General features: G+C 46.0%; 1 protein-coding gene and 1 long non-coding RNA gene across 3 annotated transcripts; both read right to left on the bottom strand.

Moving 5' to 3' along the window:
• Positions 1 to 57,416: 57,416 nt before the first annotated feature.
• On the bottom strand, positions 57,417 to 130,938 carry SLC38A3 (solute carrier family 38 member 3). 2 transcript variants are annotated; one of them, XM_040408687.1, is made up of 17 exons: positions 130,709 to 130,938; positions 127,113 to 127,310; positions 89,444 to 89,541; positions 89,284 to 89,362; positions 88,988 to 89,103; positions 83,234 to 83,307; positions 83,057 to 83,149; positions 82,898 to 82,979; positions 66,678 to 66,760; positions 66,459 to 66,517; positions 61,915 to 62,091; positions 60,943 to 61,022; positions 60,652 to 60,752; positions 59,927 to 60,051; positions 59,656 to 59,800; positions 58,804 to 58,907; positions 57,417 to 58,712 (listed from the first exon to the last, which is right to left on the bottom strand). In XM_040408687.1, exons 2-17 carry the CDS (start codon positions 127,116 to 127,118, stop codon positions 58,608 to 58,610), a joined length of 1,527 nt encoding a protein of 508 aa, XP_040264621.1. In that variant the 5' UTR covers positions 127,119 to 127,310; positions 130,709 to 130,938; the 3' UTR covers positions 57,417 to 58,607. The 2 variants fall into 2 exon arrangements, with proteins under 2 accessions (XP_040264621.1, XP_040264623.1); XM_040408689.1 differs by lacking the exon at positions 127,113 to 127,310 and having other exon boundaries at positions 130,709 to 130,937.
• On the bottom strand, positions 98,376 to 119,798 carry LOC120979740. The gene is made up of 3 exons (XR_005774375.1): positions 119,787 to 119,798; positions 109,642 to 109,644; positions 98,376 to 98,620 (listed from the first exon to the last, which is right to left on the bottom strand). It is a non-coding gene; the product is annotated as an uncharacterized LOC120979740 (long non-coding RNA).
• Positions 130,939 to 144,179: the final 13,241 nt, after the last annotated feature.

Below are 144,179 nucleotides of genomic sequence, written 5' to 3'. Positions count from 1 at the left end.
AAAATTATATTTAATATTTTTCTGTGATCTAATCCCATTTTCAAGCCCGTGTGTGTCAGGCCCACACAGACTGTACTGTGCCCACTGCCCACCACTCATATAGGGTGGCACAGTACCTTGCACGCATAGTAACACATCTAATAAAAAATGACAGGCAGAGGCAGGCCACGCCGCAGGGGCCGTCGTGGTCGTGGTGCTGTGATTTCCACTGGCCCTGGAATAATGCCCAGTGTTCAGAGGCCACGTACCCTGAACCCAAAAAATTCTGAGAAAATAGTTGACCGGCTAACACAGGACACCCAATCTTCAACAGCTTCCGCTAAGAACCTTGACGCACCATCCTCCTCCAGCTCAGCTTCGGGCACCTCTCAAGTTACCACTCGCCCGCCCGCTGCCACCACCAACACTAGCACCACAGCTGCTTCACTTGATCCCTCAGAGGAGTTATTTACACATCAGTTGGAAGAAATGAGTGATGCGCAACCATTATTGCCAGAGGATGGAGATAACAGGGATATGTCTCAGTCAGGCAGCATTACACACATGGACGTACAGTGTGATGATGATGATGATGTTGTACCCGCTGCTGCTTCCTTTGCTGAGTTGTCAGATACAAGTGAAGCGGTTGATGATGACGATGTGTCCGTGGATGTCACGTGGGTGCCCGCTCGAAGAGAAGAAGAACAGGGGGAAAGTTCAGATGGGGAGACAGAGAGAAGGAGGAGACGAGTTGGAAGCAGGGGGAGGTCATCGCAAGGAGCTAGTGGCACAGTCAGACAGCATGTATCGGCACCCGGGGTCAGCCAGACAGCACGCCAATCAACGCATGCTGCTGCCACCACCAGAATGCCGTCATTGCAGAGCTCAGCAGTGTGGCATTTTTTTTGTGTGTCTGCCTCTGATAACAGCGATGCCATTTGCAACCTGTGCCAAAAGAAACTGAGTCGTGGGAAGTCCAACAACCACCTAGGTACAACTGCTTTGCGAAGGCACATGATCTCACATCACAAACGCCTATGGGATCAACACATGATGACGAGTAGAAGCAGCACTCAAGGTCAAAGCCACCATCCTCCTCCTGGTCCAGCATGTTCAGCCACGCCAACCACTGCTGTCCTCCTTGCCCCCTCTCAACCACCCGCCACTCCGTCTCTCACCTTCAGCAGTTCCATCTCATCTGCCCACAGTCAGGTGTCTGTCAAGGACATGTTTGAGCGTAAGAAGCCAATGTCACAGAGTCACCCCCTTGCCCGGCGTCTGACAGCTGGCTTGTCGGAACTCTTAGCCCGCCAGTTTTTACCATACAAGCTGGTGGAGTCTGAGGCCTTCAAAAAAAATTTAGCTATTGGGACACCACAGTGGAAGGTACCCGGACAAATTTTTTTTTTCAAAAAAGGCAATCCCCAACCTGTACTCTATTGTGGAAAAGGAAGTCATGGCATGTCTGGCACACAGTGTTGGGGCAAGGGTCCATCTGACCACTGATACCTGGTCTGCAAAGCACGGTCAGGGCAGGTATATCACCTACACTGCGCATTGGGTAAACCTGCTGACGGCTGACAAGCATGGAATGCGTGGCTCTGCAGAGGAGTTGGTGACACCGCCACGACTTGCAGGCAGGCCTGCTGCCACCTCCTCTACTCCTCCTACTCCATCCTCTTTGATAACCTCCTCGGCTGAGTCCTCTTCTGCTGCGTCTTGCTCCACATCAACTGCACCCCCCCAGCTCCCCAGGGGCTATCCCACATCCTGGATACGACAGTGTCACGCCGTCTTGGAGTTGACTTGCCTGAAAGCAGAGAGTCACACCGGACCAGCACTCCTGTCCGCCCTGAATGTACAGGTGGATCAGTGGCTGACCCCGCACCAACTGGAGATCGGCAAAGTGGTGTGTGACAATGGAAGCAATTTGTTGGCGGCATTGAATTTGGGCAAGTTGTCACATGTGCCGTGCATGGCACACGTGTTGAATCTCATCGTACAACGCTTTGTGTCTAAGTACCCAGGCTTACAGGATGTCCTCAAGCAGGCCAGGAAGGTGTGCGGCCATTTCAGGCGTTCCTACACGGCCATGGTGCACTTTTCAGACATTCAGCGCCGAAACAACATGCCAGTGAGGCGCTTGATTTGCGACAGCCCGACACGTTGGAATTCAACACTCCTAATGTTCGACCGCCTGCTCCAACAAGAAAAAGCGAGTATTTGTATGACCGGGTGCTAGGACAGCCTCTGCAGAGCTGGGTATTTTTTTGCCACGTTACTGGACGCTCATGCGCAATGCCTGTAGGCTCATGCGTCCTTTTGAGGAGGTGACAAACCTAGTCAGTCGCACTGAAGGCACCATCAGCGACATCATCCCATTTGTTTTCTTCCTGGAGCGTGCCCTGCGAAGAGTGCTGGATCAGGCTGTAGATGAGCGTGAAGAGGAAGAGTTGTGGTCACCATCACCACCAGAAACAGCATTATCAGCATCGCTTGCTGGACCTGCGGAAGGAAGAGGAGTCAGAGGAGGAATGTGGCTTTGAGGAGGAGGAAGACCAACCACAGCAGGCATCCCAGGGTGCTCGTTGTCACCTATCTGGTACCCGTGGTGTTGTACGTGGCTGGGGGGAAGAACAGACCTTCAGTGAGATCACTGAGGACGAGGAACGGGAAATGAGTAGCTCGGCATCCAACCTTGTGCAAATGGGGTCTTTCATGCTGTTGTGCTGGTTGAGGGACCCTCGTATAAAAAGGATGAAGGAGAACGACCTGTACTGGGTGGCCACGCTACTAGACCCCCGGTATAAGCAGAAAGTGGCGGAAATGTTACCGAATTACCGAAAGTCAGAAAAAAAATATGTGTAAAAGTATGCTTTACACAGCTTATAAGGGGGATGTCACAGCACAACGGGAATCTAACAGGGGAAGAGGTGAAAGTAATCCTCCTCCTCCTCTGACCACGCCGGCAAGGACAGGACGCTTTACAGATGTGTTGTTGATGGAGGACATGCAGAGCTTTTTCAGTCCTACACATCGCCACAGCCCTTCGGGGTCCACCCTCAGAGAACGACTCGAGCAGACTACCTCGCCTTAACTGCAGATATCGACACTCTGAGGAGCGATGAACCCCTTGACTACTGGGTGTGCAGGCTTGACCTGTGGCCTGAGCTATCCCAGTTTGCGATAGAACTTCTGGCCTGCCCCGCTTCAAGTGTCCTGTCAGAAAGGACCTTCAGTGCAGCAGGAGGCATTGTCACTGAGAAGAGAAGTCGCCTCGGTCAAAAAAGTCTAGATTACCTCACCTTTATTAAGATGAATGAGGGATGGATCCCGAAGGGACTGACAGTGGGGGATACGTTTGACTAAAAAAAGCCTGATGAGATGCCTTGGCCTCAAAATGGTCCCCACGCTGCTGTATTTAATGTCTGCATACTGGATGACTTTCGTGAATTCTCCGCCACCAACTAGGGTTCAAGCCACAATGTTTTAGTCACCTTTCTGCCTTGAAAATATCAATTTTTCCGGCCGCTGCTACAACAGCGGCTGCAACAACACCATTATTCTGGGTATAAGTGGGAAGATAGTATGGGATTTAGTCCCCCCCTGCTGGACCACGGATACCATCTGTATTTGGACAACTTTTACAATAGTGTCCCTCTCCTGAAGTCCTTGCTGCCAGAGGCACATGTGGCACAATTAGAAGAAATCAAAAAGGGCTCCCTAAATCCTTTATAGATCAGACAGCGCCTCGTGGGGAAAGCTGCGCTCTTTGCTCAGAAAATTTGATGCTGCTAAAATACAAGGACAAACGGTATGTTCTTGTGTTGACTACCCTCCATGCAGGAACCACCCCAGTCCGAGGAACCACCGAGCAGAACATCAAGTCTGTGTGTATCCAGGATTACCACCAGTTCATGGGCGGAGTGGATCTTTCAGACCCGGTACTACAGCCCTACAGTGCCTTAAGAAAATCTAAGGTGTGGTACAAAGAATTAGCTGTGCACCCAGTGTCACTATATAATGTCATCCACAGAACAGCTGGTCATGGGGGGACCTTCTTGGAAATTCAGGAAAAAATTGTTCAAAAAATAGATTTTGGGCATTCAGGAAGGAGAGGGCAGTTTTTCATCCAGCTTCTGGGGTATCAAGAATAATACGTGGGCAGCATTTCCCTGGAGCACTTCCCCCCCAGAAAAAAAAGGCGACCCCAAAAAAGGTGTCGAGTTTGCTCGGGAAAGGGATTAGGAAAGACACCACTCACTACTGTCAGACCTGCCCCTCTACACCGGGCCTCAAGTTCATCACACCTCCACTGATATCCATTAAGTCCATTTCACTAATTTCTTAATTAATCCATGGCAAGACATTTTCAGTTGAGCATTTTTCCATTTGGCAATCCAATAATAGCTCCCCCCCCCCAAAAAAAAAAAAAACCTTAAAAATTCCCATTATACCCCTAGATCAGTGGTGGTGAACCTATGGCACAGGTGCCAGAGGCGGCACTCAGAGACCTCTTTGTGGGCACCCGCTCCCTGGAAAAAGTCTATGGTGTGCCAATATGCCTTAGACTTTTCCTGCCATTCATCAGCGCACTATGAACAGCACAGGCAGAGCACTGAATGTAGGCAGGCTATTATAGGTAAATGATAAAGAACATGGAAGATATACTATATAGGACTAGTATTCAGGTCAATTTGACGTGTTGGCACTTAGCGATAAATAAGTGGGTATTTGGTTGCAGTTTGGGCACTCGGTCTGTAAAAGGTTCACCATCACTGCCCTAGATGAATACATTGAACGGTGTCATTTTATTAAATGAGTCAATTCTTCAATTTCCTTTTATGTTCTGTTCACCGTTGGGGGGGGGGGGGGGGGGGGGGCCTCAGGGTGTCTTCAAATGCGACATGGTGCCTGAAAATGATTCCAGCAAAATCTGCCTTCCAAAAGCCACACGGTGTTCCTCCCATTCTGAGCCCCGCTGTGCCCCCATATAGCACTTTATGACCACATATGGGGTGTTGACGTATTCAGGAGAAAATGGGTAACAGATTGTGGGGTGCATTTACTCCTGATACCCCTTGTTAAAATGACAAATTTGGGTCACTTTTGGGGGGTTTTCACTGTTGGGGGGCCTTAGGGTGTCTTCAAATGTGACATGGTGCTTGAAAATTATTCCTGTGAAATCTGCCTTCCAAAAGCCACATGCTGTGCCCCCATATAGCACTTTATGACCACATATGGGGTGTTTCTGTAAACTTAAGAATCAGGGTAACAAATATTAAGGTTTATTTTGCTGTTAACCCATGCTGGGTTGCAGGAGAAATGGATCTAAATGGAAAAATCTGCAAAAAAAGTTAAATTTTAAAAAATTCACCTCCATTTTCCATTAATTCTGGTGGAACACTTAAAGGGTTAACAACGTTTGTAAAATTAGTTTTGAATACCTTGAGGGGTGTAGTTTCTAAAATGGGGTCATTTTTGGGTGGTTTCTATTATATAAGCCTCACAAAGTGACTTCAGACCTGAACTGGTCCTTAAAAAGTGGGTTATGGAAATGTTCTGAAAATTTTTAAAATTTGCTTCTAAACTTCTAAGCCTTGTAACGTCCCAAAAAAATAAAATAACATTTACAAAATGATGCAAACATGAAGTAGACAAATGGGGAATGTAAAGTAATAACTATTTTGTAAGTTACCACTGTCTGTCAGAGAACCAGAGAAATTCAAATTTCGAAAATTGCGAATTTTTCTAAATTTTCGGTAAATTTTGGAATTTTTTATAAATAAAGGTGAAACATATTGACTCAAATTTACCACTAACATAAAGTACAATATGTCACGAGAAAACAATCTCAGAATCGCTTATATAAGTAAAAGCGTTCTAGAGTTATTACCACATAAAGTGAAACATGTCAGATTTGCAAAATGTGGCTTGGTCCTTATGGTGAAAACTAGCTTGGTCTTGAAGGGGTTAAAACATCATTTTTTTTGTTTCAAAAATGCTATTATTGTGTTACACCATAATTTTTTTTATACATATTAGGTATCGCCGCGTCCGTAACAACCAGCTCTATAAAAATATCACATGACCTAACCCCTCGGGTGAACACAGTAAAAAAATAAAAATAAAAACTGTGCCAAAAAAGTCATTTTTCTCACCTAGCATCACATAAAGTGCAACACCAAGCAATCAAAAAGGCGTATGCCCCCCAAAAAAGTACCAAACTGTCACCTCATCCCGCAAAAAATGAGATCCTAACTAAGACAATCGGTCAAAAAATAAAAAAGCTATGGCTCTCAGACACTAAAACATAATTATTTTTTGTTTCAAAAATACTATTATGGTGTAAAACTTAAATAAATAAGAAAAATTATACATATTAGGTATCGCCATGTCCATAACAACCTGCTCTATAAAAATGTCACATGACTTAACCCCTCAGGTGAACGCCTTAAAAATAAATAAATAAAAACTGTGCAAAAACAACCAATTTTTTGGTCACCTTGCCCCATAAAGTGTTATAATGAATGATCAAAAAATCATATGTACCCAAAAATTGTACCAATAAAAACGTCAACTCTTCCTGCAGAAAACGAGCCCCTGCACAAGACGATCGGCAGAAAAATAAAAAAAAATATGGCGTTCAGAAAATGGATAAACAAAAACATATATTTTTTTCAAAAATGTTTTATTATGTAAAACTGAAGCAAACAAAGAAAGTAAACATATTTGATATCACTGCGTCCGTAACAACCTGCTCTATAAAATAGCACATTATCTACCCTGTCAGATGAACTTTGTTAAAAATAAAAAAAAGTTCCAAAACAGCCATTTTTGGGTTATCTTGCCTCAGAAAAACGTAATATAGAGCAATTAAAAATCATATGAACCCCAAAATAGTACCAATAAAACTGCCACCTTATCCCCTAGTTTTCAAAATGGGGTCACTTTTTGGGAGTTTCTACTGTAAGGGCATCAGGGGGGCTTCAAATGGGACATGGCATCTAAAAACCAGTTCAGCAAAATCTGCCTTCTAAAACCGTACGGCGTTCCTTTTTTTCTGCTCCCTGCCGTGTGCCCGTACATCTGATTACGACCACATGTGGGGGGTTTCTGTAAACTGCAGAATCAGGGTAATAAATATTGAGGTTTTTTTTTTAGCTGTTAACCCTCGATGTGTTAAAGAACAAAATGGATTAAAATGGAAAATCTGCCAAAAAAGTGAAATTTAAAAATGTCATCTCCATTTTCCTTTAATTCTTGTGGAACACCTAAAGGGTTAACAAAGTTTGTAAAATCAGTTTTAAGTAACTTGAGGGGTTTAGTTTCTGCAATGGGGTCATTTATGGGGAGTATCGACTATGTAGGCCCCACCAAGTGACTTCAGACCTGAACTGGTCCTTAAAAAGTGGGTTTTGGCAATTTTCTTAAAAATTTTAAGGCCCCTTTCCCACGGGCGAGTTTTCCGCGCAGGTGCAATGCGTGAGTTAAACGCATTGCACCTGCACTGAATCCGGTGATGGATCATGTGATGGACCATGTGATGAGCGTAGTGATGTCATCAAAGGTCCTATTCCTCACAGATGAAGACAGAAGGAGATGCCGGCTGCGCGAACAAGTGGACTAAGGTGAGTTAAATTATTATTATTTATTTTTTTAACCCCTCCAGCGCTATTGTACTATACATTCTGTATTCAGAATGCTATTATTTTCCCTTATAACCATGTTAAAAGAGGAAATAATTATATCTACACTACAACTAACCCAAACCTGAACTTCTGTGAAGATGTTCAGGTCTGGGTACCACAGTCAATTTTTTATCACGCGTGTGCAAAACACATTGCACCCGCGCGATAAAAACTGAACAACGGAACGTAATCGCAGTCAAAACTGAATGCAATTGGGTACCTACTTGCGCGGGTTTGCCGCAACGCATCCGGACCTTATCCGGACCTAATCCGGACACGCTCGTGCGAAAGAGGCCTAAGAATTGCTTCTAACGTCCTAAAAAAATAAAATAACATTTACAAAATGATGCCAACATAAAGTAGACATATGGGGAATGTTAAGTAATAAATATTTTATGAGAAATCACTTTCTGTTTTAAAAGCAGAGAAATTGAAATTTAGAAAATTGTGAATTTTCAAAATTTTTGGTAAATTTGGGATTTTTTCATAAATAAAGGTGAAATATATTGACTCAGATTTATGACCATCATGAAGTACAATGTGTCACGAGAAAACAATCTCTGAATGACTTGGATAAGTAAAGGCGTTCCAAAGTTATTACCACATAAAGTGACACAGGTCAGGCCGGGTCAGGAAGGGGGCAAATGGCCCGGATGGGAAGTGGTTAAGGACTCTATACTGACAGGGAGTGTCCCACAGGATTGGCGCACATGTGGTGCCAATATTCAAAAACAGAGCCCGGAAACTATAGGCCGGTAAGTTTAACATCTGTCGTGGGTAAACTGAAGGTTTTCTAATGTCCCTTGCAGATGAGCGTGTCCGGATTAGGTCCGGATGCGTTGCAGATGCATTCAGTGAAAACTGCGCGATTTCGCAAGTAAGTCCATTCAGTTTTAAACTGAATGTTTACAAACAACATCTCTTAGCAACCATCCGTGAAAAACGCATCGCATGCGCACTTGCTTGTGGATGCAATGCGATTTTCACACAGCCCCATTCACTTCTATGGGGCCAGCGTTGCGTGAAAATCGCAGAATATAGAACGTGCTGCATTTTTCACGCAAAGCACAAGTGATGCGTGAGAACCAATGGATATGTACACAGACGCATTGAAATTCCGTGCGGGCGCAACTCGTGTGAAAGGGGCCTAAGAGATGCTATCTTGGAGGACCTCAATGAAAATAAGTTAATACCGCCATATCAGCATGGCTTCGTGAGGGATCGGTCATGTCAGACTAATGTAATCAGTTTCTATGAGGAGGTAAATTCTAGACTTGACAGCGGCGAATCAATGGATGTCGTGTATCTGGACTTCTCCAAAGCATTTGACACTGTACCTCATAAAAGGTTAGTATATAAAATGAGAATGCTCGGACTGGGAGAAAACATCTGTATGTGGGTAAGTAACTGGCTGAGGGATAGAAAACAGAGGGTGATTATTAACGGTACACACTCAGATTGGGTCACTGTCACTAGTGGAGTACCTCAGGGGTCAGTACTGGAGGGGTCACTGTCACTAGTGGGGTACCTCAGGGGTCAGTATTGGAGGGGTCACTGTCACTAGTGGGGTACCTCAGGGGTCAGTACTGGAGGGGTCACTGTCACTAGTGGGGTACCACAGGGGTCAGTACTGGAGGGGTCACTGTCACTAGTGGGGTACCACAGGGGTCAGTACTGGAGGGGTCACTGTCACTAGTGGGGTACCACAGGGGTCAGTATTGGGGGGGGTCACTATCACTAGTGGGGTACCTCAGGGGTCAGTACTGGAGGGGTCACTGTCACTAGTGGGGTACCTCAGGGGTCAGTACTGGAGGGGTCACTGTCACTAGTGGGGTACCACAGGGGTCAGTACTGGAGGGGTCACTGTCACTAGTGGGGTACCACAGGGGTCAGTAGTGGAGGGGTCACTGTCACTAGTGGGGTACCTCAGGGGTCAGTACTGGAGGGGTCACTGTCACTAGTGGGGTACCTCAGGGGTCAGTATTGGGGGGGTCACTGTCACTAGTGGGGTACCACAGGAGTCAGTACTGGAGGGGTCACTGTCACTAGTGGGGTACCACAGGAGTCAGTACTGGAGGGGTCACTGTCACTAGTGGGGTACCACAGGGGTCAGTAGTGGAGGGGTCACTGTCACTAGTGGGGTACCTCAGGGGTCAGTACTGGAGGGGTCACTGTCACTAGTGGGGTACCTCAGGGGTCAGTATTGGGGGGGTCACTGTCACTAGTGGGGTACCACAGGAGTCAGTACTGGAGGGGTCACTGTCACTAGTGGAGTACCACAGGAGTCAGTATTGGGCCCTATTCCCTTCAATATATTTATTAATGATCTTGTAGAAGGCTTGCATAGTAAAATATCTATTTTTGCAGATGACACTAAACTGTGTAAAGTAATTGACACTACAGAGGACAGTATACTGTATAGATACTACAGAGGACAGTATACTGTATATATATATACTACAGAGGACAGTATACTGTATATATACTACAGAGGACAGTATACTGTGTATATATACTACAGAGGACAGTATACTGTATATATATACTACAGAGGACAGTATACTGTATATATACTACAGAGGACAGTATACTGTATATATATATACTACAGAGGACAGTATACTGTATATATACTACAGAGGACAGTATACTGTATATATACTACAGAGGACAGTATACTGTATATATATACTACAGAGGACAGTATACTGTATATATATATTACAGAGGACAGTATACTGTATATATATACTACAGAGGACAGTATACTGTATATATATATACTACAGAGGACAGTATACTGTATATATATACTACAGAGGACAGTATACTGTATATATACTACAGAGGACAGTATTCTGTATATATACTACAGAGGACAGTATACTGTATATATACTACAGAGGACAGTATACTGTATATATATACTACAGAGGACAGTATACTGTATATACACTACAGAGGACAGTATACTGTATATATATATATATATTACAGAGGACAGTATACTGTATATATACTATAGAGGACAGTATACTGTATATACACTACAGAGGACAGTATACTGTATATATATATATATTACAGAGGACAGTATACTGCATGAATACTATAGAGGACAGTATACTGTATATATACTATAGAGGACAGTATACTGTATATATACTACAGAGGACAGTATACTGTATATATACTACAGAGGACAGTATACTGTATATACATACTACAGAGGACAGTATACTGTTTATATACTACAGAGGACAGTATACTGTATATATACTACAGAGGACAGTATACTGTATATATATACTACAGAGGACAGTATACTGTATATACACTACAGAGGACAGTATACTGTATATATATATAACAGAGGACAGTATACTGTATATATACTATAGAGGACAGTATACTGTATATATACTATAGAGGACAGTATACTGTATATATACTACAGAGGACAGTATACTGTATATATACTACAGAGGACAGTATACTGTATATATATACTACAGAGGACAGTATACTGTATATACACTACAGAGGACAGTATACTGTATATATACTACAGAGGACAGTATACTGTATATATACTACAGAGGACAGTATACTGTATTATTATTACAGAGGACAGTATACTGTATATATATATACTACAGAGGACAGTATACTGTATTTATACTACAGAGGACAGTATACTGTATATATATATACTACAGAGGACAGTATACTGTATATATATACTACAGAGGACAGTATACTGTATATATACTACAGAGGACAGTATACTGTATATATATACTACAGAGGACAGTATACTGTATATATACTACAGAGGACAGTATACTGTATATATATACTACAGAGGACAGTATACTGTATTATTACTACAGAGGACAGTATACTGTGTATATATATACTACAGAGGACAGTATACTGTATATATACTACAGAGGACAGTATACTGTATATATACTACAAAGGACAGTATACTGTATATATACTACAGAGGACAGTATACTGTATATATATATATATACTAGAGGACAGTATACTGTATATATACTACAGAGGACAGTATACTGTATATATATATACTAGAGGACAGTATACTGTATATGTACTACAGAGGACAGTATACTGTATATATAGATTACAGAGGATAGTATACTGTATATATACTACAGAGGACAGTATACTATATATATACTACAGAGGACAGTATACTGTATATATAGATTACAGAGGACAGTATACTGTATATATTCTACAGAGGACAGTATACTGTATATATAGTACAGAGGACAGTATACTGTATATATACTACAGAGGACAGTATACTGTATATATAGATTACAGAGGACAGTATACTGTATATATACTACAGAGGACAGTATACTGTATATATAGATTACAGAGGACAGTATACTGCATATATACTACAGAGGACAGTATACTGTATATATACTACAGAGGACAGTATACTGTATATATAGAATACAGAGGACAGTATACTGCATATATACTACAGAGGACAGTGTACTGTATATATACTACAGAGGACAGTATACTGTATATATACTACAGAGGACAGTATACTGTATATATACTACAGAGGACAGTATACTGTATATATACTACAGAGGACGGTATACTGTATATACACTACAGAGGACAGTATACTGTATATATACACTACAGAGGACAGTATACTGTATATATATACTACAGAGGACAGTATACTGTATATATACTACAGAGTACGGTATACTGTATATATACTACAGAGGACAGTACACTGTATATATACTACAGAGGACAGTATACTGTTTATATACTACAGAGGACAGTATACTGTATATATACTACAGAGGACAGTATACTGTATATATAGATTACAGAGGACAGTATACTGTATATATACTACAGAGGACAGTATACTGTATATATAGATTACAGAGGACAGTATACTGCATATATACTACAGAGGACAGTATACTGTATATATACTACAGAGGACAGTATACTGTATATATAGAATACAGAGGACAGTATACTGCATATATACTACAGAGGACAGTGTACTGTATATATACTACAGAGGACAGTATACTGTATATATACTACAGAGGACAGTATACTGTATATATACTACAGAGGACAGTATACTGTATATATACTACAGAGGACAGTATACTGTATATATACTACAGAGGACGGTATACTGTATATACACTACAGAGGACAGTATACTGTATATATACACTACAGAGGACAGTATACTGTATATATATACTACAGAGGACAGTATACTGTATATATACTACAGAGTACGGTATACTGTATATATACTACAGAGGACAGTACACTGTATATATACTACAGAGGACAGTATACTGTTTATATACTACAGAGGACAGTATACTGTATATATACTACAGAGGACAGTATACTGTATATATACAGTACAGACTAAAAGTTTGGACACACCTTCTCATTCAAAGAGTTTTCTTTATTTTCATGACTATGAAGGCATCAAAACTATGAATTAACACATGTGGAATTATATACATAACAAACAAGTGTGAAACAACTGAAAATATGTCATATTCTAGGTTCTTCAAAGTAGCCACCTTTTGCTTTGATTACTGCTTTGCATACTCTTGGCATTCTCTTGATGAGCTTCAAGAGGTAGTCCCCTGAAATGGTCTTCCAACAGTCTTGAAGGAGTTCCCAGAGATGCTTAGCACTTGTTGGCCCTTTTGCCTTCACTCTGCGGTCCAGCTCACCCCAAACCATCTCGACTGGGTTCCGGTCCGGTGACTGTGGAGGCCAGGTCATCTGGTGCAGCACCCCATCACTCTCCTTCATGGTCAAATAGCCCTTACTTTCAAAGTTTTCCCAATTTTTCGGCTGACTGACTGACCTTCATTTCTTAAAGTAATGATGGCCACTCGTTTTTCTTTACTTAGCAGCTTTTTTCTTGCCATAATACAAATTCTAACAGTCTATTCAGTAGGACTATCAGCTGTGTATCCACCTGACTTCTCCTCAACGCCACTGATGGTCCCAACCCCATTTATAAGGCAAGAAATCCCACTTATTAAACCTGACAGGGCACACCTGTGAAGTGAAGACCATTTCAGGGGACTACCTCTTGAAGCTCATCAAGAGAATGCCAAGAGTGTGCAAAGCAGTAATCAAAGCAAAAGGTGGCTACTTTGAAGAACCTAGAATATGACATATTTTCAGTTGTTCCACACTTGTTTGTTATGTATATAATTCCACATGTGTTAATTCATAGTTTTGATGCCTTCATAGTCATGAAAATAAAGAAAACTCTTTGAATGAGAAGGTGTGTCCAAACTTTTGGTCTGTACTGTATATATATATATATATATACATATACTACAGAGGACAGTATACTGTATATATATATACTACAGAGGACAGTATACTGTATATATATACTACGGAGGACAGTATACTGTATATATATATACTACAGAGGACAGTATACTGTATATATATATACTACAGAGGACAGTATATATATACTACGGAGGACAGTATACTGTATATACACTACAGAGGACAGTATACTGTGAATATACTACAGAGGACAGTATACGGCTACAGAGGGATCTGGATAGATTGGAGGCTTGGGCAGAGAAGTGGAAGATGAGGTTTAACACTGCCAAATGTAAGGTTATGCGGATGGGAAGGAATAATGCAAGTCACCCGTACATACTAAATGGTAAAACACTCGGTAAGGCCTCCTGCACACGAACGTATTTTTTTATGGTCCGCAAAAACGGGTCCCGTTTTTTCCGTGATCCGTGACCGTTTTTTCGTCCGTGGGTCTTCCTTGATTTTTGGAGGATCCACGGACATGAAAAAAAAGTCGTTTTGGTGTCCGCCTGGCCGTGCGGAGCCAAACGGATCCGTCCTGAATTACAATGCAAGTCAATGGGGACGGATCCGTTTGACGTTGACACAATATGGTGCCATTTCAAACGGATCCGTCCCCATTGACTTTCAATGTAAAGTCTGGAGTCCCTTTTATACCATCGGATCGGAGTTTTCTCCAATCCGATGGTATATTTTAACTTGAAGCGTCCCCATCACCATGGGAACGCCTCTATGTTAGAATATACTGTCGGATATGAGTTAGATCGTGAAACCTCATTTCCGACAGTATATTCTAACACAGAGGCGTTCCCATGGTGATGGGGACGCTTCTAGTTAGAATATACTACAAACTGTGTACATGACTGCCCCCTGCTGCCTAGCAGCATCCGATCTCTTACAGGGGGCTGTGATCAGCACAATTAACCCTTCAGGTGCCGCACCTGAAGGGGTTAATTGTGCTATCATCTCCCCCTGTAAGAGATCAGGGCTGCCAGGCAGCAGGGGGCAGACCCCCCCTCCCCCCTCCCCAGTTTGAATATCATTGGTGGCCAGTGCAGCCCCCCCCCCCCTTCCTCCCTCTATTGTAATAATTCCTTGGTGGCACAGTGTGCGCCCCCCCGCCTTCCTCCCTCTATTGTAATAATTCCTTGGTGGCACAGTGTGCGCCCCCCCCCCCCCTTCCTCCCTCTATTGTAATCGTTGGTGGCACAGTGTGCGCCCCCCATTGGCCCCCCTCCCTCTATAGCATTAACAACATTGGTGGCCAGTGTGCGGCCTCCCATCTCCCCCCCCCCCCCCCCCCCCCCATCCCCCATCCCCCATCCCCCATCCCCCATCCCCCATCATTGGTGGCAGCGGGTTACTAGCAGTAGTGATTCATACTTACCTGGGAGCTGCGATTTCTGCTTCCGGCCGGGAGCTCCTCCTACTGGTAAGTGACAGTTCATTTAGCAATGACACTTACCAGTAGGTGGAGCTCCCGGCCGGACACGAACATCGCAGCAGCCGGCCCGGTAAGTATGAATCTTCTACTATTGTACTATTGCTAAGTAACCATGGCAACCAGCGTCCTGGTTGCCATGGTTACCGATCGGAGCCCCAGCGATTAAACTGGGACTCCGATCGGAACTCCGCTGCCACCAATGATGGGGGGGGGGGAGATGGGAGGCCGCACACTGGCCACCAATGTTGTTAATGCTATAGAGGGAGGGGGGGGGGGCCGATGGGGGGCGCACACTGTGCCACCAACGAATTATTACAATAGAGGGAGGGAGGGGGGGGGGGCGCACACTGTGCCACCAACGAATTATTACAATAGAGGAAGGGAGGGGCGGGGGCGCACACTGTGCCACCAACGAATAATTACAATAGAGGGAGAGGGGGGGGCCGCACTGGCCACCAATGATATTTAAACTGGGGAGGGGGGGGAAGGGTCTGCCCCCTGCTGCCTGGCAGCCCTGATCTCTTACTGGGGGCCGTGATCAGCACAATTAACCCCTTCAGGTGCCGCACCTGAAGGGGTTAATTGTGCTGATCACGGCCCCCTGTAAGAGATCGGGTGCTGCCAGGCAGCAGGGGGCAGTCATGCACACAGTTTGTAGTGTATTCTAACTAGAAGCGTCCCCATCACCATGGGAACGCTTCTGTGTTAGAATATACTGTCGGTTCTGAGTTTTCACGAAGTGAAAACTCAGCTTTGAAAAAGCTTTTATACAGACGGATCTTCGGATCCGTCTGTATAAAAACTAACCTACGGCCACGGATCACGGACACGGATGCCAATCTTGTGTGCATCCGTGTTCTTTCACGGACCCATTGACTTGAATGGGTCCGTGAACCGTTGGCCGTGAAAAAAATAGGACAGGTCATATTTTTTTCACGGCCATAAAACACGGATGCGGCTGCAAAACGGTGCATTTTCCGATTTTTCCACGGACCCATTGAAAGTCAATGGGTCCGTGAAAAAAAGCGGAAAACGGCACAACGGCCACGGGTGCACACAACGTTCGTGTGCAGGAGGCCTAAGGCCTCATGCACACGAACGTTTTTTTTCACGGTCCGCAAAAACAGGGTCCGTAGGTCCGTGATCCGTGACCGTTTTTTCGTCCGTGGGTCTTCCTTGATTTTTGGCGGATCCACGGTCATGAAAAAAAAGTCATTTTGGTGTCCGCCTGGCCGTGCGGAGCCAAACGGATCCGTCCTGAATTACAATGCAAGTCAATGGGGACGGATCCGTTTGACGTTGACACAATATGGTGCCATTTCAAACGGATCCGTCCCCATTGACTTTCAATGTAAAGTCCGGAGTCCCTTTTATACCATCAGATCGGAGTTTTCTCCAATCCGATGGTATATTTTAACTTGAAGCGTCCCCATCACCATGGGAACGCCTCTATGTTAGAATATACTGTCGGATATGAGTTAGATCGTGAAACCTCATTTCCGACAGTATATTCTAACACAGAGGCGTTCCCATGGTGATGGGGACGCTTCTAGTTAGAATATACTACAAACTGTGTACATGACTGCCCCCTGCTGCCTAGCAGCATCCGATCTCTTACAGGGGGCCGTGATCAGCACAATTAACCCCTCAGGTGCCGCACCTGAAGGGGTTAATTGTACTATCATATCCCCCTGTAAGAGATCAGGGCTGCCAGGCAGCAGGGGGCAGACCCCCCCCCCCCCCCCCCCTCCCCAGTTTGAATATCATTGGTGGCCAGTGCGGCCCCCCCCCCTTCCTCCATTGTAATAAATCGTTGGTGGCACAGTGTGCGCCCCCCCCCCTTCCTCCCTCTATTGTAATAATTCGTTGGTGGCACAGTGTGGCCCCCCCCCCCCGCCCCCTTCCTCCCTCTATTGTAATAAATCGTTGGTGGCAATCATTGGCCCCCCTCCCTCTATAGCATTAACAACATTGGTGGCCAGTGTGCGGCCTCCCATCTTGCGCCCCCCCCCCCCCCCCGATCATTGGTGGCAGCGGGTTACTAGCAATAGTACAAGATTCATACTTACCTGGGAGCTGTGATGTTCGTGTCCGGCCGGGAGCTCCTCCTACTGGTAAGTGACGGTTCATTTAGCAATGCGCCGCACAGACCTGTCACTGTCACTTACCAGTAGGTGGAGCTCCCGGCCGGACACGAACATCGCAGCAGCAGGTAAGTATTAATCTTCTACTATTGTACTATTGCTAAGTAACCATGGCAACGAGGACTGTAGTAGCGTCCTGGTTGCCATGGTTACCGATCGGAGCCCCAGCGATTAAACTGGGACTCCGATCAGAACTCCGCTGCCACCAATGATGATGGGGGGGAGGGGGGGGGGGAGATGGGAGGCTGCACACTGGCCACCAACGTTGTTAATGCTATAGAGGGGGGGGGGGGGGGGGGCAATGGGGGGCGCACACTGTGCCACCAACGATTTATTACAATAGAGGGAGGAAGGGGGGGGGGGCGCACACTGTGCCACCAACGAATTATTACAATAGAGGGAGGGGGGGGGTGCCGCACTGGCCACCAATGATATTCAAACTGGGGAGGGGGGGGGGGTCTGCCCCCTGCTGCCTGGCAGCCCTGATCTCTTACAGGGGGATATGATAGTACAATTAACCCTTTCAGGTGCCGCACCTGAAGGGGTTAATTGTGCTGATCACGGCCCCCTGTAAGAGATCGGGTGCTGCCAGGCAGCAGGGGGCAGTCTTGTACACAGTTTGTAGTGTATTCTAACTAGAAGCGTCCCCATCACCATGGGAACGCTTCTGTGTTAGAATATACTGTCGGTTCTGAGTTTTCACGAAGTGAAAACTCAGCTTTGAAAAAGCTTTATGCAGACGGATCTTCGGATCCGTCTGTATAAAAACTAACCTACGGCCACGGATCACGGACACGGATGCCAATCTTGTGTGCATCCGTGTTCTTTCACGGACCCATTGACTTGAATGGGTCCGTGAACCGTTGGCCGTGAAAAAAATAGGACAGGTCATATTTTTTTCACGGCCAGGAAACACGGATCACGGATGCGGCTGCAAAACGGTGCATTTTCCGATTTTTCCACGGACCCATTGAAAGTCAATGGGTCCGCGAAAAAAAACGGAAAACGGCACAACGGCCACGGGTGCACACAACGGTCGTGTGCATGAGGCCTAACACTGACATGGAAAAGGATCTAGGAATTTTAATAAACAGCAAACTAAGCTGTAGAAACCAGTGTCAGGCAGCTGCTGCCAAGACCAATAAGATAATGGGTTGCATCAGAAGCGGCATAGACGGCGGTGATGAGAACATATTCCTACTACTTTACACATCACTAGTCAGACCACACATGGAGTACTGTGTACAGTTCTGGGCTCCTGTGAACAAGGCAGACATAGCAGAGCTGGAGAGGGTCCAGAGGAGGGCAACTAAAGTAATAAGTGGAATGGGGCATCTACAGTACCCTGAAAGATTATCAACATTAGGTTTATTCACTTTACAAAAAAGATAACTGAGGGGAGATCTGATAACTGTGTATAAATACATCAGGGGTCAGTACAGAGATCTGTCCCATCATCTATTTATCCCCAGGACTGTGACAAGGGGACATCCTCTGCGTCTGGAGGAAAGAAGGTTTATACACAAACATAGAAGTGGATTCTTTACTGTAAGAGCAGTGAGACTATGGACTCTTTACTGTAAGAGCAGTGAGACTATGGACTCTTTACTGTAAGAGCGGTGAGACTATGGATTATTTACTGTAAGAGCAGTGAGACTATGGACTCTATACTGTAAGAGCAGTGAGACTATGGACTCTTTACTGTAAGAGCAGTGAGACTATGGACTCTTTACTGTAAGAGCGGTGAGACTATGGATTATTTACTGTAAGAGCAGTGAGACTATGGACTCTTTACTGTAAGAGCAGTGAGACTATGGACTCTTTACTGTAAGAGCAGTGAGACTATGGACTCTATACTGTAAGAGCAGTGAGACTATGGACTCTTTACTGTAAGAGCAGTGAGACTATGGACTCTTTACTGTAAGAGCAGTGAGACTATGGACTCTTTACTGTAAGAGCAGTGAGACTATGGACTCTTTACTGTAAGAGCAGTGAGACTGTGGACTCTTTACTGTAAGAGCAGTGAGACTATGGACTCTTTACTGTAAGAGCAGTGAGACTATGGACTCTTTACTGTAAGAGCAGTGAGACTGTGGACTCTTTACTGTAAGAGCAGTGAGACTATGGACTCTTTACTGTAAGAGCAGTGAGACTATGGACTCTATACTGTAAGAGCAGTGAGACTATGGACTCTTTACTGTAAGAGCAGTGAGACTATGGACTCTTTACTGTAAGAGCAGTGAGACTATGGACTCTTTACTGTAAGAGCAGTGAGACTATGGACTCTTTACTGTAAGAGCAGTGAGACTATGGACTCTTTACTGTAAGAGCGGTGAGACTATGGATTATTTACTGTAAGAGCAGTGAGACTATGGACTCTATACTGTAAGAGCAGTGAGACTATGGACTCTTTACTGTAAGAGCAGTGAGACTATGGACTCTTTACTGTAAGAGCGGTGAGACTATGGATTATTTACTGTAAGAGCAGTGAGACTATGGACTCTTTACTGTAAGAGCAGTGAGACTATGGACTCTTTACTGTAAGAGCAGTGAGACTATGGACTCTATACTGTAAGAGCAGTGAGACTATGGACTCTTTACTGTAAGAGCAGTGAGACTATGGACTCTTTACTGTAAGAGCAGTGAGACTATGGACTCTTTACTGTAAGAGCAGTGAGACTATGGACTCTTTACTGTAAGAGCAGTGAGACTGTGGACTCTTTACTGTAAGAGCAGTGAGACTATGGACTCTTTACTGTAAGAGCAGTGAGACTATGGACTCTTTACTGTAAGAGCAGTGAGACTGTGGACTCTTTACTGTAAGAGCAGTGAGACTATGGACTCTTTACTGTAAGAGCAGTGAGACTATGGACTCTATACTGTAAGAGCAGTGAGACTATGGACTCTTTACTGTAAGAGCAGTGAGACTATGGACTCTTTACTGTAAGAGCAGTGAGACTATGGACTCTTTACTGTAAGAGCAGTGAGACTATGGACTCTTTACTGTAAGAGCAGTGAGACTATGGACTCTTTACTGTAAGAGCAGTGAGACTATGGAGCTCTTTACTGTAAGAGCAGTGAGACTATGGACTCTTTACTGTAAGAGCAGTGAGACTATGGACTCTTTACTGTAAGAGCAGAGAGACTATGGACTCTTTACGGTAAGAGCAGTGAGACTATGGACTCTTTACTGTAAGAGCAGTGAGACTATGGACTCTTTACTGTAAGAGCAGTGAGACTATGGACTCTTTACTGTAAGAGCAGTGAGACTGTGAAATCTTTACTGTAAGAGGAGTGAGACTGTGGACTCTTTACTGTAAGAGCAGTGAGACTGTGGACTCTTTACTGTAAGAGCAGTGAGACTGTGGACTCTTTACTGTAAGAGCAGTGAGACTATGGACTCTTTACTGTAAGAGCAGTGAGACTATGGACTCTTTACGGTAAGAGCAGTGAGACTGTGGACTCTTTACTGTAAGAGCAGTGAGACTATGGACTCTACTGTAAGAGCAGTGAGACTATGGACTCTACTGTAAGAGCAGTGAGACTATGGACTCTACTGTAAGAGCAGTGAGACTATGGACTCTTTACTGTAAGAGCAGTGAGACTGTGGACTCTATACAGTAAGAGCAGTGAGACTATGGACTCTTTACTGTAAGAGCAGTGAGACTATGGACTCTTTACTGTAAGAGCAGTGAGACTATGGACTCTTTACTGTAAGAGCAGTGAGACTATGGACTCCTTACTGTAAGAGCAGTGAGACTATGGGCTCTTTACTGTAAGAGCAGTGAGACTGTGGACCCTTTACTGTAAGAGCAGAGAGACTATGGACTCTTTACGGTAAGAGCAGTGAGACTATGGACTCTTTACTGTAAGAGCAGTGAGACTATGGACTCTTTACTGTAAGAGCAGTGAGACTATGGACTCTTTACTGTAAGAGCGGTGAGACTATGGACTCTTTACTGTAAGAGCAGTGAGACTATGGATTCTTTACTGTAAGAGCAGTGAGACTATGGACTCTTTACTGTAAGAGCAGTGAGACTATGGACTCTTTACTGTAAGAGCAGTGAGACTATGGACTCTTTACTGTAAGAGCAGTGAGACTATGGATTCTTTACTGTAAGAGCAGTGAGACTATGGACTCTTTACTGTAAGAGCAGTGAGACTATGGACTCTTTACTGTAAGAGCAGTGAGACTATGGACTCTTTACTGTTAGAGCAGTCAGACTATGGACTCTATACTGTAAGAGCAGTGAGACTATGGACTCTTTACTGTAAGAGCAGTGAGACTATGGACTCTTTACTGTAAGAGCAGTGAGACTATGGACTCTTTACTGTTAGAGCAGTCAGACTATGGACTCTATACTGTAAGAGCAGTGAGACTATGGACTCTTTACTGTAAGAGCAGTGAGACTATGGACTCTTTACTGTAAGAGCAGTGAGACTATGGACTCTTTACTGTAAGAGCAGTCAGACTATGGACTCTTTACTGTAAGAGCGGTGAGACTATGGATTCTTTACTGTAAGAGCAGTGAGACTATGGACTCTTTACTGTAAGAGCAGTCAGACTATGGACTCTTTACTGTAAGAGCGGTGAGACTATGGATTCTTTACTGTAAGAGCAGTGAGACTATGGACTCTTTACTGTTAGAGCAGTCAGACTATGGAACTCTCTGCCTGAGAAGGTGGTGATCGTGAGTTCACTAAAAGAGTCCAAAAGGGGTCTGGATGTATTTCTGCAGTGTAATACTATTACAGGTAGTGGCATACTGCCAATATAATCAGACCACACAGCTGCTATGGGGCCCATGGCACTGGGGGGCCCGGAGCACAAGGATGCCCCGCCCACTTATCTTCTGTTCTGGGCCCTGCTTGCCTCCCCTATGCTCAGTCAGGGCCTCGTAGTGGGGAATTTCCCAGCTTAGGAGTCAGTCCCTGCTCTGACTCAATATATGAATGTGTCCATATGAGGGCTTATTTTTTGCGGTATAAGTTGTACATTAATATGGCATACAATGTAGTGGGAAGCAGGCAAAAAATTCCAAATGGGCTGGAATAAAAAAAAAAAAAAATAATTCCTCCACTGTTTTACGGGTTTTGTTCCTATGGTGTTCCCTTTGTGGCAAAACTGACCTGTGCCCTTCATTCTCTGGGTCAGTAAAAATACAACGGTGGTGTGGCAATGGCGGAGCCTGGGCAGGTGGTGGGATGGGCCAGAGTAGGTAGTGGGCGGAGTTAGGGGGCCCAATTCAGATTCTTCCTATGGGGCTCAATGATTTCTATGTACGCTCCTGATTATAGGCTATAGCTACTGGAGAGGGGTCGTTGATCCACGGAGTATTTCTGATTGGAGTCGGAAAGGATTTTTTTTCCCCTTAAAGGGCTTCTGTCACCTGCGCCGATGACTTCTTCTCTTTCGGTGACGTCATCGGCGCAGGCACACTGAGGGAGTGCTGAGGAGGCGAGCGTCCTTCTCTCAGAGCGCCTGCGCCGAATGAAGACAGGTGCGGGATTTGAAATGCTGACGGGGCCAGCCGGAGGAGGAGAGCGCTCGCTGGCCCTGTCAATCAACTGGAGGAGGGGGCGGTTTTTAGACGCCCTACTTGCTGGTAGTGAAGTCATTTGCATATTTAAAAAGATCGATTTTTAATGAAACGAAGCCGCAGCCAAAGGTAAGAGCCCTATATAGGGAATAGTCGTTCAATAAGGATTTTAACAAGCCCAAAAATGAAAAATATGTTTTGGGGGTGACAGAAGCCCTTTAGGTGGGGAAAAGAAGCTGAACTGGATGGACAAATGTATTTTTTCGGCCTTATAAACTATGTTACTATGTTACTAGCTCCCTCTAGTGGTGGCTGTATAATCTGTATGTAGTGAGCTCACTCTAGTGGTGACTGTATAATCTGTATGTAGTGAGCTCCCTCTAGTGGTGGCTGTATAATCTGTATGTAGTGAGCTCCCTCTAGTAGTGGCTGTATAATCTGTATGTAGTGAGCTCCCTCTAGTGGTGGATGTATGATCTGTATGTAGTGAGCTCCCTCTAGTGGTGACTGTATAATCTGTATGTAGTGAGCTCCCTCTAGTGGTGACTGTATAATCTGTATGTAGTGAGCTCCCTCTAGTGGTGACTGTATAATCTGTATGTAGTGAGCTCCCTCTAGTGGTGGCTGTATAATCTGTATGTAGTGAGCTCCCTCTAGTGGTGACTGTATAATCTGTATGTAGTGAGCTCCCTCTAGTGGTGACTGTATAATCTGTATGTAGTGAGCTCCCTCTAGTGGTGGCTGTATAATCTGTATGTAGTGAGCTCCCCCTAGTGGTGGCTGTATAATCTGTATGTAGTGAGCTCCCCCTAGTGGTGGCTGTATAATCTGTATGTAGTGAGCTCCCTCTAGTGGTGACTGTATAATCTGTATGTAGTGAGCTCCCTCTAGTGGTGACTGTATAATCTGTATGTAGTGAGCTCCCCCTAGTGGTGGCTGTATAATCTGTATGTAGTGAGCTCCCCCTAGTGGTGGCTGTATAATCTGTATGTAGTGAGCTCCCCCTAGTGGTGGCTGTATAATCTGTGTGTAGTGAGCTGCCCCTAGTGGTGACTGTATAATTTGTATGTAGTGAGCTCCCCCTGGTGGTGGCTGTATAATCTGTATGTAGTGAGCTCCCTCTAGTGGTGGCTGTATAATCTGTATGTAGTGAGCTCCCTCTAGTGGTGACTGTATAATCTGTATGTAATGAGCTCCCCCTAGTGGTGGCTGTATGATCTGTATGTAGTGAGCTCCCTCTAGTGGTGACTGTATAATCTGTATGTAGTGAGCTCCCTCTAGTGGTGGCTGTATAATCTGTATGTAGTGAGCTCCCTCTAGTGGTGACTGTATAATCTGTATGTAGTGAGCTCCCTCTAGTGGTGGCTGTATAATCTGTATGTAGTGAGCTCCCCCTAGTGGAGGCTGTATAATCTGTATGTAGTGAGCTCCCTCTAGTGGTGACTGTATAATCTGTATGTAGTGAGCTCCCTCTAGTGGTGACTGTATACTCTGTATGTAGTGAGCTCTCTCTAGTGGGGGCTGAATAATCTGTATGTAGTGAGTGATAATCGCCTACGGTTCCTGCGGAGATTGTTCCTTCTAGAGACTGAACCCTATACGCTGCGATATCTGAACCCGTATTTTTTTCAGTTAAGAAGGAAGACTAATGAATCTTTTGACGCATGTGTCTTTACAGAGGAAGAGGTTCTAAGTCAGCTGTCTAAAATTACTACAAATAAGTCACAGGGGCCTGATGGGATACACCCAAAGCTATTAAAAGAGCTCAGCGGTGAGCTAGCAAAACCATTAACAGATTTATTTAACCAATCACTGGCAACAGGAGTCGTCCCAGAAGATTGGAAATTACCAAATGTTCTGCCCATTCACAAGAAAGGTAGTAGGGAGGAATCGGGCAACTATAGGCCAGTAAGCCTGACATCAATAGTGGGGAAATTAATGGAAACCATACTTCATATAAGATAGGGCCAGGGACTATTCATAGTATTCAGTATATTGGGCAGACTAGATGGGCCAAATGGTTCTTATCTGCCGACACATTCTAGGTTTCTATGTTTCTAAGGAGAGGATTGTGGAACATTTAAAATAATGAAAGATGAAGAACAGCCTGGGTTTACTTCAGGGAGATCATGTCAAATTAATCTTATAGATTTTTTTGATTGGGTGACTAAAACAATAGATGGCGGAGGTGCAGCAGACATCGCTTATCTGGACCTTAGTAAGGCTTTTGATACTGTCCCACATAGAAGACTTATCAATAAACTGCAGTCTTTGTGCTTGGACTCCCATATTGTTGAATAGATTAGGCAGTGGCTGAGGGACAGACAGCAGAGGGTTGTAGTCAATGGAGTATATTCAGACCAAGGTCTTGTTACCAGTGGGGCACCTCAGGGATCTGTTCTGGGATCCATATTGTTTAATATCTTTATCAGCGACATTGCAGAAGGCCTCGATGGTAAGATGTGTCTTTTTGCTGATGACACAAAGATGTGTAACAGGGTTGACGTTCCTGGAGGGATACACCAAATGGAAAAGGATTTAGGAAAACTAGCGGAATGGTCAAAAATCTGGCAACTAAAATGTAATGTTGATAAGTGCAAGATAATGCACCTGGGGCGTAAAAACCCAAGAGCAGAATATACAATCAGTGATACAGTCCTAACCTCAGTATCTGAGGAAAGGGATTTAGGAGTAATTATTTCAGAAGACTTAAAGGTAGGCAGACCATGTCATAGAGCAGCAGGAGATGCTAGCAGAATGCTGGGTGTATAGGGAGAGGCATTACCAGTAGACAGAGGGGGGCGCTCATGCCGCTCTACAGAGCACTAGTGAGACCTCATCTGGAGTATTGTGCTCAGTACTGGAGGCCATATCTCCAGAAGGATATAGATACTCTAGAGAGAGTTCAGAGAAGAGCTACTAAACTAGTACATGGATTGCAGGATAAGGCTACTTTCACACTAGCGTTCGGAGCGGGTCCGTCTGATGTTTCATCAGACGGATCCGCTCCGATAATGCAGACGTTTGCATCCGTTCAGAACGGATCCGTCTGCATTATAACTTAGAAAATTTTCTAAGTCTGAAAGTAGCCTGAGCGGATCCGTTCAGACTTTACATTGAAAGTCAATGGGGGACGGATCCGCTTGAAGATTGAGCCATATGGTGTCATCTTCAAGCGGATCCGTCCCCATTGAATTCCATTATAAGTCTGGATGGATCCGCTCGCCTCCGCACGGCCAGGCGGACACCCGAACGCTGCAAGCAGCATTCAGGTGTCCGCTCACTGAGCGGAGCGGAGGCTGAGCGCTGGCAGGCGGATGCATTCTGAGCGGATCCACCTCCACTGAGAATGCATTAGGGCCAGACGGATGCGTTCGGGGCCGCTCGTGAGACCCTTCAAACGGAGCTCACGAGCGGAGCCCCGAACGCTAGTGTGAAAGTAGCCTAAAACTTACCAGGAAAGATTAAAGGACCTTAACATGTAGAGCTTGGAAGAAAGACGAGACAGAGGGGAGATGAGAGAAACTGCTATATACATAAAGGGAATCAACAAGGTAAAGGAGGAGAGAAGATTTACAAGAAGAAAAACTACCACAAAAGGACATAGTATTAAATTAGAGGGGCAAAGGGTTAACAGTAATATAAGGAAGTATTACTTTACTGAGAGAGTAGTGGATGCATGGAATAGCCTTCCTGCAGAAGTGGTAGCTGCAAATACAGTGGAGGAGTTTAAGCATGCATGGGATAGGCATAAGGCTATCCTTCATATAAGATAGGGCCGGGGGCTATCCATAGTACTCAGTATATTGGGCAGACTGGATGGGCCAAATGGTTCTTATCTGCTGACACATTCTAGGTTTCCAGGTTTTCTCTGCACCCTGAGCTGTTATGTCTTTGTCTTGGAGTTTTTGGATTCTCTGTGCTGCTATGAATTTCCCCAGGGAGTATTCAAGGATTATCTGATCATATTAACCCTTTCACAGCCCTCCAGAGTCATTAGCCCGTTCACCATCCTAGATGGCCTCTATTACACGGAGCAAATATCATACAGATTCTTGTGCAAAATCGTGTGATGTAATAATTAAAATGGATTCAAAGACGAGCGGCAAATCCCTCGTTTCTCGTCCGTCATGATCTTTCAGTTAAAAATGTATCGCTCTTCATTAATAGATCCGTCTATATAATATGGAGTCGTCTGCTCGCTAGCGATCTCGTACCACCCTCTTCATCGAGCAGCTGTCGACCATCTTTACATGTAATAACAGCGAACAATTAACGACCACGAGTACGATAGAATGTCTATGTGTATGATCAGCGAAATTTTCCTAATGAGTCGCTACTAGGGATGAGCGAACCCGAACTGTATAGTTCGGGTTCGTACCGAATTTTGGGGTGTCCGTGACACGGACCCGAACCCGAACATTTTCTGGGTTCGGGTTCGGTGTTCGGCGCTTTCTTGGCGCTTTTTGAAAGGCTGCAAAGCAGCCAATCAACAAGCGTCATACTACTTGCCCCAAGAGGCCATCACAGCCATGCCTACTATTGGCATGGCTGTGATTGGCCAGTGCACCATGTGACCCGGCCTCTATATAAGCTGGAGTCACGTAGCGCTGCACGTCACTCTGCTATGATCAGTGTAGGGAGAGGATGCAGCTGCGACGTTAGGGCGAGATTAGGCAGATTAACTCCTCCAAAAGACTTCATTCTGTGATCGATCTCCAGCTGTGGATCATTGAACTGCTATTATTGACTTGCTCACTTTTTTTAGGCTGCCCAGAGCGTTTTTAGATCACTTTTTTTCTGGGGTGATCGGCGGCCATTTTGTGACTTGTGGTGCGCCAGCACAAGCTATCACCAAGTGTATTTAACCATCAACAGTCTGGTTATTTTTTGGCCATATCCTACATCAGCTGCAGGCTGAGCCTGTGTCACCCAAGTGCATTTAACCATCAACAGTCTGGTTATTTTTTGGCCATATCCTACATCAGGTGCAGGCTGAGCCTGTGTCACCGAAGTGCATTTAACCATCAACAGTCTGGTTATTTTTTGGCCATATACTACATCAGGGGCAAGTTGAGCCTGTTTCACCCAGCGCCTAAAAAATAGACCTGACATTTCTATTCAAGCAAACCTGCACAGTTTTAGCTGGTCAAGTTATTTGTAGTGACCGTAAAAGCAGACTTTTTTTTCTGGGTTGAAAAACCATTCCCAAATTTGCCATTCTCAAAATAACTAGTTTCTGGTATTTGAGGCCTACTTGAAATCTATCCCAAAAAGAATATCTTACATTGAAGGTGCTGATAGTGTCATTCAGAAAAACCTAAGACACACGCTAGCGTGCAGATAGAAGTCTGATTCTGTGATTAAACCTATACCTGTCACACAGCGCAAAAAAAAAACAGGTCTCACATTTCTATTCAATGGTCTGCCGGGTGTTCACTCCAAGGTCATGGAAGTCACGCCTGCGGCCACCCCGTTCTCCGAGGGATATGTCCTGAAATCCAGCTGAAAGCTGCAGAACATCAGTCGGAGGTCTCTCCACTACTGGGGGGCCTCTCTGGCGCCCTCTTCCCACAAGCAAAGGCTCGGCTGGTGGCTGCTGGGGTCTTTCAATGCGTCTAGGTTCTTGAGCCTCTTGCTCCTGTCCAGGCTGTCCTTGGCTGGGCTGCCTCCTGGCACGTGCTCTTCCGCGGGCTCTGGCTCGTCCACTCATCTTCTATTCCTGAGAGGATATAAACCGCTAATAAGGTCAATCTGCCGCCTAGCAGCTCCGCCGTGGCACAATCACCTCAGAACTCGCACACTGGTGACTTTAGGTATCTTCACTGGTCACTTTGAGCAGAATGATGACATCCGAGTCACGGCATCAAATGTAACCCTCTTTTCCTTGCACCATCTGCGACACCTCCAGCTTTCACACTCACTCGGTCACCAGCTCCTCCAGGCATAAACTCTAAGTGGACTCTAAGGGACGACACTCAGGTCTTCTGTGGTTTAAAGCTTTATTGAGGAGGAGTGCACTTGGCTGGAGCCTGTAATACAACAGGGAAACACTGCCACTATGTGGTATACAGCCAGGTCACCAGCCCACCTATATCATAACAGGCAGTCATTATATTACATTCCCACATACATGTTACAGGATATAACAAAGCATACAGAAAAATGAACAAGAGAAAATCATTTACAAAGATATTGCAGCAGGGTGACCTGGAATACAGCATGTCTTGCAGCCATTTTAGGAAGAACACATGGCTCTCTAACTGTACATCATCTACTCAGCCTAGCATGTGCTGCAGGGTTTAAAGGCTGCTAAAAAACATACAGTCACAGTGGGCAAAATCAGAACACCCGCCGCCAAGAGACTCCGCCTGCTACTGACCGCCGCCATCTGGGACCGAGCACCCCAAAGGCAGCTTCAAGGAGTTCCCTGGCATGGCACTTCTTCAAACAATGTGCTGACGACAAGACCCGAGTGGTTTGCACGCTGTGCCATCAGAGCCTGAAGCGAGGCATTAACGTTCTGAACCTTAGCACAACCTGCATGACCAGGCACCTGCATGCAAAGCATGAACTGCAGTGGAGTAAACACCTTAAAAACAAGGAAGTCACTCAGGCTCCCCCTGCTGCCTCTTCTGCTGCTGCCGCCTCGGCCTCTTCTGCTGCTGCCGCCGCCTCGGCCTCTTCTGCTGCTGCCGCCGCCTCGGCCTCTGCCTCTGGAGGAACGTTGGCACCTGCCGCCCAGCAAACATGGGATGTACCACCAACACCACCACCTGCGTCACCAAGCATCTCAACCATGTCACACGGCAGCGTTCAGCTCTCCATCTCACAAACATTTGAGAGAAAGCGTAAATTCCCACCTAGCCACCCTCGATCCCTGGCCCTGAATGCCAGCATTTCTAAACTACTGGCCTATGAAATGCTGTCATTCAGGCTGGTGGACACACACAGCTTCAAACAGCTCATGTCGCTTGCTGTCCCACAGTATGTTGTTCCCAGCCGCCACTACTTCTCCAAGAGAGCCGTGCCTTCCCTGCACAACCAATTGTCCGATAAAATCAAGTGTGCACTGCACAACGCCATCTGTGGCAAGGTCCACCTAACCACAGATACGTGGACCAGTAAGCACGGCCAGGGACGCTATATCTCCCTAACTGCACACTGGGTAAATGTAGTGGCGGCTGGGCCCCAGGCGGAGAGCTGTTTGGCGCACGTCCTTCCGCCGCCAAGGATCGCAGGGAAACATTCGTTGCCTCCTGTCTCCTCCTCCTCCTACTCAGCTTCCTCCTCCTCTTCTTCCACCTGCTCATCCAGTCAGCCACACACCTTCACCACCAACTTCAGCACAGCCCGGGGTAAACGTCAGCAGGCCATTCTGAAACTCATATGTTTGGGGGACAGGCCCCACACCGCACAGGAGTTGTGGCGGGGTATAGAACAACAGACCGACGAGTGGTTGCTGCCGGTGAGCCTCAAGCCCGGCCTGGTGGTGTGCGATAATGGGCGAAATCTCGTTGCAGCTCTGGGACTAGCCGGTTTGACGCACATCCCTTGCCTGGCGCATGTGCTGAATTTGGTGGTGCAGAAGTTAATTCGCAACTACCCCGACATGTCAGAGCTGCTGCATAAAGTGCGGGCCGTCTGTGCGCGCTTCCGGCGTTCACACCCTGCCGCTGCTCGCCTGTCTGCGCTACAGCGTAACTTCGGCCTTCCCGCTCACCGCCTCATATGCGACGTGCCCACCAGGTGGAACTCCACCTTGCACATGCTGGACAGACTGTGCGAGCAGCAGCAGGCCATAGTGGAGTTTCAGCTGCAGCACGCACGGGTCAGTCGCACTGCGGATCAGCCCCACTTCACCACCAATGACTGGGCCTCCATGCGAGACCTGTGCAGCGTACTCAAGTTGTGTGCAGTAGGTGTTTCTGGGTGATGTAGTGCAATATACACTAACCTGGTACAGCTGACTCTCTGCAAGGGCAGGTATAGGTAGAAATAGTTCGTGACGCCAGTGCCAAGTAAACGGTGGCACGCCGTTTGCGGATGCAGGAATAAATTGAGGAAACGTAGCTTTAAAACAGAATTCCAACTTTAGTAGTTTTCCAAGCAGAGACAATAATGGAAATGCAGTTCCAAGCATACAGTCGATTTCGCAATTCGGTCGATGCAGGCAATTCAGTACAGCAGGGTAATTACAGAGTGTTGAACACAGGACTTGCAGCAAAGGAGCTTGCACTCTAACTCTGTCTGATCCTGGAATACAGCAATTCTTCACCAAGGCCCATTAACCTAAGTCTGGCTTTATCTCCTTGATTATGGCTTAAATAAGTACCTCCTCTGTTTCTCTGAGTACCTCTGGCTCCTCTGATCTTTACCTCTGTCTCTCTCAGCTTCTGAATGGTTCCTCAGGCCCTTAGGCTAAGATGTTCCTGCTTCTGCATATGGGTATTCAGGAGGGAATCTTCTCCTGAACAGCAGGCTTCAGGCCTGGACTTGTCTCAGACATTGTCTAATCTCCAACTGTAGCTTACTGAAACTAGACTCCGTCTCCCCTGCACTTCCCTGTCTGGCCTTATATAAACTAGGGCTCCCTAGCTCCCTCTATGGACTAGAAGTAGGAATGACACCCCTAGCAGGCCTGTAAGTGCAAGTTTCAGTGAGAGGAAAATACACACATTACATGACATTTTATAAAACTGACATATAGCAACTTCCCATAATTAGGAGGGACGACAGCACACCAAGTGACCTTTGGTAGTAACGGGTATTACAACTCCCGTATACTACATACCCCACTGCTTTAAGCTGAGTACGACCTCGTACTCCATCATGGGTCGCCCAACTGGAATCTCTACCTGAAACAGAAAATAGAGACATGCAGGCATACATACATGTAATTCATCTGCATTTACATTTACATCAGGTCCAATTGGCAAAGGTGAAGTGTGGTGACAAGGGGCGTCGTTCTCTTCTCTCAGGATAATGAATGGAACGGGGGCGCTGACCTGGCACAGCGTAACATTATAACCAGGATAGTCCATGACAATGAATAAGTCCATGATAAAACAGTAGAAAACGGTATAAAAGTTCTTGGAGGCTCAAATAACAAACATGAGTCCGTACCCAGGTCATTTCTTATTAAATCACAGAGGCTCTCATGCGGTGGAGTCCATCTCTGGGCACAATACTTTTAAAAGAATAAGAATCTCAGAGGCTCAGGTACTTTTGAGTCTGTCTCCGGGCACGGTTCCTTAGTATGAAGTTGCACAACAAACGGACAGCAAAGACAAGTGCTGTAACACCCCTGATCAACCTGAGAAGGGGGTGAAGGGTAAAAGGTGCAACAAAGGAACAGGCACAACTTGGCGTGGGGTAGCAAAAGCAGGCAGGAGGTCCTGGAAACAAACGTGGCCTTGCTGACTTTGTGATTTCAGTGGTCAACACCTACCACTGAGCCGTGGACAAACTGGCAGCTGCAACAAAGGACCAGCAACATAGGACTCCTGTCCTGGAAGGGTTAACATCAACTTCTGAAGAAATAAATCACAGGCCTAGCAGGCTGATCACAGTGGCATATTGTAGCTGCTTGGCTCTGCTGGCAGGTACCGTCTGTAGTAGTCCTCTACAGGAGGATGGGCCCACATGACAGTATCAGGGGGCAGCTGCAGGGTAAAGGGGCCCCTAATAGGTATTGGCCCCATAGGCCTAGGGGCGAACCCTCTGGTGGGCCGTGCCGGCCCTGGCATAATCACTGCAGGGTGTAACGTGCTTGGCGCCGCCGCAGCAAGCGGTCCGGTGCTCTGGGTGCAGCAGTTTACGGCAATCGCGGGTCCGGTCTGGGGCACTGACGGAGCGGTGGCAACAGAAGGCGGTCGGCGGGTGGTGACAGGCACCCTTACCTCATCCTTCCTCGGCGGTGTCTGGATCCTGGCGGTGTATGTCTTGCGCAACTCCCGCAACTTCTCCTCCAGCCGGACGATCTGCTCACCGATGCTGTCTGTGTCGGAGTCGCTGTCCTCTGCTGGCGCCGCCGGCGCAGGTACAGTCACCGATGATGCGGACTCGGCCTCTGCAGGTTCTGGACTTGCCTCTGGTCTCCGTCCCATCCGGATGTTCTCAAAGGTAGCACTAAGTCCTTTTAACTGCTCCAGCTCCGATATTGTCTTCTCCCGACGAGGCAGCTCGGGGGAAGGGTAAGGGCTCACCCATTTTTCCAACACGGTTGGCTGCCAGAAGACATTCGGCCCAATGAAGGAGCTCCGCTCCTGAAAGGCGTGATGGGCCGGCTCTGGAGAGCGTTCAGGTTCCCGCTCGCAGCCAGAGTAGTCTTCTCTTTCTTCTGCCTCCCAGTCCTCAGGAGCTCGCTTGGGACGGGTCACAGCAGTCGCATAAGGGCCTCGTAGGCTCTCGGCAGGGGTGTACTCCACTTCCTCTCCCTCGCGGAGGCTGTGCTGGTACGAAGGGAGGTAGTCTCTCTTGACAGACCTTCGATTCACATAGAGGTCTCTGCCAGTCATATAGTCCTGAATAAACCCGTAGCCACGGGATTTGTCAAATGACAGCACCACTCCCTTTCTCCTTTCCAGGCGGGGTTGGGTGTGCGTATGTTTCTCATGTATGGTCTTGGTCAGTTCCTCATACACGATCTTAGTCTTGGTATTCCGCTTGATAGCGGCCTCTCGAATCTCCGCCATCAGGGAAGACCATTTGAACGATGGCTGGAAAAAGTCCCTCCATGAGCCATAGTAGGGCTCGGGTTCTTTCTCCCTGGTGCGGCAGGCGGGTTGCTCCGGTCCCGGAGCGTAGGCCGGTGGAGCCTCTCCTGGCTCTACACCGGTGTCGATCATCTTTTCAATTACAGGTGCGGACGCTGCAGCAACACTCTGCTCACAATTCAACATGCTCGATCCTTCTGAGGAGAGCGATAGGGTCGCGTCAATTAGAGTAGCCAGCTCCTCCCATTGCATTGGGGAGCCGCCCCCCAGGTATTCCAGTATATGGAAGGCGGTGTCCATGCTGGCAGACATGCAAATGTCCAGATAAGCCGTGGCGCCTGACCTTGACCTTCTTCCCGCTTTTTCCTCAGAAAGGCGCCAATTTTTCCCGCCTTTTCGGGATGAAGGTGACGCAGCAGTAAATTCAGCAAGCCCAGCAGCCATCTTTAGGTACAAACGCTGTCTATTCACTGACGGCAAGCAGGAATGTTTAAAGTCCATAAAACCACACTCCAATGCGGCGATTTTCTTCCTCTGGATAGCGCAATACTGCACAGCGCTTTTTAGAAGTTTTTGACACACTTTGGGTATGATTTTTAATCCACAAAGTCCACTTGAATAAAACAGGTAAATTGTCACTTTGGTCACAGGGCAACTGTATAAGGCACAAAGTTCACGCTTCTTGCACTAGAAAGCGTGCGTATCCTGTTCGTGACGCCAAAAGAGAGGTGCAGCGTACTCAAGTTGTGTGCAGTAGGTGTTTCTGGGTGATGTAGTGCAATATACACTAACCTGGTACAGCTGACTCTCTGCAAGGGCAGGTATAGGTAGAAATAGTTCGTGACGCCAGTGCCAAGTAAACGGTGGCACGCCGTTTGCGGATGCAGGAATAAATTGAGGAAACGTAGCTTTAAAACAGAATTCCAACTTTAGTAGTTTTCCAAGCAGAGACAATAATGGAAATGCAGTTCCAAGCATACAGTCGATTTCGCAATTCGGTCGATGCAGGCAATTCAGTTATAGCAGGGTAATTACAGAGTGTTGAACACAGGACTTGCAGCACAGGAGCTTGCACTCTAATTCTGTCTGATCCTGGAATACAGCAATTCTTCACCAAGGCCCATTAACCTAAGTCTGGCTTTATCTCCTTGATTATGGCTTAAATAAGTACCTCCTCTGTTTCTCTCAGTATCTCCTCTGGCTCCTCTGATCTTTGCCTCAGTCTCTCCTAGCTTCTGAATGGTTCCTCAGGCCCTTAGGCTAAGATGTTCCTGCTTCTGCATATGGGTATTCAGGAGGGAATCTTCTCCTGAACAGCAGGCTTCAGGCCTGGACTTGTCTCAGACATTGTCTAATCTCCAACTGTAGCTTACTGAAACTAGACTCCGTCTCCCCTGCACTTCCCTGTCTGGCCTTATATAAACTAGGGCTCCCTAGCTCCCTCTATGGACTAGAAGTAGGAATGACACCCCTAGCAGGCCTGTAAGTGCAAGTTTCAGTGACAGGAAAATACACACATTACATTACATTTTATAAAACTGACATATAGCAACTTCCCATAATTAGGAGGGACGACAGCACACCAAGTGACCTTTGGTAGTAACGGGTATTACAACTCCCGTATACTACACCTGTGTGCCCTGTTGCGCTGTTTCGAGTACTCCACCAACATGGCCAGTGGCGATGACGCCGTTATCAGTGTTACAATACCACTTCTATGTCTCCTTGAAAAAATGCTTCGGGCGATGATGGAAGAGGATGTGGCCCAGGAGGAAGAGGAGGAAGAGGGGTCATTTTTAGCACTTTCAGGTCTCTTCGAAGTGACTCAGAGGGAGGTTTTTTGCAACACCAGAGGCCAGGTACAAATGTGGCCAGACAGGGCCCACTACTGGAGGACGAGGAGGACGAGGATGAGGAGGAGGTGGAGGAGGATGAGGATGAAGCATGTTCACAGCGGGGTGGCACCCAAAGCAGCTCGGGCCCATCACTGGTGCGTGGCTGGGGGGAAACACAGGACGATGACGATAGGCCTCCCACAGAGGACAGCTTGTCCTTACCTCTGGGCAGCCTGGCACACATGAGCGACTACATGCTGCAGTGCCTGCGCAACGACAGCAGAGTTGCCCACATTTTAACGTGTGCGGACTACTGGGTTGCCACCCTGCTGGATCCCCGGTACAAAGACAATGTGCCCACCTTACTTCCCACACTTCCCACACTGGAGCGTGATAGGAAGATGCGCGAGTACAAGCGCACGTTGGTAGACGCGCTACTGAGAGCATTCCCAAATGTCACAGGAACAAGTGGAAGCCCAAGGCGAAGGCAGAGGAGGAGCAAGAGGTCGCCAACGCAGCTGTGTCACGGCCAGCTCCTCTGAGGGCAGGGTTAGCATGGCAGAGATGTGGAAAAGTTTTGTCACCACGCCACAGCTAACTGCACCACCACCTGATACGGAACGTGTTAGCAGGAGGCAACATTTCACTAACATGGTGGAACAGTACCTGTGCACACCCCTCCACGTACTGACTGATGGTTCGGCCCCATTCAACTTCTGGGTCTCCAAATTGTCCACGTGGCCAGAGCTAGCCTTTTATGCCTTGGAGGTGCTGGCCTGCCCGGCGGCCAGCGTTTTATCTGAACGTGTATTCAGCACGGCAGGGGGTGTCATTACAGACAAACGCAGCCGCCTGTCTACAGCCAATGTGGACAAGCTGACCTTCATAAAAATGAACCAGGCATGGATCCCACAGGACCTGTCCATCCCTTGTGCAGATTAGACATTAACTACCTCCCCTTAACAATATATTATTCTACTCCAGGGCACTTCCTCATTCAATACTATTTTTAATTTCATTTTACCATTATATTGTGGGGCAACCCAAAGTTGAATGAACCTCTCCTCTGTCTGGGTGCCGGGGCCTAAATGTGTGACAGTGGCCTGTTCCAGTGGTGGGTGACGTGAAGCCTGATTCTCTGCTATGACATGAAGACTGATTCTGCGCTGACATAAGGCCAGATTCTCTGTTACGGGACCTCTCTCCTCTGCCTGGGTGCCTGGGCCTAAATGTGTGACAGTGGCCTGTTCCAGTGGTGGGTGACGTGAAGCCTGATTCTCTGCTATGACATGAAGACAGATTCTGCGCTGACATAAGGCCAGATTCTCTGTTACGGGACCGCTCTCCTCTGTCTGGGTGCCGGGGCCTAAATATGTGACAGTGGCCTGTTCCAGTGGTGGGTGACGTGAAGCCTGATTCTCTGCTATGACATGAAGACAGATTCTGCGCTGACATAAGGCCAGATTCTCTGTTACGGGACCTCTCTCCTCTGTCTGGGTGCCGGGGCCTAAATGTGTGACAGTGGCCTGTTCCAGTGGTGGGTGACGTGAAGCCTGATTCTCTGCTATGACATGAAGACAGATTCTGCGCTGACATAAGGCCAGATTCTCTGTTACGGGACCTTTCTCCTCTGCCTGGGTGCCTGGGCCTAAATGTGTAACAGTGGCCTGTTCCAGTGGTGGGTGACGTGAAGCCTGATTCTCTGCTATGACATGAAGACAGATTCTGCGCTGACATAAGGCCAGATTCTCTGTTACGGGACCTCCCTCCTCTGCCTGGGTGCCTGGGCATAAATGTTTGACAGTGGCCTGTTCCAGTGGTGGGTGACGTGAAGCCTGATTCTCTGCTATGACATGAAGACAGATTCTGCGCTGACATAAGGCCAGATTCTCTGTTACGGGACCGCTCTCCTCTGTCTGGGTGCCGGGGCCTAAATGTGTGACAGTGGCCTGTTCCAGTGGTGGGTGACGTGAAGCCTGATTCTCTGCTATGACATGAATACAGATTCTGCGCTGACATAAGGCCAGATTCTCTGTTACGGGACCTCTCTCCTCTGCCTGGGTGCCTGGGCCTAAATGTGTGACAGTGGCCTGTTCCAGTGGTGGGTGACGTGAAGCCTGATTCTCTGCTATAACATGAAGACAGATTCTGCGCTGACATAAGGCCAGATTCTCTGTTACGGGACCGCTCTCCTCTGTCTGGGTGCCGGGGCCTAAATGTGTGACAGTGGCCTGTTCCAGTGGTGGGTGACGTGAAGCCTGATTCTCTGCTATGACATGAATACAGATTCTGCGCTGACATAAGGCCAGATTCTCTGTTACGGGATCTCTCTCCTCTGCCTGGGTGCCTGGGCCTAAATGTGTGACAGTGGCCTGTTCCAGTGGTGGGTGACGTGAAGCCTGATTCTCTGCTATGACATGAAGACAGATTCTGTGCTGACATAAGGCCAGATTCTCTGTTACGGGACCGCTCTCCTCTGTATGGGTGCCGGGGCCTAAATATGTGACAGTGGCCTGTTCCAGTGGTGGGTGACGTGAAGCCTGATTCTCTGCTATGACATGAATACAGATTCTGTGCTGACATAAGGCCAGATTCTCTGTTACGGGACCTCTCTCCTCTGTCTGGGTGCCAGGGCCTAAATGTGTGACAGTGGCCTGTTCCAGTGGTGGGTGACGTGAAGCCTGATTCTCTGCTATGACATGAAGACTGATTCTGCGCTGACATAAGGCCAGATTCTCTGTTACGGGACCTCTCTCCTCTGCCTGGGTGCCTGGGCCTAAATGTGTGACGGTGGCCTGTTCCAGTGGTGGGTGACGTGAAGCCTGATTCTCTGCTATGACATGAAGACAGATTCTGCGCTGACATAAGGCCAGATTCTCTGTTACGGGACCTCTCTCCTCTGCCTGGGTGCCTGGGCATAAATGTTTGACAGTGGCCTGTTCCAGTGGTGGGTGACGTTAAGCCTGATTCTCTGCTATGACATGAAGACAGATTCTGCGCTGACATAAGGCCAGATTCTCTGTTACGGGACCGCTCTCCTCTGTCTGGGTGCCAAGGCCTAAATGTGTGACAGTGGCCTGTTCCAGTGGTGGGTGACGTGAAGCCTGATTCTCTGCTATGACATGAATACAGATTCTGCGCTGACATAAGGCCAGATTCTCTGTTACAGGACCTCTCTCCTCTGCCTGGGTGCCTGGGCCTAAATGTGTGACAGTGGCCTGTTCCAGTGGTGGGTGACGTGAAGCCTGATTCTCTCCTATGACATAAGGCCAGATTCTCTGTTAAGGGACCTCTCTCCTCTGCCTGGGTGCCTGGGCCTAAATGTGTGACAGTGACCTGTTCCAGTGGTGGGTGACGTGAAGCCTGATTCTTTGCTATGACATGAAGACAGATTCTGCGCTGACATAAGGCCAGATTCTCTGTTACGGGACCTCTCTCCTCTGCCTGGGTGCCTGGGCCTAAATGTTTGACAGTGGCCTGTTCCAGTGGTGGGTGACGTGAAGCCTGATTCTCTGCTATGACATGAATACAGATTCTGCGCTGACATAAGGCCAGATTCTCTGTTACGGGACCGCTCTCCTCTGTCTGGGTGCCGGGGCCTAAATATCTGACAGTGGCCTGTTCCAGTGGTGGGTGACGTGAAGCCTGATTCTCTGCTATGACATGAAGACAGATTCTGCGCTGACATAAGGCCAGATTCTCTGTTACGGGACCGCTCTCCTCTGTCTGGGTGCCGGGGCCTAAATGTGTGACAGTGGCCTGTTCCAGTGGTGGGTGACGTGAAGCCTGATTCTCTGCTATGACATGAAGACAGATTCTGCGCTGACATAAGGCCAGATTCTCTGTTACGGGACCTCTCTCCTCTGCCTGGGTGCTGGGGCCTAAATGTGTGACAGTGGCCTGTTCCAGTGGTGGGTGACGTGAAGCCTGATTCTCTGCTATGACATGAAGACAGATTCTGCGCTGACATAAGGCCAGATTCTCTGTTACGGGACCTCTCTCCTCTGCCTGGGTGCCTGGGCCTAAATGTGTGACAGTGGCCTGTTCCAGTGGTGGGTGACGTGAAGCCTGATTCTCTGCTATGACATGAAGACTGATTCTGCGCCGACATGAAGCCAGATTCTCTGCTATGGCATGAAGAGACTGATTCTCTGCTGACATGAAGCCAGATTCTTTGCTATGGCATGAAGAGACTGATTCTCTGCTGACGTGAAGCCAGATTCTTTGCTATGGCATGAAGAGACTGATTCTCTGCTGACGTGAAGCCCGGTTCTCTGCTATGGGACCTCTGTCCAATTGATATTGGTTCATTTATATTTTTTTAATTTTTATTTTAATTCATTTCCCTATCCACATTTGTTTGCAGGGGATTTACCTACATGTTGCTGCCTTTTGCAGCCCTCTAGCTCTTTCCTGGGCTGTTTTACAGCCTTTTTAGTGCCCAAAAGTTCGGGTCCCCATTGACTTCAATGGGGTTCGGGTTCGGGACGAAGTTCGGATCGGGTTCGGATCCCGAACCCGAACATTTCCGGGAAGTTCGGCCGAACTTCTCGAACCCGAACATCCAGGTGTTCGCTCAACTCTAGTCGCTACCTTTCAATCATTTATCATGATCTGTAAAACATCTCCTGTATATAATTATATATGTACAGCTGGTATAAGTTATACACCTTCTTGTATATAGTGATATGGAGCATGCTGGTATAACCTGGGTATCTCCTGTATATAATTATATATGTACGGCTGGTATAACATGGGCATCTCCTGTATATAATTATATATGTACAGCTGGTATAACCTGGGTATCTCCTGTATATAATTATATATGTACAGCTGGTATAACCTGGGCATCTCCTGTATATAATTATATATGTACAGCTGGTATAACCTGGGTATCTCCTGTATATAATTATATATGTACAGCTGGTATAAGTTATACACCTTCTTGTATATAGTGATGTAAACCATGCTGGTATAACCTGGGCATCTCCTGTATATAATTATATATGTACAGCTGGTATAACCTGGGCATCTCCTGTATATAATTATATATGTACAGCTGGTATAACCTGGGCATCTCCTGTATATAATTATATATGTACAGCTGGTATAAGTTATACACCTTCTTGTATATAGTGATATGGAGCATGCTGGTATAACCTGGGTATCTCCTGTATATAATTATATATGTACGGCTGGTATAACATGGGCATCTCCTGTATATAATTATATATGTACAGCTGGTATAACCTGGGTATCTCCTGTATATAATTATATATGTACAGCTGGTACAAGTTATACACCTTCTTGTATATAGTGATATGAACCATGCTGGTATAACCTGGGCATCTCCTGTATATAATTATATATGTACAGCTGGTACAAGTTATACACCTTCTTGTATATAGTGATATGATCCATGCTGGTATAACCTGGGTATCTCCTGTATACAATTATATATGTGCAGCTGGTATAACCTGGGTATCTCCTGTATACAATTATATATGTGCAGCTGGTATAACCTGGGTATTTCCTGTATACAATTATATATGTGCAGCTGGTATAACCTGGGTATCTCCTGTATACAATTATATATGTACAGCTGGTATAACCTGGGCATCTCCTGTATATAATTATATATATACAGCTGGTATAAGTTATACATCTTCTTGTATATAGTGATATGAACCATGCTGGTATAACCTGGGTATCTCCTGTATACAATTATATATGTGCAGCTGGTATAACCTGGGTATCTCCTGTATATAATTATATATGTACGGCTGGTATAACCTGGGTATCTCCTGTATATAATTATATATGTACAGCTGGTATAAGTTATACATCTTCTTGTATATAGTGATATGGAGCATGCTGGTATAACCTGGGTATCTCCTGTATATAATTATATATGTACAGCTGGTATAACCTGGGTATCTCCTGTATATAATTATATATGTACAGCTGGTATAACCTGGGCATCTCCTGTATATAATTATATATGCACGGCTGGTATAACCTGGGCATCTCCTGTATATAATTATATATGTACGGCTGGTATAACCTGGGCATCTTCTGTATATAATTATATATGTACAGCTGGTATAACCTGGGCATCTCCTGTATATAATTATATATGTACGGCTGGTATAACCTGGGCATCTCCTGTATATAATTATATATGTACGGCTGGTATAACCTGGGCATCTCCTGTATATAATTATATATGTACAGCTGGTATAACCTGGGCATCTCCTGTATTTAATTATATATGTACAGCTGGTATAACCTGGGCATCTCCTGTATATAATTATATATGTACAGCTGGTATAACCTGGGCATCTCCTGTATATAATTATATATGTACAGCTGGTAAAACTTGGGCATCTCCTGTATATAATTATATATGTACAGCTGGTATAACCTGGGCATCTCCTGTATATAATTATATATGTACAGCTGGTATAACCTGGGCATCTCCTGTATATAATTATATATGTACAGCTGGTAAAACTTGGGCATCTCCTGTATATAATTATATATGTACAGCTGGTATAAGTTATACATCTTCTTGTATATAGTGATATGGAGCATGCTGGTATAACCTGGGTATCTCCTGTATATAGTGATATGGACCATGCTGGTATAACCTGGGTATCTCCTGTATATAGTGATATGGACCATGCTGGTATAACCTGGGTATCTCCTGTATACAATTATATATGTGCAGCTGGTATAATCAAGCCATCATCCCTTGTGTGTTGATGCTGTTTTTAGTTTACAATGGTGCTGCTGTAACTTGCTATGAGCTGTAGATGGCGGTATTATTATGTAGATATTTATAAAACTTGATGAAAGTAGAAATGTGTCCTAGTATATGGAGGTTGCCTCACAGCTGAGGTTTGTTACAATGTAGATTATGCTATCCCCAGTAGACCCAGCAGCACCACTTTCTTTTCTGTCCTGATAGGTTGTTACAATGTATCCGTGCAGGTAAATGTGTCAGTTTGGAGTTCATGTTGCTGTGACTTGTACTAAATTTATCAAACACTGTCTGACATTTACTAAATTTGGTTCACCTTTAACCCTTTCCAGACCCCCACCATACATATACGACGGACGTCCAGTGTTTGTTTACGGCGCCAGCTCGCAAGTGCAGTGAGCTCCATAGCACTGGGTTTCTGCTGTTTCATACAGTAGACACCCAGGGCTAATGGCGATAACGCCAATCACAAGTATTTAGCCTCTTAGATGCTGTTGTCAAATTTGCCCACGGCTTCTGAGATTGCAAAACCCCGAGTGCTGCACTTCCAGGCCTGGAACGGCTCCCCGACAGGGCAATCAGGGGAGCCGATCATTGAAAGTGAAAGGCCAGAGCCCGCTCAGGCTCCAATGCCTCTCACAGGTAGATTCAGGTGTAGGCCTGCAGGTGGCAGCACTACACTAATGCTAGTTTCACACTAGCGGCACGCAGTACTTTTAGTCTGGCTGCCTCGCGGTCTGCGCTGCTGCTGGAACTCCACCCCCATTATAGTCAATGGGGATGGAGCGGCAGCCTGGGGGCACACGTGAACTAGCGGCAGCACAGAGCCAACAGGCTGTTCACCCGCCGCTAGTGTGAAAGTACCCTCAGTCTTCTATTTGTCAATGGATTTATTTCCTTGATAAAGAGATGTTGCAATCTGACAAGTGCATGATGTTAGGGCCTTGGGGGCCTGAAAAGGTATTAAAAAAATCCTAATCATCCCCCTTTCTCCATAATAACAATAAACATCATGGGCATCGCCTTGTATGAAAATGGCTGCACTATTCAAATATAAAAATATCTTTCCCATGCTGCAAACAGTGTAAAGGAAGAAAAATTAAAAATGTCAGATTCATCATTTTTTCGTCACTTCACCACCCCAAAAAATGAAATATGAAGTGATCTAAAAGTCACACACACTCCCAAGTTACAGATCGCCCTGCAAAAATGAGTTGTGGGGCCAGAATATGGTGATGCGAAGAAAAAATGTTTTTTTCAGTATTAAAACACAAAAATGTTATAAATGTGGACTTTATCTCATAGGGAATGCAGATTTTTTCCAATTCCACCCCGTTTGGAATTTTTCCTGCTTTCCACTACATTGTATGCAATATTAAATCATGGCATTAGAAAGTGCAACTTGTCCCGCAAAAAAACAAGCCCTCATGTGTCTATGTGAATGGAAAAATGGAAAAACGTTATGGCTCCAAGAAGGCCAGGAGTAAAAAACGAGAATGGAAAAACGGAAAATCGCCCGGTTCTGAAGGGGTTAAAGGGGTTGTCTGGTTTTCACATATTGATGGCATATCCTCAGGATAAGTCATCAATATCAGATGAGCGCCGATCAGATATTGATGAACCGCCCTCAGCTCAATATGAGAGAAGCCTTCTATCAGAGAGGTGACTCCAGCTGTGGACGCCGCCCTCTACTGGTGAATGAATCTGGCACAATCCGCATCAGCATAGGCGACCGCGACCACATTAACAACCATTTATTTGAAAGTGGAGAGGGCGTAAAATCTCAAAAAGTCACTTTTTTGCATAAAAATGTCCAGGGCCAAAAAGTATGACTTATTTTCTGACAGAAATCCTGAATTTCCTGCAGCCCATTAGTTGCTCCTCTTCCTGGCTTAGAACAGATTGTCAGCTCAGTGGGCGAGGAGCCCTCCGTTAATTATTATCTTGTGAGGTTTGTGATTCTGCTGCTTATCTCATTATTAGGAAACATCACAAGCGTCAGGTCAACGGTACGAAGGACGAGAGGGACGGACTGTGAGAAATGTGACTAGGGACACTCGGACATGGGAGTTGATGTGTGGAAACACTGCCCGCCCACCCTGGATATCTGCCCGACACCCACTGTGGATATCACATCTTCCATACCTGCCCGATACCCACCCTGGATATGGCTTCTTTCATATGTGCCCAACACCTACCCATGATATCACATCATCCATATCTGCCCACCACCCACTCTGGATATCACATCATCCATATCTGCCTGACACCCAACCCGGATATCAAATCTTTCATATCTGCCTAGTAGCCACCCTGGATATCACATCTTCCATACCTGTCCGACACCCACCCTGGATATCACATCTTCCATATCCGCCCGACACCCACCCTGGATATCACATCTTCCATACCTGCCCGATACTCACCCTGGATATAGCATCTTTCATATGTGCCCAGCACCCACCCTGGATATCACATCATCCATATCTGCCTGACACCCAACCCGGATATCAAATCTTCCATATCTGCTTGACACCCACTGTGGATATCAAATCTTCCATATCTGCCTAGCAGCCACCCTGGATATCACATCTTCCATACCTGTCCGACACCCACCCTGGATATGACATCTTCCATATCCGCCCGACACCCACCCTGGATATGACATCTTCCATACCTGCCCGACACTCACCCTGGATATGGCATCTTTCATATGTGCCCAGCACCCACCCTGGATATCACATCATTTATATCTGCCCAACACCCACTCTGGATATCACATCATCCATATCTGCTCGACACCCACCCTGGATATCACATCTTCCATATGTGCCTAGCACCCATCCTGGATATCACATCATTCATATCTGCCCTGCACCCACCCTGGATATCACATCATCCATATCTGCCCGATACCCACCGTGGATATCAAATCTTCCACATCTGCCCAGCACCCACCCTGGATATCACATCATTCATATCTGCCCAGCACCCACCCTGGATATCACATCTTCCATATCTGCCCTGCACCCACCCTGGATATCAGATCACCCACATCTGCCAAGCACCCACCCTGGATATAACATCATCCATATCTTTCCAGCACCCACCCTGGATATCACATCTTCCATATCTGCCCAGCACCCACCCTGGATATCACATCTTCCATATCTGCCCAGCACCCATCCTGTATGATTTCTGCAGCACAGGGTAAATATATTCCACCCCTTGAGTTTCAATTCTTCACAATTCTTGTTCTCATTCTGAAGTTACAGTGTATCAGTGTTGATAATCCTCATCAGCACAAATCTCTTTAGTGCTGATGGTTTGTTACAATGTATCAGTCTGGAGTCCAGTCTTCTATAATCTGCATAATATGATCTCTGCCCAATCTCCTGATCGCTCCACCGTCTCATCCCTTCAGGAAAATAGGGAGATTGTAGAGGGCTGGTCACTTGATGTGATAGTAGTAGCGGCAGGTCAGTACATGATGGGGGTTGTATTTCCCTGTGACTCCAGGTTCTGACATTACAGAAAATGTACTGGATCTAGCAGTAAAACATCGAGACGCAACAGATTCTGTTATCATTTATTTCCACATAGAAAGATTCAATAAATTCTCTGGTACAAACCGTTCCCTTCTCCCCAAAATCCTAATGTTATAATTTAGATGTTTACCAGTGAACCTCACAAATCTCCCCCCCCCCCCCAAAGAAAAAACCTTCAGGGGAGGAGCCTAATATTCTAATATATATTAATACAAAGTAGTTACAAAATGTAAAAATAAGAACAAAATATTAAATTACAGTTTACAAAGTCTCCTAGTGTTGAGGTCATGAGTAAGCGCCCACCCTGGAGTGGATGCAAGTCACATGATTTGGCAGCAAACAAAGCCCCTCCTACTACGACGTAGAACGGTGACTCTCCCAATCCTTTATCATTAAATATAATGCAGGTTGTCACAACCCCGCCCCCTCTACCACCACTTGTGAATTCGCTTCTGATCCGGTCTAATGTGGGTAAAATTAAAGGGGAACTCCGCCCAGTCAGTGTTCAGATAGAGACAATCTATCTAGTCAGATTATTATAGTCGTCCATAAACCTCACATCGCTATCGTCTTCTGGGTGCAGGCGGACAATAGGAATATTACATACAGCCCAATTATAATGGGAGGGGGCAAATACTTTATATCCCAAAGCTCTGATTTAGAATCACTATTCCCTATACAATGTATTACTAACACTGCAGTCTGGAGATTATAGCAGAACTAGAACATTATAAGACAAGCAGCTGATATCAGTCACATACAGACAGTTCCCAGCAGTGGGGATTTGTGAATTATAGTGAATATGGGGGCAGGTGGTTTGATTTCACTAAAACCCCTGAAGTAGACAACAGTCATCCTCTCCCCAGCCTGAAATGGCTGATAACAGGGAGCAATAGATTGTATTCTCCTGTACTACAGTCATCCTCTCCCCTGAAATGGCTGATAACAGTGGGCAGTAGACTGTATTCTCCTGTCCTACAGTCATCCTCTCCTCTGAAATGGCTGATAACAGGGGGCAATAGACTGTATTCTCCTGTCCTACAGTCATCCTCTCCCCTGAAATGGCTGATAACAGGGAGCAATAGACTGTATTCTCCTGTCCTACAGTCATCCTCCCCCCTGAAATGGCTGATAACAGGGAGCAATAGATTGTATTCTCCTGTCCTACAGTCATCCTCTCCCCTGAAATGGCTGATAACAGGGAGCAATAGACTGTATTCTCCTGTCCTACAGTCATCCTCTCCCCTGAAATGGCTGATAACAGGGAGCAATAGACTGTATTCTCCTGTCCTACAGTCATCCTCTCCTCTGAAATGGCTGATAACAGGGGGCAATAGACTGTATTCTCCTGTCCTACAGTCATCCTCTCCCCTGAAATGGCTGATAACAGGGGGCAATAGATTGTATTCTCCTGTCCTACAGTCATCCTCTCCCCTGAAATGGCTGATAACAGGGGGCAATAGACTGTATTCTCCTGTCCTACAGTCATCCTCTCCCCTGAAATGGCTGATAACAGGGAGCAATAGACTGTATTCTCCTGTCCTACAGTCATCCTCTCCTCTGAAATGGCTGATAACAGGGGGCAATAGACTGTATTCTCCTGTCCTACAGTCATCCTCTCCCCTGAAATTGCTGATAACAGGGGGCAATAGATTGTATTCTCTTGTCCTACAGTCATCCTCTCCCCTGAAAAGGCTGATAACAGAGGGCAATAGACTGTATTCTCCTGTCCTACAGTCATCCTCTCCCCTGAAATGGCTGATAACAGGAAGCAATAGACTGTATTCTCCTGTCCTACAGTCATCCTCTCCCCTGAAATGGCTGATAACAGGGGCAATAGACTGTATTCTCCTGTCCTACAGTCATCATCTCCCCTGAAATGGCTGATAACAGGGGGCAATAGACTGTATTCTCCTGTCCTACAGTCATCCTCTCCCCTGAAATGGCTGATAACAGGGGGCAATAGATTGTATTCTCCTGTCCTACAGTCATCCTCTCCCCTGAAATGGCTGATAACAGGGAGCAATAGACTGTATTCTCCTGTCCTACAGTCATCCTCTCCCCTGAAATGGCTGATAACAGGGGGCAATTGACTGTATTCTCCTGTCCTACAGTCATCCTCTCCCCCCTGAAATGGCTGATAACAGGGAGCAATAGATTGTATTCTCCTGTCCTACAGTCATCATCTCCCCTGAAATGGCTGATAACAGGGAGCAATAGATTGTATTCTCCTGTCCTACAGTCATCCTCTCCCCTGAAATGGCTGATAACAGGGAGCAATAGATTGTATTCTCCTGTCCTACAGTCATCCTCTCTCCTGAAATGGCTGATAACAGGGGGCAATAGGTGGTATTCTCCTGTCCTACAGTCATCCTCTCCCCTGAAATGGCTGATAACAGGGAGCAATAGATTGTATTCTCCTGTCCTACAGTCATCCTCTCTCCTGAAATGGCTGATAACAGGGGGCAATAGGTGGTATTCTCCTGTCCTACAGTCATCCTCTCCCCTGAAATGGCTGATAACAGGGGCAATAGACTGTATTCTCCTGTCCTACAGTCATCCTCTCCTCTGAAATGGCTGATAACAGGAGGCAATAGACTGTATTCTCCTGTCCTACAGTCATCCTCTCCCCCCTGAAATGGCTGATAACAGGGAGCAATAGACTGTATTCTCCTGTCCTACAGTCATCCTCTCCCCTGAAATGGCTGATAACAGAGAGCAATAGATTGTATTCTCCTGTCCTACAGTCATCCTCTCCCCTGAAATGGCTGATAACAGGGGGCAATAGATTGTATTCTCCTGTCCTACAGTCATCCTCTCCCCTGAAATGGCTGATAACAGGGAGCAATAGACTGTATTCTCCTGTCCTACAGTCATCCTCCCCCCCCCCTGAAATGGCTGATAACAGGGAGCAATAGATTGTATTCTCCTGTCCTACAGTCATCCTCTCCCCTGAAATGGCTGATAACAGGGAGCAATAGACTGTATTCTCCTGTCCTACAGTCATCCTCTCCCCTGAAATGGCTGATAACAGGGGGCAATAGATTGTATTCTCCTGTCCTACAGTCATCCTCTCCCCGTAAATGGCTGATAACAGGGGGCAATAGGTGGTATTCTCCTGTCCTACAGTCATCCTCTCCCCGTAAATGGCTGATAACAGGGGGCAATAGGTGGTATTCTCCTGTCCTACAGTCACCCCCCCCCCCCCTGAAATGGCTGATAACAGGAGGCAATAGACTGTATTCTCCTGTCCTACAGTCATCCTCTCCCCAGCCTGAAATGGCTGATAACAGGGAGCAATAGATTGTATTCTCCTGTACTACAGTCATCCTCTCCCCTGAAATGGCTGATAACAGGGGGCAGTAGACTGTATTCTCCTGTCCTACAGTCATCCTCTCCCCTGAAATGGCTGATAACAGGGAGCAATAGACTGTATTCTCCTGTCCTACAGTCATCCTCTCCCCTGAAATGGCTGATAACAGGGAGCAATAGACTGTATTCTCCTGTCCTACAGTCATCCTCCCCCCTGAAATGGCTGATAACAGGGAGCAATAGATTGTATTCTCCTGTCCTACAGTCATCCTCTCCTCTGAAATGGCTGATAACAGGGGGCAATAGACTGTATTCTCCTGTCCTACAGTCATCCTCTCCCCTGAAATGGCTGATAACAGGGAGCAATAGACTGTATTCTCCTGTCCTACAGTCATCCTCTCCCCTGAAATGGCTGACAACAGGGGGCAATAGACTGTATTCTCCTGTCCTACAGTCATCCTCTCCCCTGAAATTGCTGATAACAGGGGGCAATAGATTGTATTCTTCTGTCCTACAGTCATCCTCTCCCCTGAAAAGGCTGATAACAGAGGGCAATAGACTGTATTCTCCTGTCCTACAGTCATCCTCTCCCCTGAAATGGCTGATAACAGGAAGCAATAGACTGTATTCTCCTGTCCTACAGTCATCCTCTCCCCTGAAATGGCTGATAACAGGGGCAATAGACTGTATTCTCCTGTCCTACAGTCATCATCTCCCCTGAAATGGCTGATAACAGGGGGCAATAGACTGTATTCTCCGGTGCTACAGTCATCCTCTCCCCTGAAATGGCTGATAACAGGGGGCAATAGACTGTATTCTCCTGTCCTACAGTCATCCTCTCCCCCCTGAAATGGCTGATAACAGGGAGCAATAGATTGTATTCTCCTGTCCTACAGTCATCATCTCCCCTGAAATGGCTGATAACAGGGAGCAATAGATTGTATTCTCCTGTCCTACAGTCATCCTCTCCCCTGAAATGGCTGATAACAGGGAGCAATAGATTGTATTCTCCTGTCCTACAGTCATCCTCTCCTCTGAAATGGCTGATAACAGGGAGCAATAGACTGTATTCTCCTGTCCTACAGTCATCCTCTCCCCTGAAATGGCTGATAACAGGGAGCAATAGATTGTATTCTCCTGTCCTACAGTCATCCTCTCCCCTGAAATGGCTGATAACAGGGGGCAATAGATTGTATTCTCCTGTCCTACAGTCATCCTCTCTCCTGAAATGGCTGATAACAGGGGGCAATAGGTGGTATTCTCCTATCCTACAGTCATCCTCTCCCCTGAAATGGCTGATAACAGGGGCAATAGACTGTATTCTCCTGTCCTACAGTCATCCTCTCTCCTGAAATGGCTGATAACAGGAAGCAATAGACTGTATTCTTCTGTCCTACAGTCATCCTCTCCCCTGAAATGGCTGATAACAGGGAGCAATAGACTGTATTCTCCTGTCCTACAGTCATCCTCTCCCCTGAAATGGCTGATAACAGGGAGCAATAGACTGTATTCTCCTGTCCTACAGTCATCCTCTCCTCTGAAATGGCTGATAACAGGAGGCAATAGACTGTATTCTCCTGTCCTACAGTCATCCTCTCCCCCCTGAAATGGCTGATAACAGGGAGCAATAGACTGTATTCTCCTGTCCTACAGTCATCCTCCCCCCTGAAATGGCTGATAACAGGGGACAATAGACTGTATTCTCCTGTCCTACAGTCATCCTCTCCTCTGAAATGGCTTATAACAGGAGGCAATAGACTGTATTCTCCTGTCCTACAGTCATCCTCTCCCCTGAAATGGCTGATAACAGGGAACAATAGACTGTATTCTCCTGTCCTACAGTCATCCTCTCCCCTGAAATGGCTGATAACAGGGAGCAATAGACTGTATTCTCCTGTCCTACAGTCATCCTCCCCCCCCCCCCTGAAATGGCTGATAACAGGGAGCAATAGATTGTATTCTCCTGTCCTACAGTCATCCTCTCCCCTGAAATGGCTGATAACAGGGAGCAATAGACTGTATTCTCCTGTCCTACAGTCATCCTCTCCCCTGAAATGGCTGATAACAGGGGGCAATAGATTGTATTCTCCTGTCCTACAGTCATCCTCTCCCCGTAAATGGCTGATAACAGGGAGCAATAGATTGTATTCTCCTGTCCTACAGTCATCCTCCCCCCTGAAATGGCTGATAACAGGGAGCAATAGACTGTATTCTCCTGTCCTACAGTCATCCTCTCCTCTGAAATGGCTGATAACAGGGAGCAATAGACTGTATTCTCCTGTCCTACAGTCATCCTCTCCCCTGAAATGGCTGATAACAGGGAGCAATAGATTGTATTCTCCTGTCCTACAGTCATCCTCTCCCCTGAAATGGCTGATAACAGGGGGCAATAGATTGTATTCTCCTGTCCTACAGTCATCCTCTCTCCTGAAATGGCTGATAACAGGGGGCAATAGGTGGTATTCTCCTGTCCTACAGTCATCCTCTCCCCTGAAATGGCTGATAACAGGGGCAATAGACTGTATTCTCCTGTCCTACAGTCATCCTCTCCTCTGAAATGGCTGATAACAGGAGGCAATAGACTGTATTCTCCTGTCCTACAGTCATCCTCTCCCCCCTGAAATGGCTGATAACAGGGAGCAATAGACTGTATTCTCCTGTCCTACAGTCATCCTCTCCCCTGAAATGGCTGATAACAGAGAGCAATAGATTGTATTCTCCTGTCCTACAGTCATCCTCTCCCCTGAAATGGCTGATAACAGGGGGCAATAGATTGTATTCTCCTGTCCTACAGTCATCCTCTCCCCTGAAATGGCTGATAACAGGGAGCAATAGACTGTATTCTCCTGTCCTACAGTCATCCTCCCCCCCCCTGAAATGGCTGATAACAGGGAGCAATAGATTGTATTCTCCTGTCCTACAGTCATCCTCTCCCCTGAAATGGCTGATAACAGGGAGCAATAGACTGTATTCTCCTGTCCTACAGTCATCCTCTCCCCTGAAATGGCTGATAACAGGGGGCAATAGATTGTATTCTCCTGTCCTACAGTCATCCTCTCCCCGTAAATGGCTGATAACAGGGGGCAATAGGTGGTATTCTCCTGTCCTACAGTCATCCTCTCCCCGTAAATGGCTGATAACAGGGGGCAATAGGTGGTATTCTCCTGTCCTACAGTCACCCCCCCCCCCCTGAAATGGCTGATAACAGGAGGCAATAGACTGTATTCTCCTGTCCTACAGTCATCCTCTCCCCAGCCTGAAATGGCTGATAACAGGGAGCAATAGATTGTATTCTCCTGTACTACAGTCATCCTCTCCCCTGAAATGGCTGATAACAGGGGGCAGTAGACTGTATTCTCCTGTCCTACAGTCATCCTCTCCCCTGAAATGGCTGATAACAGGGAGCAATAGACTGTATTCTCCTGTCCTACAGTCATCCTCTCCCCTGAAATGGCTGATAACAGGGAGCAATAGACTGTATTCTCCTGTCCTACAGTCATCCTCCCCCCTGAAATGGCTGATAACAGGGAGCAATAGATTGTATTCTCCTGTCCTACAGTCATCCTCTCCTCTGAAATGGCTGATAACAGGGGGCAATAGACTGTATTCTCCTGTCCTACAGTCATCCTCTCCCCTGAAATGGCTGATAACAGGGAGCAATAGACTGTATTCTCCTGTCCTACAGTCATCCTCTCCCCTGAAATGGCTGACAACAGGGGGCAATAGACTGTATTCTCCTGTCCTACAGTCATCCTCTCCCCTGAAATTGCTGATAACAGGGGGCAATAGATTGTATTCTTCTGTCCTACAGTCATCCTCTCCCCTGAAAAGGCTGATAACAGAGGGCAATAGACTGTATTCTCCTGTCCTACAGTCATCCTCTCCCCTGAAATGGCTGATAACAGGAAGCAATAGACTGTATTCTCCTGTCCTACAGTCATCCTCTCCCCTGAAATGGCTGATAACAGGGGCAATAGACTGTATTCTCCTGTCCTACAGTCATCATCTCCCCTGAAATGGCTGATAACAGGGGGCAATAGACTGTATTCTCCTGTCCTACAGTCATCCTCTCCCCTGAAATGGCTGATAACAGGGGGCAATAGACTGTATTCTCCTGTCCTACAGTCATCCTCTCCCCCCTGAAATGGCTGATAACAGGGAGCAATAGATTGTATTCTCCTGTCCTACAGTCATCATCTCCCCTGAAATGGCTGATAACAGGGAGCAATAGATTGTATTCTCCTGTCCTACAGTCATCCTCTCCCCTGAAATGGCTGATAACAGGGAGCAATAGATTGTATTCTCCTGTCCTACAGTCATCCTCTCCTCTGAAATGGCTGATAACAGGGAGCAATAGACTGTATTCTCCTGTCCTACAGTCATCCTCTCCCCTGAAATGGCTGATAACAGGGAGCAATAGATTGTATTCTCCTGTCCTACAGTCATCCTCTCCCCTGAAATGGCTGATAACAGGGGGCAATAGATTGTATTCTCCTGTCCTACAGTCATCCTCTCTCCTGAAATGGCTGATAACAGGGGGCAATAGGTGGTATTCTCCTATCCTACAGTCATCCTCTCCCCTGAAATGGCTGATAACAGGGGCAATAGACTGTATTCTCCTGTCCTACAGTCATCCTCTCTCCTGAAATGGCTGATAACAGGAAGCAATAGACTGTATTCTTCTGTCCTACAGTCATCCTCTCCCCTGAAATGGCTGATAACAGGGAGCAATAGACTGTATTCTCCTGTCCTACAGTCATCCTTTCCCCTGAAATGGCTGATAACAGGGAGCAATAGACTGTATTCTCCTGTCCTACAGTCATCCTCTCCTCTGAAATGGCTGATAACAGGAGGCAATAGACTGTATTCTCCTGTCCTACAGTCATCCTCTCCCCCCTGAAATGGCTGATAACAGGGAGCAATAGACTGTATTCTCCTGTCCTACAGTCATCCTCCCCCCTGAAATGGCTGATAACAGGGGACAATAGACTGTATTCTCCTGTCCTACAGTCATCCTCTCCTCTGAAATGGCTTATAACAGGAGGCAATAGACTGTATTCTCCTGTCCTACAGTCATCCTCTCCCCTGAAATGGCTGATAACAGGGAACAATAGACTGTATTCTCCTGTCCTACAGTCATCCTCTCCCCTGAAATGGCTGATAACAGGGAGCAATAGACTGTATTCTCCTGTCCTACAGTCATCCTCCCCCCCCCCTGAAATGGCTGATAACAGGGAGCAATAGATTGTATTCTCCTGTCCTACAGTCATCCTCTCCCCTGAAATGGCTGATAACAGGGAGCAATAGACTGTATTCTCCTGTCCTACAGTCATCCTCTCCCCTGAAATGGCTGATAACAGGGGGCAATAGATTGTATTCTCCTGTCCTACAGTCATCCTCTCCCCGTAAATGGCTGATAACAGGGGGCAATAGGTGGTATTCTCCTGTCCTACAGTCATCCTCTCCCCGTAAATGGCTGATAACAGGGGGCAATAGGTGGTATTCTCCTGTCCTACAGTCACCCCCCCCCCCCCGAAATGGCTGATAACAGGAGGCAATAGACTGTATTCTCCTGTCCTACAGTCATCCTCTCCCCTGAAATGGCTGATAACAGGGAACAATAGACTGTATTCTCCTGTCCTACAGTCATCCTATCCCCTGAAATGGCTGATAACAGGGAGCAATAGATTGTATTCTCCTGTCCTACAGTCATCCTCTCCCCTGAAATGGCTGATAACAGGGGGCAATAGACTGTATTCTCCTGTCCTACAGTCACCCCCCCCCTGAAATGGCTGATAACAGGAGGCAATAGACTGTATTCTCCTGTCCTACAGTCATCCTCTCCCCTGAAATGGCTGATAACAGGGGGCAATAGACTGTATTCTCCTGTCCTACAGTCATCCTCTCCCCTGAAATGGCTGATAACAGGGGGCAATAAATTGTATTCTCCTGTCCTACAGTCATCCTCTCCCCTGAAATGGCTGATAACAGGGGCAATAGACTGTATTCTCCTGTCCTACAGTCATCCTCTCCCCTGAAATGGCTGATAACAGGGGGCAATAGACTGTATTCTCCTGTCCTACAGTCATCCTCTCCCCTGAAATGGCTGATAACAGGGGGCAATAGACTGTATTCTCCTGTCCTACAGTCATCCTCTCCTCTGAAATGGCTGATAACAGGGGGCAATAGACTGTATTCTCCTGTCCTACAGTCATCCTATCCCCTGAAATGGCTGATAACAGGGAACAATAGACTGTATTCTCCTGTCCTACAGTCATCCTATCCCCTGAAATGGCTGATAACAGGGAGCAATAGATTGTATTCTCCTGTCCTACAGTCATCCTCTCCCCTGAAATGGCTGATAACAAGGGGCAATAGACTGTATTCTCCTGTCCTACAGTCATCCTCTCCCCTGAAATGGCTGATAACAGGAAGCAATAGACTGTATTCTCCTGTCCTACAGTCATCCTCTCCCTGAAATGGCTGATAACAGGGAGCAATAGACTGTATTCTCCTGTCCAACAGTTATCCTCTCCCCTGAAATGGCTGATAACAGGGGGCAATAGACTGTATTCTCCTGTCCTACAGTCATCCTCTCCCTGAAATGGCTGATAACAGGGAGCAATAGACTGTATTCTCCTGTCCTACAGTTATCCTCTCCCCTGAAATGGCTGATAACAGGGGCAATAGACTGTATTCTCCTGTCCTACAGTCATCCTCTCCCCTGAAATGGCTGATAACAGGGGGCAATAGGTGGTATTCTCCTGTCCTACAGTCACCCCCCCCCCCCCCTGAAATGGCTGATAACAGGAGGCAATAGACTGTATTCTCCTGTCCTACAGTCACCCCCCCCCCCCTGAAATGGCTGATAACAGGGGGCAATAGACTGTATTCTCCTGTCCTACAGTCATCCTCTCCCTGAAATGGCTGATAACAGGAGCAATAGACTGTATTCTCCTGTCCTACAGTCATCCTCTCCCTGAAATGGCTGATAACAGGGGGCAATAGACTGTATTCTCCTGTCCTACAGTCATCCTCTCCCCTGAAATGGCTGATAACAGAAGGCAATAGACTGTATTCTCCTGTCCTACAGTCATCCTCTCCCCTGAAATGGCTGATAACAGGGAGCAATAGACTGTATTCTCCTGTCCTACAGTCATCCTCTCCCCTGAAATGGCTGATAACAGGGGGCAATAGGTGGTATTCTCCTGTCCTACAGTCACCCCCCCCCCTGAAATGGCTGATAACAGGAGGCAATAGACTGTATTCTCCTGTCCTACAGTCATCCTCTCCCCTGAAATGGCTGATAACAGGGGGCAATAGACTGTTTTCTCCTGTCCTACAGTCATCCTCTCCCCTGAAATGGCTGATAACAGGGAGCAATAGACTGTATTCTCCTGTCCTACAGTCATCCTCTCCCCTGAAATGGCTGATAACAGGGGGCAATAGACTGTATTCTCCTGTCCTACAGTCATCCTCTCCCCTGAAATGGCTGATAACAGGGGGCAATAGACTGTATTCTCCTGTCCTACAGTCATCCTCTGCCCTGAAAGGAGGCAATAGACTGTACTCTCCTGTCCTACAGTCATCCTCTCCCCTGAAATGGCTGATAACAGGGGGCAATAGACTGTATTCTCCTGTCCTACAGTCATCCTCTCCCTGAAATGGCTGATAACAGGGGACAATAGACTGTATTCTCCTGTCCTACAGTCATCCTCTCCCTGAAATGGCTGATAACAGGGGACAATAGACTGTATTCTCCTGTCCTACAGTCATCCTCTCCTCTGAAATGGCTGATAACAGGGAGCAATAGACTGTATTCTCCTGTCCTACAGTCATCCTCTCCCCTGAAATGGCTGATAACAGGGAGCAATAGATTGTATTCTCCTGTCCTACAGTCATCCTCTTCCCTGAAATGGCTGATAACAGGGGGCAATAGACTGTATTCTCCTGTCCTACAGTCATCCTCCCCCTGAAATGGCTGATAACAGGGGGCAATAGACTGTATTCTCCTGTCCTACAGTCATCCTCTCCTCTGAAATGGCTGATAACAGGGGGCAATAGACTGTATTCTCCTGTCCTACAGTCATCCTCTCCCTGAAATGGCTGATAACAGGGAGCAATAGATTGTATTCTCCTGTCCTACAGTCATCCTCTCCCCATTCTGCAGGACCCTGAGGCTGCACTAGATTTTTGCATGTTACCCCTCACCCATCAGGCACTGAAGGGGTTTCTGGATTTTGGCTCTCAGACTGGCACATGTTTGGCTCCTGTTAGGCGGCCCCTGTTCTCCTTCCACTTGTACAGAATATAAAATAGTTTCCGATTGTTCTGCTGAGGGGCGGATCATAGACTGTCCAAGTACGAGGCACAGAAGTCCCAGCGAGGCTGTCAGCAACCACAGACGTGACTGGATTTCATACATGCCATCTATTGTCTACCAGCAGCACCCCTTTCAGCCCCATCCGTGGTGCTCACCCACCTCTGCAGGACGTCTTGAGATGGATTTCCTCTCAGCTTCCTTCATATTATGCCCTTTCCATATAAGACCCCCCGCCCCCCTCCACATGACTAAAAGGCAATTCATGGAGACTTTCGTTCACTTGACCCTTGCACTGGGCTCCATTCACCTGCCATAAATCAGGCCCTGTGTATTTTTGCTGTGAGTGTCTGGGTGATGAAGTTGTGTGATTCTCCCGATTATGTGTGACATCCATCATCCCAGGTCTTGTACAATCCCCTCTCCTATATTGTGAGTCCCCCCCCAATGCAGAGGGAATTATAGACCACCAGAAACCCATAGTCAAATGCCCCCATCTCAAGCATTGCTGCCCAAAGAAGAATGCTAGGACTGAGTGATAACATGGCCAACCCTATATCACCATCAACCAAGGGTACATGAAGTGTGGGATATGAGGTGGACAGAGGAGACGGACCTACAAACCCTGGAGAATGTCCCTCCCTAATGCTGATATCAGATACTAGATGGATGTGCTGCTTCTGTGTTGTGAACATTTCCCTCCCAACCTGCTTGGGTGCAGGAGCGGGGACAATATGATGTCCTTCCTCGTCATGGACACCAGAACCCCCTCCCAGGGCCATAAATACTAAAAAACGGAAGCTTCCTGTCCTGTCAGATGTCCAGCAACGTCATGATTGTGCACTGTTTATCTCCTGGGGTGATGAGGGGTGTGGGATGTCGGGGTGGTCTACAGAGAGGGGTTAGTGGCTTCCGCTGCTTTTGCTGCTCCCACTTGTCCAGTCGATGATGATGAAACTGAGACTCATGATCATGAAGAGAACCCCGAGGCCGGCAAAGCAGGCAGCCTGTGAAGACAACATAGGAGAGTTATTGGGGGCTCGTCCGGGATGCAGGGATATGGAACATGAATGAAGGCGGGGGCCTCTGTGTGCATACCAGGATCTTGGGTGGTGATTTCATCGGCTCCTTGTCTTTGGGCATGATGCGAATGTAAAAGATGGCAGGGAAGATAAAGATCAGACACGGGGCAGAGGTGGCACCTGCAGGACAAAGTGGAAAGGTAACTTAGAAACCAAGGTAAAAACAAAGAACCCAAAAAAAGCCCATCCCCATGATTACGTCACCCATTTGTGGGTTTGTCTGAGGCTCCAGCCTCCTCCCATTGCTGGCATGGCTACATGCTGGAGGTAACTGGTGAGTTGTCTGTGAGTCGGCCTCGTGCTCCTGTAATTTGCCCACTGGCCCCTGGTATTGCCCATACGGCTCAGGTAGGTGAGTGTTAGGACCCGATCTACTTGAGGAACCTTGGCGCGGTGCTCGGGCTCAGAAATGTCCTCCACCGTAGGACATGTTGACTAATCTCTCAATTTTAAACTCAGTTTGAGGGTTTAGTGAATCCGCAGAGTGCACCTGTCTTTGCTATTATTACATTGTTATATTGTTATATCTGTGGGTTTGTCCAACCATGTGAGAACAGCCCAGAAAGCTGCCCCCGACGCTGCACACACAAACATGACCATACTAGATCTGCAGACCAAGATATCCACTGTCTTCTGTGATTGGAGCTTCTCCAAAAATCCAATTACTACGGCAGTAAGTGCTAGAGAGTCTCCTGACTGACTCGTTGCTAGGGAGTGGCTCCCTGACAACCCCAATGATAAACCTGCGCACGTTACATTGTATCTACCCCCAGACCTCCCACAGGCAGCAGTTATATCATCTCAGCTGTGATAGTAATCAGATTTTCCCTGTACGTTCCATTTCCTCAGATGCTGAATAATAACTCACCAATGATGCCAAATATTCCCAGTATGGAGGGGGCAAAGATAACCAGCAGGTTAATGAGCGTGAGCAGCACCACGGCAATGATGGTGTGCCGGATCCAGCTGAACTCCTTGTGCTGGAAGAGCATGTGTTGAATGGCACGGCGGACCTGAGCAAGAAGTAGGAGATGAGAAGCGTTAATGAGAAGCGTGACTGGACATCACGTCGGGTCGTTAGAGTGTGCCCTCCCGGCCTAACCCCCACCCCTGGCCAGCACCCTTCGAACTCCTCTTACCGGGAATAACACAATGGGCACAGTGAGGGTGACGGCGGTGAGGACGGCCACTCGTACACACAGAATCAGGATGTCAAATGGATCCACGTAGCTGTAAGTGTGCAGGAGCTCGGACTCCACGTGGTCTGAAAATGTCGAGAAGAGGATGGGGAGAGTAATTATAGCGGATGAAATGTCAGTGTCCATACAGGACATGCTGGTTCAGTGTCTGGGGCAGGGAAACTAGCTTGGATCAAAGGGAATGTGCGACAGAAAGCTTGCTGACTGTTTCCAACAACTACACAGAAAGCGGTTGCTGTTGGTGAACGGATAATTGTCCTGACACAGTCCTGCTCGGACAGCTGTACCCAGGCAATCCTAAACACAGCAGCAACACAACTTGTTACAATGTATCAGTGCAGGTAAAATGTCTCAGACTGGAATCCTGTTTACGTCTCAAAGAACTAATACAACTGTAGCAAACCCTCAGCTATGAGGAGTATTGCCTGTGCTCTGTCATCCATGAGGCTGCCGTCTGCCATGCTCTGATTGTGACGTTGTAAAATGTCTCCTTTGCGCTTTTGCTGTTGACACCAAATAAATAAAGTGACGATTTATCTGCTTTCTACAAAACGGACATCTCCTCTCCCGTCTGATGACATGCCCCTGCAGAGCATCGCCCCAATCTGCGTGCACCTCCCCCTGTCCCAGATGACATGAACTCTCCCACCCCGGGCCGAACGTACCATAGAAGGTGAGGTATCCGAACAGAGCGGCCAGGAAATACATGCAATACATGACGACGATGGAGATATTGGACACTTGCTGCATCTTCTTCTTGGACGGGCTGAGAAGGAAAAACCAACAATAATCAGGGACTGGAGCAGCATGGGGGCTATAGGGGCGCAGACCCACACAGGAGGACAGCAGTGCACACGTGGCCGTGGCACAGGACCATCCACTGATGGATTCCAGATACAGAACAATAGGAGCTATATACACCATGGACAGCACCCAGCCGCCTCCACAATACTCACTCCTTCAGCTCTGTGTATATGGGAAGCACCTCAGGGTGACACACAAATGCAAAAGCCATAATGGGAATGGTGTACGCCGTCTGAGGAGATGAAAAACACAGAAACAATCAACAGAAAAATACCACAACATGTACACAACTAAACAAGACTATATACAACTGTACAAGATTATATACAGGACTATACACAACTATATCCAAGACTATACACAACTATATACAACTACTGTATATACAGGACTATACACAACTATATACAGGACTATACACCTATACACAATTGTACACAACTATACAAGATTATATACAGCACTATACACAACTATATACAGCACTATACAACTATACAAGATTATATACAGGACTATACACAACTATATCCAAGACTATATACAACTGTACAAGACTGTACACAACTATACAAGACTATATACAGGACTATACACAACTATATACAAGACTATACACCTATACACAATTATACAAGACTATATACAACTGTACAAGACTATATACAGCACTATACACAACTTTATACAGCACTATACACAACTACTGTATATACAGGACTATACACAACTATATACAAGACTATACATCTATACACAACTGTACACAACTATACAACACTATACACAACTATACAACACTATACACAACTGTAAACGACCTACACATCACTATATACATCTACATGCGCCCAAGCTGCAGTATTCCACAGTATCCCGAGGGCGGTAATACAGCTGAATGCAGGAGGGCACTTTCCCCCGCCGGCAGGTGCATTAGTACATGATGTGCCTCGCATTAATGCCTGCTGAGAGCATCAGATTGCTCGGTGGTCCCCTGGGCATCGGCCCACCAGGCTTTCCCTGCAGGGTCTATGGCCAGTCCTCCCCTGCACAACCTAAACACGACCAGACACAAGCACATGACACAACTGTACTGGACGGTACTCTACACATGATGGCATTACCTGTGAGTTCAGTGTGAACATCTTGGCCGAGCATTCTCCACTGTCCGGCTCTGCTGCATCTGTGTGGCTGTTCTGATAGGTGTAGTCACCGGCCATCAGGCTCATGTTTGCCGACACTGTGTGGTTCATGCTGTCCCAGGCCAGCGGACATGGAAGCTGGAACTTTTTATATATGACCTGAAAAAGCAAGTGATGAGCACAGATGAGGAAACGTCGCTCCGGAGAAATGAACGACACTTTCCGATATGTGGAATCTCTGGTGACAGCGAGAAAAGCACAAATGCAGATTTAGGAAACCGAGGAGATAATTAATGTCTGATGAGAGGTAAAGAACAGTCACTCACAATGGATGCCCCCATTAATTAGGAGATGCCTTTGGCTTCCCACGTTGAAATGTCAGGGTCTGGGGTAAACGCAATGCACACTGATGGCAGGGTAGAGCTGAAGGAAGGGCAAACAAGGACTACAAGTAGCAGCACACTGATGGCGGTGTAGAGCTGAAGGAAGGGCAAACAAGGACTACAAGTAGCAGCACACTGATGGCGGTGTAGAGCTGAAGGAAGGGCAAACAAGGACTACAAGTAGCAGCACACTGATGGCGGTGTAGAGCTGAAGGAAGGGCAAACAAGGACTACAAGTAGCAGCACACTGATGGCGGTGTAGAGCTGAAGGAAGGGCAAACAAGGACTACAAGTAGCAGCAGACTGATGGCGGTGTAGCTGAAGGAAGGGCAAACAAGAACTACAAGTAGCAGCACACTGATGGCGGTGTAGCTGAAGGAAGGGCAAACAAGGACTACAAGTAGCAGCACACTGATGGCGGTGTAGAGCTGAAGGAAGGGCAAACAAGGACTACAAGTAGCAGCACACTGATGGCGGTGTAGAGCTGAAGGAAGGGCAAACAAGGACTACAAGTAGCAGCACACTGATGGCGGTGTAGAGCTGAAGGAAGGGCAAACAAGGACTACAAGTAGCAGCACACTGATGGCGGTGTAGCTGAAGGAAGGGCAAACAAGGACTACAAGTAGCAGCAGAATGATGGCGGTGTAGCTGAAGGAAGGGCAAACAAGGACTACAAGTAGCAGCAGAATGATGGCGGTGTAGCTGAAGGAAGGGCAAACAAGAACTACAAGTAGCAGCACACTGATGGCGGTGTAGAGCTGAAGGAAGGGCAAACAAGGACTACAAGTAGCAGCACACTGATGGTGGTGTAGCTGAAGGAAGGGCAAATAAGAACTACAAGTAGCAGCACACTGATGGCGGTGTAGAGCTGAAGGAAGGGAATACAAGGACTACGAGTAGCAGCACACTGATGGCGGTGTAGAGCTGAAGAAACCCATCCTGCTCCATCCGCCCCGGGTGGCGGCTCTCAGGGGTGCCGGAGCCTAGAAGCAATGAGCGCTTCCATTAATATAAATGGAAGCGTTCATTGCTGGAGCACAATGAGCTGCGGTCCTGTCACTCTCTGCGCTCCGTCTCTCCCGCACTGAATGGTGAAGCAGGAAGACTTCTCCCCGCTCCACCATTCAGCCTGCAGACACAGATCGTGCTGCCGGCATGTGTGGGTGGAGCCTGCAGCCCAGAAATCTGCATAAACTCCGCCCACACAGTGCTGCAGAGCGATCTGTGTCTGTAGGGGACAGAGAACTGTGAGCTTCAGGAACGGGACAAGGTGAGTAGGTGCTGTGTTTTGTTTTTTATTTAACAGAGGGCATTTCTATCATGGAGGGGGCACAGAAGGCAAAATTACTACAAAGGGGGCACAGAGGGCATTACTACTACATAGGGGCACAAAGGTCATTATTACTACTACAAAGGGGGCAAAGAGGGCATTATTACTACTACAAAGGGGGCACAGTGGGCAATACTACTACAAAGGGCATTACTAGTATTAGGGGGGCACAATGGTCATTACTACTATGTAGGAGGCACAATGGACATTACTACTACAAATGGGATACAATGGGCATTATAACTATGAAGTGGGCACAATGGGCATTACTACTGTGAAGGAGGCACAGTGAGCATTATTACTATGAAGGGGGCACAATGAACATTACTACTATGAAGGGAGCACAGATTGCATTACTACTGTGAAGGGGGCACAAAGAACATTACTCTTGTAAAGTGGGTGGGTATAACTGTTATGGGGCACTGAGTGGGCATTATTACTATGAAGGGGCACAGAGGGCATTATTACTGCTATGGGGCACAGAGAGGGCATTACAACTGTGAAGGGGCACAATGAAGGAATAAGTACTTTAAAGGGGCACAATGTGGGCATAACTACTGTGAAAGTTGTACAGTGAAGGCATAACTACCTTGAAGGGGCACAATATGGGCATAACCATGAGAGGGCACATATCTGGACAAAACTACTGTGAAGGTTGTACAATGAGGGCAATACTACTGTAAGGGGGTACAATTTTTTTAAAAGTATTGGTGGGGGGTGCCAGAGAAATGAGCCGCCCCGGGTGCCAAACACCCTAAGCTACTGATTAAGCTATAGACATAGATTACAATCTTTATCATTCATTATGGTTTTCCAATTTGTCCGTAAAAAATGTCTGTCTGTGATTTTGGAGTTGTCCTGAATGTCTGGATTCCATCTGCTGTATTCAGGCAGGGACGACTATGATAGGAGATAAGGAGGAGGACACCGCCCTGATGTACAAACCCTGGCAGATGGGTGAGAGTATAGCCCCATGATTGCCCTTAGGCCCCTTTCACACGGGCGAGTATTCCGCGCGGGTGCAATGCGTGAGGTGAACCCATTGCACCCGCACTGAATACCGACCCATTCATTTCTATGGGGCTGTGCACATGAGCGGTGATTTTGACGCATCACTTGTGCGTTGCGTGAAAATCGCAGCATGCTCTATTTTGTGCGTTTTTCACGCAACGCAGGCCCCATAGAAGTGAATGGGACTGTGTGAAAAATCGCAAGCATCCGCAAGAAAGTGCGGATGCGGTGCGATTTTCACGCACGGTTGCTAGGAGACGATCGGGATGGGAACCCGATCATTATTATTTTCCCTTATAACATGGTTATAAGGGAAAATAATAGCATTCTGAATACAGAATGCATAGTACAATAGCGCTGGAGGGGTTAAAAAAATATATATATAATAATTTAACTCACCTTAATCCACTTGTTCGCGCAGCCGTCCTCGCTTCTGTCTTCATCTTTGCTTTCCAGGAGGAAAAGGACCTGTGGTGATGTCACTGCGCTCATCACATGGTCCATCACCATGGTGATGAATCATGTGACGGACCATGTGAGGAGCACAGTGACGTCACCACAGGTCCTTTTCCTCAAAGAAGAAGAAAGAAGAGAAGCCGGGCTGCGCGAACAAGTGGATAAAGGTGAGTTAAATTATTATAAAAAAAATAATTAACCCCTCCATCAGTATTTTACTAAGCATTCTGTATTAAGAATGCTATTATTTTCCCTTATAACCATGTTATAAGGGAAAATAATAAAATCTACACAGCACCGATCCCAAACCCGAACTTCTGTGAAGAAGTTCGGGTTTGGGTACCAAAAATGCAGATTTTTCTTACACGCGTGCAAAACGCATTACAATGTTTTGCACTCGCGCGGAAAAATCGCGCATTTTCCCTAATTTGGCATAAAACCCAAGCACATCTAGAATGGTGGCCAGGCACCCCCAGTGTACCCTGTCAAACGCCTTCTCCACATCCAAAGCAAGAAGCAGAGAAAGCGTCCAGGTGCCTTCTGATATCTAACCCATTCTGACCACTGGAAAATCCCTGAAACTGACTTAACTGTGGACTTCCTGTCATGTGACTTCCACTAGGGTGCATGAGCATTTAGTCTATAGTCACATGACAGGAAGTTCATGTGGATTTAGTCTATAGTCACATGACAGGAAGTTCATGTGGATTTAGTCTATAGTCACATGACAGGAAGTTCATGTGGATTTAGTCTATAGTCACATGACAGGAAGTTCATGTGGATTTAGTCTATAGTCACATGACAGGAAGTTCATGTGGATTTAGTCTATAGTCACATGACAGGAAGTTCATGAGGATTTACTCTATAGTCACATGACAGGAAGTTCATGTGGATTTACTCTATAGTCACATGACAGGAAGTTCATGTGGATTTACTCTATAGTCACATGACAGGAAGTTCATGTGGATTTACTCTATAGTCACATGACAGAAAGTTCATGTGGATTTAGTCTATGGTGTAATGGTAACCCCAGAGCAGTGACAAGAAGAAAGAAAAAAGCCTAATCACGATGGATACTGGGAATTCTTCTTTTCCATTTATTATTTGTTGAGCTGCATTTTATAAAGCGAATAATTCTTTTAAATAAGACATAAAAATATGGCGCTGAGCAGGTATCATGTCTCCTCCCATCACCGTAATGCGTACCACAAGCCTACCCATTTTAAGTCGATACATTGTAAAATAGGTTCATCACACTACAAGGCTCACAAAAGTGGCAGTGCATGCTGCAATCTGTAGTGCCCCCCAACCTCTAATGTGTATTGTATAGTATAATGGTGACTTACAGAACACAAGAAGAAGACCATGCAGCTGAGGGAGAAGCCGCTGGTATAGCCGAGGTAACCTGGGAAGAGACGGGAGAAGCTTGTAATCTATAGATGTCTATCACGCTGCCATTATAATCCAGTCACCTGAGCAGTGTGTCTGCAGAGCGTTACTCCCTGTTATCAGCACATCTGCACAGTGACGGCTGCTTCATCTGCCCCCAGACACTTCACACTCACCCAGCTGCTTCATTAATGCCAGAGGCAGGATGATGGAGATTGACACTATAACAACCAGATAATTCCCCTCCATGTACCAGTCCCTGCAAGAAGAACACGAGAACATGAGGCAGAGGAGGAAAGTATAAAGTGTGACGTGGGTGGTCATATACAATGTGACTAGTATACAATGTGACGGGCCGCTCATATACAATGTGACCAGTATAAAGTGTGACGTGGGTGGTCATATACAATGTGACTAGTATACAATGTGACGGGCCGCTCATATACAATGTGACTAGTATACAGTGTGACGGGGCCGCTCATATACAATGTGACTAGTACACAGTGTGAGGGGGCCGCTTATATACAATGTGACCAGTATACAGTGTGACGGGGCCGCTCATATCCAATGTGACCCGTATACAGTCTGACAGGGCCGCTCATATACAATGTGACTAGTACACAGTGTGACAGGGCCGCTCATATACAATTTGACTAGTACACAGTGTGACAGGGCCGCTCATATACAATGTGACTAGTACACAGTGTGACAGGGCCGCTCATATACAATGTGACCAGTATAAACTGTGACGTGGGTGGTCATATACAATGTGACTAGTACACAGTGTGACGTGGCCGCTCATATACAATGTGACTAGTACACAGTGTGACGTGGCCGCTCATATACAATGTGACTAGTACACAGTGTGACAGGGCCGCTCATATACAATGTGACTAGTACACAGTGTGACAGGGCCGCTCATATACAATGTGACTAGTACACAGTGTGACAGGGCCGCTCATATACAATGTGACCAGTATAAACTGTGACGTGGGTGGTCATATACAATGTGACTAGTACACAGTGTGACGTGGCCGCTCATATACAATGTGACTAGTACACAGTGTGACGTGGCCGCTCATATACAATGTGACTAGTACACAGTGTGACAGGGCCGCTCATATACAATGTGACTAGTACACAGTGTGACAGGGCCGCTCATATACAATGTGACTAGTACACAGTGTGACAGGGCCGCTCATATACAATGTGACCAGTATAAAGTGTGACGTGGGTGGTCATATACAATGTGACCAGTATACAGTGTGACGGGGCCGCTCATATACAATGTGACCAGTATACAGTGTGACTGGGCAGCTCATATACAATGTGACTAGTAAACAGTGTGATGTGGCCACTCATATACAATGTGACTAGTAAACAGTGTGACGTGGCCACTCATATACAATGTGATCAGCATACAGGGTGACGGGGCCGTTCATATACAATGTGACTAGTAAACAGTGTGACGTGGCCACTCATATACAATGTGATCAGCATACAGGGTGACGGGGCCGTTCATATACAATGTGACTAGTAAACAGTGTGACGTGGCCACTCATATACAATGTGACTAGTAAACAGTGTGACGTGGCCACTCATATACAATGTGACTAGTATACAGTGTGACGGGGCCGCTCATATACAATGTGACTAGTAAACAGTGTGATGTGGCCACTCATATACAATGTGACTAGTATACAATGTGACAGGGCCGCTCATATACAATGTGACTAGTAAACAGTGTGACGTGGCCACTCATATACAATGTGACTAGTATACAGTGTGACGGGGCCGCTCATATACAATGTGACTAGTAAACAGTGTGACGTGGCCACTCATATACAATGTGACTAGTACACAGTGTGACAGGGCCGCTCATATACAATGTGACTAGTACACAGTGTGACAGGGCCGCTCATATACAATGTGACCAGTATAAAGTGTGACGTGGGTGGTCATATACAATGTGACCAGTATACAGTGTGACGGGGCCGCTCATATACAATGTGACCAGTATACAGTGTGACTGGGCAGCTCATATACAATGTGACTAGTAAACAGTGTGATGTGGCCACTCATATACAATGTGACTAGTAAACAGTGTGACGTGGCCACTCATATACAATGTGATCAGCATACAGGGTGACGGGGCCGTTCATATACAATGTGACTAGTAAACAGTGTGACGTGGCCACTCATATACAATGTGATCAGCATACAGGGTGACGGGGCCGTTCATATACAATGTGACTAGTAAACAGTGTGACGTGGCCACTCATATACAATGTGACTAGTAAACAGTGTGACGTGGCCACTCATATACAATGTGACTAGTATACAGTGTGACGGGGCCGCTCATATACAATGTGACTAGTAAACAGTGTGATGTGGCCACTCATATACAATGTGACTAGTATACAATGTGACAGGGCCGCTCATATACAATGTGACTAGTAAACAGTGTGACGTGGCCACTCATATACAATGTGACTAGTATACAGTGTGACGGGGCCGCTCATATACAATGTGACTAGTAAACAGTGTGACGTGGCCACTCATATACAATGTGACTAGTATACAATGTGACGGGCCGCTCATATACAATGTGACTAGTAAACAGTGTGACGTGGCCACTCATATACAATGTGAATAGTAAACAGTGTGACGTGGCCACTCATATACAATGTGACTAGTACACAGTGTGACGTGGCCACTCATATACAATGTGACTAGTACACAGTGTGACGTGGCCACTCATATACAATGTGACTAGTAAACAGTGTGACGTGGCCACTCATATACAATGTGACTAGTATACAATGTGACGGGCCGCTCATATACAATGTGACTAGTACACAGTGTGAGGGGGCCGCTTATATACAATGTGACCAGCATACAGTGTGACGGGGCTGCTCATATCCAATGTGACCCGTATACAGTCTGACAGGGCCGCTCATATACAATGTGACTAGTACACAGTCTGACAGGGCCGCTCATATACAATGTGACTAGTACACAGATAAACAAAAATGACCCAGGGTATCCCCAGAGCGAGTGAGAAACAGTGCCCACCCAAAATGGCAACAGGGGATACACCTAAAGTATAACTCGGTAAAAGCTCCCGAGTGAAACAGCAGAAACAAATGAAGAGGGAGCTCATGATACCAAAAGTATATAAATTTTATTAAAGCATGTTAAAATTACCAAAAAAAGAGAAGTAAGGTAGGTACATAAGATGCCGTGAGGCAAGGTGATGAGAGCGGAGAACAGGAAGAGCGCCACCCTGGGAAGAAAAACACACGGATATAGAGATGGAAAAATGTAGTATAAAGTGATATATAACATGGGAATGGAGAATATTGGGTACAGTGCCCAACCCATGAAATAGGTAAATAGATGAAAAAACCATATGACATCAGGTAAAGCAAGGTCAACTCATGCACCCCCACTGGTAACAGATGCAAACGCATAAAGGTGAGAGTATGTTGCATAGAAAGCAAAGTGCAAGTGGACAAAAAATGACCACACAGCCAGCGGGGGGCAATAGAGGACCAAAGCTTACCTGGAAGGACCGTGTGCAGCGAGACCCAGGGTGGCGCTACCCCAACGCGCGTTTCGGCGTGCCTTCGTCAGGGGGTACACAGTGTGACCGGGCCGCTCATATACAATGTGACTAGTACACAGTGTGACGGGGCCGCTCATATACAATGTGACCCGTATACAGTCTGACAGGGCCGCTCATATACAATTTGACTAGTACACAGTGTGACAGGGCCGCTCATATACAATGTGACTAGTACACAGTGTGACAGGGCCGCTCATATACAATGTGACTAGTACACAGTGTGACAGGGCCGCTCATATACAATGTGACCAGTATAAACTGTGACGTGGGTGGTCATATACAATGTGACTAGTACACAGTGTGACGTGGCCGCTCATATACAATGTGACTAGTACACAGTGTGACGTGGCCGCTCATATACAATGTGACTAGTACACAGTGTGACAGGGCTGCTCATATACAATGTGACTAGTACACAGTGTGACCGGGCCGCTCATATACAATGTGACTAGTACACAGTGTGACAGGGCCGCTCATATACAATGTGACCAGTATAAACTGTGACGTGGGTGGTCATATACAATGTGACTAGTACACAGTGTGACGTGGCCGCTCATATACAATGTGACTAGTACACAGTGTGACGTGGCCGCTCATATACAATGTGACTAGTACACAGTGTGACAGGGCCGCTCATATACAATGTGACTAGTACACAGTGTGACAGGGCCGCTCATATACAATGTGACTAGTACACAGTGTGACAGGGCCGCTCATATACAATGTGACTAGTACACAGTGTGACAGGGCCGCTCATATACAATGTGACCAGTATAAAGTGTGACGTGGGTGGTCATATACAATGTGACCAGTATACAGTGTGACGGGGCCGCTCATATACAATGTGACCAGTATACAGTGTGACGGGGCAGCTCATATACAATGTGACTAGTAAACAGTGTGATGTGGCCACTCATATACAATGTGACTAGTAAACAGTGTGACGTGGCCACTCATATACAATGTGACTAGTACACAGTGTGACAGGGCCGCTCATATACAATGTGACCAGTATAAACTGTGACGTGGGTGGTCATATACAATGTGACTAGTACACAGTGTGACGTGGCCGCTCATATACAATGTGACTAGTACACAGTGTGACGTGGCCGCTCATATACAATGTGACTAGTACACAGTGTGACAGGGCCGCTCATATACAATGTGACTAGTACACAGTGTGACAGGGCCGCTCATATACAATGTGACCAGTATAAAGTGTGACGTGGGTGGTCATATACAATGTGACCAGTATACAGTGTGACGGGGCCGCTCATATACAATGTGACCAGTATACAGTGTGACGGGGCAGCTCATATACAATGTGACTAGTAAACAGTGTGATGTGGCCACTCATATACAATGTGACTAGTAAACAGTGTGACGTGGCCACTCATATACAATGTGATCAGCATACAGGGTGACGGGGCCGTTCATATACAATGTGACTAGTAAACAGTGTGACGTGGCCACTCATATACAATGTGACTAGTAAACAGTGTGACGTGGCCACTCATATACAATGTGACTAGTATACAGTGTGACGGGGCCGCTCATATACAATGTGACTAGTAAACAGTGTGACGTGGCCACTCATATACAATGTGACTAGTATACAGTGTGACGGGGCCGCTCATATACAATGTGACTAGTAAACAGTGTGACGTGGCCACTCATATACAATGTGACTAGTATACAATGTGACGGGCCGCTCATATACAATGTGACTAGTAAACAGTGTGACGTGGCCACTCATATACAATGTGAATAGTAAACAGTGTGACGTGGCCACTCATATACAATGTGACTAGTACACAGTGTGACGTGGCCACTCATATACAATGTGACTAGTAAACAGTGTGACGTGGCCACTCATATACAATGTGACTAGTACACAGTGTGACAGGGCCGCTTATATACAATGTGACTAGTACACAGTGTGACAGGGCCGCTCATATACAATGTGACTAGTACACAGTGTGACAGGGCCGCTCATATACAATGTGACTAGTACACAGTGTGACAGGGCCGCTCATATACAATGTGACTAGTACACAGTGTGACAGGGCCGCTCATATACAATGTGACCAGTATAAAGTGTGACGTGGGTGGTCATATACAATGTGACCAGTATACAGTGTGACGGGGCCGCTCATATACAATGTGACCAGTATACAGTGTGACGGGGCAGCTCATATACAATGTGACTAGTAAACAGTGTGATGTGGCCACTCATATACAATGTGACTAGTAAACAGTGTGACGTGGCCACTCATATACAATGTGATCAGCATACAGGGTGACGGGCCGTTCATATACAATGTGACTAGTAAACAGTGTGACGTGGCCACTCATATACAATGTGACTAGTATACAGTGTGACGGGGCCGCTCATATACAATGTGACTAGTAAACAGTGTGATGTGGCCACTCATATACAATGTGACTAGTATACAGTGTGACAGGGCCGCTCATATACAATGTGACTAGTAAACAGTGTGATGTGGCAACTCATATACAATGTGACTAGTATACAGTGTGACAGGGCCGCTCATATACAATGTGACTAGTAAACAGTGTGACGTGGCCACTCATATACAATGTGACTAGTATACAGTGTGACGGGGCCGCTCATATACAATGTGACTAGTAAACAGTGTGACGTGGCCACTCATATACAATGTGACTAGTATACAATGTGAAGGGCCGCTCATATACAATGTGACTAGTAAACAGTGTGACGTGGCCAATCATATACAATGTGAATAGTAAACAGTGTGACGTGGCCACTCATATACAATGTGACTAGTACACAGTGTGACGTGGCCACTCATATACAATGTGACTAGTAAACAGTGTGACGTGGCCACTCATATACAATATGACTAGTATACTATGTGACGGGCCGCTCATATACAATGTGACTAGTAAACAGTGTGACGGGGCCGCTCATATACAATGTGAATAGTAAACAGTGTGACGTGGCCGCTCATATACAATGTGACTAGTAAACAGTGTGACGGGGCCGCTCATATACAATGTGAATAGTAAACAGTGTGACGTGGCCGCTCATATACAATGTGACTAGTAAACAGTGTGACGGGGCCGCTCATATACAATGTGAATAGTAAACAGTGTGACGTGGCCACTCATATACAATGTGACTAGTACACAGTGTGAAGGGGCCGCTCATATACAATGTGACCAGTATACAGTGTGACAGGGCCGCTCATATACAATGTGACTAGTAAACAGTGTGATGTGGCCACTCATATACAATGTGACTAGTAAACAGTGTGACCGGGCCGCTCATATACAATGTGACTAGTATACAGTGTGACGGGGCCGCTCATATACAATGTGACTAGTATACAGTGTGACGGGGCCGCTCATATACAATGTGATCAGCATACAAGGTGACGGGGCCGCCCATATACAATGTGACTAGTAAACAGTGTGACGGGGCCACTCATATACAATGTGACTAGTATACAGTGTGACGGGGCCGCTCATATACAATGTGACTAGTAAACAGTGTGACAGGGCCGCTCATATACACTGTGATCAGTATACAAGGTGAGGGGTACATATCCTGAGCTTTGATATGGCCACAAGCAGAATTATTGAGGGGGGGGGGGGGGGGTTCTAACTTATTTCTTGCCTGCCAGGCCATTCAGTGTCTGTGGGCACACATGTGGAGTTAGGGTAGGGGCATTAGTGTCAGGGGGCGTATCTCAGTGCACACCCATGGGTGTCTGCCAGCTTTCCTGTACTTTTCCATGTCTCCCTGTCCTCATGTCTCCCTTATTTTTAGGTGCTGAGAGTTATTACAGAGCCGGACGGAACAGCTCGATCTGAACAAGAAGACAACTACACACAGAGCGCTACAAGATCAGACAACAGCAACAATGCACCAAGATAACACTGAGCAGGCGGTGCGGAAGTTGAGGGAAACAGGAGGAATAAGGCGAAGGACAAGGTCTTCAATATGGAAGTTACTGGAGAGAAAATCTCATGTAACATCATCCCCATTGGATTACTGGGGCACACTTGTTACCAATCCCACTGACACAAAGTAACATCCCCACTGATACAATGTTGCACTCTGGCATCTATTACAATGGTGTAGGGACTGACAGATGTGGGACATCGTCAGATCTGTACGGCTACTTTCACACTGGCGTTTTGGCTTTCCATTTGTAAGATCCGTTCAGGGCTCTCACAAGCGGTCCAAAACGGATCAGTTCTGCCCTAATGCATTCTGAATGGAAAAGGATCCACTCAGAATGCATCAGTTCGCCTCCGTTCCATCTCTGTTCCGCTCTGGAGGCTGCTTGCAGCGTTTTGGTGTCCGTCTGATGAAACTGAGGCAAACGGATCCGTCCTGGCACACAATGTAAGTCAATTGGGACGGACACAATAGAAAACGGATCTGTCCTCCATTGACTTTTAATGGTGTTCAAGACGGATCCGTCATGGCTATAGAAAACATAATACAAACGGATCCGTTCTGAACGGATGCAGACATTTGTATTATCTAAACGGATCCGTCTGTGCAGATCCATGACGGATCCGCACCAAACACGAGTGTGAAAGTAGCCGAGAGCTGGCAATAAGAGAGGCTTTGAGAACAGGCGGACGTGCTGAGGTATATTTATGTTTAGGGGGTGGTGTGGTAAGGACTGGCCAGTGTCCTGCCGCTCTCAGGTCTGAGAGAAGAGGATCTCAAAGCAGCCAAGAAATCCACCAAATAAATGTGAAGAATAAAACGAAACACGAAGCATCGACCTCAGCCACACAAGTCTGCATGGGGGGTGGAGAGAAACCAGTTCAGGGAGATCGTGTGTGACTGGTGTAGAATATGAACTGGTCCAACCAAATGGTTCTATAACTGCCCCTCTCCCCGGTCTGAAATGTCTAATAACAGGGAGCAATAGACTGTATTCTCCTGTCCTACAGTCATCCTCTCCCCTGAAATGGCTGATAACAGGGAGCAATAGATTGTATTCTCCTGTCCTACAGTCATCCTCTCCCCTGAAATGGCTGATAACAGGAAGCAATAGACTGTATTCTCCTGTCCTACAGTCATCCTCTCCCCTGAAATGGCTGATAACAGGGAGCAATAGACTGTATTCTCCTGTCCTACAGTCATCCTCTCCTCTGAAATGGCTGATAACAGGGGGCAATAGACTGCATTCTCCTGTCCTACAGTCATCCTCTCCCCTGAAATGGCTGATAACAGGGAGCAATAGACTGTATTCTCCTGTCCTACAGTCATCCTCTCCCCTGAAATGGCTGATAACAGGGGGCAATAGACTGTATTCTCCTGTCCTACAGTCATCCTCTCCCCTGAAATGGCTGATAACAGGGAGCAATAGACTGTATTCTCCTGTCCTACAGTCATCCTCTCCCCTGAAATGGCTGATAACAGGAGGCAATAGACTGTATTCTCCTGTCCTACAGTCATCCTCTGCCCTGAAATGTCTAATAACAGGGAGCAATAGACTGTATTCTCCTGTCCTACAGTCATCCTCTCCCCTGAAATGGCTGATAACAGGGAGCAATAGACTGTATTCTCCTGTCCTACAGTCATCCTCTCCCCTGAAATGGCTGATAACAGGGGGCAATAGACTGTATTCTCCTGTCCTACAGTCATCCTCTCCCCTGAAATGGCTGATAACAGGGGGCAATAGATTGTATTCTCCTGTCCTACAGTCATCCTCTCCCCTGAAATGGCTGATAACAGGGGGCAATAGACTGTATTCTCCTGTCCTACAGTCATCCTCTCCCCTGAAATGGCTGATAACAGGGAGCAATAGACTGTATTCTCCTGTCCTACAGTCATCCTCTCCCCTGAAATGGCTGATAACAGGAGGCAATAGACTGTATTCTCCTGTCCTACAGTCATCCTCTCCCCTGAAATGGCTGATAACAGGGAGCAATAGACTGTATTCTACTGTCCTACAGTCATCCTCTCCCCTGAAATGGCTGATAACAGGGGGCAATAGACTGTATTCTCCTGTCCTACAGTCATCCTCTCCCCTGAAATGGCTGATAACAGGGGGCAATAGACTGTATTCTCCTGTCCTACAGTCATCCTCTCCCCTGAAATGGCTGATAACAGGGAGCAATAGACTGTATTCTCCTGTCCTACAGTCATCCTCTCCCCTGAAATGGCTGATAACAGGGAGCAATAGACTGTATTCTCCTGTCCTACAGTCATCCTCTCCCCTGAAATGGCTGATAACAGGGGGCAATAGACTGTATTCTCCTGTCCTACAGTCATCCTCTCCCCTGAAATGGCTGATAACAGGGAGCAATAGATTGTATTCTCCTGTCCTACAGTCATCCTCTCCCCTGAAATGGCTGATAACAGGGGGCAATAGATTGTATTCTCCTGTCCTACAGTCATCCTCTCCCCTGAAATGGCTGATAACAGGGGGCAATAGATTGTATTCTCCTGTCCTACTGTCATCCTCTTCCCTGAAATGGCTGATAACAGGGAGCAATAGACTGTATTCTCCTGTCCTACAGTCATCCTCTCCCCTGAAATGGCTGATAACAGGCGGCAATAGATTGTATTCTCCTGTCCTACAGTCATCCTCTCCCCTGAAATGGCTGATAACAGGAGCAATAGACTGTATTCTCCTGTCCTACTGTCATCCTCTCCCCTGAAATGGCTGATAACAGGGAGCAATACACTGTATTCTCCTGTCCTACAGTCATCCTCTCCCCTGAAATGGTTGATAACAGGGATCAATAGACTGTATTCTCCTGTCCTACAGTAATCCTCTCCCCTGAAATGGCTGATAACAGGGGGCAATAGACTGTATTCTCCTGTCCTACAGTCATCCTCTCCCCTGAAATGGCTGATAACAGGGAGCAATACACTGTATTCTCCTGTCCTACAGTCATCCCCTTCCCTGAAATGGTTGATAACAGGGATCAATAGACTGTATTCTCCTGTCCTACAGTAATCCTCTCCCCTGAAATGGCTGATAACAGGGGGCAATAGACTGTATTCTCCTGTCCTACAGTAATCCTCTCCCCTGAAATGGCTGATAACAGGGGGCAATAGACTGTATTCTCCTGTCTTACAGTCATCCTCTCCCCTGAAATGGCTGATAACAGGGAGAAATAGACTGTATTATCCAGTCCTACAGCCATCCTCTCCCCTGAAATGGCTGATAACAGGGAGCAATAGACTGTATTATCCAGTCCTACAGCCATCCTCTCCCCTGAAATGGCTGATAACAGGGAGCAATAGACTGTATTCTCCTGTCCTACAGTCATCCTCTCCCCTGAAATGGCTGATAACAGGGGGCAATAGACTGTATTCTCCTGTCCTACAGTCATCCTCTCCCCTGAAATGTCTGATAACAGGCGGCAATAGACTGTATTCTCCTGTCCTACAGTCATCCTCTCCCCTGAAATGGCTGATAACAGGGAGCAATAGATTGTATTCTCCTGTCCTACAGTCATCCTCTCCCCTGAAATGGCTGATAACAGGGGGCAATAGACTGTATTCTCCTGTCCTACAGTCATCCTCTCCCCTGAAATGGCTGATAACAGAGGGCAATAGACTGTATTCTCCTGTTCTACAGTCATCCTCCCCCCTGAAATGGCTGATAACAGGGAGCAATAGATTGTATTCTCCTGTCCTACAGTCATCCTCTCCCCTGAAATGGCTGATAACAGGGAGCAATAGATTGTATTCTTTTGTCCTACAGTCATCCTCTCCCCTGAAATGGCTGATAACAGGGAGCAATAGACTGTATTATCCTGTCCTACAGCCATCCTCTCCCCTGAAATGGCTGATAACAGGGAGCAATAGACTGTATTATCTTGTCCTACAGCCATCCTCTCCCCTGAAATGGCTGATAACAGGGAGCAATAGACTGTATTCTCCTGTCCTACAGTCATCCTCTCCCCTGAAATGGCTGATAACAGGGGGCAATAGACTGTATTCTCCTGTCCTACAGTCATCCTCTCCCCTGAAATGGCTGATAACAGGGAGCAATAGATTGTATTCTCCTGTCCTACAGTCATCCTCTCCCCTGAAATGGCTGATAACAGGGAGCAATAGATTGTATTCTCCTGTCCTACAGTCATCCTCTCCCCTGAAATGGCTGATAACATAGAGCAATAGACTGTATTCTCCTGTCCTACAGTGATCCTCTCCCCTGAAATGGCTGATAACAGGGGGCAATAGATTGTATTCTCCTGTCCTACAGTCATCCTCTGCCCTGAAATGGCTGATAACAGGGAGCAATAGACTGTATTCTCCTGTCCTACAGTCATCCTCTCCCCTGCAATGGCTGATAACAGGGAGCAATAGACTGTATTCTCCTGTCCTCCAGTCATCCTCCCCCCTGAAATGGCTGATAACAGGGGGCAATAGACTGTATTCTTCTGTCCTACCGTCATCCTCTCCCCAGCCTCAAATGGCTGATAACAGGGAGCAATAGACTGTATTCTCCTGTCCTACAGTCATCCTCTCCCCTGAAATGGCTGATAACAGGGAGCAATAGACTGTATTCTCCTGTCCTCCAGTCATCCTCCCCCCTGAAATGGCTGATAACAGGGGGCAATAGACTGTATTCTCCTGTCCTACAGTCATCCTCTCCCCAGCCTCAAATGGCTGATAACAGGGGGCAATAGACTGTATTCTCCTGTCATACAGTCATCCTCTCCCCTGAAATGGCTGATAACAGGGGGCAATAGACTGTATTCTCCTGTCCTACAGTCATCCTCTCCCCTGAAATGGCTGATAACAGGGAGCAATAGATTGTATTCTCCTGTCCTACAGTCATCCTCTCCCCTGAAATGGCTGATAACAGGGAGCAATAGACTGTATTCTCCTGTCCTACAGTCATCCTCTCCCCTGAAATGGCTGATAACAGGGAGCAATAGATTGTATTCTCCTGTCCTACAGTCATCCTCTCCCCTGAAATGGCTGATAACAGGGAGCAATAGATTGTATTCTCCTGTCCTACAGTCATCCTCTCCCCTGAAATGGCTGATAACAGGGGGCAATAGACTGTATTCTCCTGTCCTACAGTCATCCTCTCCCCTGAAATGGCTGATAACAGGGGGCAATAGACTGTATTCTCCTGTCCTACAGTCATCCTCTCCCCTGAAATGGCTGATAACAGGGAGCAATAGATTGTATTCTCCTGTCCTACAGTCATCCTCTCCCCTGAAATGGCTGATAACAGGGGGCAATAGACTGTATTCTCCTGTCCTACAGTCATCCTCTCCCCTGAAATGGCTGATAACAGGGGACAATAGACTGTATTCTCCTGTCCTACAGTCATCCTCTCCCCTGAAATGGCTGATAACAGGGAGCAATAGATTGTATTCTCCTGTCCTACAGTCATCCTCTCCCCTGAAATGGCTGATAACAGGGGGCAATAGACTGTATTCTCCTGTCCTACAGTCATCCTCTCCCCTGAAATGGCTGATAACAGGGGGCAATAGACTGTATTCTCCTGTCCTACAGTCATCCTCTCCCCTGAAATGGCTGATAACAGGGGGCAATAGACTGTATTCTCCTGTCCTACAGTCATCCTCTCCCCTGAAATGGCTGATAACAGGGAGCAATAGACTGTATTCTCCAGTCCTACAGTCATCCTCTCCCCTGAAATGGCTGATAACAGGGAGCAATAAACTGTATTCTCCTGTCCTACAGTCATCCTCCCCCCTGAAATGGCTGATAACAGGGGGCAATAGACTGTATTCTCCTGTCCTACAGTCATCCTCTCCCCTGAAATGGCTGATAACAGGGGGCAATAGACTGTATTCTCCTGTCCTACAGTCATCCTCTCCCCTGAAATGGCTGATAACAGGGGGCAATAGACTGTATTCTCCTGTCCTACAGTCATCCTCTCCCCTGAAATGGCTGATAACAGGGGGCAATAGCCTGTATTCTCCTGTCCAACAGTCATCCTCTCCTCTGAAATGGCTGATAACAGGGGGCAATAGACTGTATTCTCCTGTCCTACAGTCATCCTCCCCCCTGAAATGGCTGATAACAGGGGGCAATAGACTGTATTCTCCTGTCCTACAGTCATCCTCTCCTCTGAAATGGCTGATAACAGGGGGCAATAGACTGTATTCTCCTGTCCTACAGTCATCCTCTCCCCTGAAATGGCTGATAACAGGGGGCAATAGACTGTATTCTCCTGTCCTACAGTCATCCTCTCCTCTGAAATGTCTGATAACAGGGAGCAATAGACTGTATTCTCCTGTCCTACAGTCATCCTCTCCCCTGAAATGGCTGATAACAGGGAGCAATAGATTGTATTCTCCTGTCCTACAGTCATCCTCTCCCCTGAAATGGCTGATAACAGGGAGCAATAGATTGTATTCTCCTGTCCTACAGTCATCCTCTCCCCTGAAATGGCTGATAACAGAAGGCAATAGACTGTATTCTCCTGTCCTACAGTCATCCTCCCCCCTGAAATGGCTGATAACAGGGAGCAATAGACTGTATTCTCCTGTCATACAGTCATCCTCTCCCCTGAAATGGCTGATAACAGGGGGCAATAGACTGTATTCTCCTGTCCTACAGTCATCCTCTCCCCTGAAATGGCTGATAACAGGGGGCAATAGACTGTATTCTCCTGTCCTACAGTCATCCTCTCCCCTGAAATGGCTGATAACAGGGAGCAATAGACTGTATTATCCTGTCCTACAGCCATCCTCTCCCCTGAAATGGCTGATAACAGGGAGCAATAGACTGTATTCTCCTATCCTACAGTCATCCTCTCCCCTGAAATGGCTGATAACAGGGAGCGATAGACTGTATTCTCCTGTCCTACAGTCATCCTCTCCCCTGAAATGGCTGATAACAGGGAGCAATAGATTGTATTCTCCTGTCCTACAGTCATCCTCTCCCCTAAAATGGCTGGTAACATAGAGCAATAGACTGTATTCTCCTGTCCTACAGTCATCCTCCCCCCTGAAATGGCTGATAACAGGGGGCAATAGATTGTATTCTCCTGTCCTACAGTCATCATCTCCCCTGAAATGGCTGATAACAGGGAGCAATAGACTGTATTCTCCTGTCCTACAGTCATCCTCCCCCCTGAAATGGCTGATAACAGGGAGCAATAGATTGTATTCTCCTGTCCTACAGTCATCCTCTCCCCTGAAATGGCTGATAACAGGGGGCAATAGACTGTATTCTCCTGTCCTACAGTCATCCCCTCCCCTGAAATGGCTGATAACAGGGGGAAATAGTCTGTATTCTCCTTTCCTACAGTCATCCTCTCCCCTGAAATGGCTGATAACAGGGAGCAATAGACTGTATTCTCCTGTCCTACAGTCATCCTCTCCCCTGAAATGGCTGATAACAGGGAGCAATAGATTGTATTCTCCTGTCCTACAGTCATCCTCTCCCCTGAAATGGCTGATAACAGGGGGCAATAGACTGTATTCTCCTGTCTTACAGTCATCCTCTCCCCTGAAATGGCTGATAACAGGGAGCAATAGACTGTATTCTCCTGTCCTACAGTCATCCTCTCCCCTGAAATGGCTGATAACAGGGGGCAATAGACTGTATTCTCCTGTCCTACAGTCATCCGCTCCCCTGAAATGGCTGATAACAGGGGGCAATAGACTGTTTTATCCTGTCCTTCAGTCATCCTCTCCCCTGAAATGGCTGATAACAGGGAGCAATAGACTGTATTCTCCAGTCCTACAGTCATCCTCTCTCCTGAAATGGCTGATAACAGGGAGCAATAGACTGTATTCTCCTGTCCTACAGTCATCCTCTCCTCTGAAATGGCTGATAACAGGGGGCAATAGACTGTATTCTCCTGTCCTACAGTCATCCTCTCCCCTGAAATGGCTGATAACAGGGGGCAATAGACTGTATTCTCCTGTCCTACAGTCATCCTCTCCCCTGAAATGGCTGATAACAGGGGGCAATAGACTGTATTCTCCTGTCCTACAGTCATCCTCTCCCCTGAAATGGCTGATAACAGGGGGCAATAGACTGTATTCTCCTGTCCTACAGTCATCCTCTCCCCTGAAATGGCTGATAACAGGGAGCAATAGACTGTATTATCCTGTCCTACAGCCATCCTTTCCCCTGAAATGGCTGATAACAGGGGGCAATAGACTGTATTCTCCTGTCCTACAGTCATCCTCTCCCCTGAAATGGCTGATAACAGGAAGCAATAGACTGTATTCTCCTGTCCTACAGTCATCCTCTCCCCTGAAATGGCTGATAACAGGGGCAATAGATTGTATTCTCCTGTCCTACAGTCATCCTCTCCCCTGAAATGGCTGATAACAGGGAGCAATAGACTGTATTCTCCTGTCCTACAGTCATCCTCTCCCCTGAAATGGCTGATAACAGGGGCAATAGATTGTATTCTCCTGTCCTACAGTCATCCTCTCCCCTGAAATGGCTGATAACAGGGGGCAATAGACTGTATTCTCCTGTCCTACAGTCATCCTCTCCCCTGAAATGGCTGATAACAGGGGGCAATAGACTGTATTCTCCTGTCCTACAGTCATCCTCTCCCCTGAAATGGCTGATAACAGGGTGCAATAGACTGTATTCTCCTGTCCTACAGTCATCCTCTCCCCTGAAATGGCTGATAACAGTATATGCTGTACATTTTGGTCTCTGCTCCTTCCCCATCTGTACCCCTTGGTTTGTCTGGTTGGGATGTTTTCAGCAGCTGCAGCGTTATGTGTGAACATGCAGACCCCGAGGCCACGTTTAGCCGGCCAGACCGCCTCAGTGTCACTTACGTGGTTTTCTCGCGGAGGTTGAGGAACGTCTGGATGACCAGCGGCAGCTCTGATTTCACGATGTACAGGTAGCTGGACATGGCTGTGGGGAGCAGAGAGGCACATGAGGACTGAGAGCAGCCGGATCTCCGACATCACGGTGGCGTCTCCAATACTCACCTCCAATGTTCTGCAGTGTTATGGCAATGGCAGCGGCCAACTTTCCTGGGGTCCCGAAGGCTTTGTACCCCAACTGCTCGTAGGCTCGTATCCCTACAACACACACAGGTCTCGATTACATACAAAGGACAAGGGCTGCGACTGCGGGAGAGCCTCATGAGGGGCCACCATACTCACCCACAATGCCGGAGGACTTCAGCAGCAGGTGGATGGAATAGGTGGACAGCAGAGCCACAGCCGTGAGGAGGAACCTGCAAGATAAGATCAACACCAGCAATCAGGAGCCGGCCATGAATGAAGGTGCCCGATGGTCCGGCGGGGTCTACACCTGTGAAAAGGTCTTATGTACAATGAATCCTTCAGCAGATTTCTAATAGACTTTGGGGATCATTTATTAAGAATGGCGTTTTATCCACTGGTCTTAATAGCCCCTACAGCTGGTGGTGGATGAGGCGCCGGCCCCTACATAACTTCGGCACATCCATCGCCGGTCTAAATGGAAGAGCTTCCGAGATTCCGAACTGTCTTCCATTTAGACCATACGGCTAAAACAGGTGTAGAAAATGATGAATGAGCCGGCCCCGCCCCTTCCCACACCACGCCCACTTATTCAGACCTGGCGTTAGCGGGAACAGACACCAGCGCCAAAAATACGCCTAATATAGGGTTAATAAATGGCCCCTTTATGTCTCACTGTTCAGATCTCTGCTTGCTGTCATTTTAACATTTAGGAGATCATTTATTATTAGATATAGGCCAATTTTTGACTTACATTACAGACCAAAAGTTTGGACACACCTTCTCATTCAAAGAGTTTTCTTTATTTTCATGACTATGAAGGCATCAAAACTATGAATTAACACATGTGGAATTATATACATAACAAACAAGTGTGAAACAACTGAAAATATGTCATATTCTAGGTTCTTCAAAGTAGCCACCTTTTGCTTTGATTACTGCTTTGCACACTCTTGGCATTCTCTTGATGAGCTTCAAGAGGTAGTCCCCTGAAATGGTCTTCACTTCACAGGTGTGCCCTGTCAGGTTTAATAAGTGGGATTTCTTGCCTTATAAATGGGGTTGGGACCATCAGTGGCGTTGAGGAGAAGTCAGGTGGATGCACAGCTGATAGTCCTACTGAATAGACTGTTAGAATTTGTATTATGGCAAGAAAAAAGCAGCTAAGTAAGGCCTCTTTCACACTTGCGTTGTTGGGATCCGGCGTGCACTTCCGTTGCCGGAGGTGCCTGCCGGATCCGGAAAAATGCAAGTGTACTGAAAGCATTTGAAGACGGATCCGTCTTCAAAATGCGTTCAGTGTTACTATGGCAGCCAGGACGCTATTAAAGTCCTGGTTGCCATAGTAGGAGCGGGGAGCGGGGGAGCGGTATACTTACAGTCCGTGCGGCTCCCGGGGTGCTCCAGAATGACGTCAGAGCGCCCCATGCGCATGGATGACGTGATCCATGTGATCACGTGATCCATGCGCTTGGGGCGCCCTGACGTCACTCTGGAGCGCCCGGGGAGCTGCACGGACGGTAAGTATGCTGCTCCCCCGCTCCCCGCTACACTTTACCATGGCTGTCAGGACTTTAGCGTCCCGGCAGCCATGGTAACCACTCTGAAAAATCTAAATGTCGGGTCCGGCAATGCGCCGAAACGACGTTTAGCTTAAGGCCGGATCCGGATTAATGCCTTCCAATGGGAATAAATTCCGGATCCGGCCTTGCCGCAAGTCTTCAGGATTTTTGGCCGGAGCAAAAAGCGCAGCATGCTGCGGTATTTTCTCCGGCCAAAAAACGTTCCGTTCCGGAACTGAAGACATCCTGATGCATCCTGAACGGATTTCTCTCCATTCAGAATGCATTAGGATAAAACTGATCAGGATTCTTCCGGCATAGAGCCCCGACGACGGAACTCTATGCCGGAACACAAGAACAACGCAGGTGTGAAAGAGCCCTAAGTAAAGAAAAACGAGTGGCCATCATTACTTTAAGAAATGAAGGTCAGTCAGTCAGCCGAAAAACTGGGAAAACTTTGAAAGTAAGGGCTACTTGACCATGAAGGAGAGTGATGGGGTGCTGCGCCAGATGACCTGGCCTCCACAGTCACCGGACCTGAACCCAATCGAGATGGTTTGGGGTGAGCTGGACCGCAGAGTGAAGGCAAAAGGGCCAACAAGTGCTAAGCATCTCTGGGAACTCCTTCAAGACTGTTGGAAGACCATTTCAGGGGACTACCTCTTGAAGCTCATCAAGAGAATGCCAAGAGTGTGCAAAGCAGTAATCAAAGCAAAAGGTGGCTACTTTGAAGAACCTAGAATATGACATATTTTCAGTTGTTTCACACTTGTTTGTTATGTATATAATTCCACATGTGTTAATTCATAGTTTTGATGCCTTCATAGTCATGAAAATAAAGAAAACTCTTTGAATGAGAAGGTGTGTCCAAACTTTTGGTCTGTACTGTATATCGGTTGTATTTTCGGTCGCAAAGGGGATTTGCGGCTGAATCTGCGACCTTTCCCTGGTCACAGCAGGTTTAAAAAAGAAAGGGTGTGGTGTGGTCGGGGGCGTGCAAGCTGGGCCCGTCTCATTTATCATTTTCTACGGCGTAGATTTAGGCCGGCGGCGGATGCACCGAAGTTATGTAGAGGACGGCGCCGCTGCATAACTTAGGCGCATCATGCGTCAGCGCACGGAGTATTAAGACCGGTGTCTAAAACACTGGTCTTAATAAATGACCCCATGCTGTCTACGGTCTGTCAGGATCAGGTGCTGGTCACAAAGGTGCACAGTGCATTACAGTGTGCCACCGCTTTACCTTCTGTGGGCATGTACAGAGGAATACCCAGACTGATACACTGAAACAAACCCTCCCGCTGAGTAGGACTAGGTCCGTCCGGTGACATATTACATTATGTATACATTTGTGATTAGGAGGAATACTCTGCCGGCAACATGTCCCCTAAAGAGGACACAAGAGGCGCCTGTGCTCATATGGGCAACAATGTCAGATTGTGTCTCTGTCCCTGAGCTGTGGGAAAGTGCAACTGGCATCATGAAGGAAGCCATGAGATGAAAGGAAGGCCGTGACCCCGCTGCATACTGTGCCGACCAGGTGTCACACAGAGCCGCCATAAACAAGTCCTTCTCCTCCGCAGACTGTACAGGGGAGTGGGGGGGAGTATACACCGCAGCGGTACGGGTGCAGACACCTGGTATACACACAGGCAGAGCAGCACCGCAGCGGTACGGGTGCAGACACCTGGTATACACACAGGCAGAGCAGCACCGCAGCGGTACGGGTGCAGACACCTGGTATACACACAGGCAGAGCAGCACCGCAGCGGTACGGGTGCAGACACCTGGTATACACACAGGCAGAGCAGCACCGCAGCGGTACGGGTGCAGACACCTGGTATACACACAGGCAGAGCAGCACCGCAGCGGTACGGGTGCAGACACCTGGTATACACACAGGCAGAGCAGCACCGCAGCGGTACGGGTGCAGACACCTGGTATACACACAGGCAGAGCAGCACAGCAGCGGTACGGGTGCAGACACCTGGTATACACACAGGCAGAGCAGCACCGCAGCGGTACGGGTGCAGACACCTGGTATACACACAGGCAGAGCAGCACCGCAGCGGTACGGGTGCAGACACCTGGTATACACACAGGCAGAGCAGCACCGCAGCGGTACGGGTGCAGACACCTGGTATACACACAGGCAGAGCAGCACCGCAGCGGTACGGGTGCAGACACCTGGTATACACACAGGCAGAGCAGCACCGCAGCGGTACGGGTGCAGACACCTGGTATACACACAGGCAGAGCAGCACCGCAGCGGTACGGGTGCAGACACCTGGTATACACACAGGCAGAGCAGCACCGCAGCGGTACGGGTGCAGACACCTGGTATACACACAGGCAGAGCAGCACCGCAGCGGTACGGGTGCAGACACCTGGTATACACACAGGCAGAGCAGCACCGCAGCGGTACGGGTGCAGACACCTGGTATACACACAGGCAGAGCAGCACCGCAGCGGTACGGGTGCAGACACCTGGTATACACACAGGCAGAGCAGCACCGCAGCGGTACGGGTGCAGACACCTGGTATACACACAGGCAGAGCAGCACCGCAGCGGTACGGGTGCAGACACCTGGTATACACACAGGCAGAGCAGCACCGCAGCGGTACGGGTGCAGACACCTGGTATACACACAGGCAGAGCAGCACCGCAGCGGTACGGGTGCAGACACCTGGTATACACACAGGCAGAGCAGCACCGCAGCGGTACGGGTGCAGACACCTGGTATACACACAGGCAGAGCAGCACCGCAGTGGTACGGGTGCAGACACCTGGTATACACACAGGCAGAGCAGCACCGCAGCGGTACGGGTGCAGACACCTGGTATACACACAGGCAGAGCAGCACCGCAGCGGTACGGGTGCAGACACCTGGTATACACACAGGCAGAGCAGCACCGCAGCGGTACGGGTGCAGACACCTGGTATACACACAGGCAGAGCAGCACCGCAGCGGTACGGGTGCAGACACCTGGCATACACACAGGCAGAGCAGCACCGCAGCGGTACGGGTGCAGACACCTGGCATACAAGGAAACATGTCCCGCTCCTCTGCAGTATGTGTAACTGAGACAGTCCATAAATGCCGAGTCACGTTTTGGTGTCCACCCTACACAGACACAGTGACCCCCGAAGCAATCAGATCCTAACCACAGAACCTTACATCTCCATCAGAGCAAGTGTAGCAATAGGAGTAACTGACTCATCATTACAGAAGAGTAACTAATCCAGCAGCTCACCATCTGACAACCTTAGCACTCATAGAATAGTAACTAACTGAACAGCGCACCATCTGACAACCTTAGCACTCATAGAATAGTAACTAACTGAACAGTGCACCATCTGACAACCTTAGCACTCATAGAATAGTAACTAACTGAACAGCTCACCATCTGACAACCTTAGCACTCATAGAATAGTAACTAACTGAACAGCGCACCATCTGACAACCTTAGCTTTCATATACTAAACCTCTGTCATAGTATTAACCTGCTATCCAGAACCTCATCAGATTTCTATCATCCCACTTCAGGTGCCCATAAACCTCCTGCCAAATAACCCGACCTGCTCCTCCTCACCACTACAACCATCAGACGATTGTAGCCTGCAGGTGACACAATAAGACATTACTTCTGCATCCTGACCTACCCCCAGTACTCATCATTTATACTGTTATAACAGCCTGACTACCACGCTGGCACCAGCATCACCGCGGTGTGCCCAGACTGGTAGATGAGACCTCTGAAGCGGCTCACACTGCCCTGGACTGGAGGACGCGGTGATCGGTGCCAGGGACATGAGATGGCGCTTGGCTCCGTCTGACTGGGCAGGGTATTTACACAACAAACATCGGGCCTCATGGATATTTCTCATTAATTAGGTGAGACGCTAATGAGCAGCGTCAGCGCCATTAACCTCTAACCTTAAAACCTGGGACATCTCCGCGCTCCGCCGTGATTGTGTCATGAGACGTCTTTAACCGCCACGGCCGAAAGAGTCACAAGTGCCATTAACCTTGATTATGAAAGCTCTGCAAAACCGGTGTGTAATAACGGTATAATGTACTGCGGCATCAGGTGAAGGGGCAGCGAGTAACGTCTTCTCAGCTGTGAACGCTGGGCAATCTGCTCCGCAGCGCCAGGGACACTTGGGGATAGGCAGCCCGCTAGATACTGCCTGATATTACCTATAGGGGGCATTATAATTCCATACACATAGGTAACATCCAGAAACTGAACCCCTGACCTAAATCTGCTCACACAGCAGAGTTTGTTACAATGTATCAGTGCAGACAATCCTCTGGGTACGGGTCTATATACAGTAAGAGGCACTTACAAGAAGAGGAGAACGCCTGTGTTCGCCATCGCATATGCCAATCCCAGGATGCCGCTGCCCATGATGGCGTTACTCAGGTTGAAGACGGACATGCCGAACGACGTCTTCCCCTCAAACTGTGAAGAAATGAGAATGGTCCATGAGCCGGTAATGCAGCGCGCCATGCATGTCCCCAGCAGCACCAGGAGATGGCGCTCTACACACCTGACACCTCACCATTATTCGGCGCTCACTCAGGTTGTCAGGGGGGCACTGTCCTGAGCGGAGTCCCTACGCGGCCACTTCTGGTTACTTACATCTGTGAATCGGGGTTTCTCTTTTCCGGGGGGGTGCGGCAGGAACTCTTCCAGCTCTTGGGGTTCGGCTCCAGGGTAACTAAACAGAGCAGATACAGCAGTGGTTATGGGGGCACCAGATGGCAGGGAGGTGTCCGGACCCCTGGACCAGGGTGATTACCTCGGCTCCGGCGTCTCCATTCCCATCGTTCCGTTGGGTTTTTCACACATGTCCACCATTTCCGTCTGCGGAGGAAGCTCCATGCCTGGACGTCCACACTGAAAGAGATAAACGTGGGTCAGAGCGAGGGCCGGGGGGGCGTGGTGCTGGCGCCTGCGTGCACCTCTGTGTACAGTCCTCTCCTCCTGACCATTTCTGCTCCCTGAAAACAAACAAGATAAGGAGGGCGGAGAGGTGCGAGCGGCGCAGGTGACGGCTGGACCGTGCGCGCTGCTTCCCACACTCTCAGCTCTGCTGTGTCCATGGCGCAGTACGGCCGCTCCTGGGAATCTCCTGCTAAGTTCACAATCTCATGAGGCACCCCCATCATGCCTCACTGACTGAGAGGTGGACAATGCTGGGAGTTGTGATCCCAGGAAAGGAGACTGGGCATGAGCGGATCAAGCAGGTCTATTGCCCCACAAGGCTTGGCCTCCTGTCCTGGGGTCACATCTGATGCAGGACCACCGCTGACTCCCTTACCTCCACCGCTCCAGTGTGGCCCCTCCCCCAACAGTCCAGCCTCCATCAGAGCCCCCTCCCACAATTCCTCCAATAACTGAGCTACTGTGCCTTTAAGAAGTCCAAGGCTGGTAGATTTACATGGAGGCCTGAGGATGATGAGGATTGCTGGCCACACAAACAAGTGCAACAATGTAGCAACAGGAACTTTGTGTCTCTACTTATGTAGCACCCGCATGTTCCGCCGCGCTGTATAGACAGTCATAATGGCAGTGACGTCATTACAGAAGATGGAGGCCGACTCCGCGTGCCCCACATAGTGATGTCACCATAAAAACAAGATGTTCCAGTCTGACAGTCGTTGTGAAAGCAGACCCTGCGCCCCTGAACTCGCCCCTGACCCGCTCCTCCCCTCAACCTCTTGTTTCTGTTTGACAGAACTTATCTGATCAAAATCCACTTGAATCCGGAAAAACAGGTGTCACTGCGCCGCTGCCTGCTACACGTGACGGTGGGAAAACAGTGCGGGGTGCAGGTGACAACTGGTGCCACTGTATATCTCACTGCCCCTATACTGCCGAGGAAGTAACATATACTGCCCAGGAGCTAATATATACTGCCCAGGAAGTAACATATACTGCCCAGGAGATAATATATACTGCCCAAGAGGTAATATATACTGCCCAGGAGATAATATACTGCCCAGGAAGTAATATACTGCCCAGGAAGTAATATACTGCCCAGGAGGTAATATATACTGCCCAGGAGGTAATATACTGCCCAGGAGGTAATATATACTGCCCAGGAGGTAATATATACTGCCCAGGAAGTAACATATACTGCCCAGGAGGTAATATACTGCCCAGGAGGTAATATACTGCCCAGGAGGTAATATATACTGCCCAGAAGGTAATATATACTGCCCAGGAAGTAACATATACTGCCCAGGAGGTAATATATACTGCCCAGGAAGTAATATATACTGCCCAGGAAGTAACATATACTGCCCAGGAGGTAATATACTGCCCAGGAGGTAATATATACTGCCCAGGAGGTAATATATACTGCCCAGGAAGTAACATATACTGCCCAGGAAGTAATATATACTGCCCAGGAAGTAACATATACTGCCCAGGAGGTAATATACTGCCCAGGAGGTAATATACTGGCCAGGAGGTAATATATACTGCCCAGGAGGTAATATACTGCCCAAGAGGTAATATATACTGCCCAAGAGGTAATATATACTGCCCAGGAGATAATATACTGCCCAGGAAGTAATATACTGCCCAGGAGCTAATATATACTGCTCAGGAAGTAACATATACTGCCCAGGAGCTAATATATACTGCCCAGGAGATAATATATACTGCCCAGGAGCTAATATATACTGCCCAGGAGATAATATATACTGCCCAGGAGCTAATATATACTGCCCAGGAGCTAATATATACTGCCCAGGAGATAATATATACTGCCCAGGAGCTAATATATACTGCCCAGGAAGTAACATATACTGCCCAGGAGCTAATATATACTGCCCAGGAGATAATATATACTGCCCAGGAGCTAATATATACTGCCCAGGAGATAATATATACTGCCCAGGAGATAATATATACTGCCCAGGAAGTAACATATACTGCCCAGGAGATAATATACTGCCCAGGAAGTAATATACTGCCCAGGAGCTAATATTTACTGCCCAGGAGGTAATATATACTGCCCAGGAGGTAATATATACTGCCCAGGAGATAATATATACTGCCCAGGAGCTAATATATACTGCCCAGGAGGTAATATATACTGCCCAGGAGATAATATATACTGCCCAGGAAGTAACATATACTGCCCAGGAGGTAATATATACTGCCCAGGAGGTAATATACTGCCCGGGAGGTAATATATACTGCCCAGGAGGTAATATACTGCCCAGGAGGTAATATATACTGCCCAAGAGGTAATATATACTGCCCAGGAGATAATATACTGCCCAGGAAGTAATATACTGCCCAGGAGCTAATATATACTGCCCAGGAGGTAATATATACTGCCCAGGAGCTAATATATACTGCCCAGGAGATAATATATACTGCTCAGGAGATAATATATACTGCCCAGGAAGTAACATATACTGCCCAGGAGGTAATATATACTGCCCAGGAGGTAATATATACTGCCCAGGAGGTAATATATACTGCCCAGGAGGTAATATATACTGCCCGGGAGCTAATATACTGCCCAGGAGCTAATATATACTGCCCAGGAGGTAATATATACTGCCCAGGAGGTAATATATACTGCCCAGGAGATAATATATACTGCCCAGGAAGTAACATATACTGCCCAGGAGGTAATATATATTGCCCAGGAGGTAATATACTGCCCAGGAGGTAATATACTGCCCAGGAGGTAATATATACTGCCCAGGAGGTAATATACTGCCCAGGAGGTAATATATACTGCCCAAGAGGTAATATATACTGCCCAGGAGATAATATACTGCCCAGGAAGTAATATACTGCCCAGGAGCTAATATATACTGCCCAGGAGGTAATATATACTGCCCAGGAGCTAATATATACTGCCCAGGAGGTAATATATACTGCCCAGGAGCTAATATATACTGCCCAGGAGATAATATATACTGCTCAGGAGATAATATATACTGCCCAGGAGGTAATATACTGCCCAGGAAGTAACATATACTGCCCAGGAGGTAATATATACTGCCCAGGAGGTAATATATACTGCCCAGGAGGTAATATATACTGCCCAGGAGGTAATATATACTGCCCGGGAGCTAATATACTGCCCAGGAGCTAATATATACTGCCCAGGAGGTAATATATACTGCCCAGGAGGTAATATATACTGCCCAGGAGATAATATATACTGCCCAGGAAGTAACATATACTGCCCAGGAGGTAATATATACTGCCCAGGAGGTAATATACTGCCCAGGAGATAATATACTGCCCAGGAGATAATATACTGCCCAGGAGATAATATATACTGCCCAGGAGGTAATATACTGCCCAGGAGGTAATATATACTGCCCAAGAGGTAATATATACTGCCCAGGAGATAATATACTGCCCAGGAAGTAATATACTGCCCAGGAGCTAATATATACTGCCCAGGAGGTAATATATACTGCCCAGGAGCTAATATATACTGCCCAGGAGATAATATATACTGCCCAGGAAGTAACATATACTGCCCAGGAGGTAATATATACTGCCCAGGAGGTAATATATACTGCCCAGGAGGTAATATATACTGCCCGGGAGCTAATATACTGCCCAGGAGGTAATATATACTGCCCAGGAAGTAACATATACTGCCCAGGAGCTAGTATACTGCCCAGCAGGTAATATACTGCCCAGGAGGTAATATACTGCCCAGGAAGTAACATATACTGCCCAGGAGCTAATATATACTGCCCAGGAGGTAATATACTGCCCAGGAGGTAATATACTGCCCAGGAAGTAACATATACTGCCCAGGAGCTAATATATACTGCCCAGGAGGTAATATACTGCCCAGGAGGTAATATACTGCCCAGGAAGTAACATATACTGCCCAGGAGCTAGTATACTGCCCAGCAGGTAATATACTGCCCAGGAGGTAATATACTGCCCAGGAAGTAACATATACTGCCCAGGAGCTAATATATACTGCCCAGGAGGTAATATACTGCCCAGGAGCAAATATATACTGCCCAGGAGGTAATATACTGCCCAGGAGCTAATATATACTGCCCGGGAGCTAATATACTGCCCAGGAGGTAATATACTGCCCGGGAGCTAATATATACTGCCCAGGAGGTAATATACTGCCCAGGAAGTAACATATACTGCCCAGGAGATAATATATACTGCCAAGGAGGTAATATACTGCCCAGGAGCAAATATATACTGCCCAGGAGGTAATATACTGCCCAGGAGCTAATATATACTGCCCGGGAGCTAATATACTGCCCAGGAGGTAATATATACTGCCCGGGAGCTAATATACTGCCCAGGAGGTAATATACTGCCCGGGAGCTAATATATACTGCCCAGGAGGTAATATACTGCCCAGGAAGTAACATATACTGCCCAGGAGATAATATATACTGCCAAGGAGGTAATATACTGCCCAGGAGCAAATATATACTGCCCGGGAGCTAATATACTGCCCAGGAGGTAATATACTGCCCGGGAGCTAATATATACTGCCCAGGAGGTAATATATACTGCCAAGGAGATAATATATACTGCCCAGGAGCTAATATATACTGCCCAGGAGGTAATATATACTGCCCAGGAGATAATATATACTGCCCAGGAAGTAACATATACTGCCCAGGAGGTAATATATACTGCCCAGGAGATAATATACTGCCCGGGAGGTAATATATACTGCCCAGGAGGTAATATACTGCCCAGGAGGTAATATATACTGCCCAAGAGGTAATATACACTGCCCAGGAGATAATATACTGCCCAGGAGCTAATATATACTGCCCAGGAGGTAATATATACTGCCCAGGAGCTAATATATACTGCCCAGGAGATAATATATACTGCCCAGGAGATAATATATACTGCCCAGGAGGTAATATATACTGCCCAGGAGGTAATATATACTGCCCAGGAAGTAACATATACTGCCCAGGAGGTAATATATACTGCCCAGGAGGTAATATACTGCCTAGGAGGTAATATATACTGCCCAGGAGGTAATATACTGCCCAGGAGGTAATATATACTGCCCAAGAGGTAATATATACTGCCCAGGAGATAATATACTGCCCAGGAAGTAATATACTGCCCAGGAAGTAATATATACTGCCCAGGAGGTAATATATACTGCCCAGGAGCTAATATATACTGCCCAGGAGGTAATATACTGCCCAGGAGCTAATATATACTGCCCAGGAGGTAATATACTGCCCAGGAGCTAATATATACTGCCCAGGAGCTAATATATACTGCCCGGGAGCTAATATACTGCCCAGGAGCTAATATATACTGCCCAGGAGGTAATATACTGCCCAGGAGGTAATATACTGCCCAGGAAGTAACATATACTGCCCAGGAGCTAATATATACTGCACAGGAGGTAATATACTGCCCAGGAGCTAATATATACTGCCCAGGAGGTAATATACTGCCCGGGAGCTAATATATACTGCCCAGGAGCTAATATACTGCCCAGGAGCTAATATATACTGCCCAGGAGCTAATATATACTGCCCGGGAGCTAATATACTGCCCAGGAGCTAATATATACTGCCCAGGAGGTAATATACTGTCCAGGAGCTAATATATACTGCCCGGGAGGTAATATACTGCCCAGGAGCTAATATATACTGCCCAGGAGGTAATATACTGCCCAGGAGGTAATATATACTGCCCAGGAGGTAATATACTGCCCAGGAGCTAATATACTGCCCAGGAGCAAATATACTGTCCAGGAGCTAATATATACTGCCCAGGAGGTAATATACTGCCCGGGAGCTAATATATACTGCCCGGAGCTAATATACTGCCCAGGAGGTAATATACTGTCCAGGAGCTAATATATACTGCCCGGGAGGTAATATACTGCCCAGGAGCTAATATACTGCCCAGGAGGTAATATACTGCCCGGGAGCTAATATATACTGCCCAGGAGGTAATATACTGCCCAGGAAGTAACATATACTGCCCAGGAAGTAACATATACTGCCCAGGAGCTAATATATACTGCCCAGGAGGTAATATACTGCCCAGGAGCTAATATACTGCCCGGGAGCTAATATATACTGCCCAGGAGGTAATATACTGCCCGGGAGCTAATATATACTGCCCAGGAGCTAATATATACTGCCCAGGAGCTAATATACTGCACGGGAGCTAATATATACTGCCCAGGAGCTAATATACTGCACGGGAGCTAATATATACTGTCCAGGAGCTAATATACTGCCCAGGAGGTAATATACTGCCCGGGAGCTAATATATACTGCCCAGGAGGTAATATACTGCCTGGGAGCTAATATATACTGCCCAGGAGCTAATATACTGCCCAGGAGGTAATATACTGCCTGGGAGCTAATATATACTGCCCAAGAGCTAATATATACTGCCCGGGAGATAATATATACTGCCCAGGAGCTAATATACTGCCCAGGAAGTAACATATACTGCCCAGGAGCTAATATATACTGCCCAGGAGCTAATATATACTGCCCGGGAGGTAATATATACTGCCCAGGAGCTAATATACTGCCCGGGAGCTAATATATACTGCACAGGAGCTAATATACTGCCCAGGAGGTAATATATACTGCTCAGGAGCTAATATACTGCCCAGGAGGTAATATATACTGCCCAGGAGGTAATATATACTGCCCAGGAGGTAACATATACTGCCCAGGAGCTCAAAAGAGATAAAAATTCCTTGCTTGCCACACCTCAAAAGTCAGAAACCTGTCACCTGCCTGTCACTTACCGGTCCTCTGCCTGTCACCTACTGGTCCTACACCTATCACCTGCCTGTAACTTACCTATGCCCTACCTAACTTTCCTTGTTCTGTCACCCACCTGTCTTCTGCCTGTCACCCACCTGTTCTCCAACCTGTCACCCACCTGCCCTCTGCCTGATACCCACCTGTCCTCTGCCTGTCACCCACCTGCCCACCGCCTGTCACCCACCTGTCCTCCAACCTGTCACCCATCTGCCCTCTGCCTGATATCCACCTGTCTTCTGCCTGTCATCCACCTGTCCTCTGCCTGTCACCCACCTGCCTACCGCCTGTCACCCACCTGTCTTCTGCCTGTCACCCACCTGTCCTCCGACCTGTCACCCACCTGCCCTCTGCCTGATACCCACCTGTCCTTTGCCTGTCATCCACCTGTCCTCTGCCTGTCACCCACCTGCCCACCGCCTGTCACCCACCTGTCTTCTGCCTGTCACCCACCTGTCCTCCGACCTGTCACCCACCTGCCCTCTGCCTGATACCCACCTGTCCTTTGCCTGTCATCCACCTGTCCTCTGCCTGTCACCCACCTGCCCACCATCTGTCACCCACCTGTCCTCCGACGTGTCACCCACCTGCCCTCTGCCTGATACCCACCTGTCTTCTGCCTGTCATCCACCTGTCCTCTGCCTGTCACCCACCTGCCCACCGCCTGTCACCCACCTGTCTTCTGCCTGTCACCCACCTGTCCTCCGACCTGTCACCCACCTGCCCTCTGCCTGATACCCACCTGTCCTTTGCCTGTCACCCACCTGCCCACCGCCTGTCACATACCTGTCCTCTGCCTGTCACATACCTGTCCTCTGCCTGTCACTCACCTGTCCTCTGCCTGTCACCCACCTGTACTCTGCCTGTCACCCACCTGTCCTCTGCCTGTCATCCACCTGTCCTCCGACCTGTCACCCACCTGCCCTCTGCCTGATACCCACCTGTCCTTTGCCTGTCACCCACCTGCCCACCGCCTGTCACATACCTGTCCTCTGCCTGTCACCCACCTATCCTCTGCCTGTCACCCACCTGTACTCTGCCTGTCACCCACCTGTACTCCACCTTTCCTCTGCCTGTCACCCACCTGTCCTCTACCTGTCATCCACCTGTCCTCTGCCTGTCATCCACCTGTCCTCTGCCTGTCACCCACCTGTCCTCTGACTGTCACCCACCTGTCCACCGCCTGTCACCCACCTGTCTTCTGCCTGTCACCCACCTGTCCTCTGACCTGTCACCCACCTGCCCTCTGCCTGATACCCACCTGTCCTTTGCCTGTCACCCACCTGCCCACCGCCTGTCACATACCTGTCCTCTGCCTGTCACATACCTGTCCTCTGCCTGTCACCCACCTGTCCTCTGCCTGTCACCCACCTGTCCTCTGCCTGTCACCCACCTGTCCTCTGCCTGTCACCCACCTGTCCTCTACCTGTCACTTGTAACAATCAGCATGAAAGGAGAAAAGACAAGCGATCAAACGTAATGTAACAAATGTAAACCACGTACAATGTAGTCCCGCTGTTGGGTCGATCCGCGCTCACTATGGGCAATTTATCTGGTCGTGTAAAATGACCGTTTGTTGGTGATAAGTGCGCCCACTGCTCTACCTGTCGCTGCTCCCACAATGCACTGCAGCGGCTACAAACCACAGATCAATGCCACTTTCTCTGCATTTCAGTATTTTTCCAGAAAGTGCAAATGAAATGTCACCTAAGAGTCAGCAAATCCAGAGAGACGCCACAGATATCGATCAGCGCTTCTGGCAATCGGCCTCCACAACAACTTGTCACTGATGTCGCAACCTAAAAAGTGACGGAGAATGGAGCCAGAAAGAGGGATTATTGGGGGGGCAGAGACAAATCCCCATCCAGGTGGCGATCTCTATTCTTCTCTGTTATCAGCTTTAAAGTTTGCACGGGGCAGGAGGCCAGGCTGTGCCACATGTGGGGTGCCCGGTCCTCAGACAGGCTGTGCCACATGTGGGGTGCCCGGTCCTCAGACAGGCTGTGCCACATGTGGGGTGCCCGGTCCTCAGACAGGCTGTGCCACATGTGGGGTGCCCGGTCCTCAGACAGGCTGTGCCACATGTGGGGTGCCCGGTCCTCAGACAGGCTGTGCCACATGTGGGGTGCCCGGCCCGCAGACAGGCTGTGCCACATGTGGGGTGCCCGGCCCTCAGACTCAGCACCGTTGGTCACCGACCCCGCATCGCACTAATTTTGCACATTTGCACCTGTTTTATTAGGAAGCAGAAGGATTATGTCCAGGGGTCTTGGGCTGTGCAGGGCCACCTACCCAAACCATGCTTCCTACTGAAAAGGAAACCTGCACTTAAAGGGCTTCTAAACCGTTTTTGTTTTTGTTGTTTACTAATAATCCCTACGCTGCGATCTCTTCATACATAAGTTAAATAATCATTTTTGTTCAGTAGAATTTGATAAAAAGCGATTTTTATAATATGTAAATTACCTTTCTACCAGCAGCAGGGCGGTTACTTGCTGGTAGCAGCCGCATCCTCCGACCCTAATGGCGTCCCCTCCGCATTGTGATTGACAGGGCCAGGGAACGGAATCGTTCTCTGCTGCCCCTGCCTGTTAGCATTCAAAATCTGGCGCCTGCGCCGCGGCCGTACCTATCTTCAATCTGCGCAGGCGCACTGAGAGACGGCCACTCGCTCGGCCGCTTCATCCTCAATGCGCCTGCGCCGATGACGTCACATCTACACCCGGCGCAGGCGCATTGAGGAGAGATTGGCTGCCTCTCAGTGCGCCTGCGCAGATTGAAGATAGGTACGGCCGCGGCGCAGGCGCCAGATTTTGAATGCTAACAGGCAGGGGCAGCAGAGAACGATTCCGTTCCCTGGCCCTGTCAATCACAATGCGGAGGGGACGCCATTAGGGTCGGAGGATGCGGCTGCTACCAGAAAGTAACCGCCCTACCTGCTGGTAGAAAGGTAATTTACATATTTTAAAAATCGCTTTTTATCAAATTCTACTGAACGAAAATGATTATTTAACTCATGTATGGAGAGCTCGCAGCGTAGGGATTATTAGTAAACAACAAAAAAAAAACGGTTTAGTGGGCTGACAGAAGCCCTTTAATACTTCTCACAGCTGAGGGTTTGCTACAATATATCAGTGCAGCAGCACAAAGCTCTCTGCTGTCCTGGTGGTTTGTTACAATGTGTCAGTGCAGGTAATATGTATCAGTCTGGAGTTCAGGATGTTAATATACCAGTGGATTGTCTATACTGGATACACTGTAACAATCCCTCAGTTGTGAGAAGTATTAGGTCAGGGAGGGTTTTCAGTCTCTAATTGTAAACAAGAATGCTGCTAGTCACCAACAGCAAGCAGAGATGTGGAAAATGTTCAAGAATTAAAACAAGGCATTGTTAACAATTATGTGTCTGTCCGCCATTCCGTTTTATTCGTATTGTCGCTGTTCGGTAGCGAGCAGTCAGGGAATCTCCGCCATAATGACTCCTGGGGGGGCACCGCAGCGCAGCGCTCACTATGGAGCTCGGCTATGTCAAAGTTATAGGCAGGGACATCTGACACCTCCAGGACACGTCCTCAGCCCCCCGCCCCCACTACACCCTGACCTAATTTAACCCCGTCTTGCCTCTAGGTGGGTGGCATGTGGGATATGAGCTCCCTGATCTCAGCACTGACCCCATTCGGTATTTATAGGAAGAAATGGCTGCCAGGGGAAACCTCCCCCAATGAGGCAGCGCTGGGGTACACGGCCCGGCCTGCGGCCTATGTGCTGATATATGGAGCCAATGAGAGGTGAGCAGATTCTGGGGGTCTGCAGCCCCCTGACCCAGAGTGACCGCTGCCATGGTCTGATCATCACAGCCAGCAGCACCATTATAACCAGTGTCCCTGTGCTGGTCCAGTGAGGCCGACGCACAGAAGCAACCGTTCTGCGTGTACGGCTTCTCCTTCAGGGCGGATTGGCCATAGACCTTACAGGGAAGTTTCCCGGTGGACCGATGCCCAGGGGCCGTCTGAGCCCTCATCATGGCCGGCCAGTGGACGCTTTTGGGGATGTATTTTGTGATGGACTGTGGTATTTGGCTTTGTTGGGGCGGTATAATGTGCCGCGATATGGTACTGCTGGCCTACTTGTGTTGGCCCTGCCTTCCACCAATTTGGACCCGACTACAAAACGGAGACACTTTTAGTAGAACGAAAAGGGTTGCCTCATTATATTCTCAAGAGCTGCACTCACAATTCTGCTGCTTTTATTGAAAGCGTCAGTAAGTTTGTGGACAGAAACCACCTAACAGTTTAGCTCCAGTAACGCAGGGGGCAGTTAGCTCCACACAAACTAGCTCTGTGCAGACACTGAACAAGCAGGGAATGATAGGAGACTTCAACTCTGAATCATTCAGAACACTGAGCACAGCTCTGGAGTATAACACGGGATTTATGATCATGAGAAGAAAACGCACCCAAGGCAGCGGCCCTCAACACAATGCTCTCAGAGACTGGGAAAACTACAATTCCCAGCATGCCCAGAGAGTTTTTCAGCAATACACGGGCCACGTGTTGCAGACCCCAGCACTAAGCAGCCCACAGACCCTGAGCAGTAAGGAAGGGAACGCCCCGTCACGCAGATGCAGACGCCGGCGCCATCTTCCTCCCACACTTGGGGTTTCTTGCTCCAACTAAGGAAGGACTCTCCAGCAAATTCCAGGACAATGAACTCTCCACAACACAGACTGATATCAGCGTGCGACCCTCTCACCTTACCAAACGCAAACAGTGGAAGCGGCCCCGGTCAGCTGACCCTCCCCAAATCACGGGCGCCAGAGGCAGACACTCATCTGCCAATCATTGTGTTTGCAGAAAAAGATCGACCTTCACCGCGTCTACCCTGCGTGTAATAATCCTCACCTGCTTCATCCCAAATACTAACCCCCAGCATCACTGCTGGTATCCTGAGTGTATAGCACCCCCAAATCCTAGAACAGGGGTCACCTATAGACTATACTGATCCTGAGTTACATCCTGTATTATACTCCAGAGCTGCACTCACTATTCTGCTGGTGCAGTCACTGTGTACATACATTACTTATCCTGTACTGATCCTGAGTTACATCCTGTGCTATACTCCAGAGCTGCACTCACTATTCTGCTGGTGCAGTCACTGTGTACATACATTACTTATCCTGTACTGATCCTGAGTTACATCCTGTATTATACTCCAGAGCTGCACTCACTATTCTGCTGGTGCAGTCACTGTGTACATACATTACTTATCCTGTACTGATCCTGAGTTACATCCTGTATTATACTCCAGAGCTGCACTCACTATTCTGCTGGTGCAGTCACTGTGTACGTACATTACTTATCCTGTACTGATCCTGAGTTACATCCTGTATTATACTCCAGAGCTGCACTCACTATTCTGCTGGTGCAGTCACTGTGTACATACATTACTGATCCTGTACTGATCCTGAGTTACATCCTGTATTATACTCCAGAGCTGCACTCACTATTCTGCTGGTGCAGTCACTGTGTACATACATTACTGATCCTGTACTGATCCTGAGTTACATCCTGTATTATACTCCAGAGCTGCACTCACTATTCTGCTGGTGCAGTCACTATGTACATACATTACTTATCCTGTACTGATCCTGAGTTACATCCTGTATTATACTCCAGAGCTGCACTCACTATTCTGCTGGTGCAGTCACTGTGTACATCACATTACATTCATGATCTGGGTGACAACTTCATGCAGTGTGATTGTTGCCACTAGTGGTTGTCACTCAGCGTCTGTTACCTGTGACCAAGAGCACAGTGACAGGGAGGCGGCAGATGAGGGGTTAAGCTTTATATGAATTCCGCTGCGGATCTAATTAAGGTAACAGTCACAATGGAAAACTACTTTAAAGAGCTGATAAGGCGCCTGATGTCCCACTCGCAGTGAGTCACATATGGCTCTGACACCACCACCTGCACGGCACAGCAGAGCCAGACACGCGCTGCAGGGAGTTCTGCCCCGGGGTCTCTCTACAGTTCTATACACTGCATATGATGGGGCCCTGTCATAGGTCTGCTGGGCCCCAGAAGCCTCAAGTTACACCTCTGCCAATCAGCAGTAATGCGGAGGTCACATGTCAGGCAGAAGGATGAGCGGCCATTTTGATGTGTGTGACATGAAAAGAAGAATCTATTACTGCGCTGTTACCACAGACACGTCAGGCCCCTCATGCACAGACACATAGACGTTCCCCCCTCAGTCATTCAGACCCTGAGCTACAGAATGACGGTCGCCCATAGCAACAAATCACAACACAGGGCTGGAGAAATGAAAGCTGCATTGCGATTGGTTGCTATGGGTTACCACAACCAATCAGTGAGAGCAGTGCTGGAAAAACTGAAGGCCGTGATTGGTTGCTATGGGTTACCAGGCCAGTGTTTCTATAAGTTCTAGCACATGAGAAAAAAAGTCCTAAAATGTGAATTTAGCTAAGGAATCCGATAGGAAAAGCTGGCGGGGGAGAAAGCTGGCGGGGGAGAGGATGACTGTAAGACAGGAGAATACAGTCTATTGCTCCCTGTTATCAGCCATTTCAGGGGAGAGGATGACTGTAGGACAGGAGAATACAGTCTATTGCCCCCTGTTATCAGCCATTTCAGGGGAGAGGATGACTGTAGAACAGGAGAATACAGTCTATTGCCCCCTGTTATCAGCCATTTCAGGGGAGAGGATGACTGTAGGACAGGAGAATACAATCTATTGCCCCCTGTTATCAGCCATTTCAGGGGAGAGGATGACTGTAGGACAGGAGAATACAGTCTATTGCCCCCTGTTATCAGCCATTTCAGGGGAGAGGATGACTGTAGGACAGGAGAATACAGTCTATTGCCCCCTGTTATCAGCCATTTCAGGGGAGAGGATGACTGTAAGACAGGAGAATACAGTCTATTGCTCCCTGTTATCAGCCATTTCAGGGGAGAGGATGACTGTAGGACAGGAGAATACAGTCTATTGCCCCCTGTTATCAGCCATTTCAGGGGAGAGGATGACTGTAGAACAGGAGAATACAGTCTATTGCCCCCTGTTATCAGCCATTTCAGGGGAGAGGATGACTGTAGGACAGGAGAATACAATCTATTGCCCCCTGTTATCAGCCATTTCAGGGGAGAGGATGACTGTAGGACAGGAGAATACAGTCTATTGCCCCCTGTTATCAGCCATTTCAGGGGAGAGGATGACTGTAGGACAGGAGAATACAGTCTATTGCCCCCTGTTATCAGCCATTTCAGAGGAGAGGATGACTGTAAGACAGGAGAATACAGTCTATTGCTCCCTGTTATCAGCCATTTCAGGGGAGAGGATGACTGTAGGACAGGAGAATACAGTCTATTGCCCCCTGTTATCAGCCATTTCAGGGGAGAGGATGACTGTAGAACAGGAGAATACAGTCTATTGCCCCCTGTTATCAGCCATTTCAGGGGAGAGGATGACTGTAGGACAGGAGAATACAATCTATTGCCCCCTGTTATCAGCCATTTCAGGGGAGAGGATGACTGTAGGACAGGAGAATACAGTCTATTGCCCCCTGTTATCAGCCATTTCAGGGGAGAGGATGACTGTAGGACAGGAGAATACAGTCTATTGCCCCCTGTTATCAGCCATTTCAGGGGAGAGGATGACTGTAGGACAGGAGAATACAATCTATTGCCCCCTGTTATCAGCCATTTCAGGGGAGAGGATGACTGTAGGACAGGAGAATACAGTCTATTGCCCCCTGTTATCAGCCATTTCAGGGGAGAGGATGACTGTAGGACAGGAGAATACAGTCTATTGCTCCCTGTTATCAGCCATTTCAGGGGAGAGGATGACTGTAGGACAGGAGAATACAATCTATTGCCCCCTGTTATCAGCCATTTTAGGGGGGAGGATGACTGTAGGACAGGAGAATACAGTCTATTGCCCCCTGTTATCAGCCATTTCAGGGGAGAGGATGACTGTAGGACAGGAGAATACAGTCTATTGCTCCCTGTTATCAGACATTTCAGGGGAGAGGATGACTGTAGGACCGGATAATACAATCTATTGCTCCCTGTTATCAGCCATTTCAGGGGAGAGGATGACTGTAGGACAGGAGAATACAGTCTATTGCCCCCTGTTATCAGCCATTTCAGGGGAGAGGATGACTGTAGGACAGGAGAATACAATCTATTGCCCCCTGTTATCAGCCATTTTAGGGGGGAGGATGACTGTAGGACAGGAGAATACAGTCTATTGCCCCTGTTATCAGCTATTTCAGGGGAGAGGATGACTGTAGAACAGGAGAATACAGTCTATTGCCCCCTGTTATCAGCCATTTCAGGGGGGAGGATGACTGTAGGACAGGAGAATACAGTCTATTGCTCCTGTTATCAGCCATTTCAGGGGAGAGGATGACTGTAGGACAGGAGAATACAGTCTATTGCCCCCTGTTATCAGCCATTTCGGGGGAGAGGATGACTGTAGGACAGGAGAATACAATCTATTGCTCCCTGTTATCAGCCATTTCAGGGGAGAGGATGACTGTAGGACAGGAGAATACAATCTATTGCCCCCTGTTATCAGCCATTTCAGGGGAGAGGATGACTGTAGGACAGGAGAATACAATCTATTGCTCCCTGTTATCAGCCATTTCAGGGGAGAGGATGACTGTAGGACAGGAGAATACAGTCTATTGCCCCCTGTTATCAGCCATTTCAGGGGAGAGGATGACTGTAGGACAGGAGAATACAGTCTATTGCCCCCTGTTATCAGCCATTTCAGGGGAGAGGATGACTGTAGGACAGGAGAATACAATCTATTGCCTCCTGTTATCAGCCATTTCAGGGGAGAGGATGACTGTAGGACAGGAGAATACAGTCTATTGCTTCCTGTTATCAGCCATTTCAGGGGAGAGGATGACTGTAGGATAGGAGAATACAATCTATTGCTACCTGTTATCAGCCATTTCAGGGGAGAGGATGACTGTAGGACAGGAGAATACAGTCTATTGCCCCCTGTTATCAGCCATTTCCGGGGAGAGGATGACTGTAGGACAGGAGAATACAGTCTATTGCCCCCTTTTATCAGACATTTCAGAGGAGAGGATGACTGTAGGACAGTAGAATACAGACTATTGCCCCCTGTTATCAACCATTTCAGGGGAGAGGATGACTGTAGGACAGGAGAATACAGTCTATTGCTCCCTGTTATCAGCCATTTCAGGGGAGAGGATGACTGTAGGACAGGAGAATACAGTCTATTGCCCCCTGTTATCAGACATTTCAGGGGAGAGGATGACTGTAGGACAGGAGAATACAGTCTATTGCTCCCTGTTATCACCCATTTCAGGGGAGAGGATGACTGTAGGACAGGAGAATACAATCTATTGCCCCCTGTTATCAGCCATTTCAGGGGAGAGGATGACTGTAGGACAGGAGAATACAGTCTATTGCCCCCTGTTATCAGCCATTTCAGGGGAGAGGATGACTGTAGGACAGGAGAATACAGTCTATTGCCCCCTGTTATCAGCCATTTCAGCGGAGAGGATGACTGTAGGACAGGAGAATACAGTCTATTGCCCCCTGTTATCAGCCATTTCAGCGGAGAGGATGACTGTAGGACAGGAGAATACAGTCTATTGCTCCCTGTTATCGGTCATTTCAGGGGAGAGGATGACTGTAGGACAGGAGAATACAGTCTATTGCTCCCTGTTATCAGCCATTTCAGGGGGGAGGATGACTGTAGGACAGGAGAATACAGTCTATTGCCCCCTGTTATCAGCCATTTCAGGGGAGAGGATGACTGTAGGACAGGAGAATACAGTCTATTGCTCCCTGTTATCAGCCATTTCAGGGGAGAGGATGACTGTAGGACAGGAGAATACAGTCTATTGTCCCCTGTTATCAGCCATTTCAGAGGAGAGGATGACTGTAGGACAGGAGAATACAGTCTATTGCTCCCTGATATCAGCCATTTCAGGGGAGAGGATGACTGTAGGACAGGAGAATACAGTCTATTGCCCCCTGTTATCAGCCATTTCAGGGGAGAGGATGACTGTAGGACAGGAGAATACAGTCTATTGTCCCCTGTTATCAGCCATTTCAGAGGAGAGGATGACTGTAGGACAGGAGAATACAGTCTATTGCTCCCTGATATCAGCCATTTCAGGGGAGAGGATGACTGTAGGACAGGAGAATACAGTCTATTGCCCCCTGTTATCAGCCATTTCAGGGGAGAGGATGACTGTAGGACAGGAGAATACAGTCTATTGCCCCCTGTTATCAGCCATTTCAGGGGAGAGGATGACTGTAGGACAGGAGAATACAGTCTATTGCCCCCTGTTATCAGCCATTTCAGGGGAGAGGATGACTGTAGGACAGGAGAATACAGTCTATTGTCCCCTGTTATCAGCCATTTCAGAGGAGAGGATGACTGTAGGACAGGAGAATACAGTCTATTGCTCCCTGATATCAGCCATTTCAGGGGAGAGGATGACTGTAGGACAGGAGAATACAGTCTATTGCCCCCTGTTATCAGCCATTTCAGGGGAGAGGATGACTGTAGGACAGGAGAATACAGTCTATTGCCCCCTGTTATCAGCCATTTCAGGGGAGAGGATGACTGTAGGACAGGAGAATACAATCTATTGCCCCCTGTTATCAGCCTTTTCAGCGGAGAGGATGACTGTAGGACAGGAGAATACAGTCTATTGCTCCCTGTTATCAGCCATTTCAGGGGGGAGGATGACTGTAGGACAGGAGAATACAATCTATTGCTCCCTGTTATCAGCCATTTCAGGGGAGAGGATGACTGTAGGACAGGAGAATACAATCTATTTCCCCCTGTTATCAGCCATTTCAGGGGAGAGGATGACTGTAGGACAGGAGAATACAGTCTATTGCCCCCTGTTATCAGCCATTTCAGGGGAGAGGATGACTGTAGGACAGGAGAATACAGTCTATTGCCCCCTGTTATCAGCCATTTCAGGGGAGAGGATGACTGTAGGACAGGAGAATACAATCTATTGCTCCCTGTTATCAGCCATTTCAGAGGAGAGGATGACTGTAGGACAGGAGAATACAGTCTATTGCCCCCTGTTATCAGCCATTTCAGGGGAGAGGATGACTGTAGGACAGGAGAATACAGTCTATTGCCCCCTGTTATCAGCCATTTCAGAGGAGAGGATGACTGTAGGACAAGAGAATACAGTCTATTGCCCCCTGTTATCAGCCATTTCAGGGGAGAGGATGACTGTAGGACAGGAGAATACAGTCTATTGCCCCCTGTTATCAGCCATTTCAGGGGAGAGGATGACTGTAGGACAGGAGAATACAATCTATTGCTCCCTGTTATCAGCCATTTCAGGGGAGAGGATGACTGTAGGACAGGAGAATACAGTCTATTGCCCCTGTTATCAGCCATTTCAGGGGAGAGGATGACTGTAGGACAGGAGAATACAGTCTATTGCCCCCTGTTATCAGCCATTTCAGGGGAGAGGATGACTGTAGGACAGTAGAATACAGTCTATTGCTCCCTGTTATCAGCCATTTCAGAGGAGAGGATGACTGTAGGACAGGAGAATACAGTCTATTGCCCCCTGTTATCAGCCATTTCAGGGGAGAGGATGACTGTAGGACAGGAGAATACAATCTATTGCTCCCTGTTATCAGCCATTTCAGGGGAGATGATGACTGTAGGACAGGAGAATACAATCTATTGCTCCCTGTTATCAGCCATTTCAGGGGAGAGGATGACTGTAGGACAGGAGAATACAGTCTATTGCTCCCTGTTATCAGCCATTTCAGGGGAGAGGATGACCATAGCATTCTCAATAGAATAAGTGACAAATCCATGTTAATAAGGCTTGTGATGGGTTAAACCATGATGGGGCCATGTTGGGTTTTTAGTAGTTGACCCGCTCTGTATGACAGGTGCAAGATACAAGACAAATCAAACGCAGATGGCGCCTACGCTGCGCTTTATTGCAATATTTGCAGCCCTTGTGGAATGTGAAGTGAGGAGGATGAAGGTGCGGTTACTGGGGGTCTATGGGCTGCGGAGACATATCACATAGGTCAGGCTGGGAAGGAGGGACAGTCATACATTCAGTCCCTCACTGGGGTTTACATAGGAAGACTCCCCCCATGTCACTGACCCGGACAAGCAGCAGTACGAGGCCCATACTGAGGTAAAAGGACAGCAAGGTCCATAACCTGCAAACGCTGCTGCACACAAGGGGAGTAACAGCAACAATCTGCCCTGTGGGGAGGCAATAATCGGCAAGAACAAAGCCAAGGAAACGCAAACATTCAGCATAACGTTCCTGAGGTGTCTTCAAAAGAAGTCCAAATATAATATCTCATGCTCCCCATATATCAGGCGCTCCCACGTATAATATAAGGCGCTTCCCATATAATTTCTGGTGCTCCCCCATATGATATAAGACGCTTCCTATATAATTTCTGGTGCTCCCCCATATGATATAAGACGCTCCCCCGTATAATATCAGAAGAAAAAAGGAGAAGAAGAAGAAGAAGAAAAGAAGAAGAAGAAAATCCCCTTATTGTCCCTCAGGGGGGAAATTTTGGCATAACAGCAGCGATCACATTCACAACAGGAGCAAAATAAAAGTAAAATACAAGAAAAACATAACACAGAATTTACTTAAAAAATTCACTACTGGTTTCTGGGACCAGTGGTGGTTATAAGTCCTCACCGCTGCTGGGAGGAAGGACCTCCGATAACGTCCCTTGGTGCACCTAGGATGCAGCAGTCACTGAAGGAGCTCTCCAGCTCCACAACAGCTCCATCCATGGGGCGGGAGACGTGGTCTAAGTTCTTCTGTCACCACCTCCTGCACTGGATCCAGGGGACAACCTAGGACAGAGCTGGCCTTCTTAATGAGCTTATCTAATCTCTGCTCCCCCAACAAACCACACCATAGAATATGGCCGATGCCACCACTGAGTCAAAGAAGGTCTTTAGGAGCGTCCCCTGCACTCCACAGGACCTCAGTCTCCTCAACAGATAGAGTCTGCTCTGCCCCATCAGTGTTATGGCTCCAGTCCAGGTTGTTGTTCAGGTGAACACCCAGGTACTTAGAAGAGTCCACCACCTCAATGTCCGTTCCCTGTATGTTCACCGGAACCAGAGCAGAGGGCCTGTGTCTGCAGAAATCCACCACCAGCTCCTTCATTTTGCCCGCGTTGATCTGGAGCTGGTTCTGCTGACACCAGTCCACAAAATCCTGTGTCCCCTGTCTGTACTCTGAGTCGTCCTCACCTGCGATAAGGCCGACTATGGCAGAGTCATCAGAGAACTTGGCAGAGTCATCAGAGAACTTGTGTAGGTGGCAGCCTGGGGAGTGGATGGAGAAGTCTGCAGTGTAGAGGGTGAAGAGGACGGTGCCAGCAGAGTGCCCTGTGGGGCCCCCGTACTGCCGATCAGCTTGTCAGAGACACAACCCTGAGATTTAACAAACTGTGGGTGTTCTGTGAGGTGGTCCAGTATCCAATGTGACCTGTGGTGGTCCTCTCCTGCCATCTCCAGCTTGTCCCTCAGAAGTCCAAGTTGGATGGTGTTAAAAGCACTGGAGAAATCAAAAACATGATCCTCACAGTGCTCCCAGACCTCTCCAGGTGAGTTAGAGCTCGGTGTAGGAGGTAGATGATGGCATCATCCACCCCGATGCCAGGCTGGTAGGCAAACAGCAGTGGATCCAATCAAGATCTCACCAGAGGGCAAAGATGGTTGAGAACGAGGGTCTTCATCAGGTGCTCCCCCATAAAATACCAGGTGCTCCACCCCACATAATATCAGGTGCTCCCCCATATAATATCAGGTGCTCCCCCGTATAATATCAGGTGCTCCCCCGTATAATATCAGGTGCTCCCCCATATGATATCAGGCGCTCCCCCATATGATATCAGGCGCTCCACCATATGATATCAGGCGCTCCCCCATATGATATCAGGCCCTCCCCCATATGATATCAGGCGCTCCCCCAAATGATATCAGGCGCTCCCCCATATGATATCAGGCGCTCCACCATATGATATCAGGCGCTCCCCCATATGATATCAGGCCCTCCCCCATATGATATCAGGCCCTCCCCCATATGATATCAGGCGCTCCCCCATATGATATCAGGCGCTCCCCCATATGATATCAGGCGCTCCCCCATATGATATCAGGCGCTCCACCATATGATATCAGGCGCTCCACCATATGATATCAGGCGCTCCCCCATATGATATCAGGCGCTCCCCCATATGATATCAGGCGCTCCCCCATATGATATCAGGCGCTCCCCCATATGATATCAGGCGCTCCCCCATATGATATCAGGCGCTCCCCCATATGATATCAGGCGCTCCCCCATATGATATCAGGCGCTCCCCCATATGATATCAGGCGCTCCACCATATGATATCAGGCGCTCCCCCATATGATATCAGGCGCTCCCCCATATGATATCAGGCGCTCCCCCATATGATATCAGGCCCTCCCCCATATGATATCAGGCGCTCCCCCATATGATATCAGGCCCTCCCCCATATGATATCAGGCGCTCCCCCACTCCCCCATATGATATCAGGCGCTCCCCCATATGATATCAGGCGCTCCCCCAAATAATATCAGGCATTCCCCCATATGATATCAGGCGCTCCCCCATATGATATCAGGCGCTCCCCCATATGATATCAGGCGCTCCCCCATATGATATCAGGCGCTCCCCCATATGATATCAGGCGCTCCCCCATATGATATCAGGCCCTCCCCCATATGATATCAGGCGCTCCCCCATATGATATCAGGCCCTCCCCCATATGATATCAGGCGCTCCCCCACTCCCCCATATGATATCAGGCGCTCCCCCATATGATATCAGGCGCTCCCCCAAATAATATCAGGCATTCCCCCATATGATATCAGGCACTCCCCCATATGATATCAGGCGCTCCCCCATATGATATCAGGCCCTCCCCCATATGATATCAGGCGCTCCCCCACTCCCCCATATGATATCAGGCGCTCCCCCAAATAATATCAGGCATTCCCCCATATGATATCAGGCGCCCCCCCCATATGATATCAGGCGCCCCCCCATATGATATCAGGCGCCCCCCCATATGATATCAGGCGCTCCCCCATATGATATCAGGCGCTCCCCCATATGATATCAGGCGCTCCCCCATATGATATCAGGCGCTCCCCCATATGATATCAGGCGCTCCCCCATATGATATCAGGCGCTCCCCCATATGATATCAGGCGCTCCCCCATATGATATCAGGCCCTCCCCCATATGATATCAGGCGCTCCCCCATATGATATCAGGCGCTCCCCCATATGATATCAGGCGCTCCCCCATATGATATCAGGCGCTCCCCCATATGATATCAGGCGCTCCCCCAAATGATATCAGGCGCTCCCCCATATGATATCAGGCGCTCCCCCATATGATATCAGGCGCCCCCCCATATGATATCAGGCGCCCCCCCATATGATATCAGGCGCCCCCCCATATGATATCAGGCGCCCCCCCATATGATATCAGGCGCCCCCCCATATGATATCAGGCGCTCCCCCATATGATATCAGGCGCTCCCCCATATGATATCAGGCGCCCCCCCATATGATATCAGGCGCCCCCCCATATGATATCAGGCGCCCCCCCATATGATATCAGGCGCCCCCCCATATGATATCAGGCGCCCCCCCATATGATATCAGGCGCTCCCCCATATGATATCAGGCGCTCCCCCATATGATATCAGGCGCTCCCCCATATGATATCAGGCGCTCCCCCATATGATATCAGGCCCTCCCCCATATGATATCAGGCCCTCCCCCATATGATATCAGGCCCTCCCCCATATGATATCAGGCGCTCCCCCATATGATATCAGGCGCCCCCCCATATGATATCAGGCGCCCCCCCATATGATATCAGGCGCTCCCCCATATGATATCAGGCACTCCCCCATATGATATCAGGCGCTCCCCCATATGATATCAGGCGCTCCCCCATATGATATCAGGCGCTCCCCCATATGATATCAGGCGCTCCCCCATATGATATCAGGCGCTCCCCCATATGATATCAGGCGCTCCCCTATGTAATCAGAATGGCGCCTGTTGCCCATGTTGTCACTGTATGTTCAGATGGAGGGTTTTGGATGCAGGCTTAAAGGGGACGTCCAGGTTCAGAGCTGAACCCAGACATGTCGCCATCTTCCTCCACTCAGCCCCCCTGATATGAGCATTGGAGCGTTTCATGCTCTGATGCTCTCCTTTGCCTTGCGCCGTATCGCACAGGGCAAGGGCTTTTTCCGGAGATCTGGTGACGTACCGGGCTCTCCATGGGTACAGCTAGACGGAGGCTTCTGCCCAGCAGTGAGCCCGGTGATGTCACTGGCACTAAAGGGTGGGCTTTACTCCTGCCCTAGCCTGCAAAATGGCAGGGGGCATCGGAGCATGAAATGTCAGAGGGGCCGGAGGGTGAAAATGGGGCTATGTCCGGCTTCAGCCCTGAACCCCGACAACCCCTTAAGTGCGGATTCTGTGCCGAAAACCAGGCGAATATGCGGTGAAACTGCCTCACACCGTTTTCAATGGGCGACCGCGCTGCAGCTCATGCGGCCGAGGGTTTCTGCCGCACGGAGAATGCACAGGTCAATTCTTGGCGCATTTACCGCAGCGGGAGCCTCCATTCAATGGAGCTAAATCTGGAGCAGGTCCACGTGAAAACCCACGGCTGAACCCACCGCGCAGCGGCTTCTGCCGCGGGACACACCGGGATTTTGTTGCAGACAGAATCCGCCGTCTAAACATACCCTTAGGACCAGTTCACACAACGTCTTTTTGTCGCTGGTCTCGGAGCGTTTCCATCTTAAAATCAGGGCCGAAAAAATGCCTCAAAACAGCCTCCAATTCATTTCAATGGGAAGCGTGAAAACCTGCTCTGTGCGCGTCCGTGGGGTTAACGAGCGGTTTTTGGTGCTGATGAACTGAAGTTTTGTATTGAAGTCCATTGGTTAAAGAAAAAAACACGGACATCAAAAATCCGCCTACAAAAAACACATCTATACATACCCTTACTATGCACTTGCTGCGGATTTTTCACCCACAGAATATTTCCGGCAGCGCGCTCGGCCGGAGGACATGCACCTTCAGGCTGGGCTCACACAGCGTCTGGTGCCTTCTGGTTGCTGCGTTTTTATGACAGTTTTATGAAAAATGCTTGAAAGTCAAGTCGTTTTTAAAAACACTAAAAGCACGCGGAAAGCTTTATTACTGTGAAACCGGCGCTACAGCAGAAAAGCGCAAACACAGATAATCGTATAGAAGTTTAGTGCCTGGAGAAATCCTATTGTCAGCATCGGCCTTGGCAGGATTTACGAGCGCCACGACGCCCAGGGGCCACCATATTGCTGCTCCTTCTATACGAGGTCATCATGAAAGCGGCTGTAAAATTCTGGAACAAAGTTGATCCCAATTCAGGAGGTGGATTATACTGACACCGTCAGTCTGTCTTTAGATTCTCTATACATTACCATGCCACAGGTGATGGCATAGCGCCCACACCAGTGCCATCACCTATAGCACCCTCATCTACAGCGCCATCACCTATAGGATGCTCATCTACAGTGCCATCACCTATAGGACCCATCTACAGTGCCATCACCTATATCATCATCTACAGTGCCATCACCTACACTCACCTACAGAATTATTAGTGCCCCCATACTAATACGGTGTTGGACCCCCTTTTGCCTTCAGAACTGCCTTAATTCTACGTGGCATTGATTCCACAAGGTGCTGATAGCATTCTTTAGACATGTTGGCCTATATTGATAGGATAGCGTCTTGCAGTTGATGGAGATTTGAGGGATGCACATCCAGGGCACGAAGCTCCCGTTCCACCACATCCCAAAGATGCTCTATTGGGTTGAGATCTGGTGACTGTGGGGCCATTTTAGTCCAGTGAACTCATTGTCATGTTCAAGAAACCAATGTGAAATGATTGGAGCTTTGTGACATGGTGCATTATCCTGCTGGAAGTAGCCATCAGAGGATGGAGACATGTTCTCATTCTGTTTACCCCAAATTCGGACTCTACCATTTGAATGTCTCAACAGAAATCGAGACTCATCAGACCAGGCAACATTTTTCCAGTCTTCAACAGTCCAGTTTTGGTGAGCTCGTGCAGATTGTAGCCTCTTTTTCCTATTTGTAGTGGAGATGAGTGGTCCCCGGTGGGGTCTTCTGCTGTTGTAGCCCATCCGCCTCAAGGTTGTGCGTGTTGTGGCTTCACAAATGCTTTGCTGCAGACCTCGGTTGTAACGAGTGGTTATTTCAGCCAACGTTGCTCTTCTATCAGCTTGAATCAGTCGGCCCATTCTCCTCTGACCTCCAGCATCCACAAGGCATTGTCACCCACAGGACGGCCGCATACTGGATGTTTTTCCCTTTTCACACCATTCTTTGTAAACCCTAGAAATGGTTGTGCGTGAAAATCCCAGTAACTGAGCAGATTGTGAAATACTCAGACCGGCCCGTCTGGCACCAACAACCATGCCACGCTCAAAACGGCTTAAATCCCCTTTCTTTCCCATTCTGACATTCAGTTTGGAGTTCAGGAGATTGTCTTGACCAGGAGCCCCCCCTAAATGCATCGAAGCAACTGCCATGTGATTGGTGGACTAGAGAATTGCATTAATGAGAAATAGAACAGGTGCTCCTAATAATTCTTTAGGTGAGTGTATATCATCTTTTACAGTGCCATCACCTATAGGACCTCCATCTACAGTGCCATCACCTATAGGACCTCCATCTACAGTGCCATCACCTATATCATCATCTACAGTGCCATCACCTATAGGACCCATCTACAGTGCCATCACCTATAGGATGCTCATCTACAGTGCCATCACCTATAGCACCCTCATCTACAGTGTCATCACCTATAGGACCCCATCTACAGTGCCATCACCTATAGCACCCTCATCTACAGTGTCATCACCTATAGGACCCCATCTACAGTGTCATCACCTATAGGATGCTCATCTACAGTGCCATCACCTATAGCACCTCCATCTACAGTGCCATTACCTATAGGACCCATCTACAGTGCCATCACCTATAGGACCCCATCTGCAGTGCCATCACCTATATCATCATCTACAGTGCCATCACCTATAGGACCTCCATCTACAGTGTCATCACCCATAGCACCTCCATCTACAGTGCCATCACCTATAGGACCTCCATCTACAGTGCCATCACCCATAGCACCTCCATCTACAGTGCCATCACCTATAGGACCTCCATCTACAGTGCCATCACCTATAGGACCTCCATCTACAGTGCCATCACCTATAGCACCCTCATCTACAGTGCCATCACCTATAGCACCCTCATCTACAGTGTCTTCACCTGTAGGACCCCATCTACAGTGCCATCACCTATAGCACCTCCATCTACAGTGCCATCACCTATAGCACCCTCATCTACAGTGCCATCACCTATAGCACCCTCATCTACAGTGTCTTCACCTGTAGGACCCCATCTACAGTGTCTTCACCTGTAGGACCCCATCTACAGTGCCATCACCTATAGCACCCTCATCTACAGTGTCATCACCTATAGCACCCTCATCTACAGTGTCATCACCTATAGCACCCTCATCTACAGTGTCGTCACCTATAGGACCCTCATTTACAGTGCTGATGCTATAGGTGATGGCACTGTAGATGGAGGTGCTATAGGTGATGGCACTGTAGATGGAGGTGCTATAGGTGATGGCACTGCAGCTGAGGGTGATATAGGTGATGGCACTGTCGATGAAGGTGCTATAGGTAAGGGTATCGTAGCGGAGGGCAGCACCAGGGACCAAAAAGATGAAACAAATAAGTGTAACCTGCTGTAAATGTAACGCAGCCACAGCTGTGGACATGCTCGAGTGTATCAGCTAAACCAAACAACAAGAGAAGAAAAGCTAAGAAGTGTGAGGGGTTAATGTCTGACAACCCTGTGTGATCTGGGGAATCCCAGGGGATTATATGGCCGCAGCCTGTGGGGTCCCAAGGGGCCCCTGGACCCCGAGCCTCAGATGGACACATTCCTGCGCAGTCTAAATGCAGATATTTCTGGAAGGCGCTGACAATCCCTGAAAGGTGCTCTGTGGGAGGGGGGGGTCAATGAGGCAACCATGACACCCGGCCATACACATTCCATATGGGATTAGGCCAACAAGAGAGACAAGCGCTGGCCAGGGGGAGAAGACAGTGCAGCAATGGGTAACGGTTAGAGAGCGGGGTCGAGGGAGCAGTGCAGGGAGGCTAGCCCGGAGGTTGTCAGATGAGGGGGTTGTCAGTCCAGGGACGGCTGCAGCCGGACCCTTCCTCCGCCGGTCAGGGGAATGTCGGCCCCAGTAATCAGGGGCCCAGGAGGGCAGGGCAGACGGGTGCTGGTAGTGGGGACTCCATTATTAGGGGGACAGATAGGGCGATCTGTCACAAAGACCGGGATCGTCCAACGCTGCGCTGTCTTCCTGGCGCTAGAGTTCGACACATCGCGGCTCGGGTGACAGATTACTGGGAGGGGCTGGAGAAGACCCAGCGGTCATGGTCCGTATCGGAACCAATGACAAAGTTAGGGTCCATTCACACGTCCGCAATTGTGTTCCACATTTTGTGGAATGGAATTGCGGACCAATTCATTTCTATAGGGCCGCACAATGTGCAGCCCGGATCCGGAAATGTGGACCCGCAATTCCGTTCCCGAAAAAAATAGAACATGTCCTATTCTTGTCGGCAATTGCAGACAAGATTAGGCATTTTCTAATAAGCACTGGAACGCACATTGCCGGAGTCCGTGTTTAGAGGTAGGTGGAGCGTCCATAAAAATGATTTTAGGGATTTAGGTCAAAAGCTTAGGGCAAGGACCTCGAAGGTAGTGTTTTCCGAAATACTGCAGGTACCACGAGCCACAGAAGAAAGGCAGCGGGAGATTAGGGAGGGGAACAAGTGGCTCCAGAACTGGTGTCGGAAGGAGGGGGTTGGGTTCCTGGAGAACTGGGCGACTTCTCTGTACAGGCTCCATCGTGGGGACGGGCCGCACCTCAATGGGGGAGAAGATGGCAAGAAGGTTGGAGGAGGGTTTAATCTAGGGACTGGGGGGTAATTACATTATAGGAGGGGAAGAAAGTGCAGATAGAGACCGGGGGCAGGTAGTGGGACTGGGGGGGGGGAATGGAAGGAGGGACCAGAACCTCCGGGGAACTGGAGTTAGTGATGTGTGAGGAGGACTATGACAGTGGGAATAACTGAGACACGGCTGGATGATAGCTATGACAGTGGGAATAACTGAGACACGGCTGGATGATAGCTATGACAGTGGGAATAACTGAGACATGGCTGGATGATAGCTATGACAGTGGGAATAACTGAGACACGGCTGGATGATAGCTATGACAGTGGGAATAACTGAGACACGGCTGGATGATAGCTATGACAGTGGGAATAACTGAGACACGGCTGGATGATAGCTATGACAGTGGGAATAACCGAGACACGGCTGGATGATAGCTATGACAGTGGTAATAACTGAGACACGGCTGGATGATAGCTATGACAGTGGGAATAACTGAGACATGGCTGGATGATAGCTATGACATAGTGGGAATAACTGAGACACGGCTGGATGATAGCTATGACTGGGCAGTTAATGTGCAAGGTTACAGTCTGTTTAGAAAGGATCGTCTAAACAGAAGAGGGGGAGGGGGAGGGGTTCTCCTTTATGTAAAGTCCTGTCTAAAGCCCACAGTCCGTGAAGATATAAGTAAGGGACATGGACATGTGGAGTCTCTGTGGGGAGAGATACATGGAGCTAAAAACAACAATAAATTACTAATAGGAGTTTACTATAAACCACCTAATATACCAGAGTCCACAGAATATCTACTACTAAACGAGATAGACGAGGCGGCAAATCATAACGAGGAGGTTATTATGGGGGAACTCCGCAGATATAGACTGGGAAACTAAGACCTGTACATCTCATAAGGGAAACAGGTTATTGGCAATAACCAAAGACAATGACCTCTCCCAACTGGTTCAGGACCCGACTAGAGGGACGGCCATACTGGACTTAGTATTAACCAATAGACCTGACAGAACAACAGACGTGCAGGTCGGGGGACACCTGGGAAATAGTGACCAGAAAGTAATAACCTTCCAATTATCATTCAAAAGAGTGTTTCTTCAGGGAGGAACAAAAATACCAAACTTCAAAAAAGCTAAATTTATCCAACTAAGAGAGGCCATAGGCCTAACTAACTGGGACAAAGTCCTCAAAAATAAAAATACAGCCACAAAATGGGAGATTTTTAAAAGCATCCTAAAATCTCATTGTGATAGGTACAGACCGTATGGGAATAAAAGGTTAAGGAACAAAAAGAAACCAATGTGGATAAACAGAACTGTAAAGAAAGCAATAAATGACAAAAAGAAAGCATTTAAATCACTAAAACAGGAGGGTAGCGAGGAAGCACTGAAAAACTATAAGGAAAAAAAATAGAACATGTAAAAAACAAATAAAAGCAGCCAAACTAGAGACCAAGAGATTAATTGCCAAAGAGACCAAAACTAACCCTAAAATGTTCTTTTGTTATATAAATGGTAAAGAGTATAAATCTGAAGGTGTCGCCCTCTACAGAGTAATGAGGGGGGAGTCGCAGAGAGCGAGGAGGAGAAAGCAAAACTATTAAATATTTTTTTCTCCAATGTATTCACTGAGGAAAATAAACTGTCAGATGAAATGCAGAATGTAAAAGTTAATTCTCCAATAAAAGTGTCCTGTCTGACCCAGGAAGAAGTACAACAGCGTCTTAAAAAGATTAAAATAGACAAATGGCCGGGTCCAGATGGCATACACCCCCGTATCCTAAGAGAATTAAGTAATGTCATAGCTAGACCCTTATTTCTGATATTTGCGGACTCTATACTGACAGAGAATGTCCCACAGGATTGGTGCATAGCAAATGTGGTGCCAATATTCAAAAAAGGTCCGAAAACAGAGCCTGGAAACTATAGGCCGGTAAGTCTAACATCTGTTGTGGGTAAACTGTTTGAAGGTTTTCTAAGAGATGCTATCTTAGAGCATCTCAACGGAAATAAGCAAATAACGCCATATCAGCATGGCTTCATGAGGGATCGGTCATGTCAAACTAATTTAATCAGTTTCTATGAGGAGGTAAGTTCTAGACTTGACAGCGGCGAATCAATGGATGTCGTGTATCTGGACTTCTCCAAAGCATCTGACGCTGTACCACATAAAAGGTTAGTATATAAAATGAGAATGCTCGGACTGGGAGAAAACGTCTGAATGTGGGTAAGTAACTGGCTGAGGGATAGAAAACAGAGGGTGGTCATTAATGGTACACACTCAGATTGGGTCACTGTCACTAGTGGAGTACCTCAGGGGTCAGTACTGGAGGGGTCACTGTCACTAGTGGGGTACCTCAGGGGTCAGTACTGGAGGGGTCACTGTCACTAGTGGGGTACCTCAGGGGTCAGTACTGAAGGGGTCACTGTCACTAGTGGGGTACCTCAGGGGTCAGTACTGGAGGGGTCACCGTCACTAGTGGGGTATCACAGGGGTCAGTATTGGAGGGGTCACAGTCACTAGTGGAGTACCACAGGGGTCAGTACTGGAGGGGTGATTGTCACTAGTGGGATACCTCAGGGGTCAGTTCTGGAGGGGTGACTGTCACTAGTGGGGTACCTCAGGGGTCAGTACCGGAGGGGTCACTGTCACTAGTGGGGAACCTCAAGGGGCAGTACCGGAGGGTTCACTGTCACTAGTGGGGTACCTCAGGGTTCAGTATTGGAGGGTTCACTGTCACTAGTGGGGAACCTCAGGGGTCAGTACCGGAGGGGTCACTGTCACTAGTGGGGTACCTCAGGGTTCAGTATTGGAGGGGTGACTGTCACTAGTGAGGTACCTCAGGGGTCAGTACCGGAGGGGTCACTGTCACTAGTGGGGTACCTCAGGGTTCAGTACTGGAGGGGTCACTGTCACTAGTGGGGTACCTCAGGGTTCAGTATTGGAGGGGTCACTGTCACTAGTGGGGTACCTCAGGGTTCAGTATTGGAGGGGTCACTGTCACTAGTGGAGTACCACAGGGGTAAGTACTGGAGGGGTCACTGTCACTAGTGGAGTACCTCAGGGGTCAGTATTGGGCCCTATTCTCTTCAATATATTTATTAATGTAGAATCTTGTAGAAGGCTTGTACAGTAAAATATAAATTTTTGCAGATGACACTAAACTGTGTAAAGTAATTGACACTACAGAGGACAGTATACTGTATATATACTACAGAGGACAGAATACTGTATATATACTACAGAGGACAGTATACTGTATATATACTACAGAGGACAGTATACTGTATATATACTACAGAGGACAGTATACTGTATATATACTACAGAGGACAGTATACTATATATATATACTACAGAGGACAGAATACTGTATATATATACTACAGAGGACAGTATACTGTATATACACTACAGAGGACAGTATACTGTATATATATATATATACTACAGAGGACAGTATACTGTATATACACTACAGAGGACAGTATACTGTATATATACTACAGAGGACAGTATACTGTATATATACTACAGAGGACAGTATACTGTATATATATACTACAGAGGACAGTATACTGTATATATATACTACAGAGGACAGTATACTGTATATATATACTACAGAGGACAGTATACTGTATATATATACTACAGAGGACAGTATACTGTATATATACTACAGAGGACAGTATACTGTATATATACTACAGAGGACAGTATACTGTATATACACTACAGAGGACAGTATACTGTATATACACTACAGAGGACAGTATACTGTATATACACTACAGAGGACAGTATACTGTATATACACTACAGAGGACAGTATACTGTATATATACTACAGAGGACAGTATACTGTATATATATATACTACAGAGGACAGTATACTGTATATACACTACAGAGGACAGTATACTGTATATATACTACAGAGGACAGTATACTGTATATATATACTACAGAGGACAGTATACTGTATATACACTACAGAGGACAGTATACTGTATATATACTAGAGGACAGTATACTATATATACTACAGAGGACAGTATACTGTATATACACTACAGAGGACAGTATACTGTATATATACACTACAGAGGACAGTATACTGTATATATATACTACAGAGGACAGTATACTGTATATATATACTACAGAGGACAGTATACTGTATATATACACTACAGAGGACAGTATACTGTATATACACTACAGAGGACAGTATACTGTATATATACTACAGAGGACAGTATACTGTATATATATATACTACAGAGGACAGTATACTGTATATACACTACAGAGGACAGTATACTGTATATATACTAGAGGACAGTATACTATATATACTACAGAGGACAGTATACTGTATATACACTACAGAGGACAGTATACTGTATATATACACTACAGAGGACAGTATACTGTATATATACACTACAGAGGACAGTATACTGTATATATATACTACAGAGGACAGTATACTGTATATATACACTACAGAGGACAGTATACTGTATATACACTACAGAGGACAGTATACTGTATATATATATACTACAGAGGACAGTATACTGTATATACACTACAGAGGACAGTATACTGTATATACACTACAGAGGACAGTATACTGTATATATACTACAGAGGACAGTATACTATATATACTACAGAGGACAGTATACTGTATATATACTACAGAGGACAGTATACTATATATACTACAGAGGACAGTATACTGTATATATACTACAGAGGACAGTATACTGTATATATATACTACAGAGGACAGTATACTGTATATATATACTACAGAGGACAGTATACTGTATATATACTACAGAGGACAGTATACTGTATATATATATACTACATAGGACAGTATACTGTATATATATACTACAGAGGACAGTATACTTTATATATATACTACAGAGGACAGTATACTGTATATATATATACTACATAGGACAGTATACTGTATATATATACTACAGAGGACAGTATACATATACTACAGATGACAGTATACTGTATATATACATACTACATAGGACAGTATACTGTATATATACTACAGAGGACAGTATACTGTATATATACTAGAGGACAGTATACTGTATATATACTACAGAGGACAGTATACTGTATATATACTAGAGGACAGTATACTGTACATATATACACTGAAGAGGACAGTATACTGTATATATACTACAGAGGACAGTATACTGTATATATACTACAGAGGACAGCATACTGTATATATACTAGAGGACAGTATACTGTATATATATACACTGAAGAGGACAGTATACTGTATATATACTACAGAGGACAGTATACTGTATATATACTACAGAGGACAGTATACGCCTACATAGGGATCTGGATAGATTGGAGGCTTGGGCAGATAAGTGGCAGATGAGGTTTATCACTGACAAATGTAAGGTTATGCGGATGGGAAGGAATAATGCAAGTCACCCGTACATACTAAATGGTAAAACACTGGGTAACACTGACATGGAAAAGGACCTAGGAATTTTAGTGAACCGCAAACTTAGCTGTAGAAACCAGCGTCAGGCAGCTGCTGCCAAGACCAATAAGATAATAGATTGCATCAAAAGGGGCATAGATGGCGGTGATGAGAACTTAGTCCTACCACTTTACAAATCACTGGTCAGACCACACATGGGGGACTTTGTACAGTTCTGGGCTCCTGTGAAGAAGGCAGACATAGCAGAGCTGGAGAGGGTCCAGAGCAGGGGAACTAAAGTAATAACTGGAATAGGGCAACTACAGTACCCTGAAAGATTATCAACATTCACTTTAGAAAAAAGACGACTGAGAGGAGATCTGATAACTATGTATAAATATATCAGGGGTCAGTACAGAGATCACTCCCATCATCTATTTATCCGCAGGCCTGTGACGAGGGGACATCCTCTGCGTCTGGAGGAAAGAAGGTTTATACACAAACATAGAAGAGGATTCTTTACTGTAAGAGCAGTGAGACTATGGACTCTTTACTGTAAGAGCGGTGAGACCATGGACTCTATACTGTAAGAGCAGTGAGACTATGGACTCTACTGTAAGAGCAGTGAGACCATGGACTCTACTGTAAGAGCAGTGAGACCATGGACTCTACTGTAAGAGCAGTGAGACTATGGACTCTTTACTGTAAGAGCAGTCAGACTATGGACTCTTTACTGTAAGAGCAGTCAGACTATGGACTCTTTACTGTAAGAGCAGTCAGACTATGGACTCTTTACTGTAAGAGCAGTCAGACTATGGACTCTTTACTGTAAGAGCAGTGAGACTATGGACTCTTTACGGTAAGAGCAGTGAGACTATGGACTCTATACGGTAAGAGCAGTGAGACTATGGACTCTTTACTGTAAGAGCAGTGAGACTATGGACTCTTTACTGTAAGAGCAGTGAGACTATGGACTCTTTACTGTAAGAGCAGTGAGACTATGGACTCTATACGGTAAGAGCAGTGAGACTATGGACTCTTTACTGTAAGAGCAGTGAGACTATGGACTCTTTACTGTAAGAGCAGTGAGACTATGGACTCTTTACTGTAAGAGCAGTGAGACTATGGACTCTTTACTGTAAGAGCAGTGAGACTATGGACTCTTTACTGTAAGAGCAGTGAGACTATGGACTCTTTACTGTAAGAGCAGTGAGACTATGGACTCTTTACTGTAAGAGCAGTGAGACTATGGACTCTTTACTGTAAGAGCAGTGAGACTATGGACTCTTTACTGTAAGAGCAGTGAGACTATGGACTCTTTACTGTAAGAGCAGTCAGACTATGGACTCTATACTGTAAGAGCAGTGAGACTATGGACTCTTTACTGTAAGAGCAGTGAGACTATGGACTCTATACTGTAAGAGCAGTGAGACTATGGACTCTTTACTGTAAGAGCAGTGAGACTATGGACTCTTTACTGTAAGAGCAGTGAGACTATGGACTCTATACTGTAAGAGCAGTGAGACTATGGACTCTTTACTGTGAGAGCAGTGAGACTATGGACTCTTTACTGTAAGAGCAGTGAGACTGTGGACTCTTTACTGTAAGAGGGAGACTGTGGACTCTTTACTGTAAGAGGGAGACTGTGGACTCTATACTGTAAGAGCAGTGAGACTATGGACTCTATACTGTAAGAGCAGTGAGACTATGGACTCTATACTGTAAGAGCAGTGAGACTATGGACTCTTTACTGTAAGAGCAGTGAGACTATGGACTCTATACTGTAAGAGCGGTGAGACTATGGACTCTATACTGTAAGAGCAGTGAGACTATGGACTCTATACTGTAAGAGCAGTCAGACTATGGACTCTATACTGTAAGAGCAGTGAGACTATGGACTCTATACTGTAAGAGCAGTGAGACTATGGACTCTATACTGTAAGAGCAGTGAGACTATGGACTCTATACTGTAAGAGCAGTGAGACTATGGACTCTTTACTGTAAGAGCAGTGAGACTATGGACTCTATACTGTAAGAGCAGTGAGACTATGGACTCTATACTGTAAGAGCAGTGAGACTATGGACTCTTTACTGTAAGAGCAGTCAGACTATGGACTCTATACTGTAAGAGCAGTGAGACTATGGACTCTATACTGTAAGAGCAGTGAGACTATGGACTCTTTACTGTAAGAGCAGTGAGACTATGGGCTCTATACTGTAAGAGCGGTGAGACTATGGACTCTATACTGTAAGAGCAGTGAGACTATGGACTCTTTACTGTAAGAGCAGTCAGACTATGGACTCTATACTGTAAGAGCAGTGAGACTATGGACTCTATACTGTAAGAGCAGTGAGACTATGGACTCTATACTGTAAGAGCGGTGAGACTATGGACTCTATACTGTAAGAGCGGTGAGACTATGGACTCTATACTGTAAGAGCAGTGAGACTATGGACTCTATACTGTAAGAGCAGTGAGACTATGGACTCTGTACTGTAAGAGCAGTGAGACTATGGACTCTTTACTGTAAGAGCAGTCAGACTATGGACTCTATACTGTAAGAGCAGTGAGACTATGGACTCTATACTGTAAGAGCAGTGAGACTATGGACTCTTTACTGTAAGAGCAGTGAGACTATGGGCTCTATACTGTAAGAGCGGTGAGACTATGGACTCTATACTGTAAGAGCAGTGAGACTATGGACTCTTTACTGTAAGAGCAGTCAGACTATGGACTCTATACTGTAAGAGCAGTCAGACTATGGACTCTATACTGTAAGAGCAGTCAGACTATGGACTCTATACTGTAAGAGCAGTCAGACTATGGACTCTTTACTGTAAGAGCAGTGAGACTATGGACTCTATACTGTAAGAGCAGTGAGACTATGGACTCTTTACTGTAAGAGCAGTGAGACTATGGACTCTTTACTGTAAGAGCAGTGAGACTATGGACTCTTTACTGTGAGAGCAGTGAGACTATGGACTCTTTACTGTAAGAGCAGTGAGACTGTGGACTCTTTACTGTAAGAGGGAGACTATGGACTCTTTACTGTAAGAGCAGTCAGACTATGGACTCTATACTGTAAGAGCAGTGAGACTATGGACTCTATACTGTAAGAGCAGTGAGACTATGGACTCTTTACTGTAAGAGCAGTGAGACTATGGACTCTTTACGGTAAGAGCAGTGAGACTATGGACTCTATACTGTAAGAGCAGTGAGACTATGGACTCTTTACTGTAAGAGCGGTGAGACTATGGACTCTTTACTGTAAGAGCAGTGAGACTATGGACTCTATACTGTAAGAGCAGTGAGACTATGGACTCTATACAGTAAGAGCAGTGAGACTATGGACTCTTTACTGTAAGAGCAGTGAGACTATGGACTCTTTACGGTAAGAGCAGTGAGACTATGGACTCTTTACTGTAAGAGCGGTGAGACTATGGACTCTTTACTGTAAGAGCAGTGAGACTGTGGACTCTTTACTGTAAGAGCAGTGAGACTATGGACTCTTTACGGTAAGAGCAGTGAGACTATGGACTCTCTGCCTGAGGAGGTGGTGACGGTGAGTTCACTATAAGAGTTCAGGAGGGGCCCGGATGTATTTCTGGAGTGTAATAATATTACAGGTTATAGCTACTAGAGAGGGGTCGTTGATCCAGGGAGTTATTCTGATTGGAGTCGGGAAGGAATTTTTTTTCCCCTTAAGTGAGGAACATTGGCTTCTACCTGACAGTTTTTTTGCCTTACTCTGGATCAATTTGCAGAATTACAGGCCAAACTGGATGGAAAGATGTCTTTTTTTGGCTTTATATACTATGTTACTATTCTCAAGAGCTCTGCTTGCAGACAGTAAATGGAAACATTCTTATTTACATTCAGAGGCTGACAACACATCCTGCCCTAACCTCACAGCTGAGGGTTACCATATAGGTCACCCCAATACTGGCTTCACAAAAATAAAGATCCCCTTTACACACCGCCATACTTTACACACCTCCATTCTCTCTATACACTGATTCTCAGTCACTGGTGGACTGAACGCTTCATCTTCTTGCTGCTCAGCTGAACACTGCGCCGAGTGTTACATCTGATGCCACAGGAGCCGATCGTCCTTGTACGCGCGGCATGTCCTTCTGGTTCCCAAATTAAAGGGGCCACGTGAGAAAACACTGATGGTAAAGCCATCCCGAATCTGGAGACGATGGAGACACGAGAGGGATAGCAGTATTTAAAACAGGCACCGCTACCGCGGCAAAGGCACGCTTCACGGATGCAAGAAAACCGTATCTGACCTCACAGACATAACCACTATTATCCGTTATCCTCCCATTATCCATTACCCCCCATTATCCGTGACCCCTTCATTATCAGTGACCCCCCCATTATCCGTTACCCCCCATTATCCATTACCCCCCCATTATCAGTGACCCCCATTATCAGTGACCCCCCATTATCCGTTACCAGACATTATCCGTGACCCCTTCATTATCCATTATCCCCCCCCATTATCCGTGACCCCTTCATTATCCATTACCCCCCCATTATTAGTGACCCCCCCATTATCAGTGACCCCCCCATTATTAGTGACCCCCCCATTATTAGTGACCCCCCCATTATCAGTGACCCCCCCATTATCTGTGACCCCCCCATTATCCATTACCCCACCCCCCCATTATCAGTGACCCCCCCATTATCAGTGACCCCCCCATTATCAGTGACCCCCCCATTATCAGTGACCCCCCATTATCCATTACCCCCCATTATCCGTGACCCCCCCATTATCCGTGACCCCCCCATTATCATTGGCCCTCCCTTCACGGACAGTCCCGCTGCCTCTCCGGGTTCGTTTTCAGCGCAGATGATTGGCGCTAATCTTTAATAATCGCACACCACCTCTTAGATCTTATAATCTTCTGAGGGTCCAGAAGGGAACCGATCACATGACCGGCAGACCTGGCGCTACGCGGGGGGTACAGAAACAGTAGGAAAAGTTTTGGCGCCTCTGATGTTGATTGTGCTGCAGCGGCCGCTGGTCCCCAGAGCTTACACTCAAAGCACAGTGATAATCCGCGCATTGTTATCGGCGCCATGTGTGGATATCAAAGCTGCTCGTAGCGACATTTCCAACGGCCGCGCGGCGCTCTGCAGCGAGGACCAATAGAAACGTCCGTCCTCAGCGACACCTGACAACCAGGACACAAATACAACCGGGGCCCAGGAGGGGGCCCCGAGCATCTACTGACAGAACAGTGCACAGTGGTATACTCCCTGTACAGCTGTACTACAGTCTGACTATATACTCCATGTACACCTGTACCACAGTCTGACCATATACTCCCTGTACAGCTGTACTACAGTCTGACCATATACTCCATGTACAGCTGTACCCCAGTCTGACCATATACTCCATGTACAGCTGTACCACAGTCTGACTATATACTCCATGTACAGCTGTACAACAGTCTGACTATATACTCCATGTACAGCTGTACTACAGTCTGACTATATACTCCATGTACAGCTGTACCACAGTCTGACCATATACTTCATGTACAGCTGTACTACAGTCTGACCATATACTCCCTGTACAGCTGTACTACAGTCTGACCATATACTCCATGTACAGCTGTACCCCAGTCTGACCACATACTCCATGTACAGCTGTACCACAGTCTGACCATATACTCCATGTACAGCTGTACCCCAGTCTGACCATATACTCCATGTACAGCTGTACCCCAGTCTGACCATATACTCCATGTACAGCTGTACCACAGTCTGACCATATACTCCATGTACAGCTGTACTACAGTCTGACTATATACTCCATGTACAGCTGTACCACAGTCTGACCATATACTCCCTGTACAGCTGTACCACAGTCTGACCATATACTCCATGTACAGCTGTACCACAGTCTGACCATATACTCCATGTACAGCTGTACCACAGTCTGACCATATACTCCATGTACAGCTGTACCACAGTCTGACCATATACTCCATGTACAGCTGTACCACAGTCTGACCATATACTCCATGTACAGCTGTACCACAGTCTGACTATATACTCCATGTACAGCTGTACCACAGTCTGACTATATACTCCATGTACAGCTGTACCACAGTCTGACTATATACTCCATGTACAGCTGTACCACAGTCTGACTATATACTCCATGTACAGCTGTACCACAGTCTGACTATATACTCCATGTACAGCTGTATCACAGTCTGACTATATACTCCATGTACAGCTGTACCCCAGTCTGACCATATACTCCATGTACAGCAGTACCACAGTCTGACCATATACTCCCTGTACAGATGTACCCCAGTCTGACCATATACTCCATGTACAGCTGTACTACAGTCTGACCATATACTCCATGTACAGCTGTACCATAGTCTGACTATATACTTCCTGTACAGCTGTACTACAGTCTGACCATATACTCCATGTACAGCTGTACCACAGTCTGACTATATACTCCATGTACAGCTGTACTACAGTCCTGACCATATACTCCATGTACAGCAGTACTACAGTCTGAACATATACTCCTTGTACAGCTGTACCACAGTCTGACCATATACTCCCTGTACAGCTGTACTACAGTCTGACCATATACTCCATGTACAGCTGTACTACAGTCTGACTATATACTCCATGTACAGCTGTACCACAGTCTGACCATATACTCCATGTACAGCTGTACTACAGTCTGACTATATACTCCATGTACAGCTGTACTACAGTCTCACCATATACTCCATGTACAGATGTACCACAGTCTGACTATATACACCATGTACAGCAGTACTACAGTCTGAACATATACTCCTTGTACAGCTGTACCACAGTCTGACCATATACTCCCTGTACAGCTGTACTACAGTCTGACTATATACTCCATGTACAGCTGTACTACAGTCTGACTATATACTCCATGTACAGATGTACCACAGTCTGACCATATACTCCATGTAAAGCAGTACTACAGTCTGACCATATACTCCATGTACAGCTGTACCACAGTCTGACCATATACTCCATGTACAGCTGTACCACAGTCTGACTATATACTCCATGTACAGCTGTACTACAGTCTGACCATATACTCCATGTACAGCTGTACTACAGTCTGACCATATACTCCATGTACAGCAGTACTACAGTCTGAACATATACTCCTTGTACAGCTGTACCACAGTCTGACCATATACTCCCTGTACAGCTGTACTACAGTCTGACTATATACTCCATGTACAGCTGTACAACAGTCTGACCATATACTCCATGTACAGCTGTACCACAGTCTGACCATATACTCCATGTACAGCTGTACCACAGTCTGACCATATACTTCATGTACAGCTGTACTACAGTCTGACCATATACTTCATGTACAGCTGTACTACAGTCTGACCATATACTCCATGTACAGCTGTACCACAGTCTGACTATATACTCCCTGTACAGCTGTACCACAGTCTGACTATATACTCGCTGTACCACAGTCTGACTATATACTCCATGTACAGCTGTGTCTCCTGCTCTCACTGTGGGGACGGCACTCACGTGACTCACCTGTCCGGGATAGTTCTCTGCTTTAGTGTTCTGAAGACAATGGGAGTCCGGAGTAGGAGACGCTGGGGCTCGGTGAGGCTGGCAGCGGAGGCTGGGGCTCGGTGAGGCTGGCAGCGGAGGCTGAGGCTCGGTGAGGCTGGCAGGGTCGCTCAGGCTGGCGCTCGGTGAGGCTGGCAGGGTCGCTCAGGCTGGCAGTGATTGGCACAGTTTCTGGCACAGCATATAAAGCTTCAGCGCTCCGTGCAGATCTCGGGGGCCGCACGGTTAATGATTGCTGGCTCCGCCCACTGTCCGGGGATACAAAGTGTCCACAGAAGTCTGCACGACACCTCCCCCCACAGAGGCGACAGCGGACCCTCCATATATATATATATACTGGACCCTCCATATATATATATATATACTGGACCCTCCATATATATATATACTGGACCCTCCATATATATATATATATATATACTGGACCCTCCATATATATATATACTGGACCCTCCATATATATATATATACTGGACCCTCCATATATATATATATACTGGACCCTCCATATATATATATATACTGGACCCTCCATATATATATATATATACTGGACCCTCCATATATATATATATATACTGGACCCTCCATATATATATATATATATATATATATATATATACATACTGGACCCTCCATATATATATATATATATATATATATATATATATACATACTGGACCCTCCATATATATATATATATATATATATATACTGGACCCTCCATATATATATATATATACTGGACCCTCCATATATATATATACTGGACCCTCCATATATATATATATATATATACTGGACCCTCCATATATATATATACTGGACCCTCCATATATATATATATACTGGACCCTCCATATATATATATATACTGGACCCTCCATATATATATATATATACTGGACCCTCCATATATATATATATACTGGACCCTCCATATATATATATATATATATATATATATATATATACATACTGGACCCTCCATATATATATATATATATATATATATATATATATACATACTGGACCCTCCATATATATATATATATATATATATATACTGGACCCTCCATATATATATACTGGACCCTCCATATATATATATACTGGACCCTCCATATATATATATATATATATATATGGAGGGTCCAGTATATAGACACAGTGTAGGTTTATAGTAGACTATAGGTGCTGTATAGGTATTATATAGACACAGTGTAGGTTTATAGTAGACTATAGGTGCTGTATAGGTATAGTATATACACAGTATAGGTTTATAGTAGACTATAGGAGCTGTATAGGTATAGTATAGAAAGTATAGGTTTATAGTAGACTATAGGTGCTGTATAGGTATAGTATATACACAGTATAGGTTTATATCAGACTATAGGAGCTGTATAGGTATAGTATAGACACAGTGTAGGTTTATAGTAGACTATAGGTGCTGTATAGGTATAGTATAGACACAGTGTAGGTTTATAGTAGACTATAGGTGCTGTATAGGTATAGTATAGACACAGTATAGGTTTATAGCAGACTATAGGTGCTGTATAGGTATAGTATAGACACAGTATAGGTTTATAGCAGACTATAGGAGCTGTATAGGTATAGTATAGACACAGTGTAGGTTTATAGCAGACTATAGGTGCTGTATAGGTATAGTATATACACAGTATAGGTTTATATCAGACTATAGGAGCTGTATAGGTATAGTATAGACACAGCATAGGTTTATAGTAGACTATAGGTGCTGTATAGGTATAGTATAGACATAGTATAGGTTTATATCAGACTATAGGAACTGTATAGGTATAGTATAGACACAGTATAGGTTTATAGCAGACTATAGGAGCTGTATAGGTATAGTATAGACACAGTGTAGGTTTATAGCAGACTATAGGTGCTGTATAGGTATAGTATATACACAGTATAGGTTTATATCAGACTATAGGAGCTGTATAGGTATAGTATAGACACAGCATAGGTTTATAGTAGACTATAGGTGCCGTATAGGTATAGTATAGACACAGTATAGGTTTATATCAGACTATAGGAGCTGTATAGGTATAGTATAGACACAGCATAGGTTTATAGTAGACTATAGGTGCTGTATAGGTATAGTATAGACACAGTATAGGTTTATAGCAGACTATAGGAGCTGTATAGGTATAGTATAGACACAGTGTAGGTTTATAGCAGACTATAGGTGCTGTATAGGTATAGTATATACACAGTATAGGTTTATATCAGACTATAGGAGCTGTATAGGTATAGTATAGACACAGCATAGGTTTATAGTAGACTATAGGTGCTGTATAGGTATAGTATAGACATAGTATAGGTTTATATCAGACTATAGGAGCTGTATAGGTATAGTATAGACACAGCATAGGTTTATAGCAGACTATAGGTGCTGTATAGGTATAGTATAGACACAGTGTAGGTTTATAGCAGACTATAGGTGCTGTATAGGTATAGTATAGACACAGTATAGGTTTATATCAGACTATAGGAGCTGTATAGGTATAGTATAGACACAGTATAGGTTAATAGTAGACTATAGGAGCTGTATAGGTATAGTATAGACACAGTATAGGTTTATAGTAGACTATAGGTGCTGTATAGGTATAGTATATACACAGTATAGGTTTATATCAGACTATAGGTGCTGTATAGGTATAGTATAGACACAGTATAGGTTTATAGCAGACTATAGGTGCTGTATAGGTATAGTATAGACACAGTGTAGGTTTATAGTAGACTATAGGTGCTGTATAGGTATAGTATAGACACAGTATAGGTTTATAGCAGACTATAGGAGCTGTATAGGTATAGTATATACACAGTATAGGTTTATATCAGACTATAGGTGCTGTATAGGTATAGTATAGACACAGTATAGGTTTATAGCAGACTATAGGTGCTGTATAGGTATAGTATAGACACAGTGTAGGTTTATAGTAGACTATAGGTGCTGTATAGGTATAGTATAGACACAGTGTAGGTTTATAGCAGACTATAGGTGCTGTATAGGTATAGTATATACACAGTATAGGTTTATATCAGACTATAGGAGCTGTATAGGTATAGTATAGACACAGCATAGGTTTATAGTAGACTATAGGTGCTGTATAGGTATAGTATAGACATAGTATAGGTTTATATCAGACTATAGGAGCTGTATAGGTATAGTATAGACACAGTATAGGTTTATAGTAGACTATAGGTGCTGTATAGGTATAGTATAGACACAGTATAGGTTTATAGTAGACTATAGGTGCTGTATAGGTATAGTATAGACACAGTGTAGGTTTATAGCAGACTATAGGTGCTGTATAGGTATAGTATAGACACAGTATAGGTTTATAGTAGACTATAGGAGCTGTATAGGGTATAGTATAGACACAGTATAGGTTTATAGCAGAGTATAGGTGCTGTATAGGTATTATATAGACACAGTATAGGTTTATATTAGACTATAGGTGCTGTATAGGTATAGTATAGACACAGTATAGGTTTATAGTAGACTATAGGTGCTGTATAGGTATAGTATAGACACAGTATAGGTTTATAGTAGACTATAGGAGCTGTATAGGGTATAGTATAGACACAGTATAGGTTTATAGCAGAGTATAGGTGCTGTATAGGTATTATATAGACACAGTATAGGTTTATAGTAGACTATAGGTGCTGTATAGGTATAGTATAGACACAGTGTAGGTTTATAGTAGACTATAGGTGCTGTATAGGTATAGTATAGACACAGTATAGGTTTATAGTAGACTATAGGTGCTGTATAGGTATAGTATAGACACAGTGTAGGTTTATAGTAGACTATAGGTGCTGTATAGTATAGACACAGTATAGGTTTATAGTAGACTATAGGTGCTGTATAGGTATAGTATAGACACAGTATAGGTTTATAGTAGACTATAGGAGCTGTATAGGTATAGTATAGACACAGTATAGGTTTATAGTAGACTATAGGTGCTGTATAGGTATAGTATAGACACAGTGTAGGTTTATAGTAGACTATAGGTGCTGTATAGGTATAGTATAGACACAGTATAGGTTTATAGTAGACTATAGGAGCTGTATAGGTATAGTATAGACACAGTATAGGTTTATAGTAGACTATAGGAGCTGTATAGGTATAGTATAGACACAGTATAGGTTTATAGTAGACTATAGGAGCTGTATAGGTATAGTATAGACACAGTATAGGTTTATAGTAGACTATAGGTGCTGTATAGGTATAGTATGGACACAGTGTAGGTTTATAGTAGACTATAGGTGCTGTATAGGTATAGTATAGACACAGTATATGTTTATAGTAGACTATAGGTGCTGTATAGGTATAGTATAGACACAGTATAGGTTTATAGTAGTCTATAGGTGCTGTATAGGTATAGTATAGACAGTATAGGTTTATATCAGACTATATGAGCTGTAAATGTATAGTATAGACACAGTATAGATTTATATCAGACTATAGGTGCTGTATAGGTATAGTATAGACACAGTGTAGGTTTATAGTAGACTATAGGTGCTGTATAGGTATAGTATAGACACAGTGTAGGTTTATAGTAGACTATAGGTGCTGTATAGGTATTATATAGACACAGTATATGTTTATAGTAGACTATAGGTGCTGTATAGGTATTATATAGACACAGTATAGGTTTATAGTAGACTATAGGTGTTGTATAGGTATAGTATAGACACAGTATAGGTTTATAGTAGACTATAGGAGCTGTATAGGTATAGTATAGACACAGTATAGGTTTATAGTAGACTATAGATGCTGTATATGTATTATATAGACACAGTATATGTTTATAGTAGACTATAGGTGCTGTATAGGTATAGTATAGACACAGTGTAGGGTTATAGTAGATTATAGGAGCTGTATAGGTATAGTATAGACACAGTATAGGTTTATATCAGATTATAGGTGCTGTATAGGTATAGTATAGACACAGTGTAGGTTTATAGTAGACTATAGGTGCTGTATAGGTATAGTATAGACATAGTGTAGGTTTATAGCAGACTATAGGAGCTGTATAGGTATAGTATAGACACAGTGTAGGTTTATAGTAGACTATAGGTGCTGTATAGGTATTATATAGACACAGTATAGGTTTATAGTAGACTATAGGAGCTGTATAGGTATAGTATAGACACAGTATAGGTTTATAGTAGACTATAGGAGCTGTATAGGTATAGTATAGACACAGTATAGGTTTATAGTAGACTATAGGAGCTGTATAGGTATAGTATAGACACAGTATAGGTTTATAGTAGACTATAGGAGCTGTATAGGTATAGTATAGACACAGTATAGGTTTATAGTAGACTATAGGTGCTGTATAGGTATAGTATAGACAGTATAGGTTTATATCAGACTGTAGGAGATGTATATGTATAGTATAGACACAGTATATGTTTATAGTAGACTATAGGTGCTGTATAGGTATTATATAGACACAGTATATGTTTATAGTAGACTATAGGTGCTGTATAGGTATTATATAGACACAGTATAGGTTTATTGTAGACTATAGGTGTTGTATAGGTATAGTATAGACACAGTATAGGTTTATATCAGACTATAGGTGCTGTATAGGTATTATATAGACACAGTATAGGTTTATTGTAGACTATAGGTGCTGTATAGGTATAGTATAGACACAGTATAGGTTTATATCAGACTATAGGTGCTGTATAGGTATAGTATAGACACAGTGTAGGTTTATAGTAGTCTATAGGTGCTGTATAGGTATAGTATAGACAGTATAGGTTTATATCAGACTGTAGGAGATGTATATGTATAGTATAGACACAGTATATGTTTATAGTAGACTATAGGTGCTGTATAGGTATTATATAGACACAGTATATGTTTATAGTAGACTATAGGTGCTGTATAGGTATTATATAGACACAGTATAGGTTTATTGTAGACTATAGGTGTTGTATAGGTATAGTATAGACACAGTATATGTTTATAGTAGACTATAGGTGCTGTATAGGTATAGTATAGACACAGTGTAGGGTTATAGTAGATTATAGGAGCTGTATAGGTATAGTATAGACACAGTATAGGTTTATATCAGACTATAGGTGCTGTATAGGTATAGTATAGACACAGTGTAGGTTTATAGTAGACTATAGGTGCTGTATAGGTATAGTATAGACAAAGTATATGTTTATAGTAGACTATAGGTGCTGTATAGGTATAGTATAGATACAGTATAGGTTTATAGTAGACTATAGGTGCTGTATAGGTATTATATGGACACAGTATAGGTTTATAGTAGACTATAGGTGCTGTATAGGTATAGTATAGACACAGTGTAGGTTTATAGTAGACTATAGGTGCTGTATAGGTATAGTATAGACATAGTATAGGTTTATAGTAGACTATAGGAGCTGTATAGGTATAGTATAGACACAGTATAGGTTTATAGCAGTCTATAGGTTCTGTATAGGCATAGTTTAGACAGTATATGTTTATAGTAGACTATAGGTGCTGTATAGGTATTATATAGACACAGTATAGGTTTATTGTAGACTATAGGTGTTGTATAGGTATAGTATAGACACAGTATAGGTTTATATCAGACTATAGGTGCTGTATAGGTATTATATAGACACAGTATAGGTTTATTGTAGACTATAGGTGCTGTATAGGTATAGTATAGACACAGTATAGGTTTATATCAGACTATAGGTGCTGTATAGGTATAGTATAGACACAGTGTAGGTTTATAGTAGTCTATAGGTGCTGTATAGGTATAGTATAGACAGTATAGGTTTATATCAGACTGTAGGAGATGTATATGTATAGTATAGACACAGTATATGTTTATAGTAGACTATAGGTGCTGTATAGGTATTATATAGACACAGTATATGTTTATAGTAGACTATAGGTGCTGTATAGGTATTATATAGACACAGTATAGGTTTATTGTAGACTATAGGTGTTGTATAGGTATAGTATAGACACAGTATATGTTTATAGTAGACTATAGGTGCTGTATAGGTATAGTATAGACACAGTGTAGGGTTATAGTAGATTATAGGAGCTGTATAGGTATAGTATAGACACAGTATAGGTTTATATCAGACTATAGGTGCTGTATAGGTATAGTATAGACACAGTGTAGGTTTATAGTAGACTATAGGTGCTGTATAGGTATAGTATAGACAAAGTATATGTTTATAGTAGACTATAGGTGCTGTATAGGTATAGTATAGATACAGTATAGGTTTATAGTAGACTATAGGTGCTGTATAGGTATTATATGGACACAGTATAGGTTTATAGTAGACTATAGGTGCTGTATAGGTATAGTATAGACACAGTGTAGGTTTATAGTAGACTATAGGTGCTGTATAGGTATAGTATAGACATAGTATAGGTTTATAGTAGACTATAGGAGCTGTATAGGTATAGTATAGACACAGTATAGGTTTATAGCAGTCTATAGGTTCTGTATAGGCATAGTTTAGACAGTATAGGTTTATAGTAGACTATAGGTGCTGTATAGGTATAGTATAGACACAGTATAGGTTTATAGTAGACTATAGGTGCTGTATAGGTATAGTATAGACACAGTGTAGGTTTATAGTAGATTATAGGAGCTGTATAGGTATAGTATAGACACAGTATAGGTTTATATCAGACTATAGGAGCTGTATAGGTATAGTATAGACAAAGTATATGTTTATAGTAGACTATAGGTGCTGTATAGGTATAGTATAGATACAGTATAGGTTTATAGTAGACTATAGGTGCAGTATAGGTATTATATGGACACAGTATATGTTTATAGCAGACTATAGGTGCTGTATAGGTATAGTATAGACACAGTGTAGGTTTATAGTAGACTATAGGTGCTGTATAGATATAGTATAGCCACAGTATAGGTTTATAGTAGACTATAGGTGCTGTATAGGTATAGTATAGACACAGTGTAGGTTTATAGTAGACTATAGGAGCTGTATAGGTATAGTATAGACACAGTGTAGGTTTATAGTAGACTATAGGTGCTGTATAGGTATAGTATATTCATAGTGTAGGTTTATAGTAGATTATATGTGCTGTATAGGTATTATATAGACACAGTGTAGGTTTATAGTAGACTATAGGAGCTGTATAGGTATAGTATAGACACAGTATAGGTTTATAGTAGACTATAGGTGCTGTATAGGTTTAGTATAGACACAGTATAGGTTTATAGTAGACTATAGGTGCTGTATAGGTATAGTATAGACACAGTGTAGGTTTATAGTAGACTATAGGTGCTGTATAGGTATAGTATATTCATAGTGTAGGTTTATAGTAGATTATATGTGCTGTATAGGTATTATATAGACACAGTGTAGGTTTATAGTAGACTATAGGAGCTGTATAGGTATAGTATAGACACAGTATAGGTTTATAGTAGACTATAGGTGCTGTTTAGGTAAAGTATAGACACAGTGTAGGTTTATATCAGACTATAGGTGCTGTATAGGTATAGTATAGACACAGTGTAGGTTTATAGTAGACTATAGGTGCTGTATAGGTATAGTATAGACATAGTATAGGTTTCTAGCAGACTATAGGTGCTGTATAGGTATAGTATAGACACAGTATATGATTATAGCAGACTATAGGTGCTGTATAGGTATAGTATAGACATAGTATAGGTTTCTAGCAGACTATAGGTGCTGTATAGGTATAGTATAGACACAGTATATGATTATAGCAGACTATAGGTGCTGTATAGGTATAGTATAGACACAGTGTAGATTTATAGTAGACTATAGGAGCTGTATAGGTATAGTATAGACACAGCATAGGTTTATAGTAGACTATAGGTGCTGTATAGGTATAGTATAGACATAGTATAGGTTTATAGCAGACTATAGGAGCTGTATAGGTATAGTATAGACACAGTATATGTTTATAGCAGACTATAGGTGCTGTATAGGTATAGTATAGAGACAGTATATGTTTATAGTAGACTATAGGTGCTGTATAGGTATAGTATAGACACAGTATATGTTTATAGCAGACTATAGGTGCTGTATAGGTATAGTATAGAGACAGTATATGTTTATAGTAGACTATAGGTGCTGTATAGGTATAGTATAGACACAGTATATGTTTATAGCAGACTATAGGTGCTGTATAGGTATAGTATAGACACAGTATAGGTTTATAGTAGACTATAGGTGCTGTATAGGTATAGTATAGACACAGTATATGTTTATAGCAGACTATAGGTGCTTTATAGGTATTATATAGACACAGTATAGGTTTATAGTAGACTATAGGTGCTGTATATGTATTATATAGACACAGTATAGGTTTATAGTACACTACAGCTGTCACGTGCCGGATGTCCCATGGGGGACCTCCGGGGCGTCATACGAGCAGGACAAGGCAAAGAGGCCAAGGGCCATGGAACACATAACTTATTACAAAGAAACCAAGACACGTGACAATGACTATAACAGAAGACCTCCATGTACTGACCCAGATCAGTGGGGCTGAACCCACTGCTCCATTGATTAGCAATACTGTGGACGGGCATAACTAAGCCACTAACTGGTCTTCACTAGGGCCTCAGATGGTGAGGATAGGCTTGGGCCGTTAGGGTAGTTGCCAGGGGCTACTCCAGAGCGTAAACCGAGTCAGCGGCAGCAGGATCAGACGGCAAGGAGATACCAGACATGGTACCAACAGTACATTGAGTCCACAGACAGGCAAGAAGAACGGAACAGAGGTAGAAGTAGGTACCTTCGCCCCAAGCAACAGAAGCCAGGTAGCCCCAGGAAGAGCTGCACAGAGACAGAGAATGGGCATTCCCCCTCCGGGGAACACAGGAACCATCTTCCGAATGTGGGCATGGACAGACAAGAACAGAACACCAGAAGCAGTAAGGACTGGCAGACAGACAATAACAGGAACATAGATCAGAGGCAGATAAGCTTTGCTAGGCTGTACAGATACAGAGCAGTACAATACAAGGTACAGGGCCTGAAGACAAACAATACGGAACCAGGCGGAGCACACCGAGGTGTAGATGGTAGGACCCCTTGGGTCAGCAGCAAAGGGCAACACCCGGCAAGACAAACGTAGACAGAGCAGAAGGGTGAAACACCCACAAGACAGAACAGACTGGCCTCCACGCTTAAAGGCAGAAATAGCAGCCTAAGGATTGAGCGCACCTGAAAGGAGACACCCAGGAACTGACCAGGGAAGGTTAACCCCATCAGAACCAAACAGGGAGATACCAAATCAGGTCAGGGGTAACCAGAAACCACAGCATACCAAGCTGCGATACAGGACGTTGCCCCTAGCAACCAGCATTCACGGAACACCGCAGCCAGTACGCAAGAGCGCACCCAACCTGACATACCCACAGGGAGACGATACAGCCAAAAGGGGTACACACACGGGCAGGTTCACACTAGATACCACAGCCAGCACGCAGCCAAAAGCAACCAGCCTACACGGAATCAGCCTCAGCCATTACGCAGAAGGCATGCAGCCTGCACGGGAAACCACGTCACGGTGAACTGCAACAATAGGTGCTTCATAGGTATAGTATAGACACAATGTAGGTTTATATCAGACTATAGGTGCTGTATAGGTATAGTATAGACACAGTATAGGTTTATATCAGACTATAGGTGCTGTATAGGTATAGTATAGACACAGTGTAGGTTTATAGTAGACTATAGGAGCTATATAGGTATAGTATAGACACAGTATAGGTTTATAGTAGACTATAGGTGCTGTATAGGTATAGTTTATAGTAGACTATAGGAGCTGTATAGGTATAGTATAGACACAGTATAGGTTTATAGTAGACTATAGGTGCTGTATAGGTATAGTATAGACAGTATAGGTTTATAGTAGACTATAGGAGCTGTATAGGTATAGTATAGACACAGTGTAGGTTTATAGTAGACTATAGGTGCTGTATAGGTATAGTATAGACAGTATAGGTTTATAGCAGACTATAGGTGCTGTATAGGTATAGTATAGACACAGTATAGGTTTATAGTAGACTATAGGTGCTGTATAGGTATAGTATAGACACAGTATAGGTTTATAGTAGACTATAGGTGCTGTATAGGTATAGTATAGACAGTATATGTTTATAGTAGACTATAGGTGCTGTATAGGTATAGTATAGACACAGTATAGGTTTATAGTAGACTATAGGTGCGGTATAGGTATAGTATAGACACAGTGTAGGTTTATAGTAGACTATAGGTGCTGTATAGGTATAGTATAGACACAGTATTGGTTTATAGTAGACTATAGGAGCTGTATAGGTATAGTATAGACACAGTGTAGGTTTATAGTAGACTATAGGAGCTGTATAGGTATAGTATAGACACAGTATAGGTTTATAGCAGTCTATAGGTGCTGTATAGGTATAGTATAGACACAGTATAGGTTTATAGTAGACTATAGGAGCTGTATAGGTATAGTATAGACACAGTGTAGGTTTATAGTAGACTATAGGTGCTGTATAGGTATTATATAGACACAGTGTAGGTTTATAGTAGACTATAGGAGCTGTATAGGTATAGTATAGACAGTATAGGTTTATAGTAGACTATAGGTGCTGTATAGGTATAGTATAGACACAGTATAGGTTTATAGTAGACTATAGGTGCGGTATAGGTATAGTATAGACACAGTGTAGGTTTATAGTAGACTATAGGTGCTGTATAGGTATAGTATAGACACAGTATAGGTTTATAGTAGACTATAGGAGCTGTATAGGTATAGTATAGACACAGTGTAGGTTTATAGTAGACTATAGGAGCTGTATAGGTATAGTATAGACACAGTATAGGTTTATAGCAGTCTATAGGTGCTGTATAGGTATAGTATAGACACAGTATAGGTTTATATCAGACTATAGGAGCTGTATAGGTATAGTATAGACACAGTATAGGTTTATAGTAGACTATAGGTGCTGTATAGGTATAGTATAGACACAGTGTAGGTTTATAGCAGACTATAGGTGCTGTATAGGTATAGTATAGACACAGTATAGGTTTATAGTAGACTATAGGTGCTGTATAGGTATAGTATAGACACAGTGTAGGTTTATATCAGACTATAGGAGCTGTATAGGTATAGTATAGACAGTATATGTTTATATCAGTCTATAGGAGATGTATAGGTATAGTATAGACACAGTATAGGATTATAGTAGACTATAGGTGCTGTATAGGTATAGTATAGACACAGTGTAGGTTTATATCAGACTATAGGAGCTGTATAGGTATAGTATAGACACAGTATAGGTTTATAGTAGACTATAGGTGCTGTATAGGTATAGTATAGACACAGTATAGGTTTATAGTAGACTATAGGTGCTGTATAGGTATAGTATAGACACAGTATATGTTTATAGTAGGCTATAGGTGCTGTATAGGTATAGTATAGACACAGTATAGGTTTATAGTAGTCTATAGGTGCTGTATAGGTATAGTATGGACACAGTGTAGGTTTATAGTAGACTATAGGTGCTATATAGGTATAGTATAGACACAGTATATGTTTATAGTAGACTATAGGTGCTGTATAGGTATAGTATAGACACAGTGTAGGTTTATAGTAGACTATAGGTGCTGTATAGGTATAGTATAGACACAGTATAGGTTTATAGTAGACTATAGGTGCTGTATAGGTATTATATAGACACAGTATATGTTTATAGTAGACTATATGTGCTGTATAGGTATAGTATAGACACAGTGTAGGTTTATATCAGACTATAGGAGCTGTATAGGTATAGTATAGACACAGTATAGGTTTATAGTAGACTATAGGTGCTGTATAGGTATAGTATAGACACAGTATAGGTTTATAGTAGACTATAGGTGCTGTATAGGTATAGTATAGACACAGTATAGGTTTATAGTAGACTATAGGAGCTGTATAGGTATAGTATAGACACAGTATAGGTTTATAGCAGACTATAGGTGCTGTATAGGTATAGTATAGACACAGTATATGATTATAGCAGACTATAGGTGCTGTATAGGTATAGTATAGACACAGTGTAGGTTTATAGCAGACTATAGGTGCTGTATAGGTATAGTATAGACACAGTGTAGGTTTATAGCAGACTATAGGTGCTGTATAGGTATAGTATAGACACAGTATAGTTTTATAGTAGACTATAGGAGCTGTATAGGTATAGTATAGACACAGTATAGATTTATAGTAGACTATAGGTGCTGTATAGGTATAGTATAGACACAGCATAGGTTTATAGTAGACTATAGGTGCTGTATAGGTATAGTATAGACACAGTATATGTTTATATCAGACTATAGGTGCTGTATAGGTATAGTATAGATACAGTATATGTTTATAGTAGACTATAGGTGCTGT

Source organism: Bufo bufo, chromosome 9, assembly GCF_905171765.1.
Source record: "Bufo bufo chromosome 9, aBufBuf1.1, whole genome shotgun sequence".
Classification (NCBI taxonomy): domain Eukaryota; kingdom Metazoa; phylum Chordata; class Amphibia; order Anura; family Bufonidae; genus Bufo; species Bufo bufo.
This window is presented reverse-complemented; position numbering and strand designations above follow the sequence as displayed.

Bases quoted from the DNA above. Each gene is read 5' to 3' on its own strand.
- SLC38A3 (XM_040408687.1), bottom strand. The intron at 83,150-83,233 runs GTGAGTATGGTG...TGTGTGTTGTAG, and splicing joins GAAGTCCTCCGGCATTGTGG to GGATACGAGCCTACGAGCAG. The intron at 58,713-58,803 runs GTATGCACACAG...TTGTCTTCACAG, and splicing joins AATCACCACCCAAGATCCTG to GCTGCCTGCTTTGCCGGCCT.